Raw genomic sequence first — 144,179 nt, forward strand, 5'->3', positions numbered from 1 at the left:
ATTCATAAGTTTGAGTATTTTTCATATGTTATCAGCCATTTGGGGTTCTTTCTTTTGTAAATTGTTTGTTTAGATAACCTCCTACTTTCCTTCTTTCTTCTGCTTTTCATTTTTCCATTGGGTTATTTATCTATTTTCTAAATGATACATAGGATTTTTAAAATTATTATTGTTATGGCTACTAATTCTTTATCACAAATAACTTCTCATGGTCTGCGGCTTGTCTTTAACTTTTTAAGAATGTCTTTGCGTACATGATTTACATTTTAATATAGTCATATTTTTTCAATATTTTCAAAGATGAATAAAACCTAAAGGTGTATGTGCTGGAGGGGGAAGGTATCTTAGGAAATTCTTGCCAAATGATCTTTCTTTTCTCTGTAAAATGAAAGGGGAGGACAACTCTTAGATACAGCTGTAGAGTTCCTGAGATCCCACCTTCCATCGCCTTGCATTAACTGAGTCCACACCAAATGCCTAGACCTGGGAGTTGGCTGGGGTTGAAGGGAGGGGGATGAGGTAGGATTTCATACATGGAACCCTGCCTAACTAGAACTTACCATCAGAGGACTAATAAGCATTAGACTGTGTAGCTCTGAAATACTGCAGTAGAAACTTGAGGAAGGAGAGATTGGGATAGGATTGAGTAATTGTCTATGGACTGGATTCATCAGGGCAGACTGTATGTCAAATTTTATGACTTCCTGTACACTTAGGAATCACAGAGTCTTAGGCTGCAAAGAAATATAAGTAAGAGTATTCATGGATAATATCTTAGTTAATGAAAGGAGAAAAAGTATATTAAAGTATAATATATAAAATTATATTGAAATTATGCCTACAAAAGTTATCTTTACATTTATATTTTAAACCATTGTATTATGTATAGTATATATTATATTTATAATTATATATTTATATTTTATATTTAAAACCATTAAAATTTTTTAAATTGTGGGAAGTTTCATTGAAGAAAATTAATAGATAACTGGTGGTCAATTGACCATGGAAGGAAAATCTTCATCTATAGCTTTCATATAAATATTTTATAAGGAGATTTAGATATGGTAGTTATAAAAGTAGTAACAATTTTGCATTTTGATTAAATATGTCTTAGGTTGAATTCATTAAATATTAACAGTATCAGAAGTGACTAATTCCATAAAACTAGGTATTTAACTTTATGAATGTGATGTGCACACAAACTAATTTGTCTAAACGACCTTATTATGTAAAAGAATATGACATATGTCCAGAAAAAACTTGCTAACAACTTTTTTTAATTCCTACTGTTGGTTAAATGTCTTCATTTTTAAAAGTGTTTAAAACTACATTTAATAAAGTCTGAAATTATTTTTTAAAGATAATAAAGAAATGTATACAGTTAAAACATCTATCTCTTTATCTGTATTACATTTAAGTGTTATACCAATAAAAAATGTTTATGAGGTGATATCCTACATGAGGCAATGAGGTAAAGTAGGTTGGGAATAACTATTCTTGTAATTTTAGGTAAAATAAAAACAAATTTTAAATGTGGGGGGAAAATAAATATAAGTAAGGAAATGGAGGCCCACTGAAATTAAGGTCTCCCTGCAGAAGGTCTCACAGCTAGTGAGAGGCAGAATCCATACTAGAACTACAGATTCCCATCCAGGGTGCTGTCTCACCTGCTCATTAAGAATGTTGACACGGGGCTGAGCGCGGCGGCTCATGCCTGTAATCTCAGCAATTCGGGAGGCTGAATTGGGTGAATTGTTTGAACTCAGGAGTCTCAAGACCAGCCTGGGCAACATGGCAAAACCCCATCTCCACCAAAAATACAAAATATTAGCCAGGCACGATGGCACGCACCTGTGGTCCCAGCTACTCAGGAGGCTGAGGTGGGAGGATTGCTTGAGCCCTGGAGATGGAGGTTGCACTGAGCCATGATTGTGCCAATGCATTCCAGCCTGGGCAACAGAGTGAGACCTCATCTCAAAAAAAAAAAAAAAAAGAGGGCTGGGCACGGTGGTTGACACCTGTAATGCCAGCACTTCGGGGGGCCAAGGCGGGCAAATCACCTGCTGTCAGGGGTTCGAGACCAGCCTGACCAACATGGAGAAACCCCGTCTCCACTAAAAATACAAAATTAGCCGGGCATGGTGGCGCATGCCTGTAATCCCAGCTACCCAGGAGGCTAAGGCAGGAGAATTGCTTGAACCCAGGAGGCAGAGGTTGCGGTAAGCTGAGATTATGCCATTGCACTCCAGCCTGGGCAACAAGAGCAAAACTCTGTCTCAAAAAAAAAAGAATGTTGACATATTTTCCTTTGATGGTAAAATAGTTTTGAGAGTGATGTGAAGAAAAAACTAGTCAAAACAGAACATCAACACCCCAAAAAGCCCATGACCATTAAAAGTGGCACAGAAACTGTTAGAAACAGCTATTATATTCACATCCATTTGTTTGTCTTATGAGGATATAGGGAAATATGTTATCTTCATTTTTTTTTCCAGATAAGACACAAAGAACACGTTCAATACTTTCATAAGCCACAGGATCAATGGCCACATGTATCTATACATCATAGCTACTTTCTCGTCTCAGTTACATGAATATTGTTCTTCTACTGAAAGCCAGGTTAATTGGTTCTACTTAATGTTGCCTGTAGAGAAAGCATCAAACTTGGGCAGCCAGTAATGCTGAAAAAAATAGGCCAGAGCTATGTGATTAAATTGCTCATAACCAAGCTGCTATTACGGCTCTCATTTTTCATATCTATATCCTTACCAGCACACATGAATGTAAAAATCACTTTCAATTGCCTGTAAAAAACATGCTATCATTAGGATTAATCAAAAGTTCTTTCCATAATGAAAATGCCTAAAACATTCACTCCTTACTTTTTACTATAGTAATAAACTTATGAAGAAATTGATATCATGTGTCCAAATGTTAGAGAAATATTATAACACCAATTACAAGAAATCTTTAGAATATTTGCCAAAGTCAAATACAGTGTTCACTGATACCAAAAATATACTTTCTCTGTGTTATCGAGGAGATCAAATGTAGTCCAACTAAACAGTCACGTTATCAAGGAGGCTCATCGCGCCAGGTGTTGAAGATGCAAAGAACAGGATGTGACTACCCCCTACCCCCTTGGATATAATGTCTCAAGGCTCCCAGTTCTAAACCCAGTAGTCCAGGGTTCTCTTAACAAATATAAAAAGACTAAGGGAGCAGAAAAGAGAAGCAAGGAGCTCTACTCATGAAAGCTGGTGAGTTGTCACCAATGCCCATTAGAATTGGGTCTTTTGGTGGGGCGTGGTGGCTCATGCCCGTAATCCCAGCACTTTGGGAGGCTGAGGTCAGGAGTTTGAGACCAGCTTGGACAACATGGCGAAACGCCATCTCTACTAAAAACACACAAAAAAATATTAGCCAGACATGGTGGCGGGCACCTGTAGTCCCAGCTACTCGGGAAGCTGAGGCGGGAGAATCACTTGAACCCAGGAGGTGGAGATTTGGAGATTGCAGTGAGTTGAGATCGGGCCACTGCACTCCAGCCTGGGTGACAGAGTGAGACTCTGTACCGAAAACAAACAGAACAAAACAAAACAAAAACAAAAAAACTGGGTCTTTAAAGGCTTTCTTCCAGGCAGGGAAGTGGGGAAAGGCATGTGAGGTAAAGCGGACGCTTGGAGCAAAGGCAGTAATGCCTGAAAAGGCAGGGCAGGTTTACATATGGAGTGTGTGCCAGCGCTAAGGCTGTGACAGCATCACCAATGGCCTTATATGGTGGGCTAATAAAGGATTTCAATGAGTAGGTGTGGGCATGCTAAGATTGGTGTTTCCAGAAGATCAATCTGATAACCAAGAGTGGAGGATGCGTCTCAGGAATTCATTCATTCTTAGGCTATTGCATTAGATGAAGTGAGAAATGATGGCAGCCTGGTTTGCAACACAGGGGATAAAGGAAAGGGAATACATCCAAAAGACTTTCAGAGGGTCTTTAAAACTAGTTAAATGACCATAAGGGAGGAAAGTGATTTCTTCAGCTAAAACTAGAAAAAAAAATTAGGAAGAGCATCAGTGTCACAAAATACAATAAAAGCCAAGGTCAGGCAAAAATATCAATTTAAAATCTCCTTTCTAGCCAATCATACATTTACTACCTGCAAATAGGCTATTTTCAGAAAATATCATTTATTCTTCCTTTTCTTTCTCTTTTTATAAAACTCACTCTAATGACTTTTTGATGAAATGGAGTAAATCATCACCAATTGTGCGAAAATATTTTGGAGTATTCTGCAACAGAGGAAATGCTTAATCTTTGTACCTGAGATGCTTCTGCATAAGCAAACTCTCCTACAGCATAATATATATATATATATCAGAAATCAATTTGAAACAAACATATCATCTGCAGGAAGTGCTGAGGCATTTCTCCATTAGTTTTAATCCAAGGAAAACAAGATGAGAAGGTAGTGTTTCATGATCTCTAATATGGGTAGCTTTTGCAAGAGAAACAACGTCAGAGATACCAAAAATAGGGGTGATACTCAGAAAGTATGCCTTTTCCCTCTGTGTAGCAGATGTTATGGTATGCTTCCCAGATTCGCTCTTTAGGACTGAGGTACTCATCTTCCTAGCAGTTGGGAGTGCTAGTAGCTGACAGCTCTTAGCTGAATTGCTCTTAGCCCCTTTCACAGGGACAGCCCCCATCTATTGGCTGGTCAATTGATGATGGGTGAACATAAAGCCCTGGCCCCTTGACTTAAGGGACAGGCGCATCTCAGATACAGAAGGGCCATCCCAGTTCCAGAGCTTCTATAGGAGTGATTAAGGTCCCTATTGCAAGCGCATAACAGTTCACCTTCTTCCTCTGTCCAGTCCTGCCCATCAGCCCTCACAGGTGATGTTCCCAAGGGCACTCTCCAAAACTTTACCTCTTGCACAGAAATCTTAGAGTCCTTTACCCATGAAACCCAATGTACAAAGCCAACCAGGACCACCAGGAGCCTTTCATGAGCAATAATTACAGACGATGAGGGTGTCACTACAAAAGTCCCTTGAACTTTTACAGGTCTTTAACAAAATGAGCCACACTTCCTACTTACGCTCTAAGACTAATAACACAGAGATGTAAACAGCATTACAAGTGGTCTATAAAGGGCTTTAGATATAGAAGAATTTATAAAGGAAGGAATCACAGCAAGACCAAAGAAAAACATATATATTAGAACCAAAATGGAAGTTGAGCACAGAAAACTTGCTGTTCTTCATCATTTGGATACTGTGAGCCATAGTTTTTTGGGGGTGTTTGTTTTTCCCTAACTCCTCTCTCCCCACCACGCTACCTGGCAATATTCCTTCACTAAGGCTGGAGGAGGTGGGGGAGGGGGTGGAGAAACCAGACATCAAAAGATTCTTGTATCCTGACTGCCACCTAATGGAATCTTTGAGCATTAAGGTCTCCATTGTGTAGTTTTTTGGGGTTTTTCAACTGCTGACATATCAACAAAATGGCTAAATGTGACCATGTCAAATTATGCCCACTAGTTTTCATGGGGCAAAACTCTGGGATTCATTTTGGTTTTTGGAAAAAGTAAAGTTATCTGCCTTATTTTTTCCTGTCTACATTTGGGAATGTACATCCCCTGCCACTCATGGTTGTTCAGTTTAAGCGAACTTCATTAAAAGATTGCTCTATTATCCACTGTGCAATACAAACAATGTGGACTATTTCACCCCATTCCTCTTTTTTCTAAGATAAATGATCTGTAAGTGACATGAATATGGGGTGGGGAATATTCAGATGAGAAGGGCACTTTCAGGGGCTGTGATGCAAACAAATCCAATTAATTCCGAGTTTAAAAGACTGTCTTAAGACTGCTGCTGGAGCTACTATACAAGAAAGTTAAACAGGGCCAAAATATGGAAAAAAAATTCCTATCACAACTTCAGAAGGCAAGACCCACTGGACTCTCCTGCATGTGGGGAAGTCAAAGTAATTCTTTCACATTAATCATGCTTTCCTTCCTGCCCTTCAAAGAGCTCCTGGTGACTGCTACAGCCTCCACTGCCCACATCTTTCCTGCTAAACATTGACCCATCTGGCTTTCTATTGTCTTTTGTTTCTGACAATGCTTTTGTAATCCCCTGTATTACTTCTGAGCTTGTTAAGCTATTGCTAATGCCCAGAGTTCCCTGCAACTATCTTCTGCTCTTCCCCATCATCCCCAAACACACACAAGTACACACCTCCCAAAACTATTCTAAAAGGCGTTTTAGCCAGTCTATCTATACTTTTCATTTTGAAAAATTTGAAACAATAACTTCTATAGGACACTTCTATAGTCAGTACAGGACATTCTCCTGAGAAGCCATAAAATACTTTTTACATCTAATAAAATTAGCAATAGTTTAATATAATCTAATATTGAGTCCATATTTAAATTTTCCAGTGGTCCCTAAATACTTTTACAGCTTTATTTTTTGAAACCAAGATCAATCAAGATTTATGCATTGCACTTGTAACATCTGTTTACCTCTTAATCTAGAACAGTTCCCACCTTTTCAATGTCACTGACCTTTGGAAGAATTTAGGTGTTTTCTTATAGAATGTCCCATATTCTGGATGTAATTCTTTCCTCATGCTCAATTTACTTGTTCCTTTATGCCCCTATTTCTTGTATACTGGAAGTTGGGTCAATAAACTTGATTGTATTCAGGTTAAGCATTTTTGGCAACCTTCCTTCACAGGTAATGCTATTAGTGCTTCATGTTGCATCAAATCAAGAGGCATATAAAATCAGGTTGTTCCACAATTAGCGGTGCTAAACTTGATCTCTGGGTTAAGTTGGTGACAGCTGAATTTCATCATAGTAAGGTATATTTCCCCTATGTAATTATTGGATAGTCTGTGGGGATACTTTGTATGTATGTGTGATACTTTGACATTATGCCAACATCCTCCTTTTCCCTACCTCCTTTCACCAGATGGGTTTTAGCTTCTCTTGATGATACTTGCCTGAATGATTGGGAATTGCAAATGGTGATTTTTCTGATTCCGTCATCTTATTTATATGAATTGGCTGGCATTCTTCTTTAAAGAGAAACTCCCTTCCCAAACTCTTTGAGTATCACTCTGGACTTAATAGATTTTTAAAATGTATTGAAGGCTTTGATGATCTATTAATTATTATTATGTTAGTGGCCAAATTGACTTATATTTGGCTAGTGGAGCCCACTTGAGCTGGGCTCTGTGGGCTTTTAACTTGACCTTACTTATTTTGGGGCACTTCCATGATTTCTGGTAAGGTATTTCAGGCTTAACTTTCTTTTTTTGTACTTTATGCGCCTAAAACCGTTAATTAGCCATTTCTCTAAGAAACATTGCTTCCTTTTAGTGGGGATTGGTATTTAGATATCAAGCTGTGGGCATTCTCTAGGGGGGTGACATTGCTTCTAAGAAATATACATATGAAAAATTATAATTCAATTTAACATCAGAGGTTTTAACATCAGTTTTTCCCACTATAAAAGAAGTACAAATATAAAAGAGGGTGGATCTTCTTTTAAAAATACAAAAAGGATATTTGTATTTCTTTCCTCTTAGAGTTTCTACTAATAAATTTCTTGTTTGTTTTATAGTAGGCCTGAGTTTCAAAGTTACATTACCAATACCACTACTGGCAATAAATCTGTGGTGTTTGAGGGCTTTTGCTTCTTTTCATTCTTTTTGCTCTCAGAATATAAACCACTAAGAATGTATGGTTGGAGTACTATTAAGCACCACTTCTAAATAAGTAGTAAAGAACTGCCATTTCAGAGCCAGGCGCAGTGGCTCACGCCTGTAATCCCAGCACTTTAGGAGGCCAAGGCAGGTGGATCAGAGGTCAGGAGTTTGAGACCAGCCTGGCTAGCATGGTGAAACCCTGTCTCTACTAAAAATACAAACCAAAATTAGCCGGGCATGGTGGCACATGCCTGTAGTCCCAGCTACTTGGGAGGCTGAGGCAGGAGAATTGTTTGAACCTGGCAGGCAGAGGTTGCAGTGAGCCAAGATTGCACCACTGCACTCCAGCCTGGGCGACAGAGCAAGACTCGTCTCAAAAAAAGAAAAAAAAGAACTGCCATTTCTGGCCAGGCACAGTGGCTCATGCCTGCAATCCTAGCACTTTGGGAGGCCAAAGTGGGGGGCGGTGGATCACCTGAGGTCAGGAGTTCGAGACCAGCCTGGCCAACATGGTGAAACTCCGTCTCTACTAAAAGTATAAAAATTAGCCAGGCATGGTGGCAAACGCCTGTAATCCCAGCTACTCAGGAGGCTGAGACAGGAGAATCGCTTGAACCCAGGAGGTGGAGGTTGTAGTGAGCCAAGATTGTGCCACTGCATTCCAGCCTGGGCAACAGAGTGAGACTCCATCTCAAAAAAAAAAAAAAGAAAAAAAAAGCCTGACATTTCTTGCCCTGTAAAGCCTTAGACTATAATCTTTTTCAACCTGAAGAAATTCTTGTTTTCTGTTTTTAGTGGCATATTTTTGTTTTTTAGTGGTACAGTCTTCTGTTCCTCAATGGTACGTGTAAAACACAGAATAATTGAAAACGCACATCCTAAGGCTAGCAGTGCAATACAAATTTAAGCAAACAATTCAGGATTTCTATGACTGATGAACATCCGAAGACTTGCGCTGACCAACACCCTTTTCAGGTTGTTTTCCATCAACTTTAAATGGATGATGCCACCTAAGCTTCATCCCAGGATATATGTGTTCCATGCACTGTATCCAAAAACACTCAATAAGCACAAAAAGGCAAGTAGCTTGTCCTGCAGCAAATTATGCAAAGATTCAAATCACTTATTATGACTAAAAAAGGGAGCATAAAACAATTACTATGATTACATACACAACTCTAATTCACCACCTTTGGCATTTTGTCAAGATAGAAAAAAACGTGGCCAAATCTGGGGCTACTTTTAGTCAGGAAGTGATACAATAAAAGCTGAGATAAAGAATGCAGTCTCTGACCCAGGGAGGTGGCCCACCCTGTAATCCCAGCACTTTTGGAGGACAAGATGGGCAGATCACTTGAGCCCAGGAGTTTGAGACCAACCTGGGCAACATAGCGAAACTCTGTCTCTAGCAAAAAACAAATAATACAAAAATTAGCCGGGCATGGTGGTGTGTGCCTGTAGTCCCAGCTACTAGGGAGGTTGAGGCGGGAGGTTTGCTTGAGTCTGGGAGGCAGAGGTTGCAGTAAGCCGAGATTACACCACTACACTCCAGCCTGGGCAACAGAGTAAGACCCAGTCTCAAAAAAAAAAAAAACAACCCACTTGACTAACATGTATTACTATATTGCATATTCTTCTGCTCTACAATGGGCTGGCACATTTCCAAAGAGCTATACTTAAAATTTTTTTTTTTTTAATTTAGGCCAGGCGCTGTGGCTCAAGCCTGTAATCTCAGCACTTTGGGAGGCCGAGGTGGGCGGATTGCCTGAGGTCAGGAGTTCGAGACCAGTCTGGCCAACATGGTGAAACCCCATTTCTACTAAAAATACAAAAAAATAATACAAAAAAATTAGCCAGCCGTGGTGGCGCACATCTGTAATCCCAGCTACTTGGGAGGCTGAGGCAGGGGAATTGCTCGAACCAAGGAGGTGCAGGTTGCAGTGAGCTAAGATCACACCACTACACTCCACCCTGGGTGACAGAGCGAGAATCCGTCTAAAAAAATTAATTTTTAAAAATTTGTGACAAAATCTCACTATGTTGCCCAGGCTGGAGTGCAGTGGCTATTCACAGGCACAGTCAGTGTGTGCTGCAGCCTCAAACTTCTGGACTCCCATCTCAGCCTTCCAAGTAGCTGGGTGCCATGGTGCCATACTTTAATTTTCTTTAGTAGAAAGTAAATAGCTGTATATTCTGATGACAATTTGGAGCCTTTAAATTTTATTTATTTGCTGTCTTTCAATAAAATAAATACCACGTTTCAAAACTAAAGGTTTAAGATACCGCTCTTTTTTTGAATAAACATGACTAAGTTTGAACGCAAATGTTTTAAGAAAAATCAGACACTGAAAGTAAATTTTGACACTTCAAAGGAAATGGTAATTCAGAAAGCCTATTTGAAGTATTGCTCTTAGTTTTGTCTGCTCCAGTTTTGTCTGGAGCAACACCGCATACAGTTGTGAAAATTAAATGAAGATGTGCAAAGTGCTTAGAATGGTATCTGGCACATACAAACTGTTATTTCTTTGTGAAAATTAAAATTCAATATAGCTTTTCTTTATAAATGAATGTTGCATAGATAAAAACAATCCTGAAAACAAAATTATTAAGATGGTGTAGAAGTCTATAATGGAACTTATAATGAATATTTCCCTATTTTCTGATCTATGCGGTTCAGGAAAAGTTCTCATTTAAGAGATTTTTACACAATAAGGTTGACTTTATATTCAAGGAAGTTCCACCTCGCATCGGTTCTTAAAACACACAATTACAATAACAGTAGTTCTCTAAAAGTACATTTTATTTTAAACGAATCTCTTCTTTATTTAAAAGCACATGCTTTCTGTTGTCTTCCCTCTTTAATTCTAGCTACACACTGCTGCCCTCTGCTGCAATTTCAATGTTTACAAGTTGACTGCCATCCCAATCACACTCACAAACCTGACCTAGTTTCCATCTATACAGGTTATCTGACTCACTATAAGGGTTATGTGTGTGTGTATGCAGAGAACAAAACGAAAGGCTCCTTGAAAAGAAAAATAGGAACTAAAGATGTTGGCACAGCTCAAAAGAGCCCATCTGAGAAGTGGGCCTTTTTTTTTTTTTGAGACGGAGTTTCACTCTTGCTGCCCAGGCTGGAGGGCAATGGCGTGATCTCGGCTCACCGCAACCTCCGCCTCCCAGGTTCAAGCGATTCTCCTGCCTCAGCCACCCAAGCAGCTGGGATTACAGGCATGTGCCAACACGCCCGGCATTTTTTTTTTTTTTTTGGTATTTTTAGTAGAGACGGGGTTTCTCCATGTGGTCAGGCTGGTCTCGAACTCCTGACCTCAGGTGATCCGCGAGAAGTGGGCCTTTTTATGGGTCCAGCAACAAACTCCCAGCCTCCCAGGAAAGGTCGCTTCCTGGCATCTATATAAAACTTTATGTCTCAGGCCTTTATTTTTAATTGAAATAAAATTATATACATATGGTTTTAAAAAAAAAAGAAGAAAAGGAAAAAGGGTCAACAGCGAAGAGGGTAATCAATATAACATTTGGCTTCCACTCCAAACCTCTGAACAGGTTTGTGTATCCGTCCAGAAAGCGTATATATTATTACAAACATACACAAGGGGCATTTCTTTTTGGACACAAATGTCAGTATTCCTACCACTCTTTACCATTCTAGACTAACTTGGACGTTGTTCCCTATCAGGCGAGATTAACCCAACTAACTTAATTAAAACCAAGTAGGTTTTAACAAAATAAATTTTAAAGAAATCAATCTCCTCTCCAATAGGTTATTTCTGTAACGATTTAATTAGCTTTCTGTTGCTACTAAGGCTTGTATCATATAAAGAAGTGGTTCTCAGGCTGGGCGCGGTGGCTCACGCCTGTAATCCTAGCATTTTGGGACGCCGATGCGGGAGGATAGTTTGAGCCCAGCGGTTGGAGACCAGCCAGGGCAACATAAGGAGAGCCCCAACGAACACCCCCCACCCCGCAACCGCCCCCGAAAAGCAGTGGTTCTCAAACGTCAGCGGACATTGGTATCATCTGGTGGGTTTATTAAAACCGAGTCTCTAGATTCAGGAGGTCTGGGGTGGGGCTTGAGAATTTGCATTTCCAATAAATTCCAAGCCGGAACTCCAGAAAGATAACCTACATTACGCGCCGGGCGAAGCCCAGCTACGCCATTTCCTTCCTAAGCCCCGCCTACTTCGCGTCCCTAACAGCCAGGGACAGACTAGAGGGCGTGTGGAGTCACGTGAGTCGAGTGACCTCGCGCGAGAGTTTATATTTCTCGCGAGACTTCACCGTCTCTGTCTTTTCCTCCTTCCAGTGCCCGGCTTTCCTCCCCTCCCCCTCGCCGCCGACAGAGTTCTTCGTTTTCAGACCGAGTCGCCTTGTTGTCGTCGCGGTGATTTTCCTGCTACTGCTACTGCTGCTGCTGCCGCCGCCACTACCACTGGGCTCATTTGCCCCGACCCCTTCCCGCCGCCCCGCCCCCAGCCCCACACAAGGTAACAACCCCCCTGAGGGAGAAAGTGAGGCCTGGCCGGGCCCGGGTCCCTCCCGAGGTGAAGCGGAGGCCCAAGGCCGAGGAGCCCGCCTCGCCGGAGACGCCCAGGCGCTGGCCCTGGAGCCCGGAGCCACCGCCGTCTCAGCCAGAGCTGAGCTTCGGCGGTCCGGCCGGCGCTGGCCTCCGTGCGGCGGCGGCAAACACGGCCCGTAGGGAACCGGGGCGGGTGGGGCTGGGCGCCGCGCGGCTCCGTGTGGAGCCTGCCTGTTGGAGCGCGGCGGGGCTCCGGCGGCGGTCCTGGAGGTGGCGTGTGGATTTCCAGGTCCGAATGATCGAGTTGTGGCGGGCTTTGAGGTGCTGCGTGGCGGGGAGAGCAGCCTGGGTCGCTGTAACTCTTGGGGGGGCCTTTCCAGGCTCCCACCCTTTGGTTGGACGGGAATTTTACGAAAGAAAAGGGTCCTCGGAAACCTCGTACATTTGCTTATAAACCATCAAAAAGGGTTAATTGGCATCTTATTTTCAGGAAAATGAGTGAGCTGTATCTGGCGAAAGGCGCATTCCTTAGAATGCCTAAATGGGAGAGTACCTGTGCTGTTGTTTTTGATGAAGATAATGCACCGATAAATAAGCGACTGGGCGAAAGATTTTTGTTCTGGAGAAGCAATTTTAAATACACTCTTAATTGAATAGTTCAAGTAAAGATAGTAGTTTGTGTAGTTAACTTAAAAACGCACTTGTTTGGCTTTGGAAGCATACTTTAGTGCTTAAAAATAAGTATTTGGATTGTTTTTGAAAGTTTCGACTTTTCCAACAGAATAGTGCTTTTTAAAAAGATAACATTGATTATTGAGCCGAACTCAGCACCTACCCTGTGGATGGGAGTTAAAAGAAAATTAGAAATTTTTTTGTATCTGTATGCTTTTTTAAAGTATGGAATGTATCTCAAGTTTATAATCCTCAGAATCTGTTGCCTTTAAGTTTGTGGTTTAGCTGAAGTCTAAACCGAGAGTAAAGGTAATGGTGGTAAATTAAGCTGCAGTGTTAGAAGGAGGTGGAGGCAAAAACTGGTAATTCAGGCAGACAGGGAAGTTAGTTTTTTATGCCTTGATTTTTGGTTTTGTTTTCATGGTCTAACCCTTTTTATTTTTCCCAGATGTCAGAGGATTTAGCAAAGCAGCTGGCAAGCTACAAAGCTCAGCTCCAGCAAGTCGAAGCTGCATTATCTGGAAATGGAGAAAATGAAGATTTGCTAAAATTGAAGAAAGATTTACAAGTAAGTGTGGGTAGACAATTGTAGTTTTTCTCTGTTTTTCAAATTATTGCTTGAATCTCTAAGTACCCAAAGTGCCTTTTGAGGGGTTACACCCCACCCTATGTATATATGTAAATTCTGTAGGTACTGTGGCTTATAGAAGTAGGGTTGCTTCCCCAGTTCTCAGGTTTCTATACATCAGAGTGAATGAAATATTGTTCTTTGTTATATAAATCTTGTGTGCGTACATAATTTTTAAAAACTAAAGTTGATAGAAATTTCCAAGTCTGTCAAATTTTCAAGACGAGAGGTACATGTAATTTCACAATGAAAAACGCTTTTAGTTTTTAAGACCTGACAAATGAAATTTAGTTCAAAAAGTAACAAAGATTGAAGGAGAAAAATAGAACCTTAAGATTCTTTTTAATACCACAAGATTCTTTGAAAATGCGTGCCTTCTTTTTTTTCCCCAAAGCCTGGTGGGTTACATTTTGTTTTGAAAACACACCACAAAAATGCCTAAAGAGAGACAAGTGCTCTGTATAATTGTTACACAGATGTTCAGACTTAAGGCTAGGTTTTACGGTAAAGTTGTTGACACTTGTGGAAATTGAACTATGTGGTGAAAAGGAGATCTTTGTCATGGGAGAGTAATACTTTTGTTTCTCAGGACACCAGACTGATTCAGAAAAATGCCATATATAATTTGCAAATACATATGACTTTTAAGAGCTTCCTTTAAATTCTGAACCTGATTTTTAAAAAGTTTCAAGGGTGTTTTGATTAGAGATTGCTTTACCGATTGAGTACTAAACTCAAATCTGTATCCTGTCTAAAAATTCATTCCCTCCCTTTATTATCCCACTGCCCGTTAAAACTATTACTGTTTTAGGGATATCAAAACTGCAAACTTAACTGAAGTAGGGTCCAGATTTGGGATTCTGGAACTGCTTATCTGGGCGTAATTAAGATGAGTTGAATACTTTCAAGTTCTAGATTTAGAATAAAATTGCAGTAGTATGTTATTTTTAAACACACACAAACTATCTGGGATAATTTCAATATGAACAAGACCCCTCTTCGATACGTAGGAGCCAGGCCTGTGGGCTTCAGGGTGCCAGTCAATACGAAAAAGATGTTTTGGGTGCAATTTCTCCCACTCTCAGGCCCTTAAGTGAAAAATAACCCAATGGTTTGCCACCTGTCCATTTGATTTGCTCACATGTTGTGAGTATACATTTGAAGATGAGACAACAGAGCCACACCGACCTCTTCTTACACTCTGTAAAGTGCTTTCTGTTTGCCCCAAAGAGAGATGCCTCGACTACCTTTACCAACTTAAGCAGTCCTTTTTTAGGAAAAGAAAACATTGAGTGCCAATGTTTTGTATATTGCTTCGTGGGCAGTGGGAGGAGGGGTATTTCTTAAACTGGTTGGGTTGGGGAAGTTGGGAGTGGAGTTAGAAATAGCATTATCATCAGGTCTTTTTAATATTTCTAGAATAATTCATCATTAGAGCCTGGGCAGAACTGCCTTACCATGTCATGATCATCATAGTAGAAAGTACTGTAGGGGGAAACCATTGTGATAAACATTGTAGTAAGCCCCTAAAAGGCTTGCCTGCGGGGGTTCAGTTAATAATGACCTGGAAATCATTTTTCTGTAAAGTATCCTCTTTTCTATAACCATTTAAGACAGCACTGTCCAGTAGAACTTTCTGTGATGATGGAAATGTTCTATATCTGCTATTCAGTACCATAGCCGCTAGCCACATTTGGTTGGATATTTGAAATACAGCTAGGTTTACTTAGGAGCTGAGGTTTTAATATAATTTAATTAGCCACACGTGACTACCATATTGGATGGCAAGGATTTAGAAGTGCAAGTTCTAATACTTCAGATAGTAATAACAATGTTTTTCCTGACCAGTCTTGATCAGAGTTTCTTCCCATTTTATTCTATCATTAGAAATTTCATTTTGGTCACTAGATAAGGTCTGTTTTGAATTGAAAACTACTCAGAAATGGAAACCATCTTTTAAGATGAGGTAATACTCTGAAAAGTATTTGGCTATATGCTTCCACCCAATAATTGTTGTCTCCATTGAGACTACACTTACAGCTTCTATTCTGCTGTGGGGTTCCCCCCCTTATTCCCCTCTTTTTTCCTTCTCTGCCTTCTGGGATGTGTCTCGCGCTATGGGTATTTAATTCAGCCTGTTATATTTGGTGAGAAGTCTGTTCAGACTGATTTTGTGGCTTCCTCATATTAATATTTTTTGACCATCATATGGTTTCTAATTTCTTGTGTTCCTCTATAGAATTAGATCCTTATCCTGGTTATCAATTTGTTTGTCCTTTGATTTATGACAAAATGCTTTTTCTGCATCTTTTCAATGACTTCATTTTGCCAGTAAGGTTTCCATGTTTATCTCTTTCATGTACTGTCTTTCATAGAGGCTGAAGTTATTCAGCAGGCAGCAAAATAATCTGCTAAAGTCCTGCCTTTCTTTTTTCACTTAAAAAAGTGGGTGTAATAAAATCCAGGCTAGCTAGCTGACTAGCTCCCCGGGCAGTCTATGATAATCACAGATAGTCAATTTATCAGGCTGTTTTGCTGAATAAGCTGGTTCTAAAGGAGGCAGGGGTCAAGTCACTTGTCTCATATATTACAGTGGCTCTCTGCATCCCCGAAACGCCTTCCTTCAGTAAGCAGAGTGCTTGAGTGCACCCCATTTGACCTGCTGATATGTAGATCACAACACCTGATGCTTCCTGGAATTGCCGATTACTGTAACTGCTGCCCATCTGTCGATGAAGGAGCAGTTTCAGAACTCAGACTTGAGGGAGGAAAAGTAATTAATGGTATGTACCTTCAAGAACCCCCTCATACATAAAATAGTTTTTCTAATACTTTGGTCCATACGCACATGTGAAGAATAGAAATTTAGAAGGTTCTTCATAGTTCGTTGGGAGGGTTATGTAAAACCATGGCAAAGTTAAAGGACATTAGGAGTAAATGCTCTGGATTTTTTCTAAAAAAGGGTCATTTCAGCACAGGCCTCTGAATTCACTAATACGCACAGCTTTTCAGGACCCTTTTCTTTGATGAAATATGTTTCTTTAACCAAATATATTTGGAAAATAGTTCTGTCCTAAAGGAAGTAGAGTTCTAAATTTGAAACCTACAAGTGCAGAATTCATGTCTGTGCTTAAGTTAAATGATCCCTAGGTGGATCTGGAAGTATTTAATGATGGAGATTTGTGTGGACTCTTGAGTCAGGCTTACTGGATTACATTCCTTTCCCTAAAAGTGGTTAAAAATAAGCCCAGATAATTTACTCTTCTTTAGTGTACTACTTGATCTAGTTATTTGGAAGGTTCTTTGCTTTATTTGCAAAGGACTATCTAATTAAAAAGATCTAATTAATGGCTAGTTGGCAGCTAATAAAACTTAGAGATATTATTCCTACTAAATTTTTAACTCAAACCTAAGTGTTCTATTTATTTATTTATAAAACCTTTCTTCAAGAGATTTAAGACTCAAATATTAGTTTTTTCGGAAATAGCCAGGAAGATTTAGAATCTTTAGGAGAGAGGTAATATTTAACTTTCTTGGCTACTGGAATCAAAATTACTATTATGAAACGTCAGTGGGAACTAGAAGAAACTCAGTACATAGTTTAACTTTGTTAGTTTTTCTCCCCAAACATACAGTATGATGTTTTAAATGCCACAATGGGTAAACATCTATGCAAGTTCTTAGATCAGATAAGATGCATAGTGTGGATCTTCATTAGCGTAAAAATACAGTAGACAGGTAGCAGAATCTGTCAGTTTGTACTATTCTCAATTTTTTAGCCATCCCGACACCAAACATCTTTGAATGAAGCCAATAAATGTAAGCCTGAATTAGAAAAAAATATTTGCCACACAGAAAGGCATTGCCTATGTGTATTACCTTTTTTCCCCCTTTTAAATGAAGCTGTGCTAATGTGCTTAACGTTAAGGTATGGAACATTTAAAATCTAACCTGGTAATTTGCTTACCCAGATGGGGTGAGTTTTACAGTAATTGAATAGGAAGACCACTGGTTTCTTTTACATTGCCTGTAGTATTTTAGTCGAGATATGTATAAGTAGGAACATTTTTGTTACTAATAAAGCTGCTTAAAGTGTTTTGGGATTGCTTGGCAGTTAATACTGCTGAGTAATACCCTATAAAACAGTACAGTTGCATAAAATATATGTTACAATAAGAGTATCTAATTCAGTCCCTCATACTTGACTTTCTCATCTTTAGAGAGATCTATTCAGCTAAAATAGGCACTTAGAAATAATGCATGGTGTAAGCTCAAGTCTTATATTTTCATTAGTATTTGTGGTTAAGTTGAAAGGCAACTATATGGGCTTAAGTCACAGCTCTACCACTTAACTCGCAGAAAATACTGTATCAGTTTCTACATGGGGATAATCACAGTGCTTGCTTAATAGTGTTATGAACTGCAAATGAAATATATGTAGAGTACTTAATGTACAGTATGAAAGCTGTCATCAAAAACAAAGTTGACAATGAGAATTATAAAAATAATATTGTAGTTTTTGTTTTTCTTTTTTAGGAAGTTATAGAACTAACCAAAGACCTTCTGTCAACTCAACCTTCTGAGACGCTTGCAAGTTCAGACAGTTTTGCTTCTACTCAACCTACTCATTCATGGAAAGTAGGAGACAAGTGTATGGCAATCTGGAGTGAAGATGGACAGTAAGTGTAGAAAAAAAACTCTAACTATAACATGAAATAATAAAATACAATGGTAAGAAGTTTTTATTCAGTTTTAACTACCCTATTTTAATCTTGACTTCTATTAGGCAGTATGATTTATAGAGCCAATTTGATTCCTGGGTGGTTGCCATTAATACAGTTTAGTTTTAGTTTTAGATTAAGTTTCGGGGAGAAGAATGGCTGGGATTCTAGAGGAAAGAAAAACAGGACAATGAATGGGTGTTTTCTAAAATAATCTAAATTATTTTCTCAAATTGAAAATCGAGTGAATGGTTGGTTTTTCTGAGAATTCTGTGAAGAGCATACACTGACATCATTCCTATAAGAAATATGTTTTCGCTGGGTGTGGTGGCTCATGCCTGTAATCTCAGCACTTTGGGAGGCTGAGGCGGGCAGATCGCTTGAGGTCAGGAGTTGGAGAGCAGCCTGATCAACATGGTGAAACCCTATCTCTACTAAAAATACAAAAATTAGTCAGGTATGGTGGCGTGTGCCTGTAATCCCAGCTACTTGGGAGACTGAGGCATGAGAATTGTTTGAACCTGGGAGGCAGAGGTTGAAGTGAGCCGAGATTGCACTACTGCACTCCAGCCTGGGCAACAGTGAGACTGTCGCAAAAAAGAGAAGAAAAGAAACCTCTATTCTCAAAGACATTAAAGCACGTTGAGTAGGTACATGTAAGAGACTTTACCAGCAATATTTTGATTAGGATGTCCTTTTTCGATAGCAGATAACTAACTTCAACCACTCTTTTGTATTCTCTTTGCTAGAACAACCATTTGATTATAGAAGTTTCATTATAGACACATGTAATAATTTTATCACTACAGTATAAGACTTGTAGGCTGAGTACTAAATCTTTACTCACCTGCTTACAGCCATGATATCTTTACAGGTGTTATGAAGCGGAGATTGAGGAGATAGATGAAGAAAATGGCACCGCTGCAATCACCTTTGCTGGTTATGGCAATGCTGAAGTGACTCCACTGTTGAACCTCAAGCCTGTAGAAGAAGGAAGGAAGGCAAAGGAGGACAGTGGCAACAAACCCATGTCAAAGTAAGTGACTTTGACTTTTCCATTTTAGGTGCAATCTTCTCCATTTGGATACTTGAAGTAGTCTGCAGAGAGAATCTATGCATAAGAAAGTTATAATACTGTTTTACTGTTGTTCTGGAGATTAGCAACAAAGGGTCAACATTATCTGTGTAAGTGTGCCTAAGTAAAGTGAAGATAATTTTGATTCCCATTTAGGCATTCAGTAAATATTAAGAAGATAACTATATACAATGAACATCTTCCCAGCATATTTTATAAGCCAGGTACTGGGGCTATACCACAGGAGACCACCTCAGGCCTTGTCCCAGCTGAGTTTATATTTAGAGAAGAAAACTCGTCATTAATGAAGTGCTTTGACAATAGAGTGTAAACATTACAAAGGAGCTATAACAGGTACTGTAAGGGAACAAGAGGTACTCAGCCTCCACTTTTATTATTAGGGCAGATTTCTTTGAGCAAATGACATCTAAACTGAGATTTGAAAAGAATAAGAGCCAAGTACAAAGCTACAAGGCGGTATGATGTTGATCTGGGCTTGAATTCTTTGTTATTAATGAGCATTATGACCTTGGAGAAGCTATTTAACTCTGTTTCCTCATCTGTAAGATAGGGGCAGTACATTATTGGGTTGTGAGGATTCAAGTGATGTGTTAGTAAAGCTTGTAATAGTTCTTTACACGTAGTAGGAGCTTAGTAAATTTTTTTTAAAGGGAGTGAGCACATAAAAGTAACAAATCCCTGTGGTAAAAACTTGGGGCTTGGAAGGTGGGTGGTCTGAGAAGATTAGAGAGGTAAAGTCCAGAACATAAAGAGCTTGTAAGCCACTGATAACATTTTAAGTAGAGGGGATATGATGTGATCACATTTGAGCTTTAGAATGATCACTGTCAGTAGGGAGAGGCAACTACTGCTGTGATCCAGATATAAGATGATGGCCTGAACCCAGGGAGTAGCAATGGGAATGGGGAACTATGCTGTTTTGAAAAGTAAGAGGCAGAATTAACAATATTTTGGTGAACTTCTGCATATTTGCCACAACTTAGTCTTTTGATTTGTCAAAGAGTTTTCGAAATTTAAGTTGCTACATATTTATATTTGAATATGCAAAAATCATATATTAATGTAAGCATCCCAATAAAATAAAATTCTAGAACAATGTATTTTTTTTTTATGTCTTTGTCATCTGTGTAAAAAGCCATAGCTTCATGGTGGTAGTATGGTACCAGGGAGTCTAGATATTGCCCCTCTTAAAGATCTTTTTTTCATCCTTCTGGTGAGAAGTCAGTGTTAACTGATCAGAAATTATTGGGGGTTTTAGGCTCTTATCCTATTTAGAATCTTATTTAGAATGTTTTTGAAACCCGCAGGTGTTTTGTTTTGGTGAGAATTGTTAGCTATGATTTCCGTTTGTGCTGCTGTATTCTTCCAATGTAGGTAAAATATTTTATCTGCATTGAATCTCTTCATACATTTTTTCTAAATGCTGCACTTGTTAACTATGTCTGTTTGGAAGTAGATGAAGGCTTAGATACCCATTAATACTGAAACTCAATTTATTCCTAAAACAACTGGCAACAGCTATACAAAAGTAAAATAGAAAGTCATAGTTGAGGCTGGGCACAGTGGCTCATGCCTGTAATCCCAATACTTTGGGAGGCCAAGGCAGGCGTATCACTTGAGGCCAGGAGTTCAAGAACATTCTGGCCAACATGGCGAAACCCCATCTCTACTAAAAATACAAAAGTTAGCTAGGCACGGTGGCACGTGCTTGTAGTCCCAGCTACTCAGGAGGGTGAGGCACAAGAATCTCTTGAACCCAGGAGGTGGAGGTTGCAGTGAGCCAAGATCGTGCCACTGTACTCCAACTCCAGTCTGGATGACAGAACAAGACTTTGTCGCAAAAAAAAAAAAAAAAAAAGTCGAAATATTTACCCTATATGGGTAAATAGATTACAGTTATGTTTAAAAGCTTCGAAGGATGCTATTTTTAAAAAAAAATTTCTTAGTAATTCTGGGTGATTGGTACTGATTTTAATGAGTTAGTACTTTTTATTCATAGACCATTGTATGTTTGGTTTTTTTTTTTTGCACTGCCGGTGTCTTCAAGGAAGTCATTCTTGTATAGTAAGTCTTAACAGTTGACATTTAACTTTTTTTCATGCAGAAAAGAAATGATTGCCCAGCAGCGTGAATATAAAAAGAAGAAAGCTTTGAAAAAAGCTCAGAGAATAAAAGAACTTGAGCAGGAAAGAGAGGACCAGAAAGTGAAATGGCAGCAATTCAACAACAGAGCCTATTCTAAAAACAAAAAAGGCCAGGTTGGTAGATCTTTTTATGACACTTTGTAAATTTGAGAAATGCAACTGTCATTAAAATAACTTTAAAATGAAAAGAGATGTAGTTTTTTTGTAAAGTATGATTAACTCAGATTTTGTATTCAGAATCCTTGTTGATGCTCAGTTTAACTTATCGAAAAATATTAGCCATTGTCTGCAATAAAAATATTACAAATGAGAGAATTTATATCAGGAATTACAAAAGGTCTATGTTCTTTTCCTTCTATAAACTAATATTTGAAAAAATAGTTGCTACTTAGAGGCAGTATGCTTAACTCTACCTGCTTTGTTAACATGCCTTCATGCTGGGCATCACCAGTAGATTTTATTTAAAAGTGCATTCAGTTTCCCTTGATACACTTAGAAAGATAAGTGTGTGTTGGGTAGAAAATAACTGTAGCATTCATATAGGAAGTTGAGAATGAGGATAACCTGACTTTCACCCATGTATTACTCTTCACTGCCATCAAGGTAGCCCTTCCATTGATGGACATGGCTTCTGGAAAGAAGCACTTCCTTTTCATAAAGATGTTTATTTTGTGACAAAGGCCAAAGGACTTCACAATTTAGCTATCATAACAGGCCCTGCAGTAAACTGCAATACAGCTAGAGCGTTAATCATGCTAAAATGGCTACTCACAGCTGAAGTTAGGATTTGAGTTTACAAAACTAAAATTTTGAGGTATCAGAAGGCAAGTGTTATGAGTATTAGTAAATGTAGTGATATTTTCCACAACTTAGAGTAAATGGCTTCCAGCATGGGACCTCTTCTGTACCCATTTTTTAACACTAAACAAAGGCAATATGTTTTTCTTCTTTTAAACATTGAAACCAGAATATATTTTAACATTACTTAAAATTTGAAATTTTTTATTTTTTCCAACACTAATCAGGAACGATTTCTGTTTTCTTTCCCTTAGGTAAAGAGGAGTATTTTTGCTTCACCTGAGAGTGTGACTGGCAAAGTTGGAGTAGGAACTTGTGGAATTGCTGATAAACCTATGACACAATATCAAGATACCTCTAAATACAATGTCAGGCATTTGATGCCTCAATAATCAGAAAAACTGTTGGATTTCATCTCTGCAGGGCTTTACATTTACCTTTTTATCCTTATATTTTTCTAAAGGTAAATTATTTGTTAGATGAGTAAGCAAGATACCATTGTCGTCATTGGTTGACTTCAGTAGAATGAAACGTGAAGAAATTGCATTTGATAACTGCTATTCGTTTAACTTTTCTCATTATCAGTACCACGGTTCCCTCAAAGTTTGTTGAATAAAGCAACTTTTGTAGATGCTGTTTCATACAGCACTTAGATGAATTATTGATCTTCCTAATATCAGGCGCCTACTTAACCTATGGTATGTACTTTTTGTAAGTTGTAACTTGAAATTTGCAGATGCTTTGAACTTGACACATACTCTAGCAATTCATTGGAACACCAAGGCAAAAACACCAACCTGCTAAGAGACCTTTCCATTTTTATTTTCAACTTTAAAACTTAGCTGTCGTTCAGTTAAGCTTAAAGATAGGTTAATTTGTAAATGGCAAAGTTTGTTTTGAGGTTTTTCCTCAATAACTTGTTTCCCAGGCCTATTAGGCCATCTCTGAAATTGATCTAGCTGTTTTATTTTTATGTACTCTTAGTTTTATGTAAGAAACCTTAGGATGAGCTCCCTTTTCTAAGGTGTTTTTGTTTTTTGTACGTTTGGTTTTTTCCTGGTTTTTGTTTTTTTCCATTTACGGCAGTGGTACCATGTTTTGGATGTGTAATGTTTATATGGGAGAACAAAAAGCTGATGTATAGCCCTGTATACAGTGTAGATACTATTTTTGTAAAAACACAAGGCTAAATTAATGAACAAGAATACTGAATATTTCATCATTAAAAATTTCTTGTATTTCTTGTGCATTAATCTGACCATAATTTCCCTGTATATTATGTTCATTTAGCTGTTTGTAATTTTTGTTAATTAGATCAAGTTGTCTGCATTTGTTGGTGTAAGTGAACATCACAGTTATCCTGAGTTGAGTTTAAGCCAAATACATGCATAGAAAAGGGTCTTCCTTATTAATGGAAGAAGGTAATTTTTAGGATGTGTATTATTTCAGTTTTGTATGTTTAACTTTTATTAAATAAAGTGTTTTTAAAATCTCCAGGGTGTGTTAACAAAAGGTAAAGTCTTTAGCTGTCAGCACTTCAGAGTGATTAAAACTCCGGCCGGGCGCGGTGGCTCACGCCTGTAATTCCAGCACTTTGGGAGGCCAAGGCGGGCGGATCACAAGGTCAGGAGATCGAGACCATCCTGGCTAACACGGTGAAACCCCGTCTCTAGTAAAAACAAAAAATTAGCCGGGCGTGGTGGCGGGCGCCTGTAGTCCCAGCAACTCGGGAGGCTGAGGCAGGAGAATGGCGTGAACCCGGGAGGCAGAGCTTGCAGTGAGCCGAGATCGCGCCACTGCACTCCAGCCTGGGTGACAGAGCAAGACTCCGTCTCAAAAAAAAAAAAAAAAAAAACCCTCCAAGTACTCGCACACAGCATTCATAGAGGAGAATATTGAGTGTGTGAGAGGTTTCAGTAAATCCTTAAGTATTCCTTCCATTAGAAGAAATTGGATCTTAAAGGGCAAACCAGGCATGTGTTTATAGGATGTCCTCATTTTAATGGGTGTTTGTAGATTTTTGGTGGAAGGGGAAAATAAGTTTTTATTTCATGAATTTCAATTTTTTTTTATAAATTGAAATTTAGGACAGTGGTAGGTAGAATTCTTCATCTCTCTCTTCCACACCCACCCCTCTCAACCCAGGAGGGTCACTGTTTTTCTTCATATAATTCGTGGCCACAGGGTAGGACAGAAAGGCACAAGCTGCAGTAGAAAAAGGTTTGTTGAAGCCTGTAAACTTCCAAATAAAATATACCTCGTTATTGTAACATCTTAAGAGCTTATCAATAATCAAGAGTAGCCTTGATGGATTGCAAGAGAATCCTTTGAATTAAAAAGCACTGGGAAGAAATTTGGTGTCATTGTGTGACCCCAGAAAATGGTTGTTGAGATTACCTTGGTGGTGTTAGAATAGTAATTCACCTGATGTTTTTGTAGGCAGTCTTGTCCCTCTTTTGACCCTGGGGGCCTTAGTTTTCCCAGTGGACTTTGCAGTAGGAGAGAGAAAAAGAAAAGTGACCTTATTAAAAAAAAAATGAAAAGTTTTGAAAATAGATCTTTAGAATGAAATCAGCAACCTTTGTGTCAGAGATCTAGATGTGGCCGTTTGGAAAATCTTAGTGTCAGGATGATGTTTGTGTCTCTGAACTAAGAGGCAGGACTCTTAGGGAGACTACTTGTCACAGTGTGATACTGAATTTGAGAAGATGCTCAGTGAGAAGCATGATACCCACAGTATTTTACAGTTGAAGGTGGTTAAGCTCTCTATATTCTGAAACAAAATAAAAACCTTGACCTTAAAAAGCTTTGTTAGAAAATTTAATGTAGAGTTTTCCCCATTAAGAAAGGAGATTTGAAGGTTTGAAACTGACAGACTGAAATGTTAAATACTGAGTTATGGGCCTCTAAGTAGAAATGGTTGCGTGTAACTTACCAAAGCTTGACATTTGACTGTTGTTACCATTTCAAGGAAAGAACAGTCCTAACCTCCCGAAAATAAACAAAACGTTCAGTTTTAGTAGTAATCACAGTTTACAAGTGCTGTTTTAATTAACATGTAGGGAGGCCACAGAGCACACTGGAAAACAGCAAGGACTCTAGAACCAGACTAGTGTTTGTTTATTACCATTTATTACCTGTGTATTCCTCTGATTCATTTTTCTCAGCTGTAGAATGGAAAAATCTGTTTCAGTTTTAAGGATTGAATTCAAATGTGTAAATAGCTTAAGAGTATCCGGCATAAGCACTATAGAAGTGTCTGCTATTACTCTGCAGAGTGGCAGTGGTGAATTATCTGATATTTTTTCCTTAACTTGAATAGCAATCCACATTACAATGGATAACAATACCCATTGTTTATGATTTGAGGCATCCAATTATAACTGTATTATTGAAGTGTTACCAAATTACCAAGGTTGTAGGGTATATTTAGTATTCCTAGTTAAAGGTTTGAACTAATTTGTATAGTAGGGCATGTTAATGGGAAGGGGGTGAAGGTTATAATAAAAGTCACCCCTAATGCTTGTTTAAAGAGGAGTTTATGGGTCTGGGACCAACCTTAGACTTATCCAGGCCAAGGTATGTTGTTTGACGAACACCGCAGGTGATCCTGTTGTGCATCCCCATCTAAGAACTGTTTTGTTAATTATAAAAGTTTGACTTTTGAAATGAAGAAAAATTACCTTTTAGCCTAATCATGAAGACTAGGCGTCAAACCAAAACAAGATGATTCAGTTATTGTAGCAACACATTTTTTAAAAAAAATTGCTTGTTGTCACAGTGAAGGGTGTGTATCTGTTTCCAGTATGCAATTCTAATGCCGAATGTCTGCCTTAAAAATAGCAAAGGAGACCATCAGGTTAACATAAAGGAAAATTGTAGTTTTGTGACTCATGTGTCTGTAGATTTTAATTTTATAATTACAATTTTTATAAGATAAAAACTACCGGTTGTAAATTCAACCAAAAAAAATATTTAAAGCTTTGATTTAGCTTTTTGCTTTAACTTGGGTAGTAATTGAAATATAAAGGAAGAAAATCTATTAAAACCAATGAGGTTTTGTATTTGTTAAAATCTTGATTCAATAAATATCAGCTGAATTAAGTATGGTACTACGAAGCAATCAATTAGTATAAATGGCAATTTACAAATTCAACAGTAAGTGTAAACATTCTTTGTATCTAGGATTTTTGAGTTGCAAGTTAAACTGAATTTTTACTGCAGTGGAGAGGAGGAGCATAGCAGGCAAAATAACAGGTAATACTGTATTTTAAACAAACAGAAAAACCCAAGTAATTGGCACCCTTTATCTGATCATCTTTTAAAAGGCCTATATATGTGTATAGTTATGTTCTTAAGAAACATCTTAAGAGGTTCAGAAATCAATTTTATAGATGGAACATTTTAATAATTTGTTTTGGCCTAGCCAAAAGTAAGTAAAATAAAACAAAATGGTGTTAGATTATGTATGTATATAAAGGTTGTTCTTTTGTGGCCTTGATCGGGGTAAAGCAGAACTGAGAATAATAGGGGTTTGTGGTAGTCGACAGCTGAACTAGCTAAAAATACGAAGTTTTGGATATTTAATTAATCTTTCAGTTCCCAGGCAATAAAAACTGGAAACTTAGTTCCACCACACACCTTACCAGTTCATTTAAAACCAGTATAGTCACTGGAATTATTTAAACTGTAATTTGTTTCTCCACTTAGTCTTTTTTAAGAATACAGCTGAAAGAGCCATGGTGATAATTATTAGGAGAGAAGGTTGGCATTTTGTTTGAAGAGCTACTTTCTCAACTTGGGGCTGAAAGTTATCGTTGTTATTTTGCTGGCTCAGGATTTCCCTTTCTTGGTAAAACTGATGTGCTTTTGTTTTTTCCCCTTTCAAGCCCTGTACTTACTTTAGCAAGATGCAGTGAATTTCTGACCAGAGAAACAAAGAATTCAGGCTTGGAGGAAACACTTGACTCCATATCCTGGGAAACTAGAGTTGAAGCCTGAGATCTGAAGCTAGGCTAGTAATCACTTTAATAGATGGTAACTGTCCAAATGTTCATTGCTCAGAAGTAGCAGGAAGGAGTAAGTATCCCTTTAATTCTTTTGCCTGGAGTTTTTCCCTCCAAAATCACCCTCAGGTTTAGTTGACCTAGCTTTCTTTCTAAGTGTGATGAAGCTACTAACTTAGAAACGACTGATCTTAAATGTATACTCTTCTTGTGATTTTAGAGGTACTTTTATAGGTTTTGTTATATTTTTACAGTGCTATTCTGTGCCCTGGTATGAGCATCTGAAATACATATCTCAATTATTACCCTACCAATGAAGATTTTTAAAGCATTCCCCAAGGCAAAGAGCTATGAGCTTGAGGATATGGAAGAAATGCCAAAACTACAGTAAGTTAGTTGGCAGTATCTTAAAAGAACTTCATTTAAAGCCATTTTCTCTAATGTATGACTGTATAGAAAGGTAAAACAGAACAGGAAGTGAAGTTTTCAGCCAGTACATTTATTTTGAACTATGCTGCCTATTTAAAACAATCTGACATATTCCACAAGAAAACCAGTTTCCTATTAGATCTGATACATAGGAAAGGAGATAGCTGCTGATTCTCTTTTCTTGGCACAGTCAGCACTAAATACTAACCTAGGGCACGTAATTATCAGTGTATAATATGTTCAACTTGAGATTAGTCCTTTTTCTTTTTTTTAGAAAGACCAGATAATCACTAAAACTGATGCTACATTAATCTTATAAAGCCTTTATTTAAGAAATTCTATAGGAGGCTGGGTGCGGTGGCTCACACCTGTAATCTCAGCACTTTGGGAGGCCAAGGTGGGCAGATCACATAAGGCCAGGAGTTCGAGACCAGCCTGGCCAACATGGTGAAATGCCCTCTCTACTAAAAAATACAAAAATTAGCCAGGTGTGGTGGCACATGCCATAGTCCCAGCTACTCAGGAGGCTGAGGCAGGAGAATTGCTTGAAACCAAAAGGTGGAGGTTGCAGTGAGCCGAGGTCACACCACTGCACTATACAGCCTGGATGACAGAAATTCTATAGGAAATAAAAAATGACTTCTTTATTAAAGTATTACCTGCCATGGAATTTTGTTTAAGTGAACCAATATTTAGAAACAGTCTTTTTCTGTAAGATCTGGAGTCAAAGTGACTAAAATTCAGGATTAAGGATGCATTAGAAGGTTGCGTTCATCAGAGAGACTAGAGAAACACACCCCTTTTAATTTCCTTAGTACTACATCTTCCTAGATGGCAGTCGGGGAGTGGGGTGGTAGTTTATATATATCTGCTTAAATCCTTACAACCCTTCAAGATAGAGGTAGTACTTATAATAGCTTTTCAGGAGGAAAAGGGCTCCATGAAGAAATTAAGTAACTAGGGTCAGCAATGTTGGAACTGGGATTAAAGTGTAATTTTTTTTTTTTTTTTTTTTTTTTTTTTGAGACGGAGTCTCGCTCTGTCGCCCAGGCTGGAGTGCAGTGGCGCAATCTCGGCTTACTGCAAGCTCCGCCTCCCGGGTTCACGCCATTCTCCTGCCTCAGCCTCTCCGACTAGCTGGGACTACAGGCGCCTGCCACCACGCCCGGCTAATTTTGTTTTTGTATTTCTAGTAGAGACGGGGTTTCACCGTGGTCTCGATCTCCTGACCTCGTGATCCGCCCGCCTCGGCCTCCCAAAGTGTTGGGATTACAAGCGTGAGCCACCGCGCCCGGCCTAAAGTGTAATTAAAACACTTGCTTTTCCCACATTTTACTGTTCTGGGTTAACTGTTGGGAACCTGATTTTGGTCAGGAACTTTGCCTCAATAATCCTCACTGCCTCTTAAAATTCCTTCATAACACTAAAAGCAGTCATTGTCGGGGAGATTAGAAAGGCATTTCTATAGGAGTTCTCATATCTATTCTAACCAGAAACTTGAGTTGCAGTGACTTCAGAATCCTTTAGTTACAATGCGCTACAAGTAGGTTTTACCTGTACCTTTTTGAGACAGAGTCTTGCTCTGTTGCCCAGGCTGGAGTGCAGTGGCTCAATCTCAGCTCACTGCAGCCTCCACCTCCCAGGTTCAAGATTCTCCTGCCTCAACCTCCTGAGTAGCTGGGACTACAGGTGCATGCCACCATGCCCAGTTAATTTCTCGTATTTTTTTTTTTTTTTTTTTTTTTTAGTGGATAATGGAATTTCATCATGTTGGCCAGGGTGGTTTCAAACCCCTGACCTCAAGTATCTGCCCACCTCTGCCTTCCAAAGTGCTGGGATTACAGATGTGAGCCATTGCGCCTGGCCTACCTGTACCTTTTAATGTCACTCAGGTGTTTTATAAATAGGGTACCCTAAATAAGGTTAGTGGAACTTCCAGACTTGTTTGCACTTTGAATAATAGTGTAGCTAAAGGGATGCTCCCAAAAGTTATTTAGAGAACAGATCATGAGAATGGCTTTGTGTCCTACCTGAGGCAGTTAAGATTATTATTAATGTGGCACATTAAACCACATGCAGTTAGGTTATATGGAGTTACCAGTCAGGCTCCTATTTAAATTGCAGAACAGGAATGGTAATTATAATTCAAACTGCCATTTCATTTGGCATTGATACTGATTTGGTATCAACAGACATTTAGGAAATAGTTACCTCTTAAGGTGTGGATACCCATTCATGTTTTCGCCTTCATAAAGAAGGATGGTACAAAAAGGTATTCTTCGTTCACAGTTTTTATTTCTTCCAATTAACTTTTGTGTCTTCAAAATTGATTTGTCTTTTAAAAAATACTTCTTACTCATCATACAATCTACACCACCCCAAGGAAAACAAACCCAGGGAAGGGTAATTTAGGGGGCAGTTAAAATGTGCACTATAGGTTTATAACAAATGCTTTCCAGCCCATAATCCTATACATATACAACAAAATGGCGGCACCTCAAGTTCATCTGAATGACGGCCCAAATAATGCAAGCGAAGGCCGTGAGAATAACAAAACAGAAGCTTAGTCACTGGCTTCATTCACTTTCCATGGTAGCACAGTCTTCAAACTGTCTCACACTTGATCAAGAGTAAGCAAACATAGAGACAACATCTTGACTCAGCCAGTAGTAATTATAAATGAAACCAGAAATAATTTACCTGGGCCACAAAAATGAATTGTTTTGTCATGTTTTTCATTAAGTCCCTAGCACCTGAAACGTAGCAAGTTCTGATACTGGGCTTCTAAAGGCATGCAGTTTTTCACTCACGTCTATTTCAAAGTATTTCTTCCAACTGAAACATAGCACAATCAAGGAAAAACTTCTGGAGGCAAAGGAAGAGCACAAGAACAAGTATATGTTGAGGCGTAATGTATGACCAAGATGGTACACTATATATAGAAGCAGTGAATGCTGTTAAAGTGTCACTCACAAAGGGATAGTCTAACATTAACACACAACTCAACTGCACTGCTAAATATGGTTGTCTTTATTTTCTTTTTCCTTGCCCAGCCCTATCTAAACATAAAATAAAACTACAGGACTGAAATTAACAATCCATTAAAATCAGCAATAAGTTATGAAAATCATAAAGCTTTTTTTTTTTTTTTTAAGTAATTAAGGGTAGTTAAATTATTTAAAGTATACAAAGTCCAAACAGCCAGGGGTAAGGTCTCCAAGAGGCCTTCCCAGGGTAAGGGAGAGGGCCACAGGGGAACCTTGGAGTTTGAAAGACAAAGGGAACACATGACATCAAAGTGCAGGCTAGAAATTTCACTTAGAAGAAAATAACATTACTGAAAATATTCGTAAGAGTAACAATAGCACCTGCACAGTGGGACTGTGAGGAAGAGAGAGACTGCCTGTAGGAAAATGGAAGCAAATCTTTACATTAAAATGAGACAAGTGCTGAACTTAACTATGTTAACTATGATAGTGTGTCTACTATAGATATCAGATGGTTAAAAGCTGGTAAAAGGTAATGATTCTAAGAACAAAAATAGCATTGACCCTTCTTCTACCTAGCCCAGACCTCATTCATTTTGTGCACTATAAAGAGTGAGGTGTGAGGTGTTTTATCATTATCAAATGCTGCATCAAAATAGATGATTTTTTTCCCCATGTGTTTTTCCACTATAAAAGACATCTATGTTTTTTTTATGGATAAGCTTTAAAAAGATGTCATTTTGGTTTTCAACACATATAAACAGTTATCAAAATCTGAAATAAAAATGCTGCTGTGGCTCAGACCTTGGCCTGCTAATCTGCGTGCACAACTCTTCTGACCCACGCAGACGCAGAGGCACGTGGAGCTTTTTCCTTCTGGCCCCCCAATCCATACTCATAGGCCTTGTAGGATAGAGGCTGTCATGCATGGACTGCTCCCATGTGGCCTAAGGGCATCAGGATGGAGAGCTGGCAGTTGGGTGCCCTAGTGCTAACAATGCAGGATAAGGTTAGCTTGCTTAGCATGGAATCCAACAGAAAGCTGAGCTGCATGATGATCCCTTTCAAAAGGCTTCATGGGAGTCTCTCCTTTTGCAGAGCATGAAATGAGCTTTTTAAAAAAATAATAATAATAATAAAGGATTGATCATCCACAGGCTTCATGATAAACTGTCCCAGGCTGAGTTTTAATAGCTCATTAGCTGTCCAAGATTAATACCTGATTTTCTTGTCTTTTCATTTGAATAGTTTTTATTTTGCTTTTAGGACCATAAAGCTCAGGAAGGGTTCATAACCCCATCCTTAAATGTGTCTACTCAATGTAGTATGAGCAAACTAGAAAAGAGAAAGAGGATGGCATCTCCAATGTCCTCTTTTCAATCAACTCAAATCAAGAAAATTTTACACAAGTTTTCTGCTGCCATTAAAAATTGTGATTTTTCCAATATGAATATTCTGAATATTTGTTCTCCTTGGGAGGCTCCGCCCCACTTTTTGCTAAGTATTTGCTTAAATACAGGTCCTCTGACCCTTTTGTTCAAGTATAGTTTTGTTTTGTTTAGTTTTAAAGAGGAGACTGCATCATGAACCCAATTTAAGAGATTGTTTGTATTGAATTGGCCCAGTGAATATTTTGCCCTGCACTGTTATGTCATGCTGGGTTCTATGAAGTGAATGAAAGTTTGACACTGGCACTGGAGTAACCCTCGTCACTCCCAATACTCGGCAGGCTGCTGTGGTCATCAATGTCACTGATGCTGGTGGTACTTATATTGTCCACTTCTCCATGGGAGAACTCTGTGCTTTCAACATCCACTTCAATCTCCTCTGCCAAAGGAAAAAAAAAAAAAGAACATTAATTATCGAGTATAGTGCACCTTCAAAAACTAACAGCATGAGGAAAAGAGGTATAAGAAATGTTATACAACAAGCTTATTATCAGTGATCTCTGGAGAACAGAGGAACAAGGTGAAGAGACAGGAATATTTTTTGCCAAGGGGAATGTCTGATATACAGTGGTGGTCTTAATTTAGGCAGCAAATTTCCTAAATCCTTTGACGCCAGTCTGTCTGGACCTCCCTAAAGCACTTGGCGTATTTGGGAATTAGTACTTAATATTAAAAGGTCCCAACCCCCAAGTGGTTTAAAAACATCTGTTTTGCATTAAACCACAAACTAATTCTCAGTTCTGTTTATTAATCAGGGTCACCTTAAAGGGTGGGCAGGAGCATAAATTTAATATAGGCAAACTAGAAAATTTACCCATCCAGGCCTTTGGTGGTGCCATTCTACAGATAGTTCAACAGACTTCTAGGATTCATCATAAAGATCTTCAACTAGTCAGTCAAACAAGTCATTATAAAGTAGAGTTTGAGGTATATGTCTTAGATTTAATTTTCTTGCATCAAATATGGCTTGAAATAAGGGCCTGAGACTTAAAAGTCTTCAGATGATAGTGAGATCCATTTTGGTGGTAGTATACAGACTTAAAAGCCAAACATTAAAAAAAAACACAAATACATATTTGACTCAGCTATCAATAGATAATGTTGCTGGACGCAGTGGCTCATGTCCATAATCCCAGCACTTTGGGAGGCTAAGGCAGGAAGATCACTTGAGCGCAGGAGTTTGAGACAAGCCTGGGTAACAAAGTGAAACTCCATTTCTACCCCAAAAAAAAAACCCCACAAAAATTAGCTGGGTATAGTGGGTGATCCAGTAGTCCCAGCTACTCGGGAGGCCAAGGTTGGGAGGATCACTCTTGAGCCCAGGAGGTTGAGGCTGCAGTGTGCCAAGGTCTCACCACTGCACTTCAGCCTGTGTGACAGAGTGAGACCCTGTCTCTTAAAAATAAAAGAAAATCTTAAATACTAGATATTCAATCATCAATAATATCCATAAAGCAATACATATGTTAAAAACAAAAAGGAGTTTAAAAGTTGTTTTCTCCCGTCAGAGCTAGAGTGAAACCCAGGATTTTTCAGTTACCTTAAAACGAATTCAAAGCCTGATGTTTCACATTTGGCACTGACTTTTTAAGGGTTCACACTAATCACAACTGCTTTAAAAAAGTGGATTAAGCCGGGTGCGGCCATTACTTTGGGAGGCTAAGGCAGGTGGATCACGAGGTCAGGAGTTCAAGACCAGCCTGACCAATATGGTGAAACCCCGTGTCTACTAAAAATACAAAAATTAGCTAGGCATGGTGGCGCGCGCCTATAGTCGCAGTTACTTGGGAGGCTGATGCAGCAGAAACACTTGAACTCAGGAGGCAGAGGCTGCAGCGAGCCAAGATCGCACCACTGCACTCCAGCCTAGGTGACAGAGCAAGACACTCTCAAAAAAAAAAAAAAAAAAAAAAAAAAGGACTCTTGTGAGGCCAAAAGGACAGGGTGAAGCTATTTCCAGGAATATACTTTTCGAAAAGGCTTGTTGCTTCAAAAGTTTTAGAGATTCTAGAGATGTTTTTAAAATGTAGGCAGCTGTCCAAATAATCTATGAATTCATATATTGGCTCTATATCCGTATTGCTTCAGAAGCCATTGTTTCCCAGCACCACTGAACACTCATCCAACCTACAACTAGAAGATAATAACAAGACACACTATCCAAAAGAGCATGCTGAACTCAGCCAAAACAAAGTAAAATGATGGCCAACACAGTGGCTCACACCTGTAATCCCAGCACTTTGGGACGCCAAGGCAGGGGGATTGCTTGAACCCAGGAGTTTGAGACCACTTGGGCAACAAGGCCCATCTCTATTTTAATAAAATTTAAAAATAGGTTTAAAAAAAAATTTTTTTTAAACCCAAAAAAAACAAAGTAAAATGAGAAACTGCTTTAGCCAAGTGTACCACAGATGTTAACTAAAAGCCCCTATAACACTACAAAAACGAGGTTGCCAGCTCAGGATAAGGATGGTACTTGGTAAGGTACCACTAAAGTAAGGTACACTGGGAACACTAAAAAAAAATGAGAACTATAGTGATGAAAATACACCCTCCTCTCTGAAATCTGGATGTAGTTGGGGTGGGTACAAGGAGGAAGTAACAGGAAGGACAGCTAAAACCTAAAGACCTAAGAAGAGGTTTCCACTAGTTAGCAATAGAGGAAAGACTGGGACACCAAGGTCTGGGTTATTTCTGCTATACCTAATTCAGGGTTATTTCTGCTATATTTCACTGTTACTGATAAATGTAGCATGTCCTTCAGGTTCTTGCTACTGCCTCTGGTAGACTTTTCTTGAAAAAATGCCACACAAAAATAAACTTTTACATAGAAAAATAAGAAAACAGAAAAACAAGAACTCCTAGGGTTGTGTTAAAAAGGATGAAAAAACTATTTGAAAGGCTCCTACTCACCAAATCTGGGACAGTATGGGCATTCAAAAGAATTTAAAAGGATGACTGCAATGGATTGGAACACATTCAGTACAGCAAAACGTGAGTTCATGATATAATCAAAAAACTAAAACCAAAACTTGTTACTTCTGGAAGCTGCTATGGTACCAACTCTGTTTGGGAAACTGATAAAGCAAAAAACAAGACCAAGCATTTATCCCACCTTCCCTGTATGAACTTTATTTCAGGATAACCGAAAAGTTGATGAGAAAATGTTTATAGGATAAAAACAGTTAATAAATACAAGAGGAATGACACAATTAGAAAATCACTATTTTATGACACCCCGTGAAATAAGGGCAATAATTGCTAAAACTGTTGAGTTAAAGGCTGATACATTTATATAAATGTATTAAAATGACCTTACCTGAACCTACTGATTAATATTAAAAGTGCGACAACAACTAGACAGAACACTGACATAACAGGAAGTACAAAGCACCACCTATGAAGTATTCTGCATCTACCAACCAGTTTACAGTCAATATAAAGGACATAACATGTTAAATGACACCATGAGGATTCAACCAGCCAAATCTAGGATGTGGGAAATTCTGTAAGAAAAATGACTCAGTTTCTTGATGTTTAAAAAAATACGTACATATATACATATACACACAAAGATCTATACCTATATATTCCTTCATGTTTTCTCTGCCAAAGAAGTCTTTTTGAGATGTTATGTAGAAACCAGTTTTTGTTTCTACCAAAATGGTGTAGGAGGAAGAAAAAAATTATTATAGATTAATATCTTAAAAGACACATCAAACAAATGCAATGTGGCCTTTGGATCCTGATTTAAACATACCAATGGTAAAATGCCATTTTTGAGACAACTGGAGAAAATGTATCACAGACTGGGTATTAGATGATATTAAATAAGATTATCTGATTTTATTAATTTTGTGGGGTATTATAATAGCATTATAATTACTTTTTTAAAAATCCTATTTATTCAAGATACATACTAAAGTATTTAGGGGCAAAATGATGTTATGTGGGATTTGAGTTAAAGCATTCCAGAAAAAATATTGAGGGTGAGGGTAGTGAAGAACAGATGAAACAAGTTGACAGCTATTCAAACTGAATGGTGGGTATACAGGAGTTCATTATTCTATTCTAAGTATGTTTGAAAATTTCCACTTAAAAAAGGCAAAGGCAAAAACAAAAAACAAAATCAGAGTCCTAAAAACAAACAAACAAAAAAACTCTGTCACTTGTCTCATGTTTTAGAATCCTAAAGAGCTCATGAGCAATTTTCTCCAAATGTAAGACTTCAAATCACCAGTGTTCACCTCTGGGATCTTTTAATGTGATATGAAGCCTGATGTGGTGGAAGCTTTGGGAAGAATGATCAGTAAAATTCAAACCATCCTTTTTTGGTTGACTTCTGTTCTTTAACTGTGTCAAAGACAAATATTCTAGGATAGATGGAAAGAGAAATAAAGGGTGTTGTACTTTAAAATCTACATATAAAAATTCACATCACCAGTAATAAAAACTTCGACATCATGTATCTTCCTGACACAATGGATTGAAAAGGGCACAACATCATTTCTTTCTTTTTTTTTTTTTTTTTTTTTGAGATGGAACCTCACTCTGTTGCCCAGGCTGGAGTGCAGTGGCATGATCTTGGCTCACTGCAAGCTCCACCTCCCGGGTTCACGCCATTCTCCTGCCTCAGCCTCCCGAATAGCTAGGACTACAGGTGCCCACCACCACGCCCGTCTAAGTTTTTGTATTTTTAGTAGAGATGGGATTTTACCATGTTAGCCAGGATGGCCTCGATCTCCTGACCTTGTGATCCGCCCGCCTCGGCCTACCAAAGTGCTGGGATTACAAGCGTGAGCCACCGGGCACAACATCATTTCTGTGATATTTCTTAACCCAACTGTATACCCTCAATCTAATCATTTGAAAACATCAGACAAACCTAAATTGAGGGACATTATATAATTTATAATATAAATATATATTTTTTTTTTCAAGAAAAAAAAGTTTTATAGTCCACACTGGCACTGCTAGACAATATTACGATTGCATAAAACCTACAATGTTACACTGCTGGCTAGAAAGCAAATACGGTGCCTCCCAACTTACCCTCCCTAAATCCAGATACAGAGATGTTTAGTATTTCATTAGAGAAGAGGCAAGCTGCCTACCTCGCTCTGAATCAGAACGATCTGAAGAAATAGTTGATCCAATGCTGTCCATTCGTATTCGTTCCATCTCCTGAGGACCCTGCAGCTGTTCCAGTCGCCACTTTAAAAATCTCTGTTCTCGTTCCAAATTCTCGAGCTGGTGCTGGCTTTTTCTTTCAGCTTCTTCAAGTTTCTGAAATGATGAAATGATTTTTACATTTGTGTATAGTCCAATACAAACAATAAAACTGATTCCTTCTTTAGCAGAGAAAACATGAATGAATATACATGTGTGAGTGTGTATAAAATATATAAATATATTTTTAAAGCCTCCAAAATGAGAATGCATATAAATACATATTTTTAAAAATAAAAAATAGTTTTGTCTTTACTTTTGTGTGTATGTAATGAATGCTATGTTACTTGAACAAGATGGACTTCTAAAAGTCTGTAAAGTAATCTCCACGGAGAAACTTCCTCTAATGTGGTATTTGATGGAAAAATACTGAAGGACACAGCCAAATGAAGTCATCTCCACCAGAGGGCACAACTGCCTTCCTTCTGAGTATGAAGAGGGTAATTGTTATTTTCCTAGTGTTCTCAGCTCTTCAAATGGCCACGCTGTCAAAACAATTTAGTTTAATCAGGTTATGTTGTTCCCATCAGATTAGCTGATAAGTTTTTAGAAAGACTTCTCTTGAGGTCAGTTCTTAAGGAGGGCATGGTGAACTAGCTGATGTATATGAATAGGAATCAGTGCCAATAATTAAACCAGAACCGAGTGAATTGTACAAATCTGAAAGTAAAAATTCTCACCTTGATGTGTGCTTTGGCTTTGTTGAGCAAACCAAGTGTTGTGTGCCTGGTGCAGTCTGGTCCTAGTGGAATCAGAACTTTCAAGCGTTCTAAACAAAGGCGCAGATGAGCTCGTCTAAGAAAGACAAAAAGTCAAATCAGCACAGTCTGGATATTTCACTAGAAATATCATAAAACCTATTTTAAGATAAACAATAATTTGCATTTATTCAGCCTATAGGATAGATATTACACCCCTAATTCTCCGCTGTCAAAGAATGTAGGGGTGGCTGCATTTCAGTCTCTGCTATTTCTGTTGTACTCTTTAGACAACACTCACTTTAGATTATTATCCCCAATGGTAATCTCTGTCAAGATGGTTTATTTTTTAACTCACCCCATAAACTGTCTCAACTGTATTAATATGGAAGTGTGAAAACATACCAGGACAATTGTTTTTGATCTTGAATAACTAAAACCACAGGCGAGAGGAGAGGTTTTCAGCTGTGGTACCCCAATGGAGTATAAAATGCTCACAAGTTTCTATTTCCCCCCTCCCACCTTTTACTCACTTGGCACGTGTGTGTGGCCCACACACACACACACCCTACCTCTCTACAACTGTAGCCATCCTACAGTGTGTTACGTGTTGTTATATATTAGTTTGAACCATACGAAATTTCTGATATTCAACCGCTTTTCACTTATAATTTTGATTTCTTATACTCCAATACAACAGAAACAGCAAAATTCTGTGAACAGCTAGGGTAGGGTTAGACAAAATATATGCCCTGTGGTCAATTCTAGCCACAGAAATAACCCATAAAATAATCCCCTGCTTCCTATCTAAATGTGCCAGCTCATTAGCTTAATTTTTATTTCTTTTTCTCTCTTCCTCTGTCTCTCTCACTACCTGCCTCCAATCCACAAGGACAACAGGTGACAAAAATCACTTACTGAAAGTCTTTGCATTTTCTAATCTACCCTTCCTGGGGGAAAGTCGAGGGAAATTTCTCCTAGAAATGCTAGCAGAGAACCTCATAGATTTACCTTCCCTGTGCCCTAAAAGAACTATGATCATGGTGATGAGAGAGTTCTGAGTATTTAACTTCATCCTAAAACAATACTGGTCCACATCTTTGGTCCTGTGTTTCATAAGGGGTAAGGTAATTCAGCAGTTAACAGCATATCTGAAAAGAAAATCCACATATATGTTCACAGTTTACCCCTAGTCCTTAAAGACCTATAATTGAACTTTTGGTAACTGTCTTAACTGCGTCAAGAACAAAACACACACCCTCCATTCTCTTCTGAAAGAAGACTAAAATGGTTTTGCTAATTCACACACCAAACTATGCGCTTTCTCTGTCTTAATAGACACGAAATAATTTCAAGTGAAATTCTCAAAGGCTAGTAATTTGAAAAGAGAGGTAGGAGAAGGCAGTAAGCAGCCAATTATGTCATGACAAGCAAGGATGATTAAGGGTAGTGAAGTCAGAGGTTTGGCTGATGAATTAAGATTCTTTTAGCACCTACTAACCTAACTATAGTTAAAGGTCTGACAGTATTTCCATTTCAAATTTCTTTATTGAGTTCAGTACCTCAAGTCTAATAATTGGGTCCAGGCTGAAACCTGACGTAACTGGTGTGGATAAAGGAATCCCTAAATTAAAGGTATATCAATGGATTCTCCTTAATGATATTTAACAACTTCAAAGTCACTTTCGTCCCCTGCTATACTACCCAAATGCATAGAACCTTTAACAAAATTTTCATTTTTAACTGGAAAATTTCTTAGGTGAGGATTCTCATGTGACCACAGTGCTCTTGCTCAGCAGACCAAAAAAAAGCAAACAAACAGCAACAACAACAAAACACCAGAGTAGAAAGTGCCTTTAAACTCTTCATTAAGATTATTATGGCATATGATAACAACTGCACTCATATAATATGACTGGAGCGTGGAAACAAAGACTGGCAGCTACACTAATAGACATTCCTGCTTTAAATTAAGTCTTCTAAAAAACTCAACAAAGCAACTAGTAAAGTTAACAAGCACATTACCGCAATAATACCTTGTCAATTTTGTTCAAATTAACTCCAAAACTTCAGTATATGTAAGAATTATCTTTTTTAGTTTTTAAGAAACTTAAAATGGGCTGGGCATGGTGGCGCATGCCTATAATCCCAGCACTTTGGGAGGCCAAGGTGGGCAGACTGTTTGAAGCCAAGAGTTCGAGACCAGCCTGGCCAACACAGCAAAACCTCATCTCTACTAAAAATATAAAAGTTAGCTGCGCATGGTGGTGCATGCCTGTAATCCCAGCTACTCGGGAGGCTGAGGCACAACAATAGTTTGAACCCAGCAGGTGGAGGTTGCAGTGAGCCGAGATGGCACCACTGCATTCTACCTGGGCCACAGAGTGAAACTCTGCCTCAGGAAGAAAAAAAAAAAAAGAAAAAAGAAAGAAAGGAAAATCAAAATGATTCCGTAAACTTTCACATCAAGGAAAAGAAAGGTGGGTCTATTTTCCGTTTTGTGATACTTGCTAAAACCTAGAATGAAAGTAACTAACATATTAAAATTTTTTCTCTCTTTAATCATTCCATGTATTACATGGATTTTACATACTCAGCACTGTTCCAGACACTTGCTTGAGAAGGAAAAGTAAAAAAAAAAAAAAAAAAAAAAAAAATGTTAACTTTAAGAATTTACACTCAAGACTACAGAAACATACTGTTTTGTTTCATTTGGTCCATACTGAATGAGTCATACAGATATCAAGGACAACAGAATCTGAATAAATGGAGAGATTGTAATCAGAGGAGGTAGACTTGTAAAAGAGGTTGAAATCTGACTTTGGACTTGAAGAATATTGAATTTGTATATGAAAAAGTGAGGATTTGCTAGGTAATTTTAAAAGTAAAGGACCTAAATTTACGGATTGGGACCAAGTTTAAACATAAAATCGAAAGAATCTGAATAAATGGAGAGATTGTAACTGGAGGAGGTAGACCTGTAAAAGAGGTTCAAAATTTGACTTTGGACTTGAATAATATAGAATTTGTGTATGAAAAAGCGAGGATTTTCTAGGTAATTTAAAAAGTAAAGGACCTAAATTTATAGACTGGGACCAAGTTTAAACATAAAATTTTAAATGCCTTATTTTCTCTCCTTCAAGGGAAAACAACTGAGCTGGAATTCTATAAGGAAATAATCAGCTAGTTTCAGCTGTCTGAGGATCTGCAATGCACTGACAAATCAGGAGGTACCCAGACCAAACTTTGAAAAATGCCTAAATGAACAGGGAAGGCAGAATGCTCTAAAAGATATTTTTTATTAGCCACTACTGAACACTTATTGTCAAATAATTATTCATCTGATCTGAGATACAGCTTACACCAAGAAAATATACCCTGAGCTATCTCGCAAAGGCCAGTGATGCCATTCTTCATATTTTTTAAATACAGTCCTCCAAAATCGATATTAATATGAAAGATGAACAGTGAATTATTTCCTCTGCTCTTGTGGAGAGAGGTGTACCTGTGGAAGATAAATGTCATTTCCTTAAGTTTTTGTATTTAAATGAAACAGGCATTTGGAGAGTAGAATAACAAATGGTTAATGGCAGTTAAAGAACAGCAGCTGACCAAGAGGGAGAGTCCCATCCAAATAATGCACACAGGTACATGTCCTTAGATGCCACTTAGGTAAATGTACCCTTCCAAGAGCAATGGATGTCCTGTAACTGTAAACTGCAAAGAGTTAAATCAAAAAAATCCATTCTCCTCAATGTGTAAGTTTTTTTTCTCTCCTGCAAATTCTTAGAACAGCAATTGTATGGCAAAATTATTCTTCCTTTTCAATGATGCTGCTCTCCACCCTTTCCCCCGTAAGTCTCCCTGTTGGTAACCAGATTGCAAGCTTAACCACCAGTGACCTAGAAAGGCATATCTTTTGATGCCATCTGGTCCCTTCTTTTCTTGCCTTCATTCTCATGTGACTGGTAGCTCAAGAGCCTCCTGTATGAGGTTGCCAAATCATGGGTGCTGTAAGACTTCGGGGGAAGGAAAAAGGACAAGCAATAGAAGAAAAAAGCTTGGTTTGATTTGAAAATCCTTATTCACAGGCTGGGTGCGGTAGCTCATGCCTGTAATCCCAGCACTTTGGGAGGCCGAGGTGGGCGGATCTTCTGAGGTCAGGAGTTCCAGACCAGTCTGGCCAACATGGTGAAACCCTGTCTCTACTAAAAATACAAAACTTAGCCAGGCATGGTGGTCCTTGCCTTTAATCCCAGCTACTCGGGAGGGTGAGGCAGGAGAATCGCTTGAACCCGGGAGGCAGAGGTTGCAGTGAGCTGAGATCGCGCCATTGCACTCCAGCCCGGGTGACAGAGCGAGACTCCACCAAAAAAAAAAAAAAATCCTTATTCACTGAGGAAAAAAACTGCAAGTATCATATGATGATGTTTTTCAAGTCTCCAAGGGAGAGAAGAGCTGACATAGAGAATAACGATTCATGAAAAGCATGGTCCTGCACCTCTAGTAAAAGAAGGGAAAGAAGGTTGGGGAAAGTTAAGGCTGCTGTTCTGAATATGATGATGAACACTAGACAAACGGCAAGTAGAAAAAACCTGGTACTGAAACATTTATAGAACTAGACTTAATGGAAACTGATTTTTAAAAATTTAGCTCCTTGGTGGACATTTACTTTACTTTTATTTAACACATACTTTTTAAAAAACACATGAACAGCTAATAAAAACTGTAGAGCTGAAACCTCTCCTATTTTAGCATGAGTTATAGTAAAACAAAGTTAGAATTAGGTACTGCAGCAGGCAGGAAGTGCCCTGTGAGAAAACTGGAGTTCCCTTGCTGAGAGGGACGGGGTTAGAGAATGAAGAGTTCCCAAAGTACTTTTATTTTTAAAGACACTTTGAGTTCTGTTTTAAAATGAGATTTTAAAGTGGGTTTTGCCCAGGGGAAAAGGTAATTCCCAGCCACTAACCTTGTTAGAGAGAAGAGTCCTATCAAAATTAACCACACCTTCAAAAAGGGCAAGCCCCTTGTGGGATAAAGAACAATTAGAGTCTGTTTGGCTTTTATTTTGGTAGATTGGAATCATTTTTCCCTGAAGGAACCAATGCTCCTTTTGATTTCAAACTCTGTAACCTCTACTGCCAAACTGATGTACCACAGAACATGAAGGGAAATGATTTTGGTATAAAATGGCCTCTACTAGTAGCTGTGCTATTTTAAAGCACAGGTATATCAACTATAATAGGAAGCGCACACTGTTGTGGGAAGAGAGAGGAAAGAATACCCTTTCAGAAACAAACTCCGAGTATCATTTGATGATGTTTTTCAAGTAGTCTTTCAAAACTCTAATGCCCCTGTCCAACAATAATAAATCTAACCCCCGCCTGGCCCCATAAACAATCCACTGGCTGATGCCTTTGGAGGCATGGTCCTTCACTGGAACCTGCTTGTCTTTCATTCTTCCACTATAGGATACCTAGACTTTACCAGGTAACTAAATCAAAATGGAAAGCAAGTCAAGTGATGGAGACAGTGCTTATATTTTCCTCTCTGCTGAATGTTACATAATGAACAATGAGTCCTCCCATGAGCCACATTCTTCAAAGCTGCAGTGGCTTGTGGCCAGGTTTCTCAACTCCCGACACACACTCCTGCACGTGACAGCAGCTAGCTACTTTTCCTACACATTCTATATACCAAAGTGTCTCTAAAACTTAATGTGTTGAGAATCTTCTGAAAACCCAAATTTACCCCCCAAAAAATCCTGCCTGCCTGTTTTCCTAATGAAAAATGACATTAAAAATGGATCCTGATATATCAAAAGCATATTGCGGTTCATGAGTTTTATTTACTAAAACATGTATGATCATATTCTGCTGTTCAGCTTATTCGGTTCATGAAATAAGAAAGCTAAACAAAGGCCAGGCGCGGTGGCTCATGCCTGTAATCTCAGCACTTTGGGAGGTTGAGGCGGGCGGATCATGAGGTCAGGAGATTGAGACCATCCTGGCTAACACGGTGAAACCCCGTCTCTACTAAAAACACAAAAAATTAGCCGGGCGTGGTGGCACGCGCCTATAGTCCCAGCTACTTGGGAGGCTGAAGCAGGAGAGTCACTTGAACCTGGGAGGCGGAGGTTGCAGTGAACCAAGATCGCATCACTGCACTCGAGCCAGGGTGACAGAGTGAGACTCCATCTCACAAAAAAAAAAAAGCTAAACAAGCTATTTCTACAAAATGGCATTTGATAATCGTATGTTTCACCTACAACTCATATATTATCTACTTCACAGAAAATAAACAGACTATTAACTCCCAGGTAGTAACATGGCAAGTGGCAGGTCCCTAGTGTCAGATCTGACTGTGGTAGTCATGGGACTCAATGATGACAGAAATAAAAACTTAGGAAAATAGCTGGGACTCTCTTCTCACTTTTCAAAAAGAAGCAGCTTTCACTTAAATAGTCTTCTTAATTGGTATCTTATAAAATAATCAAATAGAAATATTACACGTGGTATAATAAAGTTACAAATTCTACAAATTACATATATAATAATATAAATTATTCTGTCACACTGTCAGCCTCAGCATGAAAGGGCTTATCTGTATACAGATAAGAATTAAAATGGTTGAGATGCATGTTACTTATTCTTGGGAGACTTTTTAAAACCACTTTGTTTCAATAAAATATAAATAGTTCTTAGCATAGGCTATATATACCTCTAGAGGTATTCAACACTGAGCCAGAGGATATTTGAAGCCACAGGGTTATACTATCCTTTCCAGAAGTCGTAATTTTTTCAAAAATTTGGAAGAAAAACATTCTATATAAAAACAAACACAGATAATGCAAAATGTGTTTTTAAAAGAAGACTTCAAATTTCATATTATTTCAGACAGGTTGAGTATTCCTTATGTGAAATGCTTAGGACCAGAAGTGTTTTGGATTTCTCATTATTTCAGATTTTGGAGTATTTGCATTATACTCAGCTGAGCATCCCAAATCCAAAAATCCTAAATCTGATATGTTCCAATGAGCATTTCTGTTGAGAGTCATGCTGATACTCAAAATGTTTCAGATTTTGGAGCATTTCAGATTTCTGGACTTGGGATGCTCAACCTGTACTACATCCCAGGACCTCCAGGAATCTATGTTCAAACTGCTAGAGCAAATCCCTACACATCGCTATGGACTTTGGAACATCATTTTTGACTCATGGCTGGGATTAGGTCTCTCAAAGGTTTGGAGAGGGAAAAAGAAGGGACAGGGGAGAAGGGAGAGAAGATATGGAAGAGAGAGGAAAGGGAGATGTAAATTAATGATGACAAAATAGTCACATATTCTTTCTCAAACTACAAAGATACCACATAGGCTGAAATGTTATTTAGTCTTTACAATTCAGAAATATGAAGAACATGAAGTGCCACTCAGTCAATAACAATTATCATCAGTAAACAATAGTGCCTTATTATACCACTGAGCTAAATGCTATAACGATTTTTCAAGCTGTCAGTAGTATAATCTTTACCTGTTTGAAGACTATAATTTAGTCTTCTGCCTACCACCTTTCCAGCCTCAATTCCCATAACTCATACCCTTGCAAACCTCTTCCATAACCAAATGTGCTTTTATACTTGCCAATATCTCTACCTGGAATGCCATTCTCTCCAAATGTCCACCCAGTGGCCATCTAACTCATTTTCAGGCCATGGCCAAACAATTTCTTCCACAAGATCATCCTTGCTGTACTCCTTCCTCAGATAATACTTGATTTCATACTAATCACACTGTATTTCAATTGAGACTGAATCCATACTTTTAGTCATTTCTGTTTTTCAAATAAACAGAATGACTGGCACACAGTGGGGAGGAGAGATGTAATACTTCTAGTGGATGTTTCTGGGACTCTCTAACTCACCAAAGTTGAGGTAACAATCAATACTAGGACCTCCAAACAGTATAATCAGATGCCAGGCCAGCATTTGTGAGACATCTACTTATGAATGCCAGAACTCTTAACCTTTTTTTTTTCTGGTGCAGCTGAAGTCACCAGCAAATGTTAATAAGGTGCATGCCACCAAAGATGTCTACATGTAGAGTAACCAACAGTCTCCAACCTAACTCTTGATGAGAGTCAACACTTTTTTTTTTTTTTTTTTTTTTTGAGATGTAGTTTCACTCTGTTGCCCAAGCTAGAGTGCAGTGGCTCGATCTCGGCTCACTGCAACCTCCGCCTCCCAGGCTCAAGCAATTCTCCCGCCTCAGCCTCCTGAGTAGCTGGGATTACAGGCACGTGCCGCCAAGCCCAGCTAATTTTTTTTTTTATTTTACTAGAGACGGGGTTTCACCATATTGCCTAGGGTGGTTTCAGACTCCTGAGCTCAGGCAATCCGCCCGCCTCGGCCTCCCAAAGTGCTAGGATTACAGGCATGAGCCACCACAACCGGCCAACACCTTTTTTAATAGTGAAGCGAAGGGTTTAAGAACTGCAGCTTTTACAACAGAATGACTTTATCAAAGTATTTACAGTGATAGGGGCCTAGGACTAGGAAAACAAAAGAAACAGCTAAGAAAACCAAGGTATGAGAAGGGAAAGTCTAAAAAGCAATATTCCACAATGCAAAGAAGAAAAAAATTAAATCAACAGTTCTTAATCCCATGTGATAAATGAGAAACTAGTGTATGCACAGGCTTACAAGATCCATGGACTGCTTGCTAAGTTGAAGACTATAGTGCAGAACATATAAACAACTATTTTTTTAAATTATCCTGCATTCATGACTAAGGAAGACTTCATTTTTGACAGCCTCATTTGAAAAAAAAAATAATTAAATCTTGTTCCAGAGGCATTTGTTCTTCACTGGAACTCCCACAAGGAACTCAATCTCCAAAGTGATTTAACAGAAATTGCTCACTTGACATCCATTCTGTGCTAAATTTAGTTTCTATGCATACTTCCCCTCTCTTATCTGTTTATAAGGATTTAGTTAAAAAGAAAAACTTGATCATTCATTCACCATATTTCTTCTTTGGTCACACAATAACTTTCTGTATTCCAAGTTTCAAAGTCTGGGAAATAGGGCTACATCACTGGAGAAAACAGTGGCAATTTGTTCTAAATACAAAATAGCTTATTTTCCTTTGGCAACTTTCCAGGGGTCTGGGTAGAGGGAAGGGATACTCCTCTCTAGAGAGATCAGGCTCTGAACCTGGACTACTGTCAAAACTTAGCCATCGATGGGAGAGAATATTTTTTTAATTATCTTTCACATCAATTGGAAACTGATTAAAGATTTTTGCCTTATTAACAGTTTTTCTACTCTTTGGCCTTTTGTTGGTGTTCATCTCTATTCTGGCAGCCCCCATTGGCTGATTTAATGGTACCAAGGGGCTGAGAAGTGTTGCTGTCCAAAAGAAAAAGCATTCTCTCACAGGGACTGGGAAGGCAATCTGCAATCACAACAGTAGCTACTTGTTAACTTTCTATTTGAAACACAGTGATGTCAATAGTATTGTACCCTGCCAGCCACCATGGGGTAAAGTACATTTTGAAACCAAAACAAACTTCCTACGTGCTGGCAAGTGAGATCTGAGACAGTGATAATGTTCTATAAGACACTGACCTAATTTTATATACGAAATCCAAGAATTAAGTCTACTCTTCTACAAAAGTTTAAGTCTAACTCTCACAGCTCTATTCCCACCCAGAGCCCAGTATAATTGCTTTATTATATCAAATTATTGTCCAGGATGGAAGAGGGAAATGACGAAATACTGTTACTGATCTCGAATTAAAATGGTGATCTCACATAACACAAAACGGCACATTTAAAGAATGCTTTGTAATATTGCTGTTCATCTAGAAGCATAAAATGAAAATAGCAAAGCACCTTTAAAAGTGGCCCTACTAATAAGATGTGAGTTGTATAATGGCTCATTTTAAGGGGATATATTCATGTAGGAGGAAAGACATTTTATTAAATGGAACAGGAACAATCTGGCCCAAGAATTAATTCATCCCTGGAAGGCGAATATTCATAATTTGTACTGAATATGAGTAACCTGAAATAGAGAGCTAAACGATTAAAAGTGGTAACCATGCTTACTACTGGCAGATGGCAAATGGTTTGGCATTGCTGGACATCTGCCAATCCAGTCAGGCCAGCCAGGAATTATTTTTAAAGTCCCATTTTAGAACAATTTTCCCAAAATCAAAATGCAGTTTGTTTTTTGGTGAGGAGGAGATAAAATTTGTGGTAGAAAAAGGGTAAAAAAGAGGAATTGTCGGCCAATGTGTATGTGTATGTGTTGTTGTTGTTAATAACTGAGGCATTTACAGGCCATTTGCAACCTCTGGAAAAATAAAATTCATAGAATTTAAAATATGCCATAGTCCCTGATAATAACAGAGAATCAATGTTTTGGTATGTCTTTTTATTTCTAAATTACTTAACTGTTTTGACCTCTCTTTCATTGTACTGTATCACTTTTTTTTTTTTTTTCCTGACCACAAAGGGCCCAACTGAAGAGCAGTTTTTGAGAGTAACTTTTGGAGGCAGCCTAGCATAACACAACACCTGGCACCAATCCTGGGCATGCTCTCCTCTGATAAGGCAGAAATTTTCTCAGTGTTATAGTAGGGCACTTACAGATTAGCACTTTTAGGCAGATAGAAAGTGAACATGCCTTAAGAACTACTTTATTTTTTAAAACCCTTCTGAAAAGGGAAAGGTGTTTGATAGATTAACAACAATTACAATTATCTCCTCTTTATCAAGTGAAAGACTGGGTTCAAGTTATATCTGGGTTGCAACATTACACTGTGCAACTTGCTTCTATTTATATTTGTCTAAATCTTGGTTTGACTCTCCTCTAGAAAAGCCCAGGAAAAGATTAAATGAGAGAGGAATCAAAGCTCTAGTATTTATTTTATATGATTCCAGCCTCAGCTCAATACCATTACAGTTTTCTAAGGACTGCTACAAAAGTGTTATTACTTTCATTTCATCAATAGCTCAGGAAAACAGCCATGAAAAATCTATACAGTTCCAGGGATTTGAGAAAAGAAGGAAGAGACAGGCGGAGGGGAACATGTTTTATTTTATTACCATTGCCAGTCAATATTTTAGTTGCTCATCAGGCAGGTTGTGTGGCTCTCCTGCCTAAGTATATTCCAACAGCAAGAACATATTGACCACTACTCCAACTAAAGAAGCCAGTAGAGTATGGAGGTTAAATTTTCCAATCTTGGCTACATTTCCTTTCAGATACCGCAGAATGAAAGTTCTAAAACATCTTTCAGGATCACCAACAACTGTTATCTCACAGAACAAAAGGCACATGAAGGATACTTTGACATTTTGGAAAATAAGACCCAACATATATTCTGTATTGTCTTCTAAAAATATCAATATTTCTTGAACATTGCAAACCAGGAAACCCATGTTCCCTCATTCATCTGACCCAATATATCCTAGCAGTAAATTCCAATTGTTTTCAAGGAAGTTCTAAGGGCCCCTATCACCAAATTGCTTCTTTAAGAAAAATTCCTTTCCATTATAAAAATAGCAGTCTTGAAAAGTTAATCAGCTCTATCTAAATTGTGTTATGTTTACAAATGTTTTAACTGCAAAGATGGGATTTCTAATCAAAAAAAGAACCTTATTTAGAAAAGAGTGATTTTTTTCACAGCTTTGTCCAATACAAGCTGTTCTGTAAAGGAATAATTGTGAATCAGGCTGGAATAAAGTGAATCAAGATGGAAAAAGCCTACAAACATTACAATTCTAAAGAAAAATGACATATTTGGTTGCATCAATGGTCCAAATTCCAAAGAGTTCACTTTTGACAATGACACCAACAGATGGCTCAGAAAAAACTATGATGGCTGTCCTCCATGACAGTAACCAATATATTACATAAACATACCCCTAACATCTCCTTACTAAAGCCCAATAGCAATATTTTATCAAAGAACTGATCTAAACTTGGTTTGATTTTATTTCTATTTTTTATTAGGGTAGTAAGTCCCCATATAGTTACCACATATTGTATTAAGACTGTCTTTTTTAATTTGAGAATTCCTCTTTTAAGATTCAAAGGGAATAGACACCCTCATTTTAGTCATTATAATTTTTGATGAAGAAATCTAAGTGTACCTTTTCCTAATTTCCAAGTTTCTCCCTTATCTTAATTTAGCCATTACACTTCAACATTAGAAAGCCTGTATCTTTCTCATTTGATTTTAGATTTTAAAGGGTCAGCTTTACTCTAGTTACTTCAGGATAAAAGTATCAGAAAATAAAGCGTTTTATGAAACATAGATTTTTCTGTAATGGCATAAAACCCCCTATCAACCTTAGTTTTTAGGGAAGCTCATAAGAGATAGGTTATAGGTTAAAATTTTTAAAAATCAATAATCACAGGTTGATGCACTAACGCAGGCAGGAAGTTTTAAAAGGCACAAGATATCCCACGCAAATATCTTGCTTGGGGTTCTCTATTAAAGGATGAGAAGCACTCAGATAAAATATAATGTACAAGGTGAAATACATGATCTTAAAAGTTAGTAGGCTCTTCATCATATAGGGCCTACTAGAATAAAGTTGACATCTTCAGTAGTACTCCAAAACAGAATGACCTCTAAGAAATTATGGAGGGCTAAGGAATTGGATGTTCAGGTATCCTCATTTACTCAGAGGTAATGATAGATTGATCTGTCCCAGTTGAGGCTTTTGGTTGTTTTCACAAGACATTTGGGCATTCACCAACACTGCCACCACAAAAAGAGGGAGAACGATTGTAGCCACTCCTTCATAGAAAACACAGCCATTAAAAATGACACTGTATTAGGCCGGGCACGGTGTAATCCCAGCACTTTGGGAGGCCGAGGTGGGCGGATCACGAGGTCAGGAGTTCGAGACCAGCCTGGCCAGCATGGTGAAACCCCATCTCTACTAAAAATACAAAAAAATTAGCTGAGCATGGTGGCACATGCCCTTAATCCCAGCTACTCAGGAGGCTGAAGCAGGAGAATTGCTTGAACCCGGGAGGCAGAAGTTGCAGTGAGCCAAGATCATGCCACTGCACTCCAGCCTGGGCAACAGAGCAAGACTCCATCTCAAAAAAAAAAAAAAGACACTGTATTTTAGCTGTCATCAGAGACATACCAGGAAGGCGACCATAAATTAATAAGAAGGTTGTATCACATTCTCCAAATGTACTCTCAGGCCTATATCTATCTTATCCATGCTGAAAAGCTGCAAGTTCACTTTCACCCCAGAGTAAGTGACAACTATAATGATTAAAAGAGCAAAAGAGACTCCGATGTAGTATTTCTCCTGAAAGCCCTTTTAAACATACTGAAAACATGATAAAAACCAATTATGGCAAACTCCAAGAGAGAACCAAGCAGAGGAATAACCACTTGTGTCTAAGCAGTTCATATTAGCTTCAGCCCCCTGCTATGAGTTTACCTCAACCCCCATCTCAAACACATAAAACTTAGCACTTAATTATATGCTGCTTATAGGAGCTTAGAATATCTTTTGTCTTCTACCTAGACTATAAGCCTCCAGAGCAGGGCTCAGGACTTCTACTTCTTTTATCCTATTCCCATTACCTAGCACACAGTCAATGTCTAATAAGTGCTTGTCAGTTGATTTGTAATTATCTTTACAAGTCCTCTGTCAGTGTCAGGAACTATACCACTTCAAATGAACTCCCATTTCCACCAAAAATTTCAAATCAGAAAACATCATCTTGGGGTATATAAGACTGTTAAGAGACATTAGCATAATTACCCATTACTTGCAAGTCACCCTAGATTGATAATCAAAGGAAGTTCAAAACAAATCCTAAATTTTCAAGATCAAGTCATCAAGGAAGTTTGAAACAAACCCTAAATCTAAAGTTTTAACGTATTTCCTTGTTATCTCATCTGAAAGTGCAAAGGGTGAGGAAGGGAAGAGTGTCAGAGAGAGGAGCCAAATTGTACTTTATTGAAAACAGTAAAACTGTTGCTAAAAGATAAACAATTCTTAACTATTATTTATGCCTAACCAATGTTGGGCCTGTACTAGCATCTAACTGCTCCGTACTCAGAGCTCTACTAAAACCTTCACCTGTCAAGAAAGATGTGTCCATGTTGCAAATTGAAGGTGCCAAACTCAAACATATGTCTGAGCTCCAGCTTTTCCATATCTGAACTAAAAAATCCTAAATAGAAGTAGAATACAGTTCTGTATACCATTTCTAGAAAACATTTCTCCATCAAGGACCACCATTTGAAAAAAACAAATTTTTAACATAAAGCACTAACCAGCACTAGCCTCAAGCTAATGTTTAAAAATCAATTTTTTCTATTCCATTCAACTAATACTAAACTAAAACATTGTTGACTACCATTTTAAATGAATGGAATTTTATTACGGCAAATTGTAAAGCCAGTTAAAATCTAGAAAATAATACGATAAAGTTAACAGGAATTTGCCTGAGTAAATTAATCTACATAAGAAATCTTCATCTGGATGAAATTTAAAACTTTATGATCTCAAGAATATTTAAAAATCAATTACTAGGACGGGCGTGGTGGCTCATCCCAGCACTTTGGGAGGCCGAGGCAGGCGGATCACGAGGTCAGGAGTTTGAGACCAGCCTGGCCAACATGGTGAAACCCCATCTCTATGAAAAATATAAAAATTAGCTGGGCATGGTGGCGGGTGCCTGTAATTCCAGCAACTCAGGAGGCTGAGGCAAGAGAATCATTTAAACCCAGGAGGCGGAAGTTGCAGTGAGCCAAGATCATGCCATTGCACTCCAGCCTGGTGACAGAGCGAGACTCCATCTCAAAAAAAAAAAAAATCAATTACTAATATATTTCCTTCTAAGCACAGCAAATCAGAATGTGCTAAACAAAACTATTTTCAAAATTTCTAATACAAAGCCCAATACAGCGGGAATAAGTTTTGGTATACCGTATTTGAAACTCACTAAAATAGTTATAAATTACTTTCTTTTCAATAACCTCATCTCTAATTGCTTCAGCCTTCAAATGAATCAAACTCATAACTCACATATATGTAACTCGTATACCTTTGTGGAAAAAAAGATGTGTATATGTATCTCTCTCATACACATACACACACACACACACACACACACACACACACACACACACTTTTAAATTATGGTAACAGAAAAATGGCTCCAGATGAACCCAATGGCCACTTAAATAATAATCTCTGTAGCTAGCAGTATGTATGGAAATTTAGAACATCCTGAGATATTTTCCTAAAGCTATTAATTCTAAACTAAGAGAGACATTAGCTTTCCAAAAAGGAATGGGTCTTCCTAAGGCTCTGTCCAAGATCACTGTTCCAGCAGATCATGGAAAATTCCATGAAAGATTCTATTTCTGTAAATAATTCTACAGACCTTAAATGATGTCAAATTAAATAGTTGTGAAAAGAAACAAAAAATTCAGAAGGAAAACAGGATTAACACAACTGCAGATGAAAATCATAGAAAAGAGTATATCTCGAAAAGCAAGCTGAAATCTACAAAGATGCTATATCAAATTATAGAGCTACAAAGATGCTATATCAAATTATAGAGCTATTTAGACAGAACAGGGTAACAACACCTCAAGGGCCAGATACTTGCATAAATTCCAAAAATTCTGAGGAAAGGTTTTCATAACAAAAAAGATCTGTCACAGCTTCTATGCTAATTATAGTAAACTTGAAGTCACAATGAAGTTTCTTGGTCTGCTGTACCAATTCAAATACAGAAAAAAAAATGTACTTTCCTCTGTAAAACCATTGCACTGAAGAGGCATTTTCTCATGGTACAACTTTAGCAAAGAGGTCCCATTATGAAGCACAATCACCACATATTTCCTAAGTGGGTCATATTACCTAGATTATTATATGGGGACAAACTGTTCTCTTTGAAGCAGGAGTGGAGAACAAAACTATTTTCTTTGGAAAGGGAATGTATTTGCAGGGTAGCAAATATCTCACTATGTGCCTTCCTAAAATATTTTCTATCTTGACATGGCAGGTTTTACCAGCAAAGACAAAAACAAAAAAAAACTCAGCTATTTATATGACTTGGCCAAAGTCAACTTTTTTCTCTTAATCTAACGAAAGGTGCAGAGCCTGCTACAGAAATGTTCCTTACTAATTCACCTTAAGTACTAAGTGCAAGGCACTGTATGAGATACAAAGACAAGCAAGTTACAGTTTCTGCCTTCATGGAATATATATGCTCTAGCAAGAATATAAATGATCTAGAAAGGGAGGAAATAACAGTATAAAGTAGTATGGGTTAAAATTCATACAAGTGACACAAATAGGGAATCTGAGATAGGAATTTAGAGAGATCAGTTTGGATAATCAGGAAACGCTTTGTGAAAAATTATGTATCTTAGCTGTGCACCTTGAAGGTAGTGTAAAAAATTCTGGTCTGCGAATCAGAAAACCTAGTTTCTCATCCTGACTTTGTCATTAACCAGACTGGTAGAGCATATTACTTAGAGGGACTTAGATTTTCAGTACTCTACTAGATGATCTTCTAAGGTCTCTCCCACCTTTATTATCTGTGGAAATGTATGAATCGAATACACCTATTGCCTTTTTTTTAATCTTACTTTAAAGTACTGTAAACTAAGTGGCTCAAAAAAAATCTTTAAGTTCACAAATTAATGCACTCTTACTACAGAAACTATGACAATAAAATCAATATGATCGTTTCCCCTTGAATCTCACTCCTTTCCCCAGAAGTAACAAAAGTGTATCCGTTTGACATCTCTTCTGAGGTGTGCCTTTTCGATGCATTTACATACACATACATGTACATAGAGAAATACAATCATCCCTCAGTATCAATGGGGGATACCAAAATCCCCAAATGCTGAAGTCCCTGATACAAAATGGTGTAATATTTGCATATGACCTATGTACATCCTCCTCTATACCTTAAATCATCTCTAGATTACTTATAATGCTTACTACAATGTGAATACCATGTAAATAGTTGTTATATTGTATTGTTTAGGGAATAAGGACATAGGGAAAAAGTCTGTATATGTTTAGCATAGATGCAATTTTCCCCCCAAATATTTTCAATCCATAGTCGTTTGAATCCATGGATGTGGAGTTCACAAATACAAGAACCAACTGTATGTGATTTTGCTTTGTTATTTTTTAACATAAATGAGATCATATTGAAATGCTATTTTGCAATTTGCTTATTTTCATTTAATATGTCTTGGAAATCTCTCCACATACACATATACACATCTACATCATTCTTTTTACTTGCTACATGGTATGGATGTATCATCATTTATTTAGTCATTCCCCTGTTAACAGAAATTCATGTTACTTCTAATTTTTGTTATTATAAACACTTTTGTTATTCTTGTTCATGCCTATCTGTGCATGAGTAGAAGTTCAAAAGGCAGGGGAAGTATATAGTCAATCTGAGCTGAAGTTATAAAGGTAGAAAATATAGGAGAAGATGAAAAAGCTCAGACCAGGCATCCATATTTTCAGCAAAGGGGAGAAATGAAGAGTCACAACAGTACACTGGAAATACCTTTAGACTAGGAGATGGGAGATATGGGTCCTAGCCATTGATTCAAAAACTAGATCTAAGAGTAAAAAGTGGGATTGGGTACTTGAAATGGCAGAAATTTTTAGTCTAGAAGAAATCTTAAAGATCATTCATCTCTATCACGTAATTTTAGAGGAACTAAGGTCCTGTCTGTAAACTACAATATGATTTGATGACCTCTAGAGCTTTGGCTTTTGCCTCGCACTCTCTTGGAGGGGCAAAAAAAAAAAAAAAAAAAAGGTTTGAATAGTAATTATGATAAATGCTATAGAGGGACAACGAGAAGTGAAAATGGCCAATCCATAGAAGGCTGCAATTAAAACACAGCGTAACTATCTAGTGGACCCAGTCAGCACAGCTCTGATTTCCAACGCTTAGCAACTCTGCAAGCAAAAAAAATAAACAGTAGACATGTCCTAGAATTAGGAATGGGGCTTGGCAGATTATCAAAGCAGTGAGGACATTATTTAAAAGCTACTTTTATTGTCTAAATGGTTAGGAAGAAAGATTCCAACATACTGACCTGTAGCTACTTTCTCTTCGGATTGTTTATAGACAAATATTTTAGATGAGCTAAGCTGTGCTCCTTGTTTTGTGTAAGAGCAGTGTGCTCTTTCCTCCTGGTATATGGCTCACTCCATCCAGTGATCACTGGAGCCTATTAAAGTGACTGATGAGATACAACAATATAATACAGTTACAACCACAAAACCAGATTTCTGGACCCTGAGCAAATATAAACTTGTCAGAGAATACAAAAAAGTGGCCAGAAGTTATAGCACAATAACGTTTACCAGATTAACTATATTTCCTTAGAAGTCAGTGGTAAGTAGTTTTCCAAAAGGGACAGGGTCCTGAATGTTCCTGAGCATTTAAATTTCAGAATTTGTATCTGTATCTATCCATATGAGTGTGTGTATGTGTACATACAGCTTTGAGGAATGTGTTTGTAGTATACACACAAATATATGTTTCTTAGGGCAAATTCTAGTCTTATGTAAATATTTACTACTTATCAAAGTACTTCATTATAAATTAAAACCTTATTATAGCTACAGTACCATGTATTATAATAATCTTTAGATATTTACAAAGTACCAAATTTTAAATGAAGTGAGATTCTAAGCTGATTTTTCCTGCTGGTCTTTCATTTCACGTGTGTGTGTGTGTCTCAAGTGTTATATATATGTGTATATGTGTGGACGTATACACACACACACACACACACACACACACACACACACATAACCTGTATCAAGGAAAATGCTTCAGAAACAGCCGTGTAACAACTAAGTTTCTAATATGCCAATAATTACTTAACTCAAAAATTCACAAAACTGTACAAAACTTTACATATAGGCAGGGATTTCAAAGATCATCTAGAGCTCCTCCTTTAATAGCCAAGAAAAGCAAGACCCCAAGAAGTTGTTTAACTTATACAACATTCACAACCTATCAGTAGTAGAGATGAAAGGAAAAATTATGTCTTCTGACTTCTGGTATGATACTCATGTCAATGCATTACATATCTCCCAAGGGCCATCTGTGTTGGATTCTGGGTTTCATTTTTGACAATTTGGCTCCAAAATCATGTTTAGTATTAAAACCTATCTTTCTCTGTTGGCTTTTCCCAACAAAACAAGGAAGTCATTTTCTTATGAGTTAAGTTCCAACTTTTCTTGATTTAGAAGATGTGAGTATAAGCAGTATGTCATGTGTTTGTCATAGCGCTGATTATTTTCCAAACGAAGTTGTCTTAAAGAACTGGTTAGCTAGTAATCAGATTAGGAAATTCTGTTGTCATTACTGAATCCTAGTTTAGACCTAAAGTTTTTCACTAGTAACACTTATGGGACTTTCAATGTCATGGGATTGACATTATTTACTAGAATAAGTAGGAAAAGATAAGCAAGCAGTAAAGAATTACCCTCTTCCTCAAAACAGCTAAAATATCTCAAAAAATCTGAACCTCTTCATTTTTAGAATATAAATGCAAGACACTAACAAAGTCTCTCATCTAATAAAAAGAGAGATTTCTTACTGATTTTCCTCTTGACATGCTTTAATTGCCAAAATTTGTACCAGAATAGAAATTATCTTTAAATGAAGAAGATTCTAGTTTAAGAAAAAGTACTTGAATTGTGCTTACTATTCAACTTTCAATATTTATCACAGCATTTACAATGGACAAATTCCTTTACAATATGCAGCAAAAGAATTTAGCAAAATAACATATTGCCTTAAAGTCTAGTAGGATTCTCCTGTGTAATTATTACAAGCATCAGTACTAAAGGTATAGTCAATTTATGAATCAAACACATTCCTCAAAGCTGCATATAAAATAAATTTGTTTATATTGCATCATCTAAAATATCTCAAGAAAATCTATTAATTAAACTCTTCCTGTTGTTTTTTTTAATTACAAATTCATAGTTTGAGAAGAATTTTTTTTTTTTTTTTTTTTTGAGACGGAGTCTCGCTTATTGCCCAGGCTGGAGTGCAGTGGCACGATCTTGGCTCACTGCAAACTCCGCCTCCTGGGTTCACGCCATTCTCCTGCCTCAGCCTCCTGAGTAGCTGGGACTACAGGCACCCGCCACTGTGCCCGGCTAATTTTTTGTATTTTTAGTAGAGACGGGGTTTCACCGTGTTAGCCAGGATGGTCTCGATCTCCTGACCTCGTGATCCACCCGCCTCAGCCTCCCAAAGTGCTGGGATTACAGGCGTGAGCCACCGTGCCCAGCCCGAGAAGAACTGTTTTCTTAAACAAGTTACAGCTTAAGTTAGGCACTCTGCAATCACTTGCATAAAAAGCTACCACAACTTCGCTATAATATACCATGTCAATTACTCAATGTCTGACTTATTTATTTCTATATAAAATTTTAGAAGCTGAATTTCAAGTTATAATACTTCTGATTTTTTCTTAAGATCTCATGATCTCATTTCTTCCCACATTATCAGTTGTAGAATTGCTTTAAATTTTAATAATTGGATAGCTGAAGTACTAAGAACACTTGGTTCCTACAATTCAGTCTTTGTCTCCGAATGAGACTCTGTCACCTTGCTGTATATGTAACCTAGGTCAGGGAGAAGAAAGCTTAGTCTTAATGAACTATTTCTAACAAAGGTCGGTATAGAAACTATGAATCTATCTAGACACAACTGCAATGACTTCATTGTACAGACTGCATTTTAGATGTGCAATTTTATCCTGGCTACATTTCCTCTATTTTATCTCTAAAACCTGCACATTACTTCATCTTTATCTCATATAGCATTCAATTCTACCTCTAACAGGTGCCTATCTCTGCCCTCTAACAACTATTTTTAGTTGGTCTACAGTTATCAGTATTCCTATCCCTATAGAAATGACAGTTAAAATATTCATTTACTTGCATACAAAAAGAAATACATGGATTATATATCTCTCTGATAAATGATACTATTCTTCATACTGTTTGATGTTAATTTACATATTTATCTGGTTCCTAAGAAAATTCAAGTAAATGAGTGCCCCCTACTTTCTAAGAGTTTCATAAGAAAATTCAATGAAATGAGTGGCCCCTACTTTCCAAGACATAGTTACTTTTTAAGTGTTCTACAGTAACCCTCTATAATTCAGCCCTGCAACTGGACTCCTACTGTCTAAAAAAGTACAAAGAATTATCTTCTTCAGGACTTTTGCAATAATTAAAAGTATGGGTGTCAGTTTTCTACCTTTAGGCTAAAAAAGGGAAGTAACCACCATTTTTATTTGCCAGAAATAAAATCCAGAAAACTGGATCAGTAGCTACTTCCTGATCACTGGACAATGTTGTTTTTCCTTTCCTCCACAACTATACTTCTTAATTTTGTTGTTCAAGGCATAACAAATATAATCGTTATATTCTGTTACATCTTAAATGAAATTTATAAAACTAGTAAATTCTTTCAATATCTAGTCTTAATTTTGTTAGATTTCATTGTTAATTAGAAATCCTTAAAACCTATACCTCCCCCTCATCTTTTTTTTTCCAGAGGGTTTGTTTTTGTTTGTTTTTTAAACACCTATTATGCCATGAATTCACAGGGAATAGGTTCCAGCAGCTCAGGCATCTTTCCACTGGTTCTTATAAAGTACGCTTCTCTGGATGGAGCAGGCTGGTGCTTCAGCTGAACCCAGAAACCTTTCTCTTTGGCTTATTTTTCTGATCATTTTCCTTCATGCATTTCATGAAGTTACCTCAGTTCTTAGAGTGCTTAAAAAATATGCTCAATACACATGTTAATTCTCTTGGCAAGAATCTTGGCCTTCGCAGTGGCTCATGCCTGTAATCCCAGCACTCTGGGAGGCCAAGGCAGGTGGATCACCTCAGGTCAGGAGTTTGAGACCAGTTTGGCCTACATGGCAAAATCTCATCTCTACTAAAAATAGAAAAAAATTGCCAGGTGTGGTGGTGGGTGCCTGTAATCCCAGCTACTTGGGAGGTTGAAGTAGGAGAATCACTTGAACCTGGGAGACGAAGGTTGCAGTGAGCCAAGATCATGCCACTGCACTCCAGCCAGGGCAACAGAGCGAGACTCCGTCTCAAAAAAAAAAAAAAAAAAAAAAAAAAAACTTGCCCTTAACTTGTTTGTGTACAACAATGCTAACAGCATGCTTGCAGTCTTCCAATTTTGCCATGGTAACATTTGTGGACATTTCTTTTTGAACAGTACCCATTCCTTTGATGTCTACAATATCACCTTTCTTGTAGAATCGCATATCTGTGGCCAAAGGAACAATTCCATGTTTTCTAAGAAACCCAGAGAACATATATCAGGAGTCTTTCTTCTTTCCCTTTATGTTTGTTGTTTTGGTAAATTACTGGAAGATGGTAGTTCCAGCTGAAAGAAAGGTATATTCTTTTCATATGCTAAATAGAGCCTAATCTTTCTCCATTATTAAATACTTATACCACATTACATACTGGCACCACATAATATATTGAAAACTTACCTGTGGTTAATTACATGTCTTAAGTAATTGCAAAGTGTTGAGCCATCTGTGCAGTGCCATCAGCTGAGGATGACATCAGTTTTTAAGTGCCAAACTGCAAACTCAGTGGACTTTTCAAGACCTTTCTCCGATCAGTGGTAACTGGTATGAAGAATGGATGACTACAAGGTTGGTGAGCAACCCTAAATGGTCATCTTAGTAACTGTGAAGTGGTATCTTATAGTTTTGATTCACATTTCCCTAATGACTACTGATGTTAAGGATTTCACATGTATATTGGCCTTTTTTTTTTTTTTTTTTTTTTTTGAGACAGAGTCTCACTTTATTGCCCAGGTTGGAGTGCAGTGGCACAATGTCAGCTCACTGCAACCTCTGCTGCCCTGCTCCAAGTGATTCTCCTGTCTCAGCCTCCCGAGTAGCTGGGATTACAGGCATGCGCCACCACACCTGGCTAATTTTGTATTTTTAGTAGCGATGGGGTTTCTCCATGTTAGTCAGGCTGGTCTCAAACTCCCCACCTCAGGTGATCTGCCCACCTCAGCCTCCCAAAGTGCTGGGATTATAGGCATGAGCCACCACGCCCGGCTCACTTTGATAAATTCTAATGTGTCTATTTTTTTCTTTTGTTGGTTGTGTTTTTGGTGTCATATGTAAGAAACCAATGCCTAATGCAACATCGCAAAGATTTACACTTACATTTTATTGTTTTAGCTCTTAAATTCAGGTCTATGATCCATTTTGAGTTTTGTGTATGGTGTGAGGTAGGGATCCAAACTCATTATTTTGTATGTAGGTATCCAGTTGTGTCAGCTCTATTTGTTGAAAATGCATTACATTGTCTTGTGATCCTTGTTAAAAATTAGTTGACCATAAATGTGAGAAAGTCTTTCTACACGCTCAACTCTATTCCACTAATCAGTAAGTCTATTCTTTGGTCAGTTCCATACTGCCTTGATTACTGTAGTTTTATGGTGAGATTTGAAATCAGGAAATGCAAGCTCTCCGACTTTATTCTTTTCAAGATTGTTTCAGTTATTCTGGGTACCTTGCATTTTCATATGAATTATATAATCAGCTGTCAATTTCTGCAAAAAAAAGGAAGCTGGAACTTTCATAGGGCTTGCACTGAATCTATAGATCAATTTGGAGAGTACGGCCATCTTAACAATATTAAGTCTTCCAATCCATAAGCACAGGATATCTTTTCATCTATTTAGGTCTTCCTTAATTTATTTCAAAAGTATTTTGTATTAATGGTTTTCAGTGTACAAAGCTTTCATCTTCTTGGTTACATTATTCCTAGGTATTTTATTCTCTTAGATGCCATTGTACATGTAATTATTTTCATCTTATTTTGCCCAATCCATCAGAAGATTCACTATCTATGGCAGATACAGCCTTATGAAATGTATTTCTGAAATAATAAGACTTGAAAGTTGAAATCACACCTTGGTCCAATGGACTGCAGAGTGGATGTTGTGTTAGCATACATGAAAATAACATTAATATCCTTGTACATCTCCATCAGAGCTCTTGGGTAACCAGGTGTATTGTCAATGAGCAGTAATTTTTTTAAAAAAATTTCTGAGTAGTATGTCTCAACAGTAGGCGTCAAATAGTAAACTATGCTATAAACAATGTGCTGTCATTCAGGCTTTATTGTTCCATTTACAGAGCATAGGCAGAGGAGATTTAGCCTCATTCTTAAGGGCCTAGAATTTTCAGAATGGTAAATGAGCACAGGCTTCAACTTCAAGTCACCAGCTGCATCAGCCCATCAGCCCCTACCAAGACAGCCCAGCCTTTGAAGCTTTGAAGCCAGGCATTGACTTCTCTTCTCTATGACTTCTGCTCTAGCTATGAAAGTCCTAGATGGCATCTTCTTCCAATAGATGGTGGTTTCGTCTACTTTGAAAATCTGTTGCCACCTTCATTGATTATTTTAGCTAGATTTTCTCAATAATTTGCTACAGCTTCCACCTTAGCACCTGCTGCTTCACTTTGTACTTTTGTTATGGAGATGACTTCTTTTCTTAAACCTCATGAACCAAACTCTGCTGGCTTCCAACTTTTCTTCTGCAGCTTCCTCCCCTCTTAGCCTTCATAGAATTGAATAGAGTTAGGGCCTTGCTCTGGATTAGGCTTTGGCTTAAGAGAATGTTCTGGCTGGTTTCTATCCCGACTACTAAAAGTGTCTCCATATCACCCATAAGGCTGTTTGACTTTCATATTTGGATGTTCACCAGAGTAGCACTTTTAATTCCCTTTAAGAAATTTTCCTTTGCATTCACAAATTGGCTATCTGGCAGAAGAGATCTAGCTTTCAGTCTATCCTGGTTTTTGACATGCCTTCCTCACTAAGCTTAACCATTTCTAGCTTTAAATTTAAAGTGAAATACATGTGACTCTTCGTTTCACTTGAACACTTAGTGGCCATTGTAGGGTTATTAATTGGCCTAATTTCAATATAGCTGTGTCTCAGGGACAATAAGAGGGAGACAGATGGGGCAACAGTCTGGTCAGTGAAGCCATCAGAACACACACAACATTTATTAAGTCTGCATCTTATATGGGCATGGTTTGTGACACCCTAAAACAATTACAATAATAACATTGAAGATTACAGATCCACAGATCATCATAACATATAAAATTGTAATAAAGTTTAAAATATTGCAAGAATTACCAAAATACAACACAGAAACATGAAGTGAACATATGCTGTTAGAAATTGACCTGCTTGACACAAACCTTCAATTGCTAAAAAATGCAGTATCTGCAAAGTGCAACAAACTGTACATAAGATTATGACATCTGCAAACAGAAATGGTTTTACTTCTTTCTTTCCAATCTGGATGCCTTTTATTTTTTTTTTTTTTCTTATCTAACTGCCCTGGATAGAATCTCCAGTACAATGTTGAGTATAAGTCATGAAAGTTGACATCCTTATTTCCGATCTTAGGGAGAAAGGATTCAGTTTTTCACCATTACAAGTGCCATAAGCTGTGGGTTTGTCATTAATGCTGTTTATCAGGTTGAGAAAGTTACTCTAAGGTATTTTCATATTGAGACATACTAATACCCTTTGCATCTTAGTAAAAACCAAGGCTAAAATGGGATTTTGACTAAACTTTCCAAAATTACAGGACCCAATCTAAAACTGTAGACTTTTAATCCAGCTGAAGTTATAGGTTAATTTCAAACCTACAATAAAAGTTTGACTTCCCTAACCCTGCAACCGACTTTAATGCAAGCAAATACCCTTTAAGTACTATTAGTTGAGGTAAGAGTTTTAAAGAAAGTTCTGTCAAACCAATGTTGTTTCTTTCCTACTAACAAGTGTACATTTTTTTCTAGAATGTGCACACTGTGTAAAAAAAATCTATGCCCTTTTTAAACAAATATCTTAAAAGCACACAAAATAGGCAGTGAAAACCATTTCAGATATGCTCTTCCCGCCAAGGAATCCTAAATTAGTCTGATGATGTACCAAGAGAAAACACTGCCTAACCCTCAGTCATAAAGATTTACTCTTACGTTTTGTTCTAAGATAAGGCAGACCAAAACCATCACTCTCTCAAAACATCCATGTAAAATGGGGACATGATAGGCAGTATAGAAAAAAAAAATGCATTCATTATCGTGTCCAAACAATTGGAATAAACAGAACTAATCCATCAAAAATTCTAACATGAAAGATTTGAAATTTTTTACAGGATTCTTGTCTACAAGTATAAATAAATCTTTTCCTTGTAAAAATGCTTACCATTTTCAAGTCATGAGATGAGAAAGGAATAAAGATCCCACAAGTACAGCATAAACTTCATCAGATAAAGTGTTCTCCTTTATAAAATTACCTATCCTTATCTTAGTGCACTGTATGATATCCTAAAGGACTAAATGAGTCCATATGCTTCTAAAAAAGTACGATAAACTCTGGCATGGTAAAAATCCTTTAAGCTGTTCTTACTTATCAAGTTTTCTCATATAATTTATTTACATTTTAAGAATTCATTTTCTATTTGCCTATTATAAAATTATTTTAATACGTCAACTGAACTCTCAAGAGTATGTATCTTCATCACCTTTCACTGAAGTCATTATAATGTGAAAATGTTGATTATAAATCTACTATCACATATCATTTTTTCATTCAATGAATTTTTACTAAATGACTGCTATGTGCTAGGGTAAATAAGACAAAGTCCTGCCTTCCTGAAACTTATATTTTAGTGTAAGAAGTCAGACAGCATAAATGAATAAATAACTCAGACAGATATAAATGTTAAGGAGACATAAAAAGTAATGTGATAGAGTGTGACCAGGAGGTGATTATTGCTCTCTAAGCAAATGACCTGAGAGTTGAGAACTAAATAATGATGAAGAACCAGAGCAGGGCTTTCCAAGCAGAAGGAACAGCAAGTGCAAAGGCCCTAATAGGGATGGAAATGATCATGCTGTGTTTAAAGAAAAGAAAGGAAGCAATGTCAGAAGAGCTACAGAAGGGATAGAGTGGTGCATTTTGTAGGCCACAGATTTTATCTAATTGTAGTGAGAAGCCAATGGAAGACTGTAAACAGAGAAATGACTCAATTTGATATATTCTTTGAGAAGATCACTTTTTTTTCCTTGCTGCAGTAGGCACTGAGAGAAGATAACTTTTGCAGCTATGTGAAGAAATAAAGTAGTACCAATTAACAGAAAATACTTTTTACTTATAGTGTTTCTTAGACCTTTGTCTTCCTTTCTGTTCCCAATTCTATCACCTGAGTGCTGACTCATATCTTCTTACTATATGGACTACTTCAAAAAGCATCCAAACTGGTCTCCCTGCTTCTATAGCTAGATTGTACTTTTTTAAATGCTTTGTACATGCCTATCTCTTTGCTTCAAAAGCCTCAAAAATTCACCACTGCCAATAAAATAAAATCCAAATTCCTTGGCATTCAGTAACATTCCACAGTCTAATTCCAAACCACCTTTTCAGCCTCATCTTCCACTACTAATCTGATAAGACTCTGCTATTTAACTCAATATGGTCTACTCACTCCTTCCTGAACACAGCTTATGAAGCTACATTCCTGCTTCCACGGCTCTTCTCACACTGACTCCTTTCCTTACTCTTTTCTTATATTCAAATTATCTCTCTTCTTCACAGCTCAGTATACATTCTCCTTAACTACCCAGAGTAGTAGGTTTTGACTATGACCCACAGTATTTTATATCATAATCCAGTATACACAGGTTTCATAATTCCATATTAACTTTACTTCATGCAGTGTACTTTGGTATTTTTTTCAATTTCTTTTTCAAAATGATTCACTAAATGATCACATAGACCACTAGTGAGTTTCATTTTTCAGTATGAAAAACACTATTAGTGTACCTTTCTAGACATTTACTGGTAACTTAACTAGATCATGATACTGAAAGGTGAAATATAAATACCAAACTATAATGACCTTAACCTTAACTAGAATAGAATAGGGTATCTTATACTTCATTTGATCTATCATGATGCCACACACACAGTATTTATTAATTGTTGCTGAAGAGAAAGATTGATATTAACCGTAACTCTCATATTCATGATCAAAAAGGATCATGATTAGAACTGTTTTGTGTTCGCATCCATCTTGTTTCAAATTGTAGCTATGATTATAAAATGTCCAGTTTTTGACACTTTGACTCAAACTTTCTGCCTTTCCACCTTACAGAATTATGTAATAGCCTTGCACAGTGGAGGAACACAGTAAGAACTCTATAAATGCTAATTTCCATTTTTCCCTCAGAGGTATGTGAAAGTCCTTATATGGAGAACACCTATTACTACTCACTAGACAGCCTTCTCTTTTTTTTTTTTTTTTTTTTTTTTTTTTTTTTTAACAAATACTTAGTCACTTCTCCTCTGCCTAGGAAGACATTATTAGTCCAGTGTCCTCTTTTGGCCCTTCTAGCTTTGCTGAAGTCGTAATAAGGGTAAGCCTTTTGTTTTGATGGAATAACAGCTATTTAAGGTTAAATGGCCACTCCTGCAGTCAGGACTAAGGTTCTTGACCATCAGAGTCCTGTTAAAGTTGTTTTTTTTTGTTTGTTTGTTTGTTTTTTGACAAAGTCTTGCTCTGTTGCCGAGGCTGGAATGCAGTGGCGTGATCTTGGCTCACTGCAACCTCTACCTCCCAGGTTCAAGCAATTCTTGTGCCTCAGCCTCCCAAGAAGTTGGGATTACAAGGTTGCACTACCATGCCTGGCTAATTTTTGTATTTTTAGAAGAGATGGGGTTTCACCATGTTGGCCCTGCTAGTCTCAAACTCCTGGCCTCAAGCAATCCGCCTGCCTCAGCCTCCCAAAAGTGCTGGGATTACAGGCATGGGCCACCATGCCTGGCCAAAGTTGTTGATTCTTTCTAAAACAGCATCAGCAATTTTAATTAAGAAAATGAAAAAACAATAAGGCAATCTAAAATCTGTACTGATACTGAATTGTGTCTTCTCTGGCAAAGGACCCAACCTGTAAGATAAGCCAATGGGCAAAGTAATATCTTAATTCTTCAATCTCAAAGTCTCATTAAGTTTACCATGAGATGATTCACATAGGTTCCTGAGGAATGCAGAACATCTGAAGTATTTTGCTTCCCCTCCATCTCCTAGGCCTATTATGACCTGTTGTGGGCCTACGGGGACAGGGTTGGTACATAGGTAACAAATGCTCTGAACCATCTAGAGCAGACTCAGTATAACCAACAAGGATTTGGGCAGAAACCAGCTCCCAAGACCTATCCAAGAAAAAAATCTGAATTTCTCTATCAGTCCTGAAACTACCTAGAGCTCCCTAATGGGCTATAGGAATCCTGGGGTAATTGTGGATCACAACCAACTTCTCTGGGCCTGCCAAAACCCAAATCTCCACCATTAGGCTTCCCTCCGAGATCTGGTAGTATGAACCTTAACATTTGCTGGCTATTATCTCCTTAAGGCCAGACCCCAGGGCTTCAACAATCTACGGCTTTGTTTGAGATAGCTATCTGGAATTACTTAGCCATTCACCAGCAATTTAAAATCACCTACTCCAAATCTCACTGCATTTGCTCCAGTGAAAAACACTAACTCAGAGAAGCTTATATCCAAGATTTCAGAACCACGCTAAAAAGGAAAAAAGCAATTTCTGACATGAATATGTTATATAAAGTGGCAAATTTTAAAGAATATTAATTACTTCAGGAATGTCTTTTCAGAATGAAGACAAAACTAATCTTTTGATAGTGAGTTACTATCTTCATACAACATCACACTCAAAGGCAGATCAAAGGTAAAGCCAAAATTCTATTTATTTTAAAGATGCCAAAGCTAGGTTAACTCTTCTTTGTTTAACACGTCAAATAAAAATGATGCCTTGGTAAAAAGGACTGTTAAACAGAACTGGATGGAGGCCTTAAAATGTAAAAACAATATAGGCTTAAATTTTAAAAATATTCCTGTGCCACCTTCTTGCTAAACCACCTCCCCTATCCTAGGTCTACCAGTATTTTTGTTTTTTGCCAGACCACCACTGGTAACTTCCCAGAAGTGGGGTACAGATTATTACTCTAAATTCGAGTTTTATTTTTGTTGATAAAAATCCCTTTTAAAACAAATATATCTTGGAAAAGTTAATTCTGTATCATCTTTCAATGAAGCCTCAGGGAATACAGAGAGGAAAGGAGGAAAAAGAGTAAAGAGAGAGTGGAAGAAATAATTTGAGAAATAAACAATGTCTATTAGTCCTTTGGGCTAATAAAGAATATCTATTAGCACTTCCAAAGCTATTAGAAGATGATTAGGAAATCATGCCTTAAGTGAAGTAAGGTAGGGTGAGAAACCAGTCTGAAAGTCTTATATCTAAGTAAATAAAATAGGAACAAATGACTTTTATTGGAGATTACACACAGCCCAGGTAATAAAACCACATGTGTTATACCTGTGCCACAGCTGGATGCTAGATTAAACAACTTATATGGCATACCAAAGTAATACTATGGGTGATGCACACATCTTCTGTGAGGGTTTTTAAAAAGGTTATCAATGAGTCAGAAATAATCTGCAAAATGCATTCAACAAAACTGAATCAAAGATTTTTTTTTTTATACTTTAAGTTTTAGGGTACATGTGCACAACGTGCAGGTTAGTTACATATGTATACATGTGCCATGTTGGTGTGCTGCACCCATTAACTCTTCATTTAACATTAGGTATACCTCCTAATGCTATCCCTCCCCGCTCCCCCCACCCTACAACAAGCCCCGGTGTGTGATGTTCCCCTTCCTGTGTCCATGTGTTCTCATTGTTCAATTCCCACCTATGAGTGAGAACATGCGGTGTTTGGTTTTTTGTCCTTGTGATAGTTTGCTGAGAATGATGGTTTCCAGCTTCATCCATGTCCCTACAAAAGACATGAACTCATCATTTTTTATGGCTGCATAGTATTCCATGGTGTATATATGCCACATTTTCTTAATCCAGTCTATCATTGTTGGACGTTTGGCTTGGTTCCAAGTCTTTGCTATTGTGAATAGTGCCACAATAAACATACGTGTGCATGTGTCTTTATAGCAGCATGATTTATAATCCTTTGGATATATACCCAGTAATGGGATTGCTGGGTCAAATGATATTTCTAGTTCTAGATCCCTGAGGAATCACCACACTGACTTCCACAATGGTTGAAGTAGTTTACAGTCCCACCAACCGTGTAAAAGTGTTCTTATTTCTCCACATCCTCTCCAGCACCTGTTGTTTCCTGACTTTTTAATGATGGCCATTCTAACTGGTGTGAGATGGTATCTCACTGTGGTTTTGATTTGCATTTCTCTGATGGCTAGCCATATGTAGAAAGCTGAAACTGGATCCCTTCCTTACACCTTATATAAAAATTAATTCAAGATGGATTAAAGACTTACATGTAAGACCTAAAACCATAAAAACCCTAGAAGAAAACCTAGGCAATACCATTCAGGACATAGGCGTGGGCAAGGACTTCATGTCTAAAACACCAAAACCAATGGCAACAAAAGCCAAAATTGACAAATGGGATCTAATTAAACTAAAGAGCTTCTGCACAGCAAAAGAAACTACCATCAGAGTGAACAGGCAACCTACAGAATGGGAGAAAATTTTTGCAATCTACTCATCTGACAAAGGGCTAATATCCAGAATCTACAATGTACCCAAACAAATTTACAAGAAAAAACAAACAACCCCATCAAAAAGTGGGCAAAGGATATGAACAGACACTTCTCAAAAGAAGACATTTATGCAGCCAAAAGACACACGAAAATATGCTCGTCACCACTGAATCAAAGATTTTTAAAGCTCCATTCCAAATAGTTACTAAAAAGAGTCTCTACTCCAGTGTTAATGGTTTTCGCCAGGTTTCCAATGAGGGTCTCCCAAGGACCACATTCAAATGAAATAACTATAAAAGCCACATGTTTATCAGTATTTAATCCATGGGCCCAAAACATACTCTATGATCTAATTTAGAGTAAACTTCAATTTAAGGTTTTATTTTTAGGATCCTCAGAACTTTCATTTCTTAGTCTTTTTTGTTACGTTTAAAATAGCCAGATATGTCCTTCCTTTATCCATCCAGATCTTTAATAAATCAGAAATAAAAGGCAGAAAAGAGATTCTTTAAAACGAAGGAGTTTCTACCAGTAACTACCAAAATGTCTTTGACTAGACCACTCAACTTTGAGCTCCAGTTTTATCCTTCACTCAATATTAGAGCCATTGTCTCCTATACATGCCTCAAATGCTAGGCACCGAGGATACAAAATTGAACAAAACAGTATCTTTGCATTTGGGGCATAGTCATTTGGCAGAAAGAACATATGAACAAATAATTACAATGCTACCTATTCAGCCTTACAATAAGAGACAACAACACAGCATTGTGCAAAGTAGTAAAAGCCACTGAGTCTGCCTGAAAGACTATGCTAAGCCTTTTCAAGGGGATTTGACATTTAAACTTACTTGCAATGTGGCAGTTGGGCTAGCCAATCTATTCTTTGTTAAAGGGAGGACAAAAAGTTGAAGGTCATGAGATCTTATTTGTCAAAAACAGCTGGTACATATGATTTCAGTTTGTTATTAATCTAATCTCTCTCATTTTTTTTAAGACAGGGTCTCACTCTCTGTCACACAGGTTGGAGTGCAGTGGCATGATCATGGCTCACTGCAACCTTCAACTCCTGGGCTCAAGTGATCCTCTTGTCTTAGCCTCCTGAGTAGCTGGGACTGCATGCCACCACACCGGCTATTTTTTTTTTTTTTTTGTAGAGATGGAGGGCGTCTCACTTTGCTGCCCAGGCTGGTCTCGAACTCTTTGCTTCAAGCGATCCTCCCACCTGGGCCTTCCAAAGTGTTGGGATTACAAGCATGAGCCACCATGTCTGGCTGCTATTAATCTAATCTCTACACCAAAAAGAAAGTATTTTACTCTTAAAATTCTTATGTTCTCTTCCAAATTTGTCCTCTTCTTCTATTTCTTTTCTCAATTAACAGTAATACCATCTAAGACTCAACTATCCATAGCTAACTAATCACCAATTTCTATTGACTCCATTCCATACTCTTTACATTGTCTACTTCTATCTCAATGGCCACCATCATCTCTTACCTAGATTACTGCAATAGCCTTCAAAAGCATCTTTATGCCTCTGGTATCCCTTCTCCCAACCAACCAATTCTTCAAACTGTAGCCAAAATGATATTTCCAAGACACAGGCTGATCATATGATAACCCACCTTAAAATTATTTAACTGCTCCCTATGGGTCTCAGGAAGTCTAAACTCTTCGGCATGGTAGACACGACTCTTCAACACCTGGCATGCTTTACCTCATGTTACAATCTTTTATAGTCATACTGAACCTTTTGCAGTTTCCTCAGTATACACTGCTCACTCACCATCCTCTGCAGAACTTTCCAAGACTCCCTTCAAAAAGGATTCGGGTGACCTTCCAAAATATCTTTCAGTACCCTCTAGTACCTTCTACTTCTCCATTACCATACTTACCACATTATATAATACTTTAATTACCTGTCTTTCCCTTACAAAGTTCTGAATTCCTTAAGGACAAAAACTATCGTATATATTCTTGTATTTCCTATATAAAGCATTCTGCCTGCCTGGCACTGACATACAGTTCATGTTTGATAAATAGTTGTTGAATGCATGAATAAATGAATGAATGAATGAACAAATTACAAAGAAAGAAAAATTCAATGCCCTCCAATTTGTAATGTTTATTACCTACTCTTTAGAAATCCTACCCTTTAGCAAAACTACATTTAAACCATGAGCTTGTAACAATTAACTCATTTTCAGAGACAGAAATAAAGGTTATACCTAAAACTCAAATTCGAATAAGCTTTAAAAATGTATTTACGTCTTCTAGCTGCTATAAGCTTACTATTTAAGTCATTTTTTGGAGAAAATACATATATATCAGACTCACAATAGGCTATACATCTGAAAAGTAAATTACAACTACATATGCGCTATTACATTATTTTCACAGGTAAAATGGTGAGTTCGCTTTTAAACATAAGTGAAAGCTGCACCTCATCACTGACTCACCGATTCTTTTCCAGCTCATTGTGTGTAGATCTAAAAGAAAAAAAAAAAAAAGCATTAGCCATGCTTTGCTGCTAAAGCTATAGAAAGACAGATTAGTTACTGCTATGCTACAGACCCAGTGAATTTATTTAACAATGCAATACATGGTCAGACTTCTACAAGCTCACTCATCGAGAGGAATTAGTCTACATTCATTAGGATTGTTTATTCAAATATAGTATTTTCAGTTAACAACTCTAAATATTCTGAAACTGGAGTTTCATTGTTATTTTAATAAAAGTAATACTAGCATATGTTCTCCCTACTCCTAGCATCCTAGATTTTGTTGATGTGCAGATGTTATATAAGAAATTTTAAACATAATCCTGTTTTTATTTAAAAAGGAAAAAAAAAGTGGGTGTACTTCCATGTCCTCCTCTATCTCCATCTACCCACTTCAAAACAGAGAAAAAAAAGTTTTGGCTAGCATAGAAGCTGAAAAAGGCTTGCCTTACTGCTGAGTGATACAGGCAAATCCAAGTCTTCCCACCTTATTTTGTGAAACGAAAACAAGAAAAAGTTATACATGAAAGAAAAATATATTAATATAAAGAAAAAATATATTAATAAAATCAAGAAACATGTTTTACAAGACTGGATAATTCGAAATTTTAGCAATGGTTATTGTTTAGTTTTGGTGACTTTTTCATTTTGTTTCTCATTATTTGTTTTAAATGATACCATCTATTGAACAAGCACAGCATCTGGGGAACAGTGGGATAAGCAGTTAATATATCTTATTTTAACCCTAAAACAACCTTTGTTTTATAAACAAAAATACTGAAGCTCAGAGAAGTCAAGAAATATACTCCTATCCCAAGAGTATAAAGTGGCAGCCATGATTTAAATCCAGGTCTATCTTAACAATCCCCAAATCTTAACCATTCAGTGAGAAGCAATACTGAATAGAGGTTAAGGGCACAGACTCTAAGGCCAAACTGCCTGAGTCCAAATACTGCATGGCCTCAGTAAAGTCCCTTCATTTCTCTGTGCTCGGTTTCCTCATCTATGAAATAGGAAAAATAACAGTATTTGCCTCATATGATTGTTATAAGGACTAACAGGTTTAGGCTAAATAGCAAAATATAATGAACTCTAAAGTTAGCTACTATTAGAATTGTTATACTAGTTCCCTAGAATTAACATGTGTTACTTTTGCAATAACTTAACATTAACAACAACAATTTTATGAAGAAGAAATTAAATTTCTGTCACTAGAACTAAAACTTTAATCATTTTGTAGATTCTGGCTAATGTCAAATGCTTAAAGAATATTGATGGCTTTAACCTGATTATTTCAATGTATATTTAATAATCAGATTCTCAAACCTTAAGAGTGCTTTTGCTGGTCTCATAACTTTGTGTAAATTTTACCTGTCTTAGCTCAAGGGCCAAAAGACTTCTTTGGGTTACTGTCTCCTATCCACCTTTTGCTTCACAAGTAATTTCATCAAGTCCAAGAGACATGAAATGAAAAAGACTGATATTCATTTAAAAAATATTATCTTAACAAAAGGACTTCTCCTTTGAGGGAAGTAAATAGAGTCTTAGGATGTTTCAAGAATTCAGATAGAAGAAACTATAAAAGCATAGTCAGAAATGCTAGTTTAATAGAAACTTGGAGCTCAAAATTCAATAAATTATAACCACAGTGTGCCTTTATCACCATAAAAGTGTTTATTTAAAATTTTGTTCATCTTTGTTTGAATTAAATGTTAAAGTAAATCAGTCAAGTTAGAAGAGGGAAAAGGCCTAAAGAGGTTTAGAAGAAAAAATATAATTCAAAATTTGAATAAATAATAGTAAGATTCCCCACCCCCACTGGTGAGCAAGTTTTGGTTTAATTGCCTCTCTCTGAGAAGAAAACTAAAAACAAAACAAAAAGACAATACACATATAAAATACTACAGTAAGTAACAAATGGAAACATTGTATTTAGAGAAGAGTAGACTATTTGCCATAAACTTATTCTAAACAGCCATAAACTTATCCTAAACAGTCTGGCAATCCCACTGACAGCCATCAGTGCAAGAGATAATATACTCAACAATAACCAATTGTTGAATTCCAATATTATATTGAGTCTATTATCAAAGCTAGCTCCAAAAGATCATAATCTGACCCACTGCTGTGAACAAAATTAAAACAGCAGGTTCTTCCTGCCTGTCAAACAGACATTTATTATCTTTTTTTTAAAGAAAATGATAGCTAAGATTATGAACCTTTTCACCAAATTAGGAAATGCATGCCACATTTAATTATACCACCAGCAAAATTTAGCAAGATTTTCAAATAACGAGAAGCAAAAATGATCATAAATATACAAATCATTACCATGTTGCCATGTTCTTCCAATTTTTTTACAAAAGCATCAGTAGTGTTTACTCCTATTTTGATGGGTTTTTACCTGTAATATCAAGTCAACAAATACTGAGTACCTTCAGTGTTCAAGGCTGTCTTACACTACAGGAAATCAAAGACAGTCTCCATTAGGTAAATTATGTTTAGCAATAATTATAACTGAAGGCAAAATAAATATACAAAAAAAGGTACAAAGTATTGTGGGAGCTCAAAAGAGACAGTTTACTTCCAAGTGGCACCGTAAGAAAAACTTTAGAAGAGGGTGGCATTTGGTCTAAGGCTTAAATGATAAGTACATTTGCTACTAGTAGAGTCTGAAACTGTTAAGGAGATGCCATTCCAATTGGAAGGGATAAGATAAGCAAACAAGTCGAGTTGTGAAGTCCAAAGCAAAACCAGCAAACAACACAGAGAGATCATAAAGACCCATGGTGTTAGAGAAAGAAATCCCTGAATCTAAATATTAACTCTGTCACTCACACTAGCTGTGTAACTTTGGGACAAATTATTTAACCTCTCTGGTTTACAGTTTCCTCATCTGTAAAACTGGAGTATTACACATGCCTTGGCCAGGTTACTGTGAGAATTAGAGAAATATGTAAAAACATCTAGCTCCTAATAAATATTTAATAGATGCTAGCTACTGTTAGTATTTTTATTACTTTTTTAAAAGACTAAAATTATGCTACCCAAAACGTTATTAACTATACTACATGGGACAACAAATTGATAGGTTCTCAATAACACTTTGAATTAGACTGAGAATAAGCAAACAACAACCATAATGATGGAAAGAGAAACTGAAAGAAAAGATAGGTGACTGAAGCTACTTCATCATTTAGTCAACTATGAGGACAGTACGAGGTTTAGGAGTATATTACAGAGAGAGATGCCTAATTATATGTACACAGAGAAAGTAATCCAAACAGTACAGGCAATAAACAAGTAATTAAATGTATCACACACTAGCACATTCAGAAACAACCCCTTTGCTTCTCTGAGCTATGTGTCCAACCAAGCCCTTCCAATAATGTTCCATTGAAATATTCAATTATGATAAATTCCCTGTGTAAGCCTGAGATGTTCTGAATAACTCATCTAATTAGCCCACTTTTCTTCTCCCAATAAAATGCACCTCTGAGAGCAAATACTAATGAATTGTATCTTCCTTTCAAACACCCTTACCCTGAATGCTTAACAACTTCCAATGACAGAGAAAAAGACATTTCTATCATTTTATCATTGAATCACAGGTAATCATTTTCACAAACAGCATCCCTTTAAGAGAGGCATCCTAATGTATTCCCTATTCGAATGGGAGTCATTATCTATGTAATGTGACTACCTTAACCAGATATGTGACTTTTCATTGACTACAACACAGCTCCAATACATAAACTTGTGATTATTTAGGGTGTAGTTTGGGGGCAGTCAAAGAAATGAACCACAGAATTGAAACTATACGAAATGGTACAGTTTGGCTCAAGAGTAGTACCATCGTGGAAAGAAAATAAAAATCCCCACTCCAGAATTTCAAAACTCTCTTCTAGCAAAAGAAAAGGCCTCTAATTTTGCTGAATTAATGAGCCAACCCCTACTTTGTTAACATTTTCATTTAACTTATTTTCTAATCCTAAAGTGCCTCACAGATGTTGCCCTCCACACAATGAAAAGAGCACATTCTACGAAGCTAAATTCTAACTGGTATCCTAAAGCTTACAATTCTTACACATATATGTAGAGGGCAAGAAAAACAGAAAATTTTAGCTATAATAGAGCAGGTATCTCTCAAGGATATACCAAAGGAGTTGAGATTGAAAATATACTGGGATTAGTGAAACAGTAAAACTTCTATTTATTATTACTGTTCTTTTAAGATGGTAGTTTTGTGCGTGCTTCCACCAAAAAGTACATCTCATTTTTTAAAACCATTAAAAACAGTAAAATTTGAATACTATAAACTTTTAGAAAAAATGCCTCATAAGAAATGTATTGCTTCTTTCTTAACAATGACAAAACCAACCACCACAATAACTAAGCCCACAAATAGCAAGTATCTAAACACGATGCACAACAATAACTATAATCAATAACCTTTTTCCTTAAAACTTACATATCAAAGCTGGATATATGTATACTTTATGACTAAGTATTTCCACTTACAGGCATATATCAAGCCAATATATGTTTACATGTTCACCAAAGGACATACAAAAGAATGCTTGTATAGAACTATTCATACTGGCCCCAAACTGGAAACATTCATCAATAGTAGAATGGATAGTGAAATATTCACACAATGTAATATTACACAGCAATGAGAATAAACTAACTACAACTATTGTGCAATAACATGGATTAATCTACATAATTTCAACATAATTTTGAATGAAAAAAGCCAAACACACACAAAAAGTACACACTACATAACTCCATTCACATAAAGTTCAAAACTGGCAAAACTAAATTATGGCATAAAAAGTTGGAATTAAAAAAAAAAAGTTGGAATTGCAGTTACCTTGTGGAAGCGGTAACAGTGACTGGAAAAGTCAGGAGGGGGCTTCTAAGATTTGTAGTATTTCTTTGGTTTTGTAAAAATTCATTGAGCTGTACAAAGGATTTGTATGCTTTTTTGTATGTACATTTTACTTTGGTAAACAGGAAAAAAATTTTTTAATAGCATACAAACTGAATTCTTTAAAAATCAATTCTTACTTCAAATATAGCAAACACCCTAATGTTAAGTCCTTGACAAATATTTTGGCATACTACATAAATATCTCAAAGAAATGTGCTTTGTAAAGGATGATTTTTAACAAATCTAAAAGTACTGAAATCATACAAAGTTCTCCAATCACAATGAAATTTAATTAGAAATCAGCAACAGTAAGCTAATTAGAAAAATCCCAATATTTGGAACATAAATCACAGTTCAAAGAACAAATTGCAGAGAAATTAGAAAATATTCTGAACTTAATGACACAACATATCAAAAGTTGTTGAATGTAGCTAAAGCAGTCCTTAAACACAACTGTTTAGCTTTAAATCCTTCTGTTGGGAGGGTAGTGTCCAAAATCAATGATCCAAGATTCCACCTTAAGAAAGCAGAAAAAGGAACAAATTAAACTGAAAGAAGTTGAGCAATGGTTCTCAACTGTAAGCAATTTTGCCCACCAAGACATCTGACAATGTCTGGAGATATTCTGGTTATCACAACCAGGAGGAGGCTACTGGCATTTTGTGAGGAGATGCTAGGGATGCTGCTTAACGTCCTATGATGCACAAAACAGAATTATCTGACCCCAAATGTCAAGACTGCTAACGTTGAGAAACTGAAGTAGAGAAATATAATAAAAACTAAGGACAGGAATGAAAGACATAGAAAATGAGAAATAGTGAATATCAGTAAAATTGAAAGCTGACTTCAAAAAATCAATACATTGATAAACTACCTCTAAGGCTGAAGAAGAATAAAAGACAAAAATCATGATACAAAAACAGTATCAAGAGTGTGCATCATTACAGATTCTACACACATCATACATTAAAAGAATAAGAGATTATTATTAACAACTTTATGCCAATAATTGTCCACATCATCTAAATTTGATAACTTAGATGATATGAACAAATTTCTTGAAAGATACAAATGATCAAAACTGACTCAAGAAGAAACAGAAACTCTGAATTGCCTTTCATCTATTAAAGAGATTAAAATCATAATTTAAAAAAAAAACCTTCCCACAAAGAAAACTCCAGGCCTGTAAGTTCTTCATTAGCAAATTTTACCAGGCATTTAAGGAATAAATAAAACCAATCCAACATAAAATCTTTGAAAAAATAGAGAGGGAACACTTTCCAAATCATTTTATGAGACCAGTATTAGCCTGATATCAAAACCTGACAAATTACACAGAAAACAAACAAAACAAAGACATCTCTCATGAACACAGACACAAAACTTCTAACAAAATATTGCCAAATCGAACCCAATAATATACAGGAAGTACCCTAGTTCCTGGGACAGAGCTTCTAAAACCTTGAAATTTTCTGAGTAATTAGGAGCATCTTCATTATTCATGGTGGGTCTTTGGACCACACCTGAGTTTATGCCAAGGAGAGATAACTCAGGATAGGGGCTGGTCACATCAGAAAGACCAACCATGTGATTAGAGGGTTGGGGCTTTGAGTCACTGACTCTGGCCCAACACAGGGGAGAGAAGTACTGGGAACTCACAACCATATAACCAATGATTCAATCAATCATGCTTATGTAATAATATCCCAATAAAAACTCTGGAACCTGAAACTTGGGTGAGTTTCATGGTTGGTAAACACATAAATGTGCCAGGAGGGTAATGCATCCTGATTCCATGGAAAAAGCACAGCAGCTCTGTGGTCAGGTTCCTCCCAGACCTCACTCTCTGTGTCTCTGCATTTGGCTGGTCCTGATCTGTATCATTTATAATAAAACTTGCAATTATAAGCATAGCAGCTGGACATCATTGTGCATGCCTGTACTCTTAGCTACTTGAGAGGGTGAGGCAGAAGGACTGCCTTGAGCCCAGGAGTTTGAGGTTGCAGTGAGCTTTGATCTCACCACTGCACCCTACTCTGGGTGACAGTTGAGACCCTGTCTCTAAAAACAGACAAAGTATAGCACTTTCCTGAGTTATAAGTAGTTCTAGCAAATTATCAAACCTGAAGGGGCTGTAGGAACCTCTGAATTTGCAGCCAGTTGGTCAGATGTGAGAGTGGCCTGAGGACTCCTAAACTTATGGCTGGCATCTGTAGCGAGGGCAGACATGTTGGGGACTAAATCCTTAAACCTGTGAAGTTTGTTTTAGTTCTGCGTTATTAGTATCAGTACTGCAACAGTACAAAATACAACATGAATAAGTAGGATTTATTTCAGGAATGCAGGTTTAAGACTCAAAAATCCATCAATGTAATCCTCCATATTAACAGAATAAAAAAGAAAATGACAGTATCACCTCAATAGATGTAGAAAAAGCATTTAATAAAATTTACCATCTATTCATGATAAAAACTCTTAGCAAATAAGGGAAGAAAGGAATTCACTCAACCTAAAAGGCATCTAAGAAAAACTATAGTCACACTCAATGGTCAAAGAATGCATTTTTTCATAAGATCAGGAACAGGGCAAGAATGTCCACTCTCATCACTTCTATCTAGCACTGTACTACAGGTTCTAGTCAGTGAAATAAAACAAGAAAAGGAAATACACAGAAGGAAATGGAAGAAATAAAAATGTCTTTACTTGCAAACAACACCACTGTCTATTTAGAAAATCCTAAGGAATGTACAGACTATTAACAATTAAGTTTAGCGAAGTCAGTTCACAAAACCAAAATGCCAAATTTAACTGCTATTTAAAATAGCATCAAAGAATACTTAAGGAAAAATTTAATAAAGTATGTGTATGACCCATACTCTGAAAACCTAAAAAATACTACTAAAATTTGAAAACATCTAAATAATAGACATACCATGTCTATTAATTCATGTTAATGAATTAGAAGATTCAATAGTTAAGACATGTTGGGTTTCCCCAAATTAATTTATAGATCCAGTGCAATCCCAGTAAAAATTCCAGCAGGCTCTGTTGTAGAAATTGACAAACTGATTCTAAAATCTATGTAAAAATGCAGGCCATGCGCAGTGGCTCACGCCTGTAATCCCAACACTTTGGAAGGTAGAGGTGGGAGGATTGCATGAGCCCAGGAGTTCAAGACCAGCCTGGGCAACATGGTGAAAGCCTATCTCTAAAAAAAATATAAAACTTAGCGGAGTGTGGGAGCGCACACCTGTAGTCCCAGCTCCTCACTCAGGAGGCTGCGATGGGAGAAATCACCTGAGCCCGAGAAGGTTAAGGCTGAGGTGGGCCATGATCATGCCACTGCACTCCAGCCTGGGTGAAAGAGTGAAACCCTGTCTCAAAAAAATAAATTAATTAAAATAAAAATGAAAAAGACCTAGAATAGCCAAAGGAACTTTTGAAAAAGAAGAACCAAGTTAGAATACATTCATTACCTGATTTCATAACTTTTTGAAAAACTATAATAATTAAGGCATTAGAATAAGGATGAATATTTAGATCAAAGGATCAGAACAGAAAATTCAGAAATAAGGCTCACAAGTCTGTGGTCAACTGATTTTTACAAAGGTGCCAAGGCCATTTAATGAATAAGGTATAGTCTTTTCAACAAATGATGCTGGAACAACTGGATGTCCATTTGCAAAAAAAAAAAAAAAAAAAAATGAACTTCAACCTTTACTTCACACCCTCTACAAAAATTAACTTTAAATGAATTTTAAATCTAAATGTAAAACCTAATATTATAAACTGCTAGAAGAAAATAGAGAAAAAAAAATTTTTTGAGATGGAGTCTCACTCTGCTGCCCAGGCTGGAGTGCAGTAGCATGACCTCAACTCACTGTAGACTCCACTACCCGGGTTCAAGTGATTCTCCTGCTTCAGCCTCCCAAATAGCTGGGATTGCCGGCACGTGCCACCATGCCTGGCTAATTTTTGTGTTTTAGTAGAGATGGGCTTCACCATTTTGGTCAGGCTGGTCTCGAACTCCTGACCTCATGATCTGCCTGCCTCGTCCTCTCAAAGTGTTGGGAATACAGGCGTAAGCCACCATATCCGGCCAATAGTGCTTATTTATTTATTTATTTGAGACAGAGTCTTGCTCTGTCGCCCAGGCTGGAGTGCAGTGGCGAAATCTCGGCTTACTGCAAGCTCCGCCTCTTGGGTTCACTCCATTCTCCTGCCTCAGCCTCCCTAGTAGCTGGGACTACAGGCGCCCGCCACCACACCTGGCTAATTTTTTTGTATTTTTAGTAGAGACTGGGTTTCACCATGTCAGCCAGGATGGTCTCAATCTCCTGACCTCATGATCTGCCGGCCTCAGCCTCCCAAAGTGCTGGGATTACAGGTGTAAGCCACTGTGCCCGGCCGAGCTTATTTTTTTAAACTAATAAACCTCATCATGAAACTGAGGCAATAATTTACCATAAAGTACTCAGAGATGAGAGTAAAATATCGATGTTTTTCTGTAGGTGATTAATAATAAACAGTACTACAAGGTGTGTAATTTGGAAACATCATTCCGTTGGAGAATATTTGCTCTCATGTACTTTTTAAAAATCTTCATTTCTGGCATATTAATCTGCTGTTAGTCAAAGAGTATGACAGTCAAATTCTCATCTTCTATAGCCAGAAAAGCTTCTCATTTAGAAATATGAAAGCAAACAACAGAAGAAGCTGCGAAATTATCAGAAGTGGTAGTCTCTAGGAAGCAGAAATTGGATGGAGAGAGGTGGGGCATGAGGATGTTATTTTCCTTTATAAGCTATTTAGTATTAATTAACTTTTTAAACTATATACATATATTACTTTCACAAAATGTTAAGAATTTAAAATAACTAGTTCACCTGGTAGCAGCAGAAATTAAGAAGCATCTTATACATTCTAAAGTTAAATACTATTTGTAAAATAATACTTCTTAGGTAAGGGAGCAACACTAGAAACGACAGAGAATTTTGAAGGTTAAAATAATTGCTCTTAAACATATTCTCAAAGTTAAAAAAGACATTAAGATAAACCACTAATTATCTAGATTACTTCATTTGTTAACAACAAATTCTATTACAGAGCAATATTCTAAAAAACCTTTAAAAGTACAGAAAATATCAGCAATTTCCTAACTCATCTGACTTCCAAAGGTAATCATTTTAAGAAAGAGTCAGGCATGAAATAAACATTCAGTAAATAATTGTTGGGGGTAAAATGAGTGGTACCATAGATATAGAACACCTGCATCTATGGGGAGGAGCTGAGTATATTAATAATAATATAAAAGGAGCAACTTTAAAAAAATAGGCTTGATATTATGGGTAATGCTGTTAATTATGGTACCATTGACTGTGTTTTAAAATATAGGAAACCGAAATGAAAAAACAATCTAACAAAAAATGCATGTTTATATTTCATCAGCACTATAAAATCACACTAAAAATGGGACCTGGAAATACACTCTGTCAAAGCATACCATCAAACCTCTTTGATTAGATTAGTATCTAGAAAACTGTCCTTACTGAAGAAATGACAAAGAATCATGCTATATTCAAAAGGAGGCAATGTTCTTTCATTTGTAAGAGAAATCTAGAAGAGAAAGCTTTCTTCCAGTCAACAGTACTGCCTGATTACAACAATGATGCATATATTGCTTAAAATCCAGCTTGACAATAAAGTCAACCATCGTCTACAGCTGAAAGGCTTAAGCAATCACTATCTCTAAGCCACATGTGCTTTAATCATAAAATGAGTGATAATATTTTGTCTTCATAAATCAGAGAATTGTAATGAAGAACTCCCTTTCTACATTTTGTGATCTTCTACATCATATATTCAATATTTTGACAAAAATGCCTTTCATCCACTAGGAACAGAAACAGCTGTCCTACTGACTTACAAGGCATGATCATACAAGTTTCCTTCAATACTTCCATAGAGGAATATAACCTTAAGAAACCCAGCAATAGCAAACTTACACTTCAAGGAAGCATTTAAAGGAAAGCCTGAGTTTTTTTAGTATAAGACATATAAGTAATTCTTGGGAGTTTTTCATTTAAGTCAATTTTGGTAGAAGACAGACTATCAGAAAACACATTTCACTGGATGTGTTAATCATTCAAAATGCAGAAAATACTTCAGAATAATAACAACATCATTAAGAGTTTAACTGCTACTAATCTACATTTTTGTCCTGAAACTTTGGGAGTTTTCTATGGGACAACGACCCAGAAATTATTTTTTAATATAAAAAATTTTGAAAAACACAGAATAGAAGAAAAAAATTACACAAAAATAAAAATAAGGCTTCATTCAATTCTTCTGTGAACAAATAGGTTCACGCAGAATAAAGAGAAGATAAAGCATCTCAAATTACTACTGGAAAAAATCCTTTGTAACTATCTTAGGAAAATAACTCACCACCATCCCTCTCCCCAGAAAAACTAAAAATCCATGAAGATAGCCGAAAAGGATGCAAAGCTAAAAAATGACAATACAATAATTCCATCTAAAATAAGACTAAAGCATTTCTTTATTCTATAGTTTAAGAAAAATTAAACAAAAGCCTTACAAGCCACAGAAAAGTTGTTTTTTAGTGTCCTCAATCTTAGAAGGTAGAACTGAAATACTGCTTTTATGAGATTCTTTAGTATCCATAGGATACTAAAGAGAAGAAATATATCTACTTGAAATTAAAGCATAAATTGGCTATTTACTACTTCCCAGATTACCTTAAAACAATGCAATTACTATGTTCGTGTCACAGGCTCATATGAATATTTATTGGCAATATTTGACAGACTTCTGGTTCTTTCAATATGCAAGTTTTGATATTATTTTATTTTCACAACACAGGATGACACTGAATGTTCTTCAAAATTAAGTGTGGCATTCTGTAGCCTACTTATTTAAAAGAATTGACAGTTTAGAGATTTTTTATTCTTTAAATACTACATACTGTTTTCCCAAATGTATCACTAACATCCCTTGGAACACAAAGTAATTAGAATTTGCCAAAGCAGGGGTTCTATCACCCTTCCTTCCAGTCTAATATGGTACTCAGCACAAAAAAGAAACTCAATTTAAGACACTCTGCTTGGAGTTTGAAAACCTTTCATTCTTTAAGAAACACATACTATGTACGGGGCACTGTGATAAGTACTAGGGATAAATGTTTAAGCAGAAGAGACTCAATCCCTGCCCGCCTCACAGGGTTTTTAATCCAGTGAATAGGACACGAATTTAAGAAACAACTGGATAACTGTATTTCTACAAATGTGATGAACACTATGAAGGAAAAATAGGGGCGCCATGAAGTATGTGAAGACCTGATCTATTACGGCAGATGAGGAAACATTCCTGAGGAACTTATATTGAGCTGAAGGAAGTGTGTTATTCAACAGAGATAACAAAGGGGAAGGGAAAATGATTCCCCGAGGGAACAGAAAGTATGCAAAGATCTTGAGGTAGAAGAAAACATGTACTGAAGGAATCGAAAGAAGGCTGACCAATATAATTCATAAGAACTGGCCAGGTGCGGTGGCTCACACCTGTAATCCCAGCACTCTGGGAGGCCAAGCCGGGTGTATCATGAGGTCAGGAGATTGAGACCATGCTGGCTAACAAAGTGAAACCCTGTCTCTACTAAAAATACAAAAACTTAGGCCGGGCATGGTGGCTCACACTTGTAATCCCAAGTATGAGCAATTATCCTATCTCAGCCTCCCAAGTAGTAGAGATTACAGGCACACACCACCATGCCCGGCTAATTTTTGTATTTTTAGTACAGACAGGGTTTCATCATGTTGGCCAGGCTGGTCTCGAACTCCTGACCTCAGGTGATCCACCTATCTCAGCCTCCCAAAGTGCTGGAATTACAGGCATGAGCCACTGCACCCTGCCTAAAGTAACATTTTATCAGGCATATCATATAATACCTGAGAATATCAGGGGTAAAATAGTCAATCACCATTATATCTTAAAGATGCTACGATGTCAGAGAAACAAATGTCATTTTATAACATACATCAGTGTTCAAGATGTATAGTAGTAACAGCTACTTCCACACTAGTAGCTTTTTGATCAGGAAAAAATAAGACATATATACTTATGAACTCTATTCCTTTCCTTGTTTCAGATGATGAACACATGGAAATTTCTCTAAGTCTTCTAACTTTCTGCTTTATGTAACCAGTATAATAAAATCTCATTAAAAATCCAACAGTAAACTTAAAATTAAGAAGCCTACAGTGTCCTCTTTCAAATGGACCAACACTATTGTCCAAATACCCCAGTATTGGAATTTCTACCTCAGTTCTCCTTACTTCCATGAAGCAGGCATTTTAAATAAGTCAAAAGGGGAAATAATTTCCAGTGTTTCATTTTAACATACTAGTTCTCTCTCATAAGCCCCAGCCCAAACCCCACACATTGGTGGATCTTGAGATAATATATTCTAAAATCTATTTATTTCTCTGTCTCTCTCTCTCTCTCTTTCTTGCTACTTATATTCCCATAAAAAAGTACCTTCTTCTGTTTTAGGTGGTCTAATGTACACATATTCTCCTTTGGGCACTATCAGAACAATATGGCATGCTTGCAGTTTTACAAATGTTCCGACATGCTATGCTAAAACACAGTAATTAGCACTGTGGTCCCACACATAATATTAGAATCCTAACAGAAACACTAGCATGAAAGAGAAACATCACTTAGCCCAAACCCCAAGCTGAGCAAAGTGTAAGTCAACAGATGACTAAGAGTTTCTTATTAATGACCGGTAACATAATTGATAAAACTTAGGAATGTGCATCTTATTTATGCCTCTATAATCCTTGAGTTCCTAAAAATGTCACATCTGCAATGATGGGAGACATACTAAATTACTAATACAGTAACCAATCTCTAAAACTGTCAATAAATCAGAGTCACAGAAGTTCAGGAGAACGAGGGACCTTGGTGAGACTCTAACACATCTCATGTTACAGATGAACATAGTAAGTAAGGGATGGGAAATGTACTGAAATTATATACCTAATTTCTAGAAAATAGGAAAGGCTTAAATAGTTGCAGCATGACAGAACCCGGGTCTGGTTTCCTATGTGTACTCTTCCTATGTCTCCAAGTTGAAAAAAAAAAAAAGTTTTTTAATCTATGTGGATTGAAAGATACATAAATTCCTGAATAGGTCTTAATTCTTGATAGCTTAAACATTGAAACTGTAAGGGCAAGCAAATGTACATTTTTTAAAAGGCTGTATATCATGCTACATATTTTCATCTCAAATAGACCATACTACAACAAAATCTCTAGACCCACACACAACACAGATAGTACATCAAGCTTATGGTTAATTATTTTTATAACTTAAGAAATTAAGTTTAAAAACTATATAGTAGTCTTAATGAAAAGAGCTAAAAAAAGGAAACATGCAGCTCTACAGAGAAGTCAAAGGAGAAAAGTGAATCCTAGTTTTTCCTTGGTGATGTCTGAAATACAGAGTGGGATGATCTAACCTCATGAGTTCCAGCTGTTATCTATAGAAGCCTCAGGCTTTCTGCATCAAGAGCCCCATTCTGTCCCAATCTGCTGTCCCAAAAGACTAACCAACCACCTGACTGAAGCTCCCCAAAGGCTTCAGGGAAATCTGGTTACCCAGGGATTGCTCTGTCCTCCCCAAAATGAATGTTTATTATATTCTCTAGACAAAGCTCTGGGAAACAGAAATAAAGGTCTCATTTAATTCCCCTTATCAATGGAAAAGGCAGCCATCTGTTAATCTTCTGTTAAGAAAGGCCTGTTGAAAACTTCATATGGGATGAATCCTAGGAATTCACTGGCTCCCTAGAATAAAAACACCGAAGAGATAGCCACATACTACTCAAAGTTTTCAAAAATGGAAGTTAACTACATCTTAGTACATCTATATTTTTCTCTTTTTGAGACAAAGTTTCACTATGTCATCCAGGTTGGTCTTGAACTTCTAAGCTCAAGCAATCCTCCCACCTCAGCCTCCCAAAGTGCTGGAATTACAGGCGTGAGCCACCAGGCCCGGCCTTTCCAAGTACATCTAGACAAGTATATTTTAAAAGATCTATTCTGCTTGAAAGATAAGCAGATTTTTTTTCATTTTTGCTTTAAGAGCCCACCAACCAATCCGATCTTATCATTTAAAGAGGCAAAACTTTCACAGCACGGCTTTCCCTTTTCTCCTTAAACAAATAACCACATCCGCTCACTACCAATTCTACCTAAATATTTTTATTCCTTTAACAAACCCTTGATTCTGCTTTATACCCTGCCAGATCTATTTCTGGTTTTTTTTTAATCTTCTTGGACTGTCCTAAACTTGGCCAGAATATTGAAAGCCAGCCCACAATTACTTTTAGCAGGTGGCTGCATGCGTGGACACATGCCACCAAGTCTCTCAACTTACTGTCCTCTCAGTCATAGCCATTTTAATAATCCCAGCAAGAACTTCTCTGGTTGTCTTTCCAGATTCTACTCCTTCCCTTCCATGCAAAACCAGGTTATGATTTCTAGACTTCATTATTTTAAAAGGGCCAAATCCCCAGGGTAGTGGTAAAGGAACCCATCAAGTGCTGCTCCTTCAGACTCGGGATTACAGGAGAAATGTGCTCCTCCCCTCTAGTTCCCTCTTCTAAGCGTTCCCAGCTTGCTACCTGTTGGCAGTGCTGGTGTTGCTGCTCCCGCTGCTGTGTTTCTGTGCCCGGCTCAACCTCCGTGGGGGCTTTGAATGCTGTAGTCGGGGGCTCGGCATGGACGGGAACGAAGAGGCGTAGCCATGTTCACACTCTGAAGAGAGCAAGAAAAAAAGATATGGTAAGAAGAATGTACCCAAATCCATTGAACCACAAATCCGAGGTCTTTGCAGTAACAGGTTTTTGAAAGCAGGAAAAGAGTAAAATGTTTCCACTCTTTTTGGTTAGAAGATTAATGTCCCTCGCCTGGACATCAATCCTGTGACACCCCACCAGCTGGAAGGTGTTTTGATACCTCCTCTAAACCAAAGAGTTTATCCCCCCCTTTCCAAAATCCTTCTCTCCCAAGAATTTTTTTTTTTTAGATTTCAGATGCTTTACAACAAAAATTTTTTGACCAGTTACCATTCACCTCATTGATTTCGCTTGCCTCAAAAATTCCCCTTTACTTTCAACTCTATCTGTTCTAAAGAGTCTCTTTAAGCCCAATGTTTTTGTATACTTCGAACAAGTCTTAGACATTTTCTCTCTTGACACCACAATCTCCGAGTTCCTGCTCTTTCTGCCCCATCTCTACAGCCCCTTGGGCTGCCACCGCTAAAGGGACCCCATCTCATCACCCCGCAGGTATTCAGAGGCCCCTCTCCACCGGCTTTCCCCCCGCTCAGTGTTCTCCCAGTCTCGTCTCTTCCCCAGACCCCCCCAGCATCCGCGTTCCCCTTTCCTCCTACCTCCTAGCACCCTCTCCTGCTCCGGGGCCCTCCTGGCTTCTCCACGGTCACCCTCTCTCCATCCCCGGACCGCCCTCTCTCCAACCTCCCTTCACCCGTCTCCTTCCCGCTCCCCGCACGCCCACAGCCCCACCCTCCGTGCGCGACCTCGCACCTCCCCCAGCACCTGCGCGACCTCGCACCTCCCCCAGCACCTGCGCGACCTCTCACACACGCCTCCACTCACGATCTCAGCACACACACTTCCCCAAACGCACCTCACGCGCGCGAGCCTCCCACGCACGCGCGCCACTCCCCGCACACGCGCCCCTCCCCGCACACGCGCACGCCCCTCCCACACGCGCACGCCCTTCCCGCACACGCCCCTCCCTCCGCGCACCCCCTCACACACGCGCGATCCCCCCCGCACACGCGCGTGCCCCTCTCCTCACACGCCCCTCCCCTAACGTGCGCACCCCTGGCCTCACACACACGCATGGCCCTCCCCTCACACGCCCCTCCCCACACGCGTACGCTCCTCCCCTCACACATGCACGCCCCTCCCCTCACATGCTCGCACCCCTTCCCTCACACGCCCCCCCCACGCGCGCTCCCCTCCCATACCCCTCCCCTCCCCTCACATGCCCCTCCCCTCTCCTCACACATCCCTCCCCTAACATTCACGCACTCCTCTCCTCACATGCGCACGCCCCTCCCCTCACACGCGCGCTCCCTTCCCCACATGCCCCTCCCCTCACACGCGCGCTCCCCTCCTTCACACGCCCCTCCCCTCACGCGCGCGCTCCTCCCTCACACGCCCCCCTTACACGCGCGCTCCCCTCCTCACACGCCCCACCCCTCACACGCGCGCTCCCCCAACCTCACGCGCGCGCACCTCACACGCGTGCCCTCCTCCCTTACCGGCCGCACCGCACTCCAGAAAAAGATTACTAGCGCTCGGGCTCACGCAGCGGCTCCCAGCCATTACCTCGCTCCCGGCGCTCCAAAAACTCGGCAGCCTCCAGCAGACGCTGCACGTTGATCATCCTCACCCGCTCCATGGGCACCGCGGGTGGCGACCGGCGCCTCTCCGCACTCCCTTCCCGGGCCGACAGGAGGCGCCGCAGGCGGCTACGACCAGGCGCCGTCCCGGAACATGTGCGACGGGCGGGCGGGCCAGCCCGGCCGCGGCTCGGCGCGCTCTCCGCCGCCCCAGCCGCCCCAGCCGCGCCAGCCGCGCCCGCCGTGCCGCCGGCAGCCCGCGCGTGGTTTGTTTACCTCTCCCCGCGAGCACGGGGGAGGGGCGGGAGCAGCGCCGCGGCCCGCCCCCTCCCGCCCCTGCCTCTGCCCCCTGGGAAATGTAGTCCCGCACCCGTCCGAGGCTGCCGGGAATCGTAGTGCGCACGCCGTTTCAGGGCGCCTGCGTTCCGCACGATTTGCAAAGGTCGTCGGAAGGTGTAGTCCCGGTGGGTTTCCTTTCCTGTCTCTAGGGAAGACTAAGAAGTTGCGGGACTTTGCTTCTGGAAGGGAAGAATTTTTTTTTCCCCGCTCCAGACACGATGTGGAATGGGAAGGATCTGAGCGAGCTAGGAGTCTACTCCCGGGGAAACTTGTTTCTCAGCGACTCCCTGCAGTTGCCCAGGGGCTGAGACATTCTTTATTCAAAGTATCATGTTCCAGTCCTCTATCTCCTACTTTCTCATGTAACCTATGTGCCTCAGTTTCCTCATCTGCAAAATGAGAAGAGTAACACACCTGCACCAACAGCGCACACAGAAACTGGAAAAGCTAAAATTGCTGTTCAAAAACGAGGGATGATTTCATCAGAGAGGGTTTCCGTGAAGCCCTTCTTCCACCTCAGCTTCCACACAGACAAGTAGTTACTTTTTTCTTTAATCTTACTTTTTAAAACTTTCTCCTCCCTCAGTCCCTCACTAGTGCTTTTAGACGCCAGAAAATTCTCCCTGGTGCTGAACAGTTTGGTTCAAATCCTGACTCTGCTACTTACACTGACTGTGTGAACTCTTCCAGCCTCATTTTCCTTATGTTATAAAATGGATATGATCATATCCACGGCCTTGAGGGCGTGCCATGTGCCAGGCACTGTACTAGACTTAGTCTGCATAGTAAGAGAGAAACAGATGCAGACCTGCTCACGAGGTTCGTGTATTCAGTAGGGCTTTTTGCGAAGATTAAATGCAATAATTCCAGCACTTAGTATATACTAGGCACTCAGTAAATAGAAGCGATGATGATGTTTTCTCTTATGCTCTCCTCTGTAGCTAAAAAGGGAGTTAGCTAAAGAGAGCAGAGACCACATTAAAAGACTACCACTGGCCGGGCATGGTGGCTCACGCCTGTAATCCCAGCACTTTGGGAGGCTGAGGTGGGCGGATCACCTGAGGTCAGGAGTTCAAGACCAGCTTTGACAACATGGTGAAACCCTTTCTCTACTAAAAATACAAAAATTAGCCGGGCGTGGTGGGGGGTGCCTGTAATCCAAGCTACTGGGGAGGCTGAGGCAGGAGAATCGCCTGAACCCGGCAGGCGGAGGTTGCAGTGAGCCGAGATCACGCCACCGCACTCCAGCCTCCAGCCTGGGCAACAGAGCAAGACTCAGTCTCAAAAAAAAAAAAATAAAAAATAAAAAAATAAAAAAAATAAAAGGCCATTGACTGCTCTCATGGCCACTCTCTTTCTAAGTCCTCCATCTAAAACATCCTCAAAGTCTAGACCAGGGTTTTTCAGCTTTAGCATCATTGACATTTTGATCTGGGTAATTCCTCCTTGGAGCAGGAGCTCTGTTCCGTGCTTTGCAGGATGTTTAGGAGCATCCCTGGCCTCTACCCACTAGATGCCAGTAGCACACCACCACCCCTCAGGTGTGACAACCAAAAATGCCTCTAGACATTGCCAAATGTCTCCTGGGGCACAAAATCCCTCCCCTGTCCCCTAGTTGGGAACAAGGGATCTAGGGAGAGGAAGAACAAGAGGATCATACTTGCTGAATGCTCTAGGAGCAAGCTGGGAACCGTGCAAACATACCCATAACTTTTTTCCACCCCAATTATATTAACCTGCTGCTTGACATCATATCCAAAATAACAGGAAGCTCCTGGTGACGGGAGAGTTTCCCCCTCCCGTGGTCATTCCATTGGCTCCTGCAGAAAATACCATCTTGAGATGGAAATCTTACCCTCTTAAAAATGTTATCAGCTTCATGCTGCATTTTAACATACCTTTCCCTCATACCTTTTGTTTTCTTACCTTTCCCTCATACCTTTTTTCTTTTTTCTTTTTTCTTTTTTTTTTGGTAAAGTGCACAAAATCTCCAGTGAGGTCACAAGCTGCAAAATTCTGCCAGTCCTTTTAAATATTACACTTGGCACCACATTTCAGACCAAATAGATGTTCCATCAAATGCAGGCAGACCCAAAATGAGAGGTGTTCGCAAGCCACAGAAGAACTTTTTTTTTTTTTTTTTTGTAAAGGCTTTCAAAAAGGGACTGTTTTTTTTAGCTGTTGACTAGGTTGTTTCGGATCTGGACTTTCCCATTGGGTGTTGGTAACAACCACCCTCCACCCTCAACAAGGGCCATGTTGGGTAGGGGTGGGACTGGATTATTTTAAAGAAAATACCATTCATTTAGAACATCTGTTAGTTGAGGATATAATTTTTTGTTTGTTTGTTTTGTCTTTTTTGAGACAGAGTCTCACTCTATCACCCCCGCTGGAGTGCAGTGGCACGATCTCGGCTCATTGCAACCTCCACCTCCCGGGTTTAAGCGATTCTCCTGACACAGCCTCCCAAGTAGCCAGGGTTACAGGCGCCTGCCACTACGCCCAGCTAATTTTTTGTATTTTCGTAGAGACAGGGTTTCACCATGTTGGCCACGCTGGTCTCAAACTCCTGACCTCATGATTCGCCCACCTCAGCCTCCCAAAGTGCGCCTGGCCAGGACAAATACAACTCTGCTTTTCCCAATAGGAGGTAAACTTGTGTGACAAGCGATCAAGAGAAGTAGTACGAACTGAAAATATACATGAATTCAAGATGGCTTTAATTCCAGAGGTCATAGAACCATAGCTGGTTAGGAAGAGACGGCTAGATGTAAGAGGCCTGGGGCCTATGCATGGCCTTCCACAGTTGACCTCCAGGTGAACTAACCTAAAGCCCTTCTTCTAGAGCCATGGCCAAGAGGGAGATGAGGACATGGAAAGTAGAGCGAGACTCACCAAAAGGCCACCTGCATTGAAGAAGGGGAGAGATGATGATCATGGTGGGCAGTATTAAGGGCTCGTTCATGTACAGAAATCTCCAGCCTTTTCTAAAAGCAATGGAGGTGCCACTTCCTTCTCCCTGCTCTGGCTGCCTCCTGGAGTCCTTCTTTGGACATCAGCTATAAGGGCCTCTCCAGCACAAAGCTTAGGGCTGTATCCACAGGAAAGTAATACTACCCACAAAACCATCCCTCAGCAACAGTCTCAGCCCGGAGGAGTCCAGAGGCAGCCATAGCCTTTCTTTTGCTCCGATGAACTAGTTTGCACTACAAATGCAGATGGGGAAACAGGAAAAGCAAGACTTCCAAAGTCTACTGACATAAGAACCTGGAATCCTACCCATAGTCTCTGTTCTGTCCTCTCCCTAAGGTATATCTCTTTCTCAAGGGAGTCATTTGAAAATGGAAAAAGTCCCCCAGAATCCCCCAGGCCTATAACGATCACAGCCACGGATGGGGACAATCTGCCTTCTGAACGAAGCAGGCAAAGCCCTCAATTCTTAAGGGTCCTTTCTCAGCACAGTTTACTTAGTGACAATTTCCAAGTGATTTATTGAAGATTCATAAACAATGGAGGCTGATGTGTTGTATCTTTTCTACGGGGAGGAGAGATGGGGAGAGAGGAAAGCGCCATGAGGTTAAGTTACAAGTCCAAAGTCACTGTGTTGATGACACCTTGCACTTAGTAGAACTTCCCTGAAACTGCAAAGTGTTTACTGAGTAGGGCACTGTTTTCTGCAATTATCTTTAAGGATGGGCGTTTTCAAATAATCAACATTGGGGACATGGGAAGGTGAACTCCAAGCTCTTAAATGAGAACCGTAACAGTTATATATTTTTCCATCCCCCACCCCAAAATGACTACTGCAGCCTCCTCCCCTCCTCTTCCCCCAGAGCCCAGAAACGTGAAGAACAGCAGAAAACCTTTCCCTCGCCCAGTGAGTCAGCCTTGCCTAAGTTCATGCGTAAGCTCTCCTCAAGTCAGCGGCAGCTCAAAGCTGCGGGTCTGTGTGCAGCCGAGATAAATTTGGGTCTAGAAGGGATGACGTAATGCTAAACCCGAGAGGTAGCTGCCGCCTCCCAGGGCTCCTGTCGCCAGGGCTTCCGGCTGACATCCCAGCCACACGGAAACGCACCAAGCAATTCAGGTGCTGCCCAAGCTGGGGAGAAAGGGAAAGGACATGGGGTGGGGGGAACGCCAGGGGGAGGCAGTGTTTATCTGAGACTGCTGAATCTGGAAGTTTGTTGTTTTTTAACTCCAGTTTTACTGGTGAGATCAGACCACTGGCAAAGGCTCAAACAGCTGCACTTGACTTCCATCCTGACCCATCTCTTCCCTCTTAGAAAAGGGCTTCTTACATTTTATTAAATGGCCCTTATTACAGCAGCCTATTTCAGTGATTATAATGGATGTGTTAATCTCTCAAATGTCCTTTTCCTTCTTTTTTGCGTGAACTTGGATCCAAGAAGACATCTGCATTGCAGGACTCAATTAACATGCACATCTAAGTGGCTTGCTTACTTTGGAGCACCCCACTTGGGGTGACACCAGGGTGCTACTGATAAGGTATTTGGGAGGATTTTGCTAGGGCCATGCCAAGTGAATATTTCCCCAAATAACATTTCAAGGTTTATGTCACAGAAGTTTGTGTCATTAAGCTTGTTTCTCAATACAGTCCCCATTTTTCAGTTGAGAAAGTTGAGGCTCAGAGAGGTATGGTAACTTGCCCAAGGCCAACAGCTGTCTATCAAACTGAAGGAATAAAGGTTAGAACTCAGGCTTTTTAAACCCGTGGGGCCCAATCCTTTAAATATCAAGACTAAGTTACATTCCCAAAGGATCCGAATGCTGTTTTTTTCTGTTCGTGGTTCATTCTTCCCCAAGGAAAGGTTGCCATCAGAGTCAACTCCTTCACTCCTGGCGATGACCGCAAGCCTTGGGCCCAATCTCATCCTTCCACTATAATTAAAAGACCACCACAGGAAACAATCTTTGTTGTGTCGAAGCAGTTTTCTTCATTAGAAATGCCTCCCAAATACTTTTCAACATTTGTTAGTGTAATCACATTTTATTCTTTAATTTGCGCCTGTAAACATTTATGCTAGTAGATTTTGTGACTTTCAGCAATATCTGGCAAATAACCTGGTCAGCCACAGCGTGTTATTCTTTTGAAGCACTGTTCAGTTCCAAGAGTTGATATTTTTGTTTAGGATTTCTGCATCTATATTTGAAAGCAAAAGTAAACCGTATTTTTTGGTGTGTTTACTAGATGTTGGTATTGCAATAGTCTGTTCTTTCAAAGTTAGATATAACTTGTTTTTAAAGCCTAAAAAAAAAAAAAAAAAAAGACTGCCAGAGGCCTTCTGCTGCTAAGAGGATGCCCCACATTCTTGCCAAAGCCCTGGGTAACCCTCCCTCCCCTGCCAGGAGCTGGCCTCGTGTTGCCCTGCCCCCACCCCTTGGCATCACCACCCTTTTCCAGGCAGCAGAAACTTGTGGAGGTCACGCTTAGGTCCAGCCAGGCCCTGAACACTATACCACACAACCAGCTCCTGCCGCCTCGTATCTGAGTTCTCTCAGCCTCAGATGCAGCACTTATAATAAAAATACCATTCTCTTGCCTGTCCAAGGCATAGCTGATCTCACCAGCTCTTCCAGCAATAGTGTTTTGATTTGAGGAAGCTGGGATTGTCCCTAGATCCTAGAACAATATGCATCCATTTGCCTACTAGCTGCCACATAACTAGGGCCAACATGCACGGTGCTGCTCCTCCAGTCAGTTCATTGAATCCTCAGCACACCTCTGAGATTCCTATTTTACAGATAAGGCCCAGAAAGGTTAGGTGATTTGCCCAAGGTCACACAGGCTATGAACAGATTGGAACTTGAATTTTCTGACCCTTGGACCCTACAGCATACATCACGTTATGTTCAATCGCGTAAGGTCAAACGAAATTAGTTAAAGCAATGGTCTCAACCAAGGGCAATTCCATCACACTACGAGGCGTCAGAAACATTGTAGGAGTGTCTTTTTTATTGTCACAACGACTAGGGAGGGTTCCAGTGGCATTTAGTGGGTGGGAACCAAGGATGTTAAATCCTGCCATATTCCAAACTAATCTGTACAAGAACTGTCACATCAACAGCTCCTGTGTTGAGAAACACTAGGTCAGAAAGATAAAGACAGAAAACTAATCATTTATTCAATAAATATTCCTTAAGCATCTGTTACGTGCCAGGCACTACGCTAGATGCCAAAGATAAAATAATGAACAAAACTACGTATGGTCCCTGTCCTCTATGTGCTTATATTCTAGCCCTCCAGACTGATGATAAGCAAGTAGAGTAAGTGTCAATTGTGATGAGCAGGATACGGGATAAATGATAAAAGTGGGGTAAGTTTAGGTGGCTGGCTAAGGAGTCCTGGGATGACCACAAAGACTGTTTAGGACATCTTCTCAAACTTTAAGGAGCACACAGATCACCTAGGTATTGTGGCAAATGCAGATTCTGCTGCAGCAGACCTGGAGTCTCATTTCTGACAAGCTCCCGGGGGGTACCAAGGCTCTCCCTCCTCCAATCACACTCACTCTGAACGGCAATGATGAAGGCCATGACAAGGAGTTTGGATTTTATTTTAAGTGAGGCAGGAAAGAAACTATTGAAGGGCTTTTAAAAAGTGAGTAATAGGAACCCAGTTATATTTTGGGTTTTTTGTTTTTGTTTTTGTTTTTTGAGACGGAGTCTCTCTCTGTCTCCGAGGCTGGAGTGCAGTGGCACGACCTTGGCTCACTGCAACCTCCGCCTCTTGGGTTCAAGCAATTCTCCTGCCTCAGCCTCCCAAGTAGCTGGGATTACAGGCACCCACCACCATGCCCGGCTAATTTTTGTACTTTTAGTAGAGACGGGGTTTCACCATATTGGCCAGGCTGGTCTCGAACTCCTGACCTCAGGTGACGCACCTACTTCGGCCTCCCAAAGTGCTGGGATTACAGGCATGAGCCACAGTGCCCAGCCAAACCCAGTTATATTTAAGATCCCTTGTTTCCTAGCTCTGGATCAGTGAGAGGAAGAGGTTGGCCTATGTCATCATCTGACCGGAACCAGCTGGCCCACACTGTCACGGTGGCAGCGAGGACCTAATGCTCATCTCTGCAGCTCATACTTGCCTCTCTCCTCTGGTTTCCCTGGCAGAAGCCCTTGGCTCCATGTATAGGCCAGCCCAGTTGCCCTACAAGCTCGGGCGCCTCCAGGAAGCCTAATACAGCCTGACAGGGTGTGGATTCACACCCTGACACCCTAGTATGCAGAACCACAGGAGACCTACTGGTTGGGTGAGTTCCCCAGGGGGTGCTGGGGCAAGGTGCTACTGCAGGTGCAAACAGTGAAACCCTAGACCATCTCTGTCTAGAGAAAGGAGCCTTTTGGCTCCACTATCAACGCCCAAAGGGCACTGGAGGTTCTGACAGCCCACTCTCTACCATAGCAAGAGTGGGGAGAAAAGTCCCCAGGGGGGCACCCCAGAAGTCGCTCCAGGGAGGCATCCTCAAGGGAACCCTCTGCCTAACTTAAAACATTTCAGATTCCAATTCTTTTTTTTTTTTTTTTTTTTTTTGAGACAGAGTCTGGCTCTGTCACCCAGGCTGGAGTGCAGTGGCGGGATCTCGGCTCACTGCAAGCTCCGCCTCCCGGGTTCACGCCATTCTCCTGCCTCAGCCTCCTGAGTAGCTAGGACTACAGGCACCTGCCAACACGCCCGGCTAATTTTTTGTATTTTTAGTAGAGACGGGGGTTTCAGCATGTTAGCCAGGATGGTCTCGATCTCCTGACCTCGTGATCCGCCCGCCTCGGCCTCCCAAAGTGCTGGGATTACAGGCGTGAGCCACCGTGCCCGACCTCCACATTCCAATTCTTGCCTCTTGCACATTTCTTACTCCCCAGGGCTTTTCCCAGAGCCCTAAGGTCTCTATAGGAAGAAAGAAAAATCTGGGGTTTTAGTCTCTACTCCACTATTTATTAGCCTGTAGCCTTGGGAAAGTTAGACTTGCTAAAGCTAAGGCTTTCCTCATCTACAACATGAGGGTTATTATAGCACCTGCATAGTAGGTGTTTGTGAGAATTTAATATAAAGCACGTAGCATTGTGCTGGCCCATAGTAAATGCTCAATAATAGGAGGCCATTATTACCATTCCTTTGGAAAACAGAGAAGACATTGCACTTGTCAGCAGCTCTCTTGAGGACAGGTTATCACACTCCCAGAAGACAGGCAAGAATTGTTGACTGATTTCTATTTGTCTATCATTTGAACTAGAAGATAGACCTGGAACTGGAGATCATACATGCTTCACTTTGGAATCACCAAGCACAGAGCTTGGCTCCCTGGCAGATTTTAGAAATTATTTGTTGAACTTAGCTCAGTTTTACAACTGGTAGAAAAAAATGAAAGAAAGTTGTATGCAAGGCACACACAGTCTTGGGAGCCAAGAAATATGGCAGGACGGTCAGGCTGTGGTGGAGGTAAGAGGGAGATAACACAGGGGCACCATAAGGTAGTTCTGGGTCCCTGTAGAAATAAAAACAAAGTCCACACCAGCTCTCACTTGCCCAGAGCAGCCCTGGGCATGTCCTCCACTTTAATACAATAGCCTTCCTACTCCCAAATCATCTTTATTCAAGTATCCTTGCTAATGGCAATAAAGACACAGAAAAAGAAATTTCACATAGTAGGTAATCCAAATCCCCTTTAATTGGCTTCAGTTTGAATTTCTCAATCTCCCTCTCCCTCAGGACAGTGTGTTTATCTTTCTAATTTTGCTGTGTCTAAATTTCCTTACAGACACTGGAGTTGGATATTGGAGGTCTGTGGCAAAGAGCATGTTGTACAGGAGAGTGGACTTGGGAGGAATGCTGGTGTGGACAATCCTCCAAGTGCAGAAGGCCCCTATCTATAAAGAACTGAGAGTGGAATGTATTTATTTACAAGGTTGCTTACACAGTTTCCTAAGCTCAGGCAGTGAAAGAAAAAAAAATCTGTAGAAATTACAAGGACAAACCCAAAAACACAAAGGATTGTAGGCTGGGCACGGTGGCTCATGCCTGTAATCCCAGCACTTTTGGAGGCCGAGGTGGGTGGATGGCTTGAGCCCAGGAGTTCAAGACCAGCCTAGGCAACATAGCAAAACCTTGTATCTACAGAAAATACAAAAAGTCAGTGGGGCAAGGTGGCACACACCTATAGTCCCAGCTACTCGGGACGCTGAGGCAGGAGGATCACTTGAGCCCAGGAGGTAGAGGTTGCAGTGAGCTGAGATTGTGCCACTGTATTCCAGCCTGGGTAACAGAGCAAGACCGTGTCTCCAAAAAAAAAAAAAAATTTTAAACATTTTAAACATAGATAGGGGAGACAGGGAGGGAAGAAACTACTCCTTTTGGAATCCCAGGCTAAATTTTTATTCTGTCTATAATGATAGCTATAACCAAAGACAAAAAACCTCAAGTCAAATGCCATCCTGCATTGTTGGGGTTCACTTTAAGACAAGTGGGCCGGGCACGGTGGCTCAAGCCTGTAATCCCAGCACTTTGGGAGGCCGAGGCGGACGGATCACCAGGTCAGGAGATCGAGACCATCCTGGCTAACACGGTGAAACCCCGTCTCTACTAAAAATACAAAAAATTAGCCGGGCATGTTGGCGGGCGCCTGTAGTCCCAGCTACTCGGGAGGCTGAGGCAGGAGAATGGCGTGAACCCGGGAGGCGGAGCTTGCAGTGAGCCGAGATCGCGCCACTGCACTCCAGCCTGGGGGACAGAGCAAGATTCCGTCTCAAAAAAAAAAAAAAAAAAAAAGACAAGTGAAGCTCTAAAACCTGGCAGTAGAATAGTACACTCCATGAAGACAGGAACTCTACCTCTAAAACCTGGCACTGGAATAATACACTCCATGAGGGCAGGGACTCTACCTCCAAGACCTAGCACGGTGCCTCCCATTAAGCAAGTATGTACTCCTTATGTACTGGTTTAATTAATGAATGAATAAACACAAATTTAAGGAGAATGGCTTACAACATAATTCCACATCTTACCAAAATAGTTGCCACAAGGGCTTTTCAAGAGAGTTTCTCTAAATTTTTTTGAAAAAGGATTCTGTTTACATATATTCCCTGGAGTGTACTGCTCAAAGCAAGGGTCACCTGAACTTTCAAAACATTTCATAAGCAAGGGGCCCAGCACACTTCTGCCAAGATGAGGAAGCAAAGAAGGAGCCTCCTGCTCAGCATGATGATGGCAAATGCCCATTATTTTTGACCACAAAGATCGAGTCAGCTGTTGACAGCTTTAACACCCCTAGCCAGGCCACTAGAGTACAATGACATCAGAGACAATTGCTTCCTTTAAGTTAGAAGAGCCAGAGAGTAGGTGTCTGTCCCTGGGACAGGGAATTGAAGCCTCTCCCATTCCCTTCCATCCTCCCTCCCTCTCTTTTTTTCTCTCTCCCCACTGTGAGCCTAGAGCTCCACCTCCAAAAGGATCCCCCAAGACTTGAATTCCTCCTCCTCAGTCGAGGCTTGGAATAGCCATCTCATTACTGTCACCACCTTCTAGCTCCTCCCTCCTCCCAGCCCCCAAATGTAAAAGACAGTATTTTTCTAAGTATGGCAAATTGAAATTAGCTTCATTTTGAAAGACTATTGAGAATGTTGCAACGACCTTTGCAATAACCGGACACACCCTGGGATCAGTAAACCAGGTTTGAAAATTGCTGACTTTATGAGCACTGGACCTGTGAAACAAATGCCCAGGTTGGGACTCTACCTGGAACCCATTCTCATATCAGGTGGGAGGGAACACAGCCCAGAAGGATCTGGTTCTGCCTCTTCTGTGTCATCTTGGGCAAGCCAGTGTCCCTCTCTGGGTCTCAGACTGCATGACTGTACAGATGATGGATGCTCTGTGACCTCTGGGGCTCCTTCTGGCCCTGATGCTCTGTGCTAATACCTGCCTCCTTTAAAAACAAAACTCAGATCCAGCGTGGTGGCTCACGCCTGTAATCCTAGCACTTTGGGAGGCCAGGGTGGGCAGATCACAAGGTCAGGAGTTCAAGACCAGCCTAGCCAGCATGGTGAAAACCCGTCTCTACTAAAAATACAAAAATTAGCCAGGCGTGGTGACAACCACCTGTAGTCCCAGCTACTTGGGAGGCTGAAGCAGGAGAATCACTTGAACCCAGGAGGCGGAGGTTGCAGTGAGCCGTGATTGTGCCAATGCACTCCAGCCTGGGCAACAGAGTGAGACTCCATCTCAAAAAAAAAAAAAAAAAAAAAACTGAAGTGGAGCAGAAAGAAAAATGGGAAGGGAGAAGGATGGTTCAGGAGGCCATATTACTATAAAGCTCCCCCATTTCTGCCTGCTGAAAATTGCTTTCCTCATTCTGCAGGAATACTCCCATTTCTTGCTGGGTTTCTACTTTTTTTATTTCTTTTTCTTTCTCTTCTTTGAAAAAAAAAAAAAAAACTCAAAAGCCACAAAACTACAATTCATCTCCCCAAAACAAGATATTTGGAAGCCAGAGCTGTCAGGGGTTAGGTGTGTCAGGCCTGACATACTGGTGGTATCTAAGTGAAGACCAAGCCAGGGCAAGCATGTGCTTCTCCTCCAGAAACCCAGTTTAAATCAATATTTATCCAACTGTATTTATAGAAAGTGGTGGTGGTAGGGAGGAGAGGGTGGGGTAGGCAGGCAGGGGGATCTAAAACAGAACAAGCCACAATGACTGATGCAAATCTTTGTGGCCAATTTGCTTCTGCAGGGCTGGGTTTTTTTTTTTCAAAAGGCAAAAGACCCGGCTTTTGATGAACCTGCTGTTGGCCCCGGTACCATAGCAACAGCCCCAAGTCCTCTAATATGCCCAGAGGACAGACTTGGGAAAGGCAGCAGGAGGGGGGTGGTGTTTCCTAGGAGCCCTAAACTTGAGTTAAGGCCAGGAGAGTTGAACAACTCTGAAAGACAAAAGAAAAAAAGCCTCTCTGGTTGGCTCTTCTGTCTCCAGCCTCACTTCGAAAGCTTTTCTAAGCAAGGTGTGTGCTGGAAGACCTTGGACAATAAACAAGGTGTTTCAAATACCAGCTCTGCTTCAGGTTCCTGGGTGACCTTGAGTAAGTCATTTCACCTCTCTGGACTTCATTCCTTGGCTGTAAAATGAGTACGTGTATATGGTTAAGAGCACAGGCTCTGGAATCAGAGGCCTAAGTTCAAAACTCAGCTCTGCCACTTACTAGCTATATGTCCTTTGGGCAAATTACCTGGCATCCCTGCTCCTCAGTTCCCTCCTCCGTAAAAGGGGGTAATAAAATTGCATCCATCAGAAGGTTTTTGTGAAGATCAGGGGAGATAATTAATGCATAGCCCCATACTTGGAATATAGTCAGTGTTCAATAAATTGTAGCCATTATTGATATTATGCCATACAATTGGTTGCTGCTGCTGCATGCCGGCACCCTCTTCATTTTCCTCAGTTTCACCTCTAGACTTTTGCCCAGGCATCCCCAGATGAATCCCCATTTCTGGATGTGTCAGTGGGAGACTGTTTTGATCAGAGACGAGAGATGGATGAGCAGGTACTGTTTTGCCTTGGTAGCTAATGGAGCCTTCTTTTTGCTCCCAAACCAGGAATGGCTCAATTCAGCTTCTCTAACTTCCAAGGCCCTGTCGCCTTTCCCTGGATCCCCTTTCCAGGGCACACAGTCCTTGGGAGCTCTGTGACTCTGAAAGCCGTAACAATATCCTCAAAAAAGCCTTCTTCTGGTATTTACCAGTCAGCAGAGATCACATTTAAAACTGGAAAAAATAAGTTGAATCTGGGGAACATAATTTGGGATGCAGAGGATAGGGCCTGATGTAAGAATGTTCTTCACATAACTCCACTAAAGACAAATACCCTACTCCACCCCCACCATATTTCAAGCTACAGAGTTTTCAGAAAGAAGCATCTGCACATAGTAGACGTTCAATGTACATTTGAAGAATGTATGAATTCATAAGACTGTTGCCATGCAAAAATGTGACCAGCTTGAACATTAGTTGCCATCAAAGCCCTCAATTTCAGCAGAAGTCACTCTAGTCTCCTTCTTTCTTATTTGTTCTCAGGGTCACAGCTGTTCACAGGACGCAGTCTCAGCTCTTCAGGTCTGAACTATCATCTTCTTACAGGGATTGGTCTCACCACCCAAGGGAGTTGGAGATCAGTATTTCTGACTTTTCTTCAAATCTTCAGAAAGGCTGTCATGTGTCCCCTGGCCTCCAAACCTGATCCTCGTGCCATAGCTAGTAAATGACAAATCTAACCAATGAAAACATTTACATTAAGGATCTACTACTGTATGCCCAGTGGTGTGCTATATGCAATGGGTAACATGCATTGAATGCTGTAAGTGATTTTTTTCTCTTAAGTTACTAATAATCTCCTTGTAAAGGTAAAGCTAACACACAGGAAGCAAGTAGAGAAGTGCGTGGTACTGATTATCAACGCTCAGAGAAGTTGCTATTTATTGAGCACCTATTACATTTCAGGTACGTTAAATATTTAAGTGCAGTGCCTCATTGAGTTGTTTGACAATCATATGAGGGTCATACTATTGTTATCCCCATTTTGCAAAAAGGAAATGGAACCTCAGGCTAAGTAAGTTGTGTCCAAAGTCACAAAGCCAGTAAGCAGTAGAGTAGCAAGCTGGGCCCTGCTCCATGTGACTGCAAAGGTTTCATTCTCTCAAGTACAATGACTTAAGAAATAGAACCAAATGGGCTGAAGTAGCTAGGGGAAGCTTCCTGGAGGAGGTGGGAACTGACCTAAGTCTTGAAGAGAAGGTAAGATACGGATATCCCTAGGGGAGTAAGAGAATGAAGGCATTCTAGACAGTGGAAGAGTCCAAGTCGAGCACAGAGGTTCGACTGTGACGCCTGCTTGCTGGTGGATCTGCTGCACGGACACAGAGGTTTCAGGGCAAGGCAGAGGAGATTAAGTCAGGAAGGCAGGGTGGGGCCAAATGACACCACACAACAGCAGCTTCCCCTACCAGGAGGAAGAGGCTGTTTCTTGGGCTGTCCATGCCCCTAGGAAAGCACCCCACCCTCAAACCCAGGTGATCCATTCCAAGGAGCCTTATGGCTTTCTACTCTCATCTGATCGTCCTTCCCTATCTTAAGTGTTGCCTCCAAAGCAACCTCCCCCAGACACTAGGAAGCCCATTTCTCTCCTCCAGACCTTAGCTGCTCTCACAGCTGCTTTCACTTACCTGCCAGTCAGCTCTTAAGCACATAACATCCCTTTATGGATCTCTTCTTCTCTTTTAGTTTTAACCTTTTCCAAAATCTTTTTCTACTTATTAGTCAGTCCTTAATTCCCACCCTTCCACTGGACTCAAAATGCATATAGGTGATGATGTCAGAGATTATTTACATATAATTTCTGAATTTGTGGTAATAGGATCACAGCCTTCATGATTAATATTTCTGGAGGCCTTCAATTTGTGATCCGTAGAGATTCACATCAGTTGGAATTTTGGGAGAATGTACTTGCCTTTCCTAGGGAATCCCCCCTGCCTTGCACACAGCAGACAGTCAACAATGGGTGACTTAATTTGAACCCCTCCTCCAAGAAAACTCAACCTCTCCACTGGAAATAATTCAGCAATGTGGCCACAACTTGGTGAACACTACCAGTACGGAAACCTCAACAAGGGAACGAAAAGCAGTTCTGGCTACGATGGAAAATAAGGCAAGCTCCTGCCAAGTAAGTACTTTGCAAACAGCAGTAAAAATGGAACGTGTTAACTCGTGACCAGGGTCCACCGTGCATCTCAGAAAGGTCTCACCGAACCCGAAATGGAGAATCGGGGCCCGACACTCATCTCCGGAGAGAAGAGCGTCCCTTTAAGAAGAAACTGGACCAGCTGGCCGCACTACAGCCCCCAGAGATTTCCTGGCTTGCATCCTGGCTCCACCCCACCAGCCTCCGGCCTCAGCAACGCGTGACGTCAGAAGAGGCTGGAGCAGTCGATTGGCTGAACGACGCAGCTAGGTCAAGTCCAGTCGAAGCAAAGAAGTTTGTCTCCATGTGGAAACCATGTGTTTCCAGCTGGGAGGGGGAGGAGGAGAAGGCGGAGAAACCGAGATCAAATGATTATAGGGGAACTCGCTGAAATGAAGGCGGGGAGGTTGTGCACCTGAGTCGGCCAGCGATGCCCTTTTGCAGTAGGGAGCTTAAAAAAAAAAAAAAAAACGTACACAACAAACTACCCCACCCCACCCCCAATATTAATAACTAAAAAGCTAGGGTCCTTGCTTCCTTCCAGAAACCAGGGACCCGGTAGATGCTGGAATCCTATCGGAACGCCCAGATCCCTCTCCCTCCCCCAACGACTGAATGATGTAAGCGTTTCGGAAAGCAGAGCTCTGGAGCAAAACAAGCCCCGCGCGCGCGGAGCGACCCGCAGTGCCCGAGCCGGGCGCACGCACGACCCGCCCCCCGACTCGCGTTATTGCTGTGCACACGCGGATTGCCGTGACGCGCGGGCATTGTGTGCAGCGAGCAGAAAACAACGACGAGCGCCGCCAGCGCGAAGAAGCGCCCCCCCCATAAAACGAGGCAGATGTAGGGCCCGCCGTTTTCCGTACCCAGAGACCTAGACCGGGCAGGAGGAGGGGAGGAGAGGGGGTGGGATAAAGTGGCCCCCGTGAGCCGCTTCTCTTTGCAAGGGGGATAACAGAGGGCCTGGCGGATGGTCGCACGGAGTTTGCCGGAGGTCACCCCAGCCTGTTCGAGCTGTTGGGGACGGGGCGAGGGCCTGGAGCGGGGTCTCTGCAGCCAAACTGGGCACAGCGCGGCGCCCCAAGCTCTCGGGGAAATCTGGGGGCCGTTGGCATCACGTCATTTAGAGCCAAACAGCAGCGGCGAAAAGAGGCAAGAGAGCTAAAAATACTCCCGCCGGGAGCCGGCCGGAGGAGGGGGGCTGCGGGGCCGAGGGACTTATTACGCACATGAAGTTGACTTAGACTTGGGTGCTAAGGTTCCAAACCCCTTTCGGGGACTGGCAGATTTGCAGGGCGGACGCCTCGGGCGATGGGCTGGGAGGAAGCCCCTCGGTTTCACCAGCCTCTGGAGCCCGGTTACGCCGCCACGGGCCCGCCCCGCGCGGGGCAGCCCAAGCCCGGCGCGCCTGGCTCTCTGCTTACGTGACTGGTGGCCACGCCGGAGCCCCGGCACGGGGTAAACAACGAGGTGGCGGCGGCCAGGGCGGCGGGGTGGGGGGTGGGGCGGGGGGAGGTCTCCGATTGTCTGCGGGTGCGAAGTGGGGGGCGGGACGCTGAGGAATCTCCGACCGCCTCCTCCATACACCTCGCTGGTGAGGGGGGTGCTGGGGTACGGGGGCAAGCCAGGTTCGCCACACACTGCCAAGGTGCCCCCATGGGGTGTACCCCTAGTCAGAGCCAGCGCCACGGGACAGACTCCAGAGAACTGGGAGCCAGGGATGGGGGTAGCTAAAGAAATCGCGCCCCTCCCCCCTGCAACAAAAGCAAACACACCAAACAAAACCACGTCTTCACCCACCTCCCCACCAGCTCTGGCTTTTCAGAAACTACCTTCCAGACAAATGCACACATAGCTTCCCCCCTATCCACCCCCCGACCAGCATGAATAATTGCGAAGCGATTCGGCTGCATAGCCTGCGATGCGCCTCTCTCGCAACCCAGGCACTCCGGGAAAACAGGCGAGAAGAGAAAGAAAAGAACGCACCACCAACCTCACAACACAAATCCTTGTTTTGGCCTTACAGCGTCTGCACAATTGCGCTGCCAACACACGGTTACTTTAACCCTGAAGACCTGGGGTGTCGGTCAGCAATGGTGTTTTTGTGTCTGAGGGTTGTGTTGGGTGGGGGGAAGGTTGCAAGATCTGACACGTTGCAATCGGGACCTTCTTTCTTTCTCTCTCTCTCACACACACACACGCACACACACGCGCCTCATTGATCTTCCTACTTGTTCGGACACATTAAACATCCCGGTTTCCCCCTATCTGTCGGTCTGTCTGCCTAGTTCCCTTCCTCCTTTTCACAGCTATTATTCGGAGGACCGTGCTGGATACGCTGTACACGCGTGCCCCCGTTAGGGCGCTGAGTCGACTGCCTGGGGAAAGCTGGGGGACCTGGCTGGTAGTGGCAAAAATGAAACAAATAAATACAAAAAAGAGGCCAGGCCAGGGTGGGGTTCCCAGCACACCCCCACCCACGCACTACTCTCCACGTGAATCTGGGGTTGGGAGGGTGGGGGGGAGGTAGAAATCGACCAGGAAGGCGTTTGCCTTCCTTGCCCTGCGCGCTCACTCAGGAGCCGTCTCCCGGAAAATAAATAAAAAGCACACAACAGCCCACACCTTCTTCCCCAACTATTGTTTCTCCAAGATCCCAAAGTTTCCTTCTAGCCGCGTCCCCACGGCCAAGTTTCCCGGGCTCAGGACGGCGTGTCCGGGGCGAGCTGCTGGCGTTGCTTGGCCCCGCCGGCCTCGTTCTTTGGGGGGGCGGCGGTGGCACCCCAGGACAACGGAGGTGCAGGGGGACTGTGTCCGCAGACGTGATGGCCTGAGCCCAGTCCTGCTGCGAGAGGGAAGGAAAAAGGCGAAGTAGGAGGGAGAGAGGGACAGAGCCGAGCCCACGCCGTGGAGAGCTGTTTGGTTGTTATTGTTGTAGTGTGTGTCTGTGTGTTTTCTTTCTGGAACCTCTGAGCTCTGCCTATGGTTTCCAACTTTCGGCTTCTAATCCGCACCCCACCCAGGAACGAGCGACAGAAAAACAACACTTGTCTGCCTGAGAAGGATCCGGAAAAAAAAAAAAAAAAAAAAAAAAAAAAAGGGGAAGAAAGGCGACCTCAAAGAGATGAGCTCTCGGCTCAGTTGTCAGCAAACAACAACACTCCCCCGCTCCTCCGCTGGACCATCCTCCCAGCCACAGCCCGCCGGAGACGGACAGACCGACGCACCGACAGGCCCCTCTCTCCCCTCGCCCGTCTTTGTTACATCTTTAGCAGCTTTGTGCGTGCGTGTCCTTTCTCCGGTGTCATCGGCTTTACCGCCAAGGGCTGGATGTGTATGTTGGCGGCGGGGCGGGGGGACGGGCCGAGCTCGCGACAGGGGTCGACTAAGTGGGCGAGAGAGAAAGAACCGGGCGCCGAGGAAGAGCAGGGGCCCCCAAACTTACTTTTGTTTTCTTTCTCGATCTGCTCCAGGTAGCTGGCGGCCTCGAGCAGAATCTGCACGTTCTGCAGAAAAGTGTTGATGTGCTTCTCCATCGAGTTCTCGCTGGTGTTGAAAATGTCCGAGAAGGGGCACCTGGGCTTGGCCCCCGCGGGCTCCTCGGGCAGGGCCGGGGGCTGGGGCGCGGTCGCGGCGGGGGGCACAGCCGGGGGCGCGGCGGGGGCCAGCCCCGCGCCCTCGCAGCGCGCCTCCTTGCGCGGCCGCCCGCGTTTGCCCATGGAGGAACGGGGGTCCGCCGAGCTCGTCCTCTAACGGGGCTGCGCGGCCCGGCCGAGCTCCGGGCCCCCAGGGAAACCCGGCCGGCTGGAGCGGAGAAGGCGCCGGGGCGAGGAGCAGGCCTGACTTCCCAAGCCTCGCTGCCTGCAGTTGTGTGTGTGAGTGTATGGGAGTGTGTGTCGGTCTCGCTGTGGGTCTGTGTGTATGGGAGATTGAATGAACCTACAGGACAGACGGAGGCACTCTGGCGCCTGGGTCCTAGTGCGAGCCTGTCGCCATCGGACCGGTCAAAATAAAAGGTGGAGACTAGCGAGGCAGGGACCGCCCCTGCCCGTCCCCGCAGCCTTCCCTGCCTCTCCCAAGACTTACCACAGAGTAGAACACTGTGTTTTAACCGGAATGGAAAAAAATACCTGATGTCTCTGGGTGCACCTACATAAAAACAAACTACTTTTTTCACAGAAAAATAATGCCTCAAAAAGTGTCCAGCACAATGCCTGGCACACAGGTCCCCATACATGGTGGCTGCTATGACTTAAAAATAAATAAATAAAAGCCCCCCCAATCCGAATGGGAAGAAGGGAACCAGTGTGTAACCAGAAGATCCCACCACCCCCAACACAAACACTCCTACTCACAGACACACATACATACGTAATCACGCACACACTTGCAGGCACCTCTGTGTGCCTTCACACAGCCAAATGAAATCCCAGGCCGTCCAAATCCGAGTTACAGATTTACTCACGCCTTTCTCCCTTCAAATGCAAAGTTATTTTCCAGAAGTGGGAGGAGATGTCAGCATCCCTCTCCACACTCCTCTCCCCAGCCTTGGTTCAGCTGTGCAAATCTCACACCAGGATGCCTCCACACCTGGCTCCCTTTAATTTGAGAGGCAGAAGTGGCAGCTCAGGAACCGCCCCCCTCCCCAGCTGAATTCCACCTTTTGCCTCTGAAGACCCCTACCCCAGCTGACATTGTTTCACTACCACCGCTGTCAGCAATCATGGATGCTTTCCAGCCCTGGGAAGTACTGGAGGCGTCAGGGGATAATTGAAGGCTGCTCTAGAGTGCCATAGGAAAGGGTTCAAATCCCAGCTCTGCTGCATACAGACTGTGTGAGCTTGGACAAGTCCCTTAACCTCTCTTGGCCTAAGTTTCCACATCATTGAAATGTCTGTTAAGATGCTTGTGTATTAAATTGTATCTGACTTAGCACACTCTGGCCCGTGGCAAGATCTTTTTCTTCCAATCCAGACCCAGGCAAGAGCCTGAGTCCCCTATTCTGATGTAACTTGTATCTAAGAAAGGAACAAGATGTAGTGAACAAGACTCTTCTGCACTTCCTTGGACAATATCTCTATGACAAGCCCATCTAAATATGGTTACTTTGCAAGGTCACCTGGAGTTTTCCTCCAGGGGAACCATTTATATAGAGGACAAAGACAATGCTGCCCCCTGGAGGTGTGCAATGCAGCCACCCTACTCAGAGGCAGCTTCATACACATTGTCATAAAAACTCTTGATGGCCGGGCGCAGTGGCTCACGCCTGTAATCCCAGCACTTTGGGAGGCCAAAGCAGGCGGATCACCAGAGGTTGGGAGTTCACGACCAGCCTGACCAACATGGAGAAACCCTGTCTCTACTAAAAATACAAAATTAGCCGGGCGTGGTGGCGCATGCCTGTAATCCCAGCTACTCGGGAGGCTGAGGCAGGAGAATCTCTTGAACCCAGGAGGCTGAGGTTGCAGTGAGCCGAGATCGCGCCATTGCACTCCAGCCTGGGCAACAGGAGCGAAACTCCGTCTCAAAAGAAAAGAAAGAAAGAAAAAAAAAACTCTTACAGGTTATGGAAACTTTTTTTTAAAAAAAAGGAAAATATAATGGGTGCAGGAAATCAACATGGCACATGGATACATATGTAACAAACCTGCACATTGTGCACATGTACCCTAAAACCCTAAAGTATAATAATAAAAAAAAAGAAAAAAAAAAAAAAAAAAGGAAAATACATTTCTTTGTGAAATACTCTGTATAAAACTTACAGAATATGTATACATGCACGGCCCCTCCCGGAGCCTTCAAGAAAGCCTTTGTGCACTTTAAAAAACATAATAACATGCTGCTGATATGAGAGGAACAATTAGCAATTGTCATTTTAAAGCCAACGTATTCCCATTTTGGACCATAATATAATTATACCACACATACTCTTTGCTCATTTTCCATCTTGTGACAAATTTTGCCTGGGTGATCGCTGCATCCTTTAGCTACAACAGAGTAGAACCTTCTAAGTGCTGGAGATAAAAGTTTATCTTCCATCGGCTGGGCGCGGTGGCTCATGCCTGTAATCCCAGCACTTTGGGAGGCTGAGGTGGGCAGATCACAAGGTCAGAAGATCGAGACCATCTTGGCCAACACGGTGAAACCCCATCTCTACTAAAAAAATAGAAAAATTATCCAGGCCTGGTGGCGGGCACCTGTAATCCCAGCTACTCAGGAGGCTGAGGCAGGAGAAGGGCGTGAACCCGGGAGGCGGAGCTTGCAGTGAGCAGAGATAGCGCCACTGCACTCCAGCCTGGGCGACAGAGCCAGACTCCGTCTCAAAAAAAAAAAAACAAAAAAGTTTATCTTCCATTATTAGAACAATTGCTGACTTTTTTGCTTCTGTGAGAACCACAACCTGAGTTATTCGTGTTGAAATGCCTGTAAACATCTAAAAATGTTAGGAAGACCTCATGTATGCACAGTTTCAAACAAGCTTTCTCCAATGCCATTTTGCAAAAACTGGCCCTTGTGTGAAACAGCTGTGATCTCTCTTGCCCCAAATGAAAGATGGTACTGAGACAATGAACCAGCTAAGCCCAGAGAAAATCTTGCTTTCTCTTTAATTGCCCAGTGGTGGCATGAGTCAGATGTATAGGACTGCAACATACATACACCACCAAGACAGGCACACGCGTGCGTGAGTGCCATGGTGGGGGAAGGGTGTTTTGTAATTATTTATTTATCCCTGTTCCATCTCTCATAGGTCTGCAAGTTTCAGAAAGCCCAGTGGGAATCTTCAAGCTGGGCCACGGATCTGACCAAAGCCAAAATAAACAATGGCTTGAAGAAAATCTACAAAAAAGTGCTGATTTGCACTATTCCCACAGTCAGCCACAGCCCCCACCATCATTCCCATGGAAAACACCACGGCTGGTGCCAAATCAAGTTTTCCCCCCATCATAGGGGCATTGTTTTTTGTTATTATGTGAGTTCTTAGCATCAGACAATGGCACCACAAGAGACACAGTGGAAGCAGGAGAAATGCCTTTTTGTTTCACAAAGTCTGTGTTACTGTGCCCCCAGAGTCTCGAATATAATTTAGTTGCATAAATTCATTTTGGTAACACGTATGTGGAACGACGAATGTGCCAAGCTAAAGCCCGAAGCCCCCTCCTTATTTGTTTTCAGAGCCCATCAAGTGTTAAATCATATTAACATCCCATTGCTCTCTCTCTTCTCCCCCTCCGTTCCCCAATTAACAGATTTCTCTAATAAAGTTGGCCCCAACAGAAAGAGTGGTGTTTCAGGGGTTATATCACAGGACAGGCATCCAGGATGCTGGGTTACAAGCTCAGCTCCATTCCTGATTAGATTTGCTTCCCAGGAGGAGCCATTCAAACCCTTTGCAACTCCCCTTTCTTTGGGGTTTTGATTCCAGAAGTAAACAGGCCCTTTTGGAAATGCTGAGAATTTCTGCATAGAACAGGTAGGGGATGTGAATACAGCCATTCTGATGAGAACACATGTGAACTCTTTGAAAGAAAAGCAGAAATGCCCATTGAAGTCAGCTAGAATGCTCTCTGAGGGCCCGGGATATCTTGGGTGCCCAGTCGGCCTGGGTCCTGCTTTCCTAACATTCTGTTCGTTTGTTTGTTTGGCTTATTTGCTTGTTTGGCAATACCTTTCCATGGACCTTGTTTGTATATTAAAGCAAGATTGTTCTTTCTTTTATTTGTCCCTTTTCCCCAAGACATTCTATACTCTTACATCAAAGGAGTTGTTTGGCCTATAATTACGTGTTTATGTACACAGAGGCTGGTTAATTACTGAGAAGGTGATGGATGTGTTGCCATCGAAACCTCCCCACCTTGCATTGGGATGGGATGCTCTTCCCTCTGTCATGGACCATTTTGGCTCTCTTGGGTTCCTTAGCCTTGCTCTTCCTGCCTCATCTATTCCCCGCTCACCAGCCTTTTCTGCCTAAATCCATCACTCCTCCACCCTCTATTTTTCCTTGGACCTTGCCAAAATGTCCTAGTCAGGTTCTTTCTTGCTCTTTGCCCTGTGGTCTTTGTACTCAGACTTGGCAAACACCATGAAGAGCTCTTCTGTCCCCTCCCTTGTCACTTGAGTCCTAATTCTCAGAGCTTTCCCAGCCACAGTTTTCCTGGGTACCTTTCCCTTTTGGAAAGGAATCATCCAGCAGTGAGATGAGGAACTGGCTCACAGCTCCTTCTCCTTGGGGGCCTGACTCTTGCTTTCACGTGTTAGAAAGGAGTGGCCCCATAGAAAGCCCAAGAATAGAGGGTTAGGAACTGTAAGACACAAGCAGAATGGTAGGAACAAGGAGAACTATGAGACTCTGCCTCTCCCGTGGCCTAAAAGTGCTGACCAGGCCTCCTCTAACCACTCTCCATACCCCCACCAGCACCCACACACTCACCAGTGGGTATAGACATGGGCAGGGGATAAGTAGCCTCTGCCATACAGTGGAGTTCACTGGGTGTCACCTGCTCCTGGAGGCATTATCTCAGCTCTGCTGGACTCTGCCCTCCTTTCTCCCAGAACTGTGAGTCTGGCAGCCTCTTCCTGGTTCAGCAGACTCCTGGGCTTCTCCTTCCAACACCCAGTACTTAGAGGGCTCATTAGACTATGAGCTCATCAAGGGCAGGAAGCAAGCCTTGCTCCTCCTAGCATCCCCAGGCCCTGGCACCTAGCACATGCATGGCATAATACTGGGGCTTAGGTCACGAGTCAAAGGCATGAATGCCCTTCCCTGCCTGGTCAGAGCCTCGGTGCTGGCCGTTCATGGCTTCTTGTTCCAGTGGTGAGAAGAGGCATTTGATGCTGTCTGCAAAACTATTCCTGAGTCACTCACATTAAAGTTTAAATATCTAAATGCTGTCTCCGTGGAGAAGCCAGAAACCCATTGAGCCAGATGGTTGAGGTTCCATTACAAAAAAGTGCAGAGACTCAGCTGCCCTTTCCCCTGTCCTTACTGCTGGTGACGGATCTGGTGACAAGATGGGTCTCCTGTGTTATAAGATGCCTCTAATGGAGAATTTTCAGAAATCACCAGGCGGTGAAGGCAGTGGCCTGAGACTAAATTAGAAGTCAGATGGAGCTTTTCTCACATCTCCCCCATTCTAGAGTGTCTTCTCAGTCTTTCAGGCCCCAGTTCTTTAACATCTCCGTATTTTTTAATTAATTCAGCAAAAGTTTCTAAATTTACGTACATTAAAGTGGCAGGTATCAGTGACTAACTAGCTTAAATATGACTTTCCCTGGAGGCATTTGGAATTAAAGATGACCAGTGCCTTAAGCTTTAAGGAATAAAATTCTAATGGTAAAATATTAGGCATCAAGAGGTGAAAGGGCAAGGTAGTTTGCAAGTGGCAAAGGGTTTTCCTCCTGATTATCAGCTAGCTGAACTTGTGTAAGTCACTTAACCTCTCAGATAATCCGTGTTGTCATTGACGAAGTGGGAAGAACAATGCTTGCCTTGCTGAAGGGGTATATATGAAGAAACTTTTGAAACTGTAAAGAGTAGTGTGCGTGGCTGGGCGCGATGGCTCATGCCTGTAATCCCAGCACTTTGGGAGGCTGAGGCGGGCGGATCACAAGGTCAGTGGTTTGAGACCAGCCTGGCCAAGATGGTGAAACCCCATCTCTACTAAAAACACAAAAAAATTAGCCAGGCATAGTGGCGCATGCCTATAATCCCAGCTACTCGGGAGGCTGAGGCAGGAGAATTGCTTGAACCCGGGAGGCGGAGCTTGCAGTGAGCCGAGATCATGTCACTGCACTCCAGCCTGGGCGACAGAGCGAGACTCCATCTCAAAAAACAAAAAACAAAAAACAATGGTGTGCATGTCAGGATAGAATCAGGCTACAAGAGTCCTGGAAGATTTTTAGGGAAAAGAAAAACAAAAATGACAAGAAGCTGGGAGAGGAAATTAGAAGATCGGGGCTTTGGGCCAACTCTTCTACTGAACTACTGTGTAATTTTGAATAAACAATGTCGTCATCTGGTGCCTCGGTGTCCTCGCTGATGAAGGAAGTATTCCATTGCCACAGAGTCTACCTCTCTCCACCATTCCAGAAAGCTTCATTAATTCATCTCTCTTATGTTCATGAATCACAGACTGGGATGTCACTGCCCAGAAGTATTTGGAACAGCATGGGAGAACTATTGTGACCACATCGAGCTGGTAAAATTCTAGCCCAAGGCAAAAAGATTGGCATTGTAGATCAGCCAGTCAGCCTCATCTCTGGGAAAGACTGCTTCCCATTGGTTCTTTTTTGGAAAGAAAAAAAAAGAAAGAAAAGTTGAAGAAGCCTCATTCCTAGTCTAGGGGCCTAGGAAATTAGAAGTCAGATGGACCCCTAGACTGAATAATCTGGAAGACAGCCTCCCACCCAACATTGGGGGATATACAAAATCTGCTGCTTCTAGTTCCTGACCTTCTGCCTGGACACCTGCCTACCACCCACCCTGTCCTCACCTCTGGAGTCTATTTTCTCTTTCTCTTTTTTCTGTCTCTCCTACCTGTAGCCTATAAGTTGTCCCTCTCCCTTTCCTTATCCAAAGCACAGTTCTCATGGGTGAAAAAGTTGATAAGCACTGAAGTGGGTATATTTATCAGGGATAACAGATCCAGGAGCACATACTCTACATACACATTAATTCATTCCATCAGAGGATGTTGAGGGTCTCCTGTGTGCCAGGCTTGTTCTAGGTGCAGGGACACAGCAGTGAGCAAACAGCCAAAACCTTCCACCCTCACAGGACTTATTTCATACCCAGGCATACACATACAGACGTATATACAAAAACAGGCCCCTTAACTGCTGTGTCTTTCAGACAATGAAATGTAAACTCAAATTAGGGCCTGAGTAGCAGGATTTATACAGAAAGACAACTATATCCTCTCCACACACTGCAGAAATAGTCATAAAAGTGAGGAATAGTTTGCTTTCATGTTTTCCTTTTCTTTCTCCTTGCTTATACTGGAAATTAACTTTTGTATGTATACAGCTGACCCTTTGCATGTTACAACAGTACCAAGGCCAGGCACGGTGGCTCAAGCCTGTAATCCCAGCACTTTGGGAGGCTGAGGCGGGAGAATCACCTGAGGTCAGGAGTTCAAGACCAGCCTGGCCAATATGGTGAAACCCCATTTCTACTAAAAATACAAAATCAGCCAGTCATGGTGGTGCATGCCTGCAATCCCAGCTACTCGGGAGGCTGAGGCAGAGGTTGCAGTGAGCCAAGATCATGCCATTGCACTCCAGCGTGGGTGACAAGAGTGAAACTCTATCTCAAACAAAACAAAACAAAACAGTATCAAGACACACTATATCATGTATTAGAATAATTTAAAATTTTTCATGTCATTCTAATTCAGAGTTCTGAAGATCTCACAGATATGTGTGCCTTGCCAAAGAGTCACGTCAAAACAACTGTCTGAAATTATAACCTACCTGGAAAAGTCAGAAACATAATCAGAGGCTATTTCCATATAACTACACCCTAAAAACACCCATCCCAGACAGGCAGGCACATGAGAATAACATGTTGGCATACAGTTGCAAGAACCTGCTCTAGGCTTTCGATACTTATTGCATCATTGTGAAAGTAAAATTTAGTAGAAAATACCAAACAGGGAGACTAGAATTGGGAAATTCTTCTCCATTTCCTGTGTCACGTTTCACAGTCTTCAAAGATTTAGGCTCTATCAAATCCTAGACTAAACTGGTGTTAAAGAAAAGGTCTTCTCTTGGTAGCTTTATTCTTAAATTCTTTGGACATGGACACTTTTGAGTGCATTATAAATATGGGTAATATGGTCCCATATTGTCTTAGAGATGCTGTCATTGTAAGAGCTAATATTTATAGCATGCTTAGTACAGGCACATCTCATTGTATTGTGCTTTGCTTTATTGCATTCCCAAGACGCTGCATTTTTCACAAATTGAAAATGTGTGCCAGTCCTGCATTGAGCAAGTCTATTGGCACCACTTTTCCAACAGCATGTGCTCGCTTTGTGTTACATTTTGGTAATTCTCAAAATATTTCAAACGTTCAAATAATTATTATATCTGTTATGGTGATCTGTGGTCAGTGATCTTTGATTTTACTATTGTAATTTTTGGGGCACCAAGAACCACACCCACAAAAGATGACAAACTTAATCAATAAATGTTGTGTGTGTTCTGACTGCTCCACGGACCAGCTATTCCCCCATTTCTTTGCTTCTTCTGGGGCCTCCCTATTACCTGAGACACGACAATATTAAAATTAGACCAATTAATAACCCTACAATGGCAAGTAAGTGTTCAAGTGAAAGGAAGAGTCACATGTATCTCACTTTAAATTAAAAGCTAGAAATGATTAACCTTAGTGACAAAGCCTACACAGGTTGAAAGCTAGGCCTCTTGCACCAGTTAGCCAAGTTGTAAATGCAAATGAAAAGTTATTGAAGGAAATTAAAGGTGCTACTCCAGTGAACATGTGAATAATAAGAAAGTGAAACAGCTTTATGGGTGCTATGGAGAAAGTTTTTAGTGGTCTGGATAGAAGATCAAACCAGCCAGAACATTTCCTTAAGCCAAAGCCTAATCCAGAGCAAAGCAGCCCTAACTCTATTCGATTCTATGAAGGCTAACAGGAGTGACGAAGCTGCAGAAGAAAAGTTGGAAGCTAGCAGAGACTGGTTCATGAATTTAAGGAAAGAAGCCATCTCCATAATAACATAGCCATCTTCATAACACGTAGAAGCTGCAGCAAGTTATTGAGAAGATCCAGTTAAAATAATGGATAAAGGTGGCTACATGAAACAACAGATTTTCAATGTGGATGAAACAGCCATCTTTTTTTTTTTTTTTTTTTTTGAGACGGAGTCTCGCTGTCGCCCAGGCTGGAGTGCAGTGGCGCAATCTCGGCTCACTGCAAACTCCGCCTCCCGGGGTCACGCCATTCTCCTGCCTCAGCCTCTCCGAGTAGCTGGGACTACAGGCGCCCGCCACCACGCCCGGCTAATTTTTTGTATTTTTAGTAGAGACGGGGTTTCACCGTGGTCTCAATCTCCTGACCTTGTGATTCGCCCGCCTCGGCCTCCCAAAGTGCTGGGATTACAAGCGTGAGCCACCGCGCCCGGCCGAATAATGCTGCTATGAACATGGCTGTACAAATATATCTTGGAAGATCCTGCTTTCAATTCTTTTGGATAAATACCCAAAAACGGGATTGCTGAATCATATGGTAATTCTTTTTTAATTTTTTGAAGAGCTGCCATACTATTCCAATGTTTTTAAATTGTGATCTACTCATTGCTCAGTTAGAAAGATAGAAAGCGCCCGGCCGAAACAGCCATCTATTGGAAGAAGATGCCATCTAGGACTCTCATAGTTAAATAAGTCATAGAGAGAACAAGTCAATACCTGGCTTCAAAGCTTCAAAGGCCGGGCTAACTGTCTCGATAGAGGCTGATGAGCTAGTGCAGCTGGTGACTTTAAGTTGAATCCAGTGCTCATTTACTATTCTGAAAATTCTAGGGACCTTAAGAATTATGCTAGATCTCTATGCCTGTGCTCTATAAATGAAACAATAAAGCCTGGATAACAGCCCATCTGTTTACTGAATATTTTTAAGCCCACTGTTGTGACCTATTGCTCGGGAAAAAAAAGATTCCTTTCAAAATATTGCTGCTCATTGACAATACACCTGGTTATCCAAGAGCTCTGATGGAGACGTACAAGGAGATTAATCTTATTTTCATGCCTGCTAATACAACATCTACTCTTCAGCTCATGGATCAAGGAGTAATTTCAACATTCAAATCATTATTTCAGAAATTAATCCATAAGCCTGTATCTGCCACTGATCATGATTCTTCTGATGGATCTAGGCAAAGTAAATTGAAAACCTGCTGTAAAGGATTCACCATTCTAGACTCCATTAAGAGTATTTGTGATTCATAAAAAGAGGTCAAAATATCAACATGAACAGGAGTTTGGAAGAAGTTTATTCTAATCCTCATGAATGACTTTGAGGGGTTCAAGACTTCAGTGAAGGAAGTAACTGTAGATGTGGTGGAAATAGCGAAGGAACTAGAATTAGAAGTGGAGCCTGCAGATGTGACTGCATTGCTGCAATCTCCTGATCAAACTTGAACAGACGAGGAGTTGCTTCTTCTGGATGAGCAAAGAAAGTGGTTTCTTGAGAGTGAAACTACTGCTGGTGAAGATGCTGTGAACAATAATTAAATGACAATAAAGAATTTAGAATATTACATAAACTTAGTTGAAAAAGCCATGGCAGGGTTTAAGAGGATTGACTCCAATTTTGAAAGAAGTTCTACTGTGGGTAAAGTGCAATCAAACAGCATCACATACAACAGAAAAATATTTTGTGAAAGGAAGAGTCAGTCAATGCAACAAACTTTGTTGTTGTCTTATTTTAAGGAATTACCACAGCCACTCCACCCTGATCAGTCAGCAACCACCAACGTCGAGGCAAGACCATCCACCAGCAGAAAGATTATGACTCCCTGAAGGCTTAGATGATTGTTAGAATTTTTTAGCAATAAAGCTTATTTCTTTTTTATTTTATTTATTTTATTTTATTTTATTTTATTTTATTTTATTTTTGAGGCAGAATCTCATTCTCTTGCCCAGGCTGGAGTGCAGGGTCATGATCTCACTGCAACCTCCTCCTCCTGCTGGGTTTAAGTGATTCTCCTGCCTCACCCTCACGAGTAGCTGGGACTACAGGTGTACACCACCAAGCCTGGCTAATTCTTGTATTTTTAGTAAAAACAGGACTTTGCCATGTTGGCCAGGCTGGTCTTTAACTCCTGACCTCAGGTGATCCGCCCACCTCTACCTCCTAAAGTGCTGGGATTACAGGCGTGAGCCACTGTGCCTGGCCACAATGAAGTATTTTAAATTAAGGTTTGTGCATTTATTTTTTAGACATGATGCTATTGTACACTTAATAAAATACAGTATAATGTAAACATAACTTCTATTTACACTAGGAAACCAAAAAATTCATGTAAGCGGCTTTATTGTGATATTTGTTTTATGAAGGTGGTCTGGAACCAAAACCCCAAAACTGCAGCATCTCTAAGGTGTGCTGGTGTTCCAGCACCCATACTCCATGCAGTTTCATTTCACCCTCATAATCTCTCCGTGACCTATTATCATCATTCCCATTTTACAGATGAAGACATGGAGACTGAAGAAAAATAAATACCATGACCCAGATGGCATAGCTAGTAAGTGGTAGAGCTGGAGCTCTTCTTGGTCTCCAGTCTGAAATGGCAAGACATTCCTTCTTCCTGTTTACAATGCATGTATCTTCATTCAGTTCTGTCCAGGCACCTGTTGGTTGGGTATAAGTGTATGCAATCTTACTAACTGGGTTTATGTGCATAAAAGGGTACTTGTTCTAATCTAATCCTCATTAGATCGTAGATTAAAATTTCTAGTAAAGGAAACTCGGATTCTCCCTTCCCAGTTTGTGAGTTCTTCTAGAGCATCCACAGCATCCCCTGCATGGCCTAGCAAGCATCATGCACAGAGTAGCTACCCAATAAGCATTGTTCAATTACTGAGAACTCCACACAGGACCAGCCCAGGCAGTAGGCAGCACCTCCAGTTATTTATCAGACATTACCAAACTCCCATGTGCACCCACGGTGACCTCTCACGGTGTCTGTCTTCCCCTTCACATGATCAGCCCCACTGCTGAGTTAGAGGGCAGACACTAGGCCATTATCCACAGAAGACCGTAAGAAAATGCATGCATTTGCTGCCCTGGCCAGAGGTTGTGAAGCGGAGAGTAAGGCATAAGTGCATTTGCAAGGACTGTGGATTGCATATGGCAGATTCTCAGCCCGTGCCTGTACATCCGAATCACTTGGGGATAGGATTGTCAAATTTTTCTAGTGAAAATACAGGATGCCCAGTTAATTTAAATCTGTGATAAACAACAAATTATGTTTTAGTATAAATATGGCCCATGTAATACTTGTGACATATTTATGCTAAAAATTACTCATTGCCATTTGAAATTGAAATTTAGCTGAGCATCCTATATATTATCTGGCAACCTTAATTGGGAAACAACTGGAAATAATTAAATCAGAATCTCTTGAAATGCGGTCCAGATACTAATAATTTTAAAAGGCTTCCTAGGTTATTCTAGTGGGCAGCTGTGCTTGGGAGTCACTGATAGAAGGGAGCTAAAATCCTGGAGATCATAGGAGAGAAAATGGGGTTTGGCCCAGAGTGGGCAACCCCTAACTAGGAAAGGAATGGAGACATGTGACAAACGTCACCTACCCAAAGTTCTGCCTTCAGGGAACTCTACTGGGCCACATCCCAGAGACCAAGTCAGCCACGGTCAGAGTGGAGATGGACTGTGCAGGCATCGTGTTTTCAAGGTCATACCAGTGTGCCCAGTACCATCTCTAGGGAGCTCAGTGCCCTCCAGAGACATCAACCTTCCCACTAACCACCTCCATCCAGAAACAGCAAAGCCAGTATATGTCAAATTTCATTTCCTTTGTGTATGTGAGTTAAGCAGCCACCCAAATTTCTCCTGAGACTTGGGGAGCTCAGAGTGAAGTCCATCTTGAGAAGTCCATCTTGAGAAGTCCACAACAAAGGGTCCAAAGCTTGAAGTTTGGAGCCAGACAGAGATAGGTGCAAATTCTATTTCTGTCAATTACTTTGGGGGTATATAAGCTTGGGCAAGTTACATAACCCCTATGAGCCTCAGTTTTTCATCTGCAAAATGGGAATGATAATTACACTTGCCTCACAAGATTATCATGAGAATCAAATGAGATAATGCCTGTAAAATGCCTACTTAGCCCAGTGTCTGGCATGGACAAAGCACTCAGTAAGTAGTTGTTATTATTTTATTGCTGTTATCTTTCCCAGAGGTCCCCTACAGATCCTTCCTCTCCCAGCATCTGGCAGCAGCAGGAGAGCAGGGGCCATTGGTACTGCAGGTGGGAGTGCAGTACTATAAAACCTGGAGCTCCTCAAGGAGTCCCTCTGCTGAACAGAATGTAGGCTCAGAACCCCCTGTTCCCATCTTTCAGCTTTTAAAGGAAAGACATAGGCCAAGCCTGTTAAGATAGTATTACTCTTTAAAAAAAAAAAAATTTGAGACAGGGTCTTACTCTGTTGCCCAGGCTGGAATGCAATGGCACAATTATAGTTCACTGCAGCCTCAAACTCCAGGGCTCAAGTAATCCTCCTGCCTCAGCCTCCTAAGTAGCTGGAACTACAGATGCAAGCCACCACTCTTCCTGGATACATACACACACACACACACACACACACACACATATTTATTTATTTATTTATTGTAGAGACAGGGTCTCACTATGTTGTTGCCCAGGCTGGTCTCAAATTCCTGGGCTCAAGCAATCCTCTTTCCTCATCCTCCTAAGGTGGTGGGATTATAAGCTTAAGCCACCGTGCCTAGCCAAAATAGCATTACTCATAGCATAAAGAAAAGGGCTGGGGTGGATAAAAGGGACCTGACTCCCTGATTTCCAGCTGTGACTTTGCCAATAACTTGTCATGACCTTAGGCAGGTCATTGCATCACTTATGGTTCAGTCTTTTCATCTGTTTAATGAGTATGGGCCAGATGATCACTTCCATCCATAATACTCCTTGATAAGCTCCCTTATAGAAATTCTTGCCTTGACTTTACAGCCACCTTCCCCAGATAATTAATATTCTTTCCCTACCTATTCCCAGGGTCGCGAAGAGGAGAACTGGGGCTCACGCAGAGTGGAGAGCTTTGAAAGTTGTGGGTTTCCTGCCTTTTCTTCACGTACATCTATACATCTGTTTCACTAAAAAGTACAACATATGATCTTTTTTTTTTTTTTTTTTTTTTTTTTTGAGACAGAGTCTTGCTCTGTGGCCCCGGCTGGAATGCAGTGGCACAATCTCGGCTCACTGCAAGCTCCGCCTCCCGGGTTCACACCATTCTCCTGCCTCAGCCTCCTCAGTAGCTGGGATTACAGGGGCCCGCCACCACGCCCGGCTAATTTTTTTGTATTTTTTAGTAGAGACAGGGTTTCACAGTGTTAGCCAGGATGGTCTCAATCTTCTGACCTCGTGATCCGCCCACCTCGGCCTCCCAAAGTGCTGGGATTACAGGCATGAGCCACTGCGCCTGGCCAAAAGTACAACATATGATCTTTAAGTTCTGTTTTCCCTTCAAAGAATGGAGGGAAACTTCTTTGCTCATTCTATCTTTTGCCCATCTTTAAGATGAGTCCAAACTCACCCAGCACTGACCATTGCCAAAGTCCAGGGTACAAATAGAACTGAAATGCAAAAGGACTATTTTGAGGGTGTCATTCACCCTCCCCACTCACTGGAGCACCCTGGATGCACTTGTTCTTTTTCTCTTAGGTAATCCTTTCCTAATCCTTTTTCAAATTTCACCTGCCATTGAGAGTCCACTGTTGTCATTTTTGAAGGACAAACCTGTTTTTCAAGTGATAATTGCATTGGCCATCTGTCTCCATTAACCATCCCCCACCCCATCCTCTTTCTCCAAATCCCCAAATGACTAAATAATAGTGAAATAAAAGACAATATGTTATCTGGTTGCAACACACAGCATTTTGCCCATGTTTGTTCAATATCAGGACGAACCTAAGAGCAAACATGGCACCAACAGAAAAGTTCTCTGGGTTTCCAGAAGTTTTCCTGCCACCGGGTTCAGAGCTGGATAAATAGCTGCCTCTCACCTCTAATGAAGAAAATCATTTTATTAGTGTGGATCCTAAGGAGAGGTTTTGTTGCTTTTTTTTTTACAAGGCTATATAACTGGCTAACATTCGTGCTTATGGGTATTCTGAGAAAACGCCTGTCTCCATTAGGATTTGAGATAAAGTCTTAACCAAAGTGGGCATAAACTCCTTTTGAAGCTGCACAGGAAATCTCTGGGAAACACAGTTAAAAAGACGCTAGTTCAAAGGAAACTTCTTTATTAATAATATTCAGAGATTTGTTTCTGATTTGACTTTGGTCACTTGCCTTGCTGAAAGAAACATAATAGGAATTTAGGCCACATCTCCAGGAGATCAAATCTAAAAAGTGGGATGTGGGCTGCAGATACTTAATTTGGGGACATCACCAGCCACCAGTCGGAGTTTTGACGTGGTAAAGCAAGACCCAACAGCTGGGCATTTTGGTGTTTTTAGGACAGCCATTCAGAGTGTAAAACTATCTTCCCTCTTTGAACTATGGAGATTTAACATCCTTTGATGGGGTTAATTTTACTGTGATAACAGATTTACCCAGAAAGGATACTTGAATAACTCAGGCCTGATTAGCTCTCTGGAAAGATGGGCCCAAAATATCTCATGGAGACTTTCTATTAGCAAAGGATTTTGATCGCTTAAAAATGTTGATGAGTTATGCTGAGAGTTGGAATGATACTGAAATTTTAGTGGGTTTTTGCTTCGGTTAAGAAGTGTAAGTAAAAACGGGGCAGAAAGAATTTCTACTTTCAAAAAGAAGGGGTAGACATACTTTTCTCTATTCCTCCTAAGCACAACCCCAAACCTTAGACATTATATATAAAACAAGTATAAGACAACTCTAAAAGGTGGAGAGAGAAAGGAAGACTGCCCAGAGATCTCAGAAGCCTAGGAACAACACAGTGATTAATTCTCTGGGTTTTATTTTTGCCTCATATGTTCCAGGCTTGGAGCTGAAGAAGCCAGTAACCTGGACACACCAAAAAGCGCAGAGGCAAAAACAGTCTCAACAAAAGCCTATTCTCTCTAGCCAAAGGACCAGGAAAGGGACAGCCTAGCAAGACAAAAACTTTTAGATAATAACCACTCTACTGCAGCCAAGTACCACAGAGAAATTGTGACCCCACCCACACTCTCAACCAGAAAAGGCCAAGTGGGGAGCCTCAACTTTCACCCTAGCCGGGCTGTAACACGCCTTCCCAACTCCTCCCACCAGAATGATGTCAGAGAAGGCAGAATAGGGGGCCATGACCTTCAATCTTGCCAGCTGGTAATAAGGGCCCTCCCCACTGTGGTTAGTGAAGACCACAGAGGCGCTCCCATTCCTGCACAATTTAACAAAGCGCCCCCTCCAGTATCCATGGAGACCAACAAGGGAACTTGGACTTCTATCTCCACCTAGCAGTAACAAGGCAGTGCCTTTTCTTCCCCCGCCATGGTGGTGTTAGAGAAAGCCACATGAAACAGAATGTCTAAATAAAATGCAGAGCCTTATAACAAAACAGGAAAATTTCCAGGTTTCAAAAAAAAAATCATTCGTCATTCTAAGAACCAGCAAGATCTCGAACCAAATAAAAAAGACAATTGAAAGATAATGGGAGCAGGAGGGAGAATTGAGGAGGTGTTGGCTAAAGGATAAAATTTCTGTTAGGGCTGGGCATAGTGGCTCACCTCTGTAATCCCAGCATTTTGGGAGGCCAAGGCGGGCAGATCACCTTAGGTCAGGAGTTCGAGACTAGCCTGGACAACATGGTGAAACCCTGTCTCTATCAAAAATACAAGAATTAGCAGGGCATAGTGGTGCACACCTGTAATCCCAGCTACTCAGGAGGCTGAGGCACGAGAATCGCTTGAACCAGGGAGGCGGAGGTTGCAGTGAGCCAAAATTGTGCCACTGCACTCCAACCTGGGCAACAGAGCAAGACTCTGTCTCAAAAAACAAAAATTTCAGTTAGACAGGAAGAATAAATTCAATAAATCGATTTACAACATGGTGCTTATAGTTAATAGCAATGTACTGTATACTTGAAAATTGCTAAGAGTAGATTTTATGTGCTCTCACCACAAAAGATGATAAATATATGAGGTAATGAATATGTTAGTTCACTTGATTTAGTCATTCCACAATGTATACACATTGTGTATATACACATATATACAGAACAACATACTGCACATTATAAATGTATACAACTTGTGTTTGTCAATTTTAAAAATAATTTAAAAAATAGATGAAAATGCTTAGATGAAAGAGAAATAGCTACTATAAAATGCTTCAATGAATAATTACAAACATACTTTAAATATATGAATAAATAGACAGTCTCAGCAAAGAAAAGAAGATATAAAAAAGAACCAAAAGGAAATTGTAGAACTAAAAAGTACAATAACAAAAGTAAAAAGTTCAGTAGATAGGTTTAACAGCAGAATGGAGGAGACAGAAGAAAGAAAAATGGAGCTGGAAAATAGAACAATGAAATTATTTAACTGAACAATTGAGAGAAAAATAGACTGAAAAAAATGAGCAGAGCCTTATGGAACTATAACAAATGATTTAATATTCCTATCACTGGAGTTCCTGAATGAGAGGAGAAAGACAGCAAGGCTGGAAAAGAATTTGAAGAAATAATGATTGAGAACTTCCCAAATTTGTCAAGAGACATAAACCTGCAGATTCAAGTAGCTCACTTCATTCAAGTGAACCCGAAAGAGGGTTAATCCAAAAAAATTCATTCCAAGATACACCATAATTAAACTAAGCTTCTGATTCCAAGATAACCACAAACTAAGCTTCTGAAAACTAATGACAAACTCTTGAAAGTAACTAGAGAAAAATTATACTTTATCTGTAGGGAAAAACAATTCAAATGAGAGTACGTTTCTCATCAAAAACCATGGAGGCCAGAAGGAAGTGGCACAATCTTTTTCAAGTGCTGAAAGAGCTGTCACTTGAGAATCCTATGCCTACTGAAAATATCCTTCAGGGATGAAGGGAGTATCAAGACATCTCAGATGAGGAAAGCTAAGACAATTTGTCACCAGCAGACATACCCTAAACGAATGGCTTAAAAAGTTCTCTAAACAAGAAAGTAAATAATTTTTTTTAAAAAAGGAACTTTGAAACATCAGGAAGAAAGAACATGGTAAGTGAAAATATATGTAGATATATTAGGCTTTCCTTCTCCTCTTGAATTTTTAAAATTATATTTTGATGGTGAAAGAAAATAAAACTGACATTGCTCTAAATGTATGTAGAGGAAATAGTTAAGATAATTATATCACAGGATATATAATTCTCTTAACTATATGGTATATATGGAAGATGGCAAAGAATGGAGGAGGATAAAGATAAGTAAAGAGAGGTAAGGGTACTATGCTTCATATGAACTGGTAAAGTGATGATATAAGTAGACTGTAATAAGACTCCATAAAAAGCTACACAAAGAGATATTCTCAAAAATACTATAGAGAAATCAAAATAAAATTCTAAAAAATGAAAAACAAACAGAAAACAGAACAAACAAAAAATAAAATGGCAGAGTTAAGTCTAACACATCATGAATTACATTAGATATAAATTGTATAACACACCAATTAAAAGATAGAGATTGACAGAATGGATTTACAAACATGACCAAACTTGCTGTCTACAAGAAACACTTCAGGCTGGGCGTGGTGGCTCATGCCTGTAATCCTAGCACTTTAAGAGGCCTAAGCAGGCCAATTGCTTGAGCTCAGGAGTTTGAGATCAGCCTGGGCAACATGGTGAAACCCAGTCTCTACAAAAAGTACAAAAATTAGGTGGCATATGCCTGTAGTCCCAGCTACTCAGGAGGCTGAGGTGGAAGAATTGCTTGAACCTGGAAGGTGGAGGCTGCAGTGAGCTGAGCTCATGCCACTGCACTCCACCCTCAGTGACAGAGTGAAACCCTGGCTCAAAAAAAACAAAAAACAAACCACCTCACTTCAAATGTAACACTATAAGCAGGTTGACAGTAAAAAGATGAAAACAGATATATCATGCAAGTATTAATCAATGAAAAGCAGATACAGCTATTTGAATATCAGATAAAGTATACTTCAGAGGATAAAAAACATGAGAGACAGAGCAGAATATAATAATAAAGGAGTCCATACAAAAGAAAGACATATCAGTCCTAAATGTACATGCACCAAACAACAGAGCTGCAAAATACATAAAGCTAAAACTGAAAAGAAATATAGATAAATTCAATACTATACTTGTAGATCTCAGTAATCTTATCTCAATAATTGATGGAACAGCTAGACAGAAAATCAGTAAGGTTATATAGAATTCAGTAGCATCTTCAACAAACATGATCTAATTAACATTTATTAAACACTCTACCCAACTCTAGCAGGATACACATTATTTTCAAGTGGCCATGAGAGATACCAAGATAGATCATATTCTGGGCTGCAAAAAAGTTCAACAAATACAAAATAATAAAATCCTACAAAGTGCATTCTTCAACTGTCATAGAATAAAACTAGAAATTAATAATAGATAACAGGAAAATCTTCAAACATTTGCAAACTAAACAACGCACCTCCATATAATCCATGGATCAAAAAGGAAGACACAAGGGAAATTTAAAAATACATTGAACTGAATGAAAACTCAAATGCAATATATCAAAATCTGTGAGGAGAAGCTAAAACAGTACTGAAGGAAGTTTATAGCTCTAAATGAATACATTAGGAAAGAGGAAAGTCTGAAATCAACAAGCTCTCACTTCACAAACCTAGAAAAAGAAGAACAAAATAACCCAAAGCAAGCAGTAAGAAGAAAATAATAAAGGGTAGAAATAAACAAAATTTAGAATACAAAATATACGGAAAATCTACAAAATAAAGAGTTGTTTCTTTGAAAAAATCAGTAAAATTGACAAATTTTTTCTTCAGAGAAATGCTTAGGTACAAAACAACAAACAGTTCTGGACTAGTATGGTGAATATGACACAATGCTGATGAAAGATATCAAATGTAATCTAAGTAAATGAGAAATATACCATGTTAATGGATTGGAAGACTCAACATAGTAAAAATGTCAATTCTTCCTAAAATGAGACTCATATTTAATGCATTTCCTATCAAAATCCTGGAGAGCTTTTTTGCAGATATAAACAAAATTATTCTAAAATTTATATGGAAAGGTAAATGAATTAGAATAGCTAAAACAATTTTGAATTAAAAAGTATAAAGTGGTAGGTATCAATCTACTTGATTTCAAACCAGATTTTAAGACTTTGTGTGTGTGTGTGTATATATATATATATATATAGTCATGTGTCACTTAACAACAGAAATACTTTCTGAGAAATGAGTCATAAGGCAATTTCATAATAGTGTGAACATCATAGAGTGCACGTACACAATCCTAGATATTACACACCTAGGCTATAGGGTACAGCCTATTGCTCCTAGGCTATAAACCTGTACAGACTGTTACTGTACTGAATGTTGTAGGTAATTGTAACATAATAGTAAATATTTGTGTATCTAAACATAGAAAAGTTACTGTAAAAACTCAGTATTATAATTTTATGGCACCACCATCATATATGCAGTCCATGGTTGACCAAAATGTTATATGGTACATGATATATAGACACACATATACACATGCATACTGGAACCAGTAGCCACCACCTATGTTTCACATTCACAGCTCTCCTGCACAACAGTTTTGGTTTCCTTTGTTATATATAGTAAATCTTGAAAATCTTGGCCGGGCGCGGTGGCTCATGCCTATAATCCCAGCACTTTGGGAGGCTGAGCCCGGCAGATCACTTGACCTCAGGAGTTGCAGAGCAGCCTAGCCAACAGGGTGAAATCTTGTCTCTACTAAAAATACAAAAATTAGCCGAAGGTGGTAGCACGTACCTGTAGTCCCAGCTTCTTGGGCGGCTGAAGCAGGAGAATCGCTTGAACCCGGAAGGCAGAGGTTGCCGTGAGCCGAGATTGCACCACTTCACTCCAGCCTGGGCAACAGAGTGAGACTCTGTCTCCAAAAAAAAAAAAAGAAAAGAAAAGAAAATCAAGTAGATTTATGCACACACACAGAGTAATCAAAACTGTGTGGTATTGGCATATGAACAGACATGTAGATTAATAAGACAGTAAAGAATCTAGAAATAGACCAACAAATATGGTCAACTGATTTTTGACAAAGGTGCAAATGCAATTCAATGGAGGAAAGATAGACTTTTCTTTAAAACCTCTTTATATATACAGAAATTCTAGTGGTTCTCTAAAAGTATAAAAATACTTTTTAAAATGAAACTGGCCCTCCCAGGATAGCTTTTTCAATAAATGGTGCTGGAGCAATTGGGCATTATAGGAAAAAAATTTTAAAAAAAGAGAGAACCTCAGCTTAAGTCTCATACGTTTTATAAAAATTAACTCAAATGGATCACTCGCTTACAGGTAAAACATAAAAATATAAAACTTCTAGAAACAAACATAGGAGAAAACTTTTAGGATCTAGGGCTAGGCAAAGAGTTCATAGACGACATAAAAAGCATGATTCCTAAAAGGAAAAACTGATAAATTGAGTTCCATCAAAATTAAAAGTATTTCCTGTATGAAAGATCCTGTTAAGGGCCGGGCGTGGTGGCTCACGCTTGTAATCCCAGCACTTTGGGAGGCCGAGGCGGGCGGATCACGAGGTCAGGAGATTGAGACCACTGTGAAACCCCGTCTCTACTAAAAATACAAAAAATTAGCCGGGCATGGTGGCGGGCGCCTGTAGTCCCAGCTACTCAGAGAGGCTGAGGCAGGAGAATGGCGTGAACCCGGGAGGCGGAGCTTGCAGTGAGCCGAGATTGCGCCACTGCACTCAGCCTGGGCGACAGAGTGAGACCCCGTCCCCCAAAAAAAAAAAAAAAGAAAAAAGATCCTGTTAAGAGGATGAAAAGACCAGCTACAGACTGGGAGAAAATATTCACAAACCACGTATCTGACAAATATGTCAGATATCCACATATCTGGAATGTATAAAAATCTCTCTAACCTCAACAGTTAAGAAAAAGCAAACAATCCAACTAGCATATAGGCAAAAGATGTGAAGAAACATTTCACAAAAGAAGGTATACAGATGGCAAATAAACACATGAAAAGATTTTCAACACAAATTAAAACCACAGTGAGATAGCCATCATATGCCTATCAAAATAGCGAAAATAAAACAAAGTGACATCAAATGCTGATGAGGATGTGGGGAAATGGAATCCTTCATACACTGCTGGTAGGAATGTAAAATGGTACAGTCACTTGGTAAAACAGTTTGGCAGTTCCTTTTTTTTTTGAAACGGAGTCTGGCTCTGTCGCCCAGGCCAGTGTGCAGTAGCACGGTTGGTTCACTGCAGGCTCCACCTCCCGGGTTCACGCCATTCTCCTGCCTCAGCCTCCCGAGTAGCTGGGACTACAGGCGCCCACCACCATGCCCGGCTAATTTTTTTTTTTTTTTTTTTTTGTATTTTTAGTAGAGACGGGGTTTCACCATGTTAGCCAGGATGGTCTTGATCTCCTGACCTCGTGATCCACCCACCTGGGCCTCCCAAAGTGCTGGGATTACAGGCATGAGCCACCGCGCCCGGCCGGCAGTTTTTTTAAAAACTAAATATCCAACAATCACATGACCTGTCAATTGTAGTTTTTGCCATTTGACCAAGAAGAAGAAAAACTTGTGTTCATACAAAAATCTGTAAATGAACGTTTACAGTGGCTTTATCTGTAATCGCCAAAAACTGGAAACAACCCAGATGTCCTTCAATAGGTGAGTGGTTAAACTAACTGGTACATCCATACCGTGAGATACTAGTCAGCACTAAAAAGGAATGAAATACTGAAACAAACAAACTTTTGGATGAATCTCAAAGGAATTGCACTGAAAAGAAAAAGCTAATCCCAAAAGGTTATACACTACATGATTCCATTTCTATATAATCAGAAATACCATCTGACTCAGCAATCCCATTACAGCATATATACCCAAAGGCTTATAAATCATTCTACTATAAAGACACATGCACACGTATGTTTATTGCAGCACTATTTACAATAGCCAAGACTTAGAACCAACCCAAATGCCCAGCAGTGATAGACTGGCTCAATAAAATGTGGCACATACACACCCTGAAATACTATGCAGCCATAAAACAGAATGAGTTCATGTCCTTTGCAGGGACATGGATGAAACTGAAAGCCAGCATTCTCAGCAAACTAACACAGGAACAGAAGACCAAACACCGCATGTTCTCACGCAAAAGTGGGACTTGAACAATGAGAACACATGGACACAGGGAAGGGAACAACACATATTGGGGCCTGTCAGGGGTGGCGGGCAAGGGGAGGGAGAGCATTAGGACAAATACCTAATGCATGCTGGGTTTAAAACGTAGATGATGGGTTGATAGGTGCAGCAAACCACCATGGCACATGTATACCTATGTAACAAACCTGCACGTTCTGCACGTGTATCTCAGAACTTAAAGTAAAAAAAAAAAGAAAAGAAATGATAAAATTATAGAGATTAAGAACAGATTAGTGGCTGTCAGGCATTAAAGAGGGGATGGATGCAGAAGAGAAGAAGTAGGTGTGGCTATAGAAGGTCAACATGAGGAATCCTTGTGATGGAAATATTCTGTATCTTAACTGTATGAAGCGTCAATATCCTGGTTGTGGCATTGTATGATAGCTTTGCAGGATTAGAGAACTGGGTAAAGGGTAGAAAAGATCTACAATTATATCAAAATAAAAAGACTATTTAAAAATAGGGCAATAAATAAAAAGAAAGAAGGAATCAGAATTATCCTTGGAAGATATAACTATGTCCTCCATTCATAGGTGCTGAATATATATATATATATATATGCGTCAAAATATACCTTATTCCACTTCAACATGGGTAGCCTCTTGCCCAAAAACAAGCTACAGTTATCTTACTGTGTTATAAATTTTTAAAAAGAAAAAAATACATTAGCGTTGTATAGAATTCCTCTAACACAAATGTTTGGTATAATATACTTAATCGGTATAAGTGTCTTATATTCTAATAGTTATCACTGTATGTTTAATTTAGTTTTTATTTACTTATTTTTATATTTGCTTATATTCACCTTAATGGCATTTTCATAAAATATTGGCTGCAGCTAAAACACACACACACACACACACACACACACACACACACACACGAGGCAGGAGCTCTCTTTTCTGGGCACTGTTGTCTTGGGTTGAAGTTCTCTCTTTCATGTGTGCTGGGGCCTGGAGCTATCCCCCCTGGTTCCCATTTACATTTTTCCGGTGCAGCAGTGGTTTTGGTTTCCCTTGTTTTTTTCTCTTTTCCAGTCCTAACCAAAAATGAGGTGGCCACATGGCAGAGACCCAGTGTCTGCTCAGAAACAGAATCTAGCCCATGGTACTTGTCTGCACCATCACCCCAAGGAGATGTGACCACGGAAAAGAAGGCCTGGCAATTGGTGGCATGTGTCTAAGAGAGTCTCTGGAAATGTCAGGGGCATCGGTCCCTGAGGGGCTGCAGATGAGATTCTGAGGCAACTGGAGTTTAGTGCTCTCTCCACTCCCCTCCCCTCCCTTTCAAGTCTCATAGAACTCTAGCCATCTAGATTTCCATTTTTCCATTCGTCTTAAAAAAAAAAAGACTTAAAAAATTTCAAAATAAGTAAATAATCATTACAGAAATACAAAGATGAAAAAATTAGATAATAGGCCGGGTGCGGTGGCTCACACTTGTAATCTCAGCGCTTTGGGAGGCCGAGGCAGGTGGATCACCTGGGGTCAGGAGTTCAAGACCAGCCTGGCCAACATGGCAAAACCCCGTCTCTACTAAAAATACAAAAAATTAGCCGGGTGTGGTGGCAGACGCCTGTAATCCCAGTTACTCGGGAGGCTGAGGCAGGAGAATCACTTGAACCGGAGGCAGAGGTTGCAGTGAGCCAAGATGGTGCCACTGCACTCCAGCCTGGGCAAGAAGGCAAGACTCCATCTCAAAAAAAAAAAAAAAAGAAAGAAAAAAGAAGATGATAAAAATTATCAAAATCCCAGTTGCTAGTGATAACATTTTTGGTGGACATATACACAAAAACACCTATTTTTCCTCTTAGACTCCTTGGTTTGTACCTCCCCCAGCCTTCCGGGTAAAGTAAAAACATGTTATGTGAAAAAGCTATATTGCCATAATACAGAAACATTCTACATAAGGCCCCGTATTACATGTTCCCCTAGCAAAGTCCTCTGTTAAAAAATGCTCTCCCTACCTACACAGAGTGCATGTATGTATATTTTTTCTTGAAAATTATATATCATACAGACAGTTTTGTAACCTCTTTTTTTTTCCACTCAATAATGAATTTTGAACATCTTTCCAGGTCAATAAGTATGCTTTTATGATATCTCAATGACTGCACAATATTCCATTGTATGGCTGCACCATAATTAATTTAACTAGTCTCCTAATGGTGGACAATTAAATTGTTTCCAAATATTTTTTGCTGCTGTAAACAATGTTCCAATAAATATTCTATAGCAAAATCTTTGCCCTCATCCTTAATTATTTCCTTAGGAAACCTCCCTGGAAGAGAATAGCTGGATAGACATTTGTACATTGTTGAGGTTAGAGAAAGGTTTTATCCAATTGTGCTGCAGTTTATTTGCTCCCATCAGCTGTGTGTGAAGACGTCCACTTCCTATCCCGTCTCCCCAACACACACAGTGTCTTCATCACTTGAATGTCATTCTGATTTTCAAGAAGCTGCCAACTAATTTGTGATTTGCTCTTAACATATGCATAAAGGTTTATGCTGATGACTCTCCCATGGCAATTGGCACTTTATTTTTAATTTTTTTTATTTTTTATTTTTTGAGACCGAGTCTTGCTCTATTGTCCAGGCTGGAGTACGGTGGCATGATCTTGGCTCACTGCAATCTGCCTCCTGGGTTCAAGCAATTCTCGTGCCTCAGCCTTCTGAGGAGCTGGGATTACAGGCGCCCACCACCATAACCGCCTAACTTTTGTATTTTTAGTATAGATGGAGTTTCACCATATTGGCCAGGCTGGTCTCAAACTCCTGACCTCAAATGATCCACCCGCCTCGGCCTCCCAAAGTGTTGGGATTACAGGCGTGAGCTACCATGCCTGGCCAGCAATTGGCACTTTAAACATGGGTGTCTGAGAAGGGTCGTGTGGCCCCTTTAGTGGATCATCCCTCCGTAACATCTGCATCTGGCACTAAGAGATTGGGTGTCCCTCAACCACCACTGCCTCAGTAGATGATGATTTGCAGGGAGTACTTTACTCCCTGCCCCTTTTGGGAAGAAATGATTCCACTAAAAACTGCTGAGCCCAAATCTGAGCAGTGCCAGTCCCTAGGGACAGACCCAGGTCATCTCTTCTCAGACTTCCAGGTTCACCACCCTCAGTGGTGGCGGTGCCCACTAGACCATCTCAGGTTTCAAATTCCAATTAGGAATCCCTGCACTGGCCACCTTCCCTCTCGTGTGGTTTATCCAAAGCTGCAGGCTAGTGGCACTCAGTCCACATCACTATCAGGCCAGTGCCTTGGAGCCACATTGAGAGAAAACAGCATGGGTCTTGAAACAAGGGAGATGAGAATCTTGGGCCTCAACTTTCCAGCAGGGGCATCTGGGACATGGAATGAAACCTCTTCCCTCTTTATTTTATCTGTCTGGGCAGGAGGAAGAAGGGAATCCTGTTCCATATCTCTTTCAACCCAACAGGATTGGACAGTGAAAGAATGCATGATGGGAAAGAAGACTTCAAGCCCTCAGGGCATACTCGCCTTGTGGTTACCACCACTGTTATCGATAGTATCAGCTAACATGTGCCAAGTCCTGACCACTTTGGGCCAGACACATATCACTTAACAAACCTTAGCTCATTTAATCTTAGCAACAACTCTACCAGGTAAGTACTAGCATTATCCCCATTTTACTGATAAGTAAACTAAGGCATGTAGAGATTGCCCGAATTCCATAGCTAGTCAGTGAGGGAGCTGAGAATCTTACCAGGGTGGTCTGACCCTAGAGCCCATGTCCTTACCAGTGTGTGGAATTGCCTTTGTAATAATCACAGTGACATCTGCCACTAGTCAGTGGTGGCGGTGACTAGGTGCCTGGCACTGTGCTGAGAACTTGAAATGCAGAGTCTCGCTTAATCTTCTCCACCCCTGGTGAGATGAGGATTACGATCTCCAGTTTACAGATGAGCAAACTAAGGTCCTGACAGATTCGATGACTTGTCCAGGGGCCAGGAGAGTCCTGACCGTAATAGCTCACACACTGCTTCTTCAGCAGCCCGCGAAGCCCTGATCAGCCCTGACCACAGGACACGGAGGACAGCAACTGTGTACACGCTCCCCAGGACCCCTGGCAAATGACACCCCTCCCGTTGCTCCCTGGCTTATCTCCTAATTAAGTATTTTGTCAGGGCAAGTGGCTTTTTGTCCTCAAAACAGAACTCCTCTTTCCTATAGAAAAAAGCAATTTCCCCCATGTCAAAGTTGCCAATATCTTTTCATTGTTGCTTCCTGGAGCCGGGACCTGGGTGACACCATCAACAATGTGGTTTCTCGCAGCGCCCCCGGCCCTCCCATCCACTCCAGCCTTCCTGGGGGGCTTTGCGCTTATCTCCAGGTACAGTGTTATCAGTTTTCAAAGCCAGCAGGCTTGCTTTATTTCCACAGAAGAGAAGCTTTTAGGCCCTGACTAGATTTGGAACGTCTGTCCTAACCAGGGCCAGAAGTGGCCTTCAAAGGCCGTGGAACTTCACCCTTCTGGAAGAGGGGCTCTGAGACCAGCCATGGTCTCTGGCTTCTTTTTCAAAACTAAAAAGTTAATTTTTACCCATAAAAACATTTGAAACAACACAGAAGTATATAAGGTAGTGTAAAAAGTATAATTCTCATTCATTCTGTTATACCCTCATACACACACTACAATCCTTCCGGATTTTTCCTTCTATGTTTGCATTTAGCTATGCAAACATTTTTTAAACAAATTTTTTTAGAGATAGGGTCTCACTATGTTGCTCAGGGCAGCCTCAAACTCCTGGGCTCAAACAATCTTCCCCCCTCAGCCTTTTGGGTAGCTGGGATTACAGGCACTCACCACAATCTCTGGGATTTTAATAATTTTAACTTTAATTAATTAATGTTTTCATCTATGCAAACATAAGCATATGGAATTTTATAGATGCAGACTTGTTTACACACAGAAAATAATACAGTATACATTATGATTTGTTTCCCTACATAAAAATACATTTTTGAATATATTTATATATGTATATATCTTTGTGTTCTTCCCATTCTTTTGAATAGGCACATAGTGTTCAATAGTATGGATGTGATTTTTCACCTCTCTATTTTATTTATTAAAATAGTTTCTTTTCTTTTCTTTTTTATTTTTTTGAAACAGATTCTCGCTCTGTTGCCCAGGCTGGAGTGCATTGGCGTGATGTTAGCTCACTGCAACCTCCACCCCCAGGTTCAAGGAATTCTCTTGCCTCAGCCTCCCTGGTAGCTGGGATTATAGGCATGCACTACCACGCCCGGCTAATTTTTGTATTTGTAGTAGAGACAGGGTTTTGCCATGTTGGCCAGGCTGATCTCTAACTCCTGACCTCAAGTGATCCGCCCACCTCGGCCTCCCAGATTGCTGGGATTACAGGCGCGAGCCACGGTGCTCGGCCTAAAATCGTTACTTATTTTATTTTTTTGAGACGGAGGCTTGCTCTGTCGCCCAGGCTGGAATGCAGTGGTGTGATCTTGGCTCACTGCAACCTTCGCCTCCTGGGTTCAAGTGATTCTCCTGCCTCAGCCTCCTAAGTAGCTGGGATTACAGGCACGTGCCACCATGCCCAGCTAATTTTTTTTTTATTTTTTTTTGAGACGGAGTCTCGCTCTGTTGCCCAGGCTGGAGTGCAGTGGCCCGATCTCGGCTCACTGCAAGCTCTGCCTCCCGGGTTCACGCCATTCTCCTGCCTCAGCCTCCCGAGTAGCTGGGACTACAGGCGCCCGCCACCACGCCTGGCTAATTTTTTGTATTTTTAGTAGAGACGGGGTTTCACCGTGGTCTTGATCTCCTGACCTCGTGATCCGCCCGCCTCGGCCTCCCAAAGTGCTGGGATTACAAGCGTGAGCCACCGCGCCCGGCCTAATTTTTTAATTTTTAGTAGAGACGGGGTTTCACCAAGTTGGTCAGGTTATTATTTATTTTTTGTAAAGAAAATGGGAAGATGTAAGCTGTGCAAAGGGGCATAGACTATGTCTGTCTTGTCCACTGATGTATCCCCAGTGCCTAAAACAGTACCCGACAAATTCTGACTCAATAACAATGAGACACCTTTTGTTTATTGACTCATGTCAATAATCGTGACTCAATGAACAAAGGGGTCTCTCTCTCTCACTCCTGGACTCCCACCACCCCACCACCTGGTTTCCTGGGTATCCTTCTGGAGATATTCTCCACACGCACAAGCGTATCTGCCAGTACAGTCAGTGATTTAGATACAGCCCTTTACCACCTCCCTCCTTCCTGCTATCCCCATGAGGATCAACCACGCTTTGAGGGTGGGAGATAATAGCCCACTCATGAACTCCTCTGCTGGTCATCCCACAAGCAGTAGAATCAAGTGTGAAGAATCCTGGCTGAGTCAGGAATGGGGACCTGGGGGCTTTGGAGAGCTCCTCTTGGTGAACTGCGACAAGGATGGACCCAGACAGAAGATAGATGCGAAACCCTTCAGAAGGTGGATGCAACTGTTCAGGGGCAAGAAAAGGAGGGTCCCAATAAAGCTGGTGGTTTTGGAGATGGAGCAGACAAGTTGTTTTGGGAGAAGATGTGGAGACCTTGAGAATGCTCTTTCTAAAAACCTAATGCAGAACAGAAGAAAAGATGGAGCTGAGGGAAGAGTTCGTTGTTGTTTATTTATTTATTTGTTTTGAGCCGGGGTCACACCCTGTTACCCAGGCTGGAGTGGAGTAGGGCAATCATAGCTCACTGCAGCCTTGAACTCCTGGGCTCAAGTGATCCTCCCACCTCAGCCTCCCATGTAGCTGGGACTACAGGTGCACATCACACCTGGCTAATTTTTTTCTTTTTCAATAGAGAAGAGATCTTGCTGTGTTGCCCAGCCTAGTCTCAAACTCCTGAACTCAAGCAATCCTCCCACTTCGGCCTCCCAAAGTGTTGGGATTACAGACATGAACCATCACACCCAGCCAACAGTTTTCTTATTTGCTTGTTGGTTGATCTTGTTTTATTTCTTTGGATGGTGAGGTGTAAGCACAATTTTTGGCTGAAGGAACAAGACAGTGGATGAAAAGGGAGATTTTGAGAAAATAAAAGGTTGAATTATGTAATTCTTCAACTCAAAAAGCTTGTGTTTCAGGGGTCTCTCAACTACAGAATCTCCTCATTTTGTTTCATTTTGCCCAAAACTTCGTGTTCTAAGATTAAAATTCACTGGAGGATAATTCTAAAGACTATTCATCTGATATCAGTTTCAGGAAAGGCAAGTTTATATATTGTATATAGATGTGTGTGTGTGTATATATATGTGTGTGTGTGTGTGTGTGTGTATATATATATATATATATACCTTGTAATCTTTTTCACTGACTTCTTCAAAAATCTGAGCTAAAGGGCCAGGTACAGTGGCTCACACTTGTAATCCCAGCACTTTGGGAGGCCAAGGCATGCGGATCACTTGAAGCCAGGAGTTCGAGAACAGGCTGGCCAACATAGTGAAACCCAGTCTCTACTAAAAATACAAAAAATTAGCTGGGCATGGTGGTGTGCGCCTGTAATCCCAGCTACGTGGGAGGCTGAGGCAGGAGAATTGCTCAAACCCAGGAGGCAGGGGATGCTGTGAGCTGAGATCAGGCCACTGCACTCCAGCCTGGGTGACAGGACAAGACACCATCTCAAAAAAACAAACAAACAACCCAAAAAACAAGAAAAGACAAAAATCTCAGCTAAAGGTAACCCAAGCCCTCTAGTTGCAGAGCCATAATAACATCTCAGCCTGGCCAGGCATGGTGGCTCATGCCTGTAATCCCAGCACTTTGGGAGGCCAAGGTGAGCAGATCACAAGGTCAGGAGTTCGAGACCAGCCTGGCCAATATGGTGAAACCCCGTCTCTACTAAAAATACAAAAATTAGCCGGGTGTGGTGATACACTCCTGTAGTCCCAGCTACTTGGGAGGCTGAGGCACAAGAATCACTTGAACCCAGGAGGCAGAGGTTGCAGTGAGCCGAGATCGTGCCACTGCACTCCAGCCTGGGCAGCAGAGCAAGACACCCTCTCAAACAAAAAAATAAATAAATAAAAATAAAAATAAAAAAATAATATCTCAGCCTGATGACTGGTATGCTTTATGAAACCATCGCGACACCTTCCATGTCGGTAGGAAAAGCCCTGGAGTTGGAATTGGAGACCAGAGTTCAGGTCTCAGCTCCAAACACACATCTGCACCATGTGACATTGAACAGGTCACTTATTCTTGGAGTCTTTGCTTTCTTCTCTGTGACATGAAAATAACTATAATTCCTGTTTGCTTACCTCGCAGTGTTGTTAAGAGAGAATCCATTGGAATAGGGTTCCCAAAGGACTGTGTAATTGGTAGAGCACCATACAGTTATGGGGGGATTATTATTATTATTTTTTCATTACCAGTCACTTACTCTGTGATTTTTCCTGTACTCTCTTCCATCTATAAGTGGAGAAAGGCACTTTGGGCAAAGCCAGGTAAATCTGACCTGATCATCGGGAGGTGGAGAAGGTTGTGGCGGTTGCTCCTTCTCCCCTTCCTCAGAAGGGCCCTGGCCTGGAATTTCTGACCTACGGTGCCGGTGCCGGTGCCGATGCCGGGCTCTCTGCCCCAGTGTGGGAGGGGAGAAGTGAAATGACAATTACCACGTGATGCGGTTAGTGTTGCAGACGTCAGCCCAGGGCCTGCACAGAGCACATTTCTCCAACATAGGGAATCCGAATCTGGGGACTGGTGGCCAGGGCTGGCTTCTAGGAAGGTGACCATAATGCTGAATTCAAACAAATGAACAAATAGAAAGGCAAAGAAAGGAGCAAGGGCACTCCAAGCGGAAGGAACAGCAAATGCAAAGGCATGGAGGTTCTTAGAAATATAAAATAGGTTCAGGCCGGACGCGGTGGCTCACTCCTGTAATCCCGCACTTTGGGAGGCCGAGGCGGGCGGATCACGAGGTCAGGAGATTGGGACCATCCTGGCTAACAGAGTGAGACCCCGTCTCTACTAAATAATACAAAAACTAGCCGGGCGTGGTGGCGGGCTACTGTAGTCCCAGCTACTCGGGAGGCTGAGGCAGGAGAATGGCGTGAACCCGGGAGGCGGAGCTTGCAGTGAGCCGAGATTGCGCCACTGCACTCCAGCCTGGGCGACAGAGCGAGACTCCGTCTCAAAAAAAAAAAAAAAAGAAATATAATAGGTTCGGGGCCGGGCGCGGTGGCTCACGCCTGTAATCGCAGCACTTTGGGAGGCCGAGGCGGGTGGATCACCTGAGGTCGAGAGTTTGAGAACAGCCAGACCAACATGGAGAAAGCCTGTCTCTACTAAAAATACAAAATTAGCCAGGCATGGTAGCACATGCCTGTAATCCCAGCTACTCAGGAGGCTGAGGCAGGAGAATCCCTTGAACCTGGGAGGTGGAGGTTGCAGTGAGCCGAGATCGCGCCATTGCACTCTAGCCTGGGCGACAAGAGCAAAACTCTGTCTCACACACACACACACACAGACACACACACACAAAAGAAATATAATAGGTTCGGGACCTTAAATGGGACAGCCAAATTCATAAGACTGGCCAGCTCATACTTTTAGCTTTTGGGCTTTCCAAAGCTCAAATTACATCTCAGTTTGTTCTTATCCAGCCTCGAGGTCCTGTAGGCTGTGTCCCTGCCCCAGAGCATAACTCCACACAGTTGTGGAAGCCAGGGAGCTCCAACAGTTGGCAGGTCAAACTTGACTCCTTTTCCATAAAGGGTTTGGGCTGCAGCTTCATCTCCTGAAATACATCTGCCTTGTGAACAGCCAGTATGCCACGAAAGAGTTTCTCACTGAAGGCAATTTTGTTATTAGGAAAAAAAAAAAGCCCCTGTCACCCCTTTCCTCTCCTAACTCGCTGACATGAGTCCGTGTCATTAGTTACTCGCTTCAGCAGTTTTATTATGGAAATGACATATTGAAATACAAATTGGGACGCGTACAATATAATTACTAATACTGCATATTCATTTCCTCCCTTTGTTACTGTTGAGTCCCCATAAAGCCCTCTCCCCAGCCACGTCCCAGTCCTGTGTGCAGTGGCTTCTGTGTCTCTTTTCTTCTGAGGGCCAGGCGGGGCTGAGAGGGGAAACGCAGCCAGAGGAAGTACCTGCCTTCCCCAAGAAGGGCTATTTTTGTGACAATGCTGAGCTGACGCGGCAATCGGGGCCTCCGAGGTCCAAGGGCTTCCCAGCTTGTCCCAGACAAACAGCTCTCTGACTGAGCCAGACATGGAAAGTCCCAGCCAGGGGACGTTTTTAAAAAATTAAATGCACCAAAACAAGCATTTCCAGTGATATAAGGGCCAGTGGCCGGGGCTGGACTAGGCCATCCTCCAGGGCCCCTTCCTTCTCTTCCCTTGGCACCTTCTCAGGAGAAGGAGGTCACAGAAGCTGGGCAATTTTGACACCTATCAGGGTGGCACAGGCAGGCATTCAGTGCTGTGTAACCTACCCCATCTCCCTCAGCAGCCTTGGTTTCTGCCCCTCCCCAGGGGAGCATCATGCTGCAAATACTGTATGCACAAGTGGCTAAGAGAGTGACTTCTGGGTTGTAATCTCAACTTTCTGCCACTTAACAGAGAGTGCTTCTTAGGGAAAATTTGCTTTGTCCCTTCGTAACTCAGTATCCCCATCTGTAAAGTGGGACTACTAGCAGTTTCCATCTCAAGGAGGTATTATTCGGATTAAATGTTTTAATTAGGCAAAGCATGTTAAACAGAAATATTGGTTTTTTTCCCCTTTGGCCAGCAGGAAATATTGCCTCCCCTGTTCCCCTGACCCTTGCCCCCTGCCTTTGGCCAGCAGTGACAGGTGGGCCAATTCTGAGGCTAGGCCCCAAGAGGTTTTACCCACTCTGCTCTCTCTTGGAATTCTGTCTCTGCCTTGGGAACATGCCCAGGCTAGCCTGCTGGATGATAAGAGACTAAGTGAGGCAGAGCTGAATCAGCCTCATTGTCCCAGCTGAGGCCCTAGATATGTGAGAAAGCACAGCTAACCTACAGATGACCAGTAGCTGAACACAGGTGCACACGTGAAGCTGTTCTAGACCAGAAGAACCACCACATCAACCCACAGACTCAAGAGCTAAAGACAAGCATATTATTTTAAGCCACTACATTTTGGGGTGGTTTGTTATGCACAATAGCTAACTGATGCATATAGTAAGCTATTATTGTCCTTTCTCCCTAATCTAGTACCTCCTGTCTATGTCTCTTGGCCTATTGCCCATCTACATTGAAGTCCTAGGGACAAAGAGGTAGCAAAATATCAAGGCAAGAACATAGGCCCTGGAGTCAGGCAGAGTTCAGGTCCCAGGCTGTGGCATGTACAGAGATGTGACTTTTCCCAAGTAATTTCTGTTCCATTATAGGGGAATAATAATATCTATCATGCAAAGTTGTGGTAAGGATTGAATAACATAATGGATGAGGAAGAGTCTCCCACACAGTGAGTAACTCTCTCTTCTCTTTCCACAGAAGCTCAATGTCTTACACATAAAATAACATTCAATTGGCCAGGGACAGTGGCTCATGCCTGTTGGGAGGTTGAGGTGGGCGGATCACTTGAGGTCAGGAGTTTGAGACCAGCCTGGTCGACATGGTGAAACCCTGTCTTTACTAAAAATATAAAAATTAGCCGGGCGTGGTGGCATGCACCTGTAGTCCCAGCTACTCAGGAGGCTGAGGGAAGAGAATTGCTTGAACCTGGGAGGCAGAGGTTGCAGTGAGTGGAGATCGTGCCACCGCACTCCAGCCTGGGTGACAGCAAGACTCCGTTTCAAAAAGAAAAAAAAAAAACAACATTCAATCATGATGATTGAAATCGTATTGTTTTATGACTAGGTTGAGCTGTTAAGCTCAGTTACCTGATATTCAAAAGAGAAGCCGTAGGTCACAGCCTCCATTCAAAAGCACAAAGGAAGTGTTCTCCAATTAGCCAGTGATGATCATCCAAATACCAGTAACAGAAATCCTTGGCATTTGCTTAGTATTTACAAAGCACTTTTGCATATATTATATTGTTTAATTTCACAATAACTCCGTGGAGTCCCTTAGCATCAGCATTGTCCCCATTGTGTAGCCTCCAAGGAAATCATTGAGGTCAAGTGGTTTGCCCATTGATGCACAGCTGGTAAGTGGCAGGGCAGAGACTCTAAGAGCC

The 144,179-nt window shown here is 40.6% G+C and overlaps 2 protein-coding genes across 6 annotated transcripts; one reads left to right on the forward strand and one right to left on the reverse strand.

The window, feature by feature from the left end:
* Positions 1-12,005: 12,005 nt before the first annotated feature.
* On the forward strand, positions 12,006-23,818 carry SMNDC1 (survival motor neuron domain containing 1). Of its 3 annotated transcripts, XM_030807253.1 has the most exons (7): positions 12,022-12,231; positions 13,384-13,503; positions 16,157-16,346; positions 18,100-18,242; positions 19,159-19,320; positions 21,485-21,638; positions 22,577-23,816. In XM_030807253.1, exons 3-7 carry the CDS (start codon positions 16,344-16,346, stop codon positions 22,712-22,714), a joined length of 600 nt encoding a protein of 199 aa, XP_030663113.1. In that variant the 5' UTR covers positions 12,022-12,231; positions 13,384-13,503; positions 16,157-16,343; the 3' UTR covers positions 22,715-23,816. The 3 variants fall into 3 exon arrangements, with proteins under 3 accessions (XP_003255504.1, XP_030663113.1, XP_030663119.1); XM_003255456.3 differs by lacking the exon at positions 16,157-16,346 and having other exon boundaries at positions 12,006-12,231; positions 22,577-23,818; XM_030807259.1 differs by lacking the exons at positions 12,022-12,231; positions 13,384-13,503 and having other exon boundaries at positions 13,525-16,346.
* Positions 23,819-30,048: 6,230 nt separating this feature from the next.
* On the reverse strand, positions 30,049-109,369 carry MXI1 (MAX interactor 1, dimerization protein). Of its 3 annotated transcripts, none has more exons than XM_003255454.3 (6): positions 108,302-109,369; positions 88,026-88,158; positions 72,339-72,368; positions 38,102-38,216; positions 37,307-37,478; positions 30,049-32,571 (listed from the first exon to the last, which is right to left on the reverse strand). In XM_003255454.3, exons 1-6 carry the CDS (start codon positions 108,573-108,575, stop codon positions 32,408-32,410), a joined length of 888 nt encoding a protein of 295 aa, XP_003255502.1. In that variant the 5' UTR covers positions 108,576-109,369; the 3' UTR covers positions 30,049-32,407. The 3 variants fall into 3 exon arrangements, with proteins under 3 accessions (XP_003255502.1, XP_030663127.1, XP_030663132.1); XM_030807267.1 differs by lacking the exon at positions 108,302-109,369 and adding an exon at positions 89,763-91,152; XM_030807272.1 differs by lacking the exon at positions 108,302-109,369 and adding an exon at positions 88,796-88,898.
* Positions 109,370-144,179: the final 34,810 nt, after the last annotated feature.

The sequence above is a fragment of the Nomascus leucogenys genome, chromosome 3 (assembly GCF_006542625.1).
Source record: "Nomascus leucogenys isolate Asia chromosome 3, Asia_NLE_v1, whole genome shotgun sequence".
NCBI classification, from domain to species: Eukaryota; Metazoa; Chordata; class Mammalia; order Primates; family Hylobatidae; genus Nomascus; species Nomascus leucogenys.

Coding starts and splice junctions, on each gene's coding strand:
- SMNDC1 (XM_003255456.3), top strand. CDS start 13,384: ATGTCAGAGGATTTAGCAAAGCAGCTGGCAAGCTACAAAGCTCAGCTC. Junction 13,504..18,099: donor AATTGAAGAAAGATTTACAA/GTAAGTGTGGGT, acceptor TTTCTTTTTTAG/GAAGTTATAGAACTAACCAA. Junction 21,639..22,576: donor CTAAAAACAAAAAAGGCCAG/GTTGGTAGATCT, acceptor TCTTTCCCTTAG/GTAAAGAGGAGTATTTTTGC.
- MXI1 (XM_003255454.3), bottom strand. CDS start 108,575: ATGGGCAAACGCGGGCGGCCGCGCAAGGAGGCGCGCTGCGAGGGCGCG. Junction 72,369..88,025: donor AACACCAGCACTGCCAACAG/GTAGCAAGCTGG, acceptor TTTTTCTTTTAG/ATCTACACACAATGAGCTGG. Junction 38,217..72,338: donor AATGAGCTGGAAAAGAATCG/GTGAGTCAGTGA, acceptor TGTCTTTCTTAG/ACGAGCTCATCTGCGCCTTT.